Raw genomic sequence first — 144179 nt, 5'->3', positions numbered from 1 at the left:
AGCTGGGAAGTGCTATGAGATGATGGGAAGAGTTAGAAAGGCAAAGAATTGAATGAAGGCCATTCCTTTTCTCTATCCCCAGAGTGCCCTAGCTCAGAAGTGATAGAAACTCCAACAGAGCCCAAGATAGACCTGGGGAGAATCTGAGAGCTTCAGTTGATGTTGAGCTTCTTCAATACTGCCAGGGTTCACCAACAGTGGAAGATTTAAAAATATCAGCCCAACCCAGCACTTTTTCCCCCTGGTGTATGCAGAGGAGATCTAAAGCCTTCAGGGGTCTCTAATAGGGTACAGGGGTGCTGAAAGTGTCAGGAAACACATTGTATGGGATTGGGATGACAAGCTGCAAGTGGGAGCTTTGCATCCCAAGGGCTTGGTGTAGAGTCAACAGTGGTAAGTTCAGGTCTGTTAGTGCACCAGCAGATTCAGAGGAGTCCAAATCCCAGATGCCACAGATGAAAATGCTGGATGCTGTTGAGGACACAGCAGGTAGCAAGGACTCATCCTCTTCCCCTGGGGGAATGTTCCAAATGCCACTTGTGTTGATTTCCTCCTGATTAAGGCTTCTGTCAAGACTGTGTAAACAGTCTGAGTGAATCAGAGACTATCATTCCTTTATCCTAAGACCTCCAGGGGGGTGTGGATGACACTGACTGAATCATAAGGGAATTGCAATGAAGAGAGGGCACTCCTGATGATTCAGAGTGTGACTCTTATGTCCAGGTGTTGCAGCAAATGAGTTAAGAATAATGGATGTGCTGCTGGAATCCAAGTATTACAAAGTAGGGACCTCTGTCTATCTAGTCTCTGTGACATTCCCAGTTCCTGCATGGAGTTTGGACTTTGGCAGATCCTTGATACATATTTGCTGGAATAAATGAGTCTTTGCAAGCCATGGAGGAGGCACAAGTGAACTATTTCCTGTAACGAATAGTAGAATGTGCAATCTAGAGCCCCGAAAAGAAAGAAGTGAAATACGCAATAGGAAGGAGATATGGAAGAACTAAAGTGTCTTGTTAAAATATTAAAAAAAAAGAACACAGCTTCTGTAATTATACACTCTGGGACAAAGTACTGTTCTGCCACTTATTCCTGTTTGATCTGAAACAAAATGCTTGTTCTGTCAAAGCCTCTATTTACCCATTTGAAAAATGGGAAAAATAAAAACAGTGCCAATTCAAAATATAATTAACAAAAGTGTTCAAGTGCCAGCAAGTTACTGCACCAAGGAATGTTCAAAATGAATTCAACCTATTCATGTATAGAGAATTACACAACATAAAAATCAAAATACCTATTTTTACAGTGTTTACAATAATAAATAAAAAATAGTCTGCATTTGTTCAAATCTTTATTTCATACAATTCATAAAGAACAAAATATGTGTCTGAAATAGGCATTTGTCTGTCATTTCCCCTCTTAGTCATAATGCACTCTTGTGTTTATGGAGCTTCTCATCTTATGATTCTTGGTGAAAGAATGAATTCATCCCACATAATAGAAAAGAAAAATGTCAAATATGTTCTCACCATCATTATTTAGGTATAGGGAGATGGTGTGGGCTCCACAAGTTAGACACACTCCCCACAGCACCCAACAGTATCCAGCTACACAGAGCACAGGCACACGGCCACTGGACTGAAGGGTCTGGAGGACCTGTCTGTCAGCCATGAGTATACTGGGGACCTAGTGAGTTCCAGTGTAGCTATGGACACCCCTGTGTTATCAGTACCCACAGCCCCACACCAATGCCTGCAGACAGACCCAGGAAGCAGACTCCATTGGTGTCCCTCTCTACTATCTTTCCATAGTCGGGAAAAACACTTGTGTGAGAGTAGCATGAGTTCTTTTAATGGTAGCCCATGGACCTTCTGGATTAGTGACTTCTTCCCTCCATACTCAGCTTTCAGTATTGAGCGCCTCAGAAGTGATATTTATTGGAAAACAGAGAATATGGGGCAGCTACTTCAGAGGGAAAATGTAGCCATCTGAGCCAACCAGTTCCTTTCCTTTTTCCAACAGAGGCCCCGTGGAGACTGAGTTCACGTCTGCCACATATGGTATTTGACAAAGCTACAAACAAGGTCAGGGACAACCACCATCCAGAACTAAAAGAGCTCTCATATACCCAAATTTCAGAGGAAACCACATGGAAGTAACAAAATGAAAGTGAAGAAGCTTAGCTGAAGAAAAGAACATAGCAAAGGGCAGCTCCTTGACGTGAAAAAAAAAAAAAGAAATAACTAAAAATATTTGATGATTTCCCTTGACTTATGCAGGTCATTGCTTCAAAATAACCACTAAAGCATTTTAAGGAGGAAAGTGGTGGGAAAATGAAGTGGTTGACAGGAGGGGGAAGCTAAATGTTAAATTGTAGTTATAGTGGCAATAATAATTAATAAAACTGAAAATAGACTATAGATATCATTATTGCATCTCTTTTCAGAGGAAGCAATCCTGACACAATGAAGTCAAGAAATTTTCAACCATTAGTCAGTTCCTAAGTGATAAAGATGGAAAACTAATAGATGTAGACATTGAAAAATGCTCCGGTGCTATTGTTGTACTGACAGAAGAATACAAAACCCTGAGTATAAATGTTTATATCCACAGAAATGTTTTCATATCCATATACCTACAAAGAAAATCTAGAATACACCATTCTGATAATAGTTGTTGGTCTTGGTTATGCAATCATGGATGTTTTTGTTTCCATTTTTATCCTGTTTCTATGAGTTTCTTCATGAGCATCTTCATCAGCATGTTCTGCTTATCAACCATGTGAATTTTTGGAACCCTTTCTCTTCTCTGTACCTCAGTATTTTCAATTCTAAAGTGCAACTACAAGTATTTAAACTGTATGACTATAGCCAAGGTTAAAAATGGGGAGAACATTTTGAAAACAAATAGTATAGCAAGTACTTTTGAATATTTGCTATTATGAAAATATTTATTAAATATGCAATATGAAAAAATAGGATGCTGAGAAAAAGAGTTTATAAAATAGCTCCTGGGCATTTTCACAGAAACTAGAGCCCTTTCTGGTTCCACATTCATGCAAAGAGCCCTATGGTGACCACTAGGCCTATTTTAATATATGCAAGGCAGGACTGATGAGCGCGGTGCTGAGTCTGCAGTCAACACTGAAGGGCCCAAGAATCATCTAACACACCCCTTCCTTCCCTCTTCCCAGTTCAGGTCACGCCCTCCTGACACTGACCTGAGACATCCAGACACCAGGTCCCTACCACTTCTTGAGGACATAGCCTGGAAGTCAACATGTCACTGCTGCAAGCTGTCACCTTCCTCTCCTTCTGGGCTGGTAAGTCACTCTGCCCATTTCGTTCTTTCTTGATGAGTGACTACAGTAATTTTTTCATGTTTTCTTCTCATATTCTCATATTCTCCTTTTCAACTCACAGTTGGACTTGGATTGTCAAAGGTGGAGCAGTCCGAAATATCGGTTTCTAAAGAAATAAAGAAAAGTGTTAACATAAATTGCAAGATATCCAGCACAAGTTTTGATACTGAAGCCATTCACTGGTACTGGAAGAAACCAAATAAGACTTTGGAGCATCTGATTCAAGTTACTTCAATAAAGTCCCCAGCTCGAGGTTCCTTGAATGGAAAGGGCAACAAAATTGAGGCAAAAAAGTATTCTCAAACTTCATCTTCAGTCCTTACCATATTTTCTATAGAAAAAGAAGATGCAGCCATGTACTACTGTGCCGGGTGGTCGTATAATGAAGGTTGGATCAAGATATTTGGAGGAGGTACAAAGCTCATAGTTTCTCCCTCTGGTAAGTAACCTTTTTCCTGTTTTTACTCTAGCAATTAAAAATAGATACAGGCTTTGTAGAAGAAAAAAATGCAATAAACTTTTCCTGACTCTTCCAATTTCTTGGCCTCAGGTTAGGAAAAGCAATTTCATAGTTTTGGGATTCTGGATATTGAAACAAAATTACTTTGTACATGATTTCTTCCCTTCCCTGTTAGAAAGCAGATTGAATGTGTACATTTAGAATGCACAAACACAGAAATTATAGCCTAGGGCTAGAAATTAAAATTTGGGGAACCATGTCTGTAGACTATTAGTGTAAATATTGTTGCCTCAAGATACTTTTTTTTGTATAAGGTTTTTGAAGTGAGTCTTTAAAATGGATTTTGACTAATTGCTTCTTCTATATATTATGAGATAAATCACGGTTCAGCTATCTCTAACTAATCTGCAAAATCTAAATTCTTAATTTTAATCTTATGACTAAAGACAATAAAAATATATGTAATTCTTTTAGAACATTAAATTTAGAGTATAAATTATTCCATCTTCTCATTTCTCTAATCCTTTAGAAGGTAGGCTAAGAATAGTCACAGTTTATGGAGCAATGAGTTCGGTTGCATTGCCTGGAGAAAAACTGGAATTTGCAAGTTCCACAAACCATTTCAGTCCAAGGTGTAGGGAAAGACTCTTCATGGTTTTACATACAAGTTGAGCATCCCTAATCTAAAACTCTGAAATCCAAAAATCTCTGACATTTCTGGTCCCAAGCATTTTATATGAAGAATATCCAATCTGTATTGTATCTGGTGGAAGAATTTGATTAAATGGCCCAGTACCATAACATTAAAGAGTTTCAGGACTTCCCTCCTTGCTTAACAGCCCAGGACAAGAGATTCTGTTATTCTTATTTCATAGATGAAGACACTGAGGCTTATGGTCATTTGTTTTCCTAGTTATAAGATTAGTAACTGTGGTAAAAATCGGGGCTCTAGGACATCCTATTGCATAGGCATTCACTAAAGCTTCAAGATATTATTCTCAGGTTCCTTGTACAGAATGGCAAGCTGTTTTTATAGCATTTCATTCAATTTTATTTCTGCATTATATTTGCCAGAAATACAGAAGCTGGTAAGAGCTATTGCAGCTGTACTGACTTTCCTTCCTCAATTGCATGACTCAGAGCTGCCTGGTCACTCATGACAGGATAGCTACAAAAATGCCCACCAGTTAGGGTCTTCTGATGAGCAGCACAGGGTTAATATTCAATGTTCCAGAAACTGCAAGGGAATGTTCAAATCAAAAGGTGCCATCTTTCTACTGTGAATAGCTTAAGAGATCATCAGTAAGTATTCATATTCTGGAACAAATCAAATCTACTATCAATGGGAATTAGATTTCAAAAAGACATTAAATTATAATTAATCCAGATACCCATCCTTCCATTCATATGAGTCACAAATATAAATCACAGCAAATATGCGTTTTAAATGTTCCAATGACATTACTATTATTGTTTCTTTTTGAAAATTAAAGAAATATTAATTAAATCTAAGTTGTACTCCAGACCAAGAACTGATGGACTCCTTTAAAGGAGGAGATTCAAAGCTTCTGGCAAATCCTGAGAAATGATAAAACCAGACTTTACAACAAATGTCATATAAGACAACAGGTATAGCCCAAGCTGCCCAGGGAGAGTGGACTGAGTTCTTAAAATCCTGATACCACTCTAATAAAATCTGATTTTATTAGAGCTTTGTCTCTTTCCGGTGTCAGTTGAGCTGATTTTTATGTATTCATATAAATACTAACAAAATATTGGTTTCAGGACAGATTCTGGCACAAAATTCTTGGAATTGCTCCTGTGTGGTCATTAATCACAGTGGGCAGTCAATTCCTAAGAGGGAGTATCTTCCCTGAGCTTGCATGGGAGATATGAACAAGGAATTTATATTGTTGTGGATCCCCAAGGGATGGATCTGTAAAACTATGCAGAAAGGTAGAAGAAAAATATAATAAACACATACTATTTTGTAAATGGAAAAAGAATCACACACAAAATTTTCAAATACAATATTTTTTATTTTAGAATTAGAAAGGACATCGATGCACCAATCCTTTAGAAGAGATATGAAAAATCAACGGTCCTTTTTTTTTTTTTTCTGGATACTAGGGATTGAACTCAGAGGCGCTTTAACACTGAGCTACATCCTCAACCCTTTTTAATTTTTTTGCTTGAAAACAGATTCTAAATTGCTTAGGGACTTGCTAAGTTGCTAAGGCTGGCCTTGAACTTGTGATCCTCCTGCCTCAGCTTTCCATGTCTCTGGTATTATAGACATGTGCCACAGTGCTTGACTGAACAATTATTAACAATTATTCTAACAAATAGAGGGAAGAATCCCATTATATACCATCACTATTTCAATGCTGTGGGGCTCATGACATCTAATGTTATGCACAGAAGGGGTCCCTTAGCAGATGGGTCAGGCAGGTATCACATAGTGACCTAAGATGGCTTTGAGAACCAGGCTGCCTGCCATTTCTCTGGTCATCTTCTTCCTTTAAGGGCCCAACCAGCAGTTACAAGTCATACTTTGGCATGTACTGAAGGAAGGTTGTTTGAAGCTGAACATTCTGGGGAAAACTAGGAATTCACAATGTGTTGTGCTGCTAGTTGAGAAGAAAGCCAATATTTTGGACGATACAAGGGAAGAGTTTTTACTTACTCACTGCACCTACTAGCGTGAGCCAGGGCTCCCTTCCATAGTCTTAATGGGGAAGATAAAAGAGATGAGTGAGAAATACACAATTCCTATGATGATGGCTTTGGCAATTCCAGGTATATTGGAGCAAAGTAGACTTCAAACTGAGGACAGAGGAATGACCTTTCCTTTATTGCCTTAAATCTAATTGCAACCCCAAATGCTGAATTCTTATTGAAAAGGGCAAGTCTTGGTCCTTTGAAATTACAATACCATCTTGGAGCACAGTCATAGCTACTGATAACAATGAAGCTGATAATGATAAACCCTTCTCTGCTTCTATGGTATTTTTAATCCAATTGCTTTTTTATGTCTTGTTTCATTTTGGTCTCACTTCAGCACTGGTAGCAATGTTGAATTGCTTTACACTCACATCATTGTTAATGGATAAATAACCAAACATCTTTCTGGGCACTGTGGCACTTGCCTGTAATCCCAGCAACTCAGGAGGCTGAGGCAGGAGGATAGTGAGTTCAAAGCCAGCCTCAGCAGATTAGCAAGGCACTTAGCAACTCAGCAAGATCCTGTCTCTAAATAAAATACAAAAAAGGACTGGGTTGTGGCTCAGTGGGTAACCACCTGGAGGTTCAATCCCTGGTACCAAATAATAATAACAATAAAATAATAATAACCAAACGCCTTGAAGGTAGTCACTTTGCTCAGTCACAGAACTTGTTATGAGCAATATGAACCAAGACCAGAATCCTGGTCTCTGGTTTCTTAGGAATTCCAGGACATCATGTTGACCCTAGAATTTGAAGGACACTAAACTCGTTTAACATTTTTGAAATGGTTGAAAACACTGTGGGATGCTGGTTGGAAAATTTTCGGTGGTGGAACAAAACTCATTGCCACAGGTATGTATTGGAGGGCATGTTATTTCCAAGGTAATAGAGGATAGGCAAGGAATGATTAAACTGGAATAGGACTAAGAATGTTTAGAAAAAGAGAGAATGAGATAGAGTTTCAGTAGTAACCTTACAAGAGATTTCAAAAGAAAGTTTTATACTAGAGAACAGGGAACACATTGCGCAAATATTTTGATAAGGTTTGACTCTGTGTACATGTAGACTTCTATGAAACACTTATATACAATGTTGGCAATAATATCATTCAAGTACTTGACGCTGAGACCATGTCCACTGTTATAGATTAGCCTTCGATGGACTCAATAGAGTAGAGACATTGCCTTTACTCGTGATTAAGAGTCAGACAAGGGAGTCAACTCTTTGCTCCAAGGCAGACTCGGAGCTTCACCTGCTCCAGATTCATCACCATTTAGTGGACATGCAGAAACATCCTTTGGTTTCAGTGTCCTAAACCATAAAATGGGATAACAGTATGAACCCAGCAAGATTACATGGGAATTGAAAGAGATAATGTGAATAGAGTTGTTTGCATATTGTTCAGTCCATAATTTTTCTGATTCAAATGGAAAGAGAGAACCTTTTCTATGATGGAAAGTTGTTTTTAGTAAAAAACATTTACTATAAAGCAGACACTCTTAAAAGGATTCAGGTATATTTCTAACTGTTCCTATAAAAGATTATCTTAACATGTATTCACAATAAAATTGAATCTGGAGGTACTTGTTTATCTTTTTTTTTAAAGAGAGAGAGAGAGAGAATTTTTTAAATAATTATTTTCTAGTTTTCGGCAGACACAACATCTTCATTTGTATGTGGTGCTGAGGATCCACATCCCCAGCCCTTGTTTATCTTTAGCAGACTTTTTTTTTATCACTTGGCAAGAAAAATTACAGTAAAATGTTTCTTAAAATTTTCGTTGTTGTTTTACATGCTTTGAATTTTAATATTTTTATCTTAATAATAATTTTTATCTTAATAATAACTGTATCATCATCATTTATTTATTCTGTATTTTATTGTCAATAAAAATGGTTTTTACCCTTATTTGTTAGGAGACATTCATACAAAGTTTTTTCCTGACAAATAAGATTCATATAGAAAATAAATTCATACAGAAAATGGTCTATATAAAATCAATTAAATACAGTCTGAAACTTATAAAAAATCTGAAATACATATTTAAATATAAAATAACCATACCTCCAGATTTGATGAAGGAAAAACAGAAAGTAGAGAATACTTAAATTCTCAAATAAAGATTCAAAATCTTACTTTCAATAGAAAATGCATAAGACATTTGATAAATTTATACATAATTCATCTTGCTGAATCTTCAAATACAAACAAGTTGGCAATTTAACTCACATTGCATGATTGTACAAATTAATATAAATAATTGAATTGAAGAGGTTTTGTCATTTTTAAAAATAATTAAATATATGGTAATTCTTTTATTCGTCATTTAAATAAAATAGAATTGCTGCCATTTTATGCTTCTTGAACAAAAATTGACCATGAGAAACGCTCTTAATAAGTACATTTATAAGGGAAGTTTTAAAGGACCATGTCTTTCAAAGCACAATAAAGGTACTTTTCATTACAATCAAATATTCTATTTAATGCCCAGTCAACTGTTACATTGAGGATGTCACAGAAGTTTGAGATTCATTTTATCCTCAAAAAAACAAAACAAGCTTAGCCAGAGAAAAAAGGCAATACATGGTGGGGTGCTGTGCAGAAATTTTTCAAGTTTAACATTTGAGTTTCAATTTCTGTATTATAATGAATCAGATGTATTCCAATGGACAAATGTATTCTTAAAATGAAAATTAGATTTGTTGATATGGACTAGTGACCCAAATTATGTAACTATAATATAGAATTTTAAAATCAATCTTATCTTCTACACTATGCTTTTTGAATTAAAAATAAAGCATGTGGTGGAGAAATATATAGTATCTTACTATGTGCACTTAAAAGCAAGATGAACCAAATTAAAATAAGTATATTATAACCCAATTATATTAACAGCATGTTAAAAAACATAGACATTATAGCTGACTTTTGTGTAAAAGTCAGGAGCTTTAGTCTTTTTCATCTAAAATGAGAAACCAAATTGTTCTTAAGAAATTGCCTGGGGTTAGGGATTTAGGTCAGCAGCAGAGCCCTTGCCTATCTTGATCAAGGCCCTGGATTTGGTCCTGGGCCCTGGAAAAAGAAGAAAAATAGAATTTGCCTGTTGGGTATGGCCATGCAGGCTTGTAACCCCAATAATTCCAGAGGCTGACACAGAATTTTTCCAAGTTCTGAGCCAGTCTGGGCAACCTACTGAGACCCTGTCTTAAAATAAAAGGTAAGATTGGGTGTGATGTCACACACCTGTAATCCCAATGGCTTGGGAGGCTGAGGCAGGAGGATCAATAGTTCAAAGACAGCCTCAGCAAAAGCAAGGCATTAAGCAACTCAGAGAGATCCTGTCTCTAAATAAATACAAAACAGGGCTGGGATATGGCTCAGTGGTTGAGTGCCCCTGAGTTCAATCCCTGGTACTCCTCAAATAAATAAATAAATAATAGTATTGGGGATCTGGGCATGGTATGGAGTGATCCCAGTGGCTTGGGAGGCTGAGGCTGGGGATCATGAGTTTAAAGCCAGTCCTAGTAACTTAGTGAGGACCTGAGCTACTTAGTAACCCTGTCTCAAAATAAAATATAAAAAGAAGGGGGGATGGCTGTGGTTATGGCTCAGTGATTAAGTGCCCCTGGGTTCAGCCTCCAGAACTGAAAATAAAAAAGAAATAGAAAGGAAGGAAAAGGAAAGAAATGGCCTTGAATTATTATGCTCACTTCAACTAGCCCAAAGAGCAAAGCATTTGAGTTTCAATTGAAAATCAATTAGAAAGTCAACATCTATCATTTTAGTCAATAGGTTAAAAATAATTATATAACAAATTCACATTCCAGACACACATGATATACCATTGTAAACACATGATGCTTTGGTTGATATTTTGACATTATATTTGCAAGAAACTCTAGAATCACAAATTTTACATTATACCAATTACATTACATGCCTTATTCAGCAGATTAAGATAAATAGAATAATGGAGCTTCAAAACAGTTAAATAGCATGTAGATTAAATGTGAATTTGGGGAAAAATACTGAGAGGCACATATGGATATGCAGATATGTATAGACTCTCCCAATTTATATTAAATAACATATGAAAAATATTCTTGGTATCTTCCTAGTCACACTGAACTTCAAATGAAAACCCAAAATAAAATGAATATCTTAGAATCTTTTTTAAAGCAAAACAAAATTAGATAAGAACATCAGTTGATAAGATTAAGCACAAGATCATTTCTGAAAATAAGCAGTAAATTGTTTAATAAAAGGTACACCAATGTTGTTATTTTGCTTCTAAATTCAAGACAGTATGAATAATTTGGAGATGCAACTTTAAATACTGCCTAACCCAAAACTTGAAGTAGTTCAGATGTGAAAGTGAAATGTTATGTAGCTAGTTAGACATCAACTAGAACTCCAGGGACTTCAGAACTGGACATGGGATCTGTCTTTGAAACTAAGAGATCAACTTGATAGATTGAAAGTATAAATGAAAATATATACTCATTAAAACTAATTATTGCATATTGTTCACAAAAAGAGGGAAAAAGAAGAAGAAAAAAAAAGAAAATCTACATCCTGATGTTTACTCATATAAGAAATAACATAAATAGGATGCATTCTAGAATCAGCTAAATGAAGTCTAGGTTGCACAGAACCAAATATCATGAGAATGTGAGCTACTTGGCCAGTGAGCACAAGTGATAAAGGATGGGCAAGGGAAGCACTTTAGAAGTAACACAGACTCATCTGCAGACAGATCACTACAGCAGCCTGGTCTTCTTTCCCTCCCTGTCATCTGCCATGAAAACATGCACCACTCCAAGAAATCAAAAAAATTAAGTGGTTTCATGAGTGTTGGTAGCTTGGTGAGGAACAGTTAAATGTCATTCCCTTCTTAGCATGAGAAGAAAGGAGGAAGGCCAGATTTGCCTCCAGGTTCTGCCATTTCATAACTCTTATTTGGGGAAGTTACTTAATCTCTTGAAACTCTCTCCATATCTGTAAATAAGGACAATACTAAATACTTCACAACCTAGGTGGGAATGAAAGACCAGCTTGGGCACTAATTCAATGGCAACTCTTCTTCCTATTTCTATGCACTAGGTTTTTCCAAACTATGTAATGTTTCTGTTTCTCTAGTAATTCTTTTTATTGATATTCCATTTTCTCCACAGATAAAAGCTCTGATGTAGACATTTCCCCCAAGCCCACAATTTTTCTTCCTTCAGTTGCTGAAATAAATTTCCATAAGGCTGGGACCCATCTTTGTCTTCTTGAGAACTTTTTCCCTGATGTTATTAAGGTATTTTGGAAAGAAAAGGATGGTGATGGGATTCTGGAAGACCAGCAGGGAAACACTGTGAAGACTGATGACACATACATGAAGATGAGCTGGCTAACTGTGACTGGAGAGTCAATGGATAAAGAACACAGGTGTATCGTCAAACACGAGAATAATAAAGGTGGAGTTGATCAAGAGATTCTCTTTCCTGCTATAAATAAAGGTATGTATGTTTAAATATAAATATGAACTTTATAAATGTTAATGCTTTTTCCTTGAAAACTTTTATTTTTCTTATATTCGAGATTGGGCCTCACTATTGCCCAGGCTTGTCTTGAACTTGTCACCTTCCTCACTCAATCTCTGTAGATGTGACTACAGGTGCCTGCCACATTGCCCAGCTTTAGAAATCTTGTTTGAAAAAGAGTTATTACATTTTTTATGATATATCTATGTAAAATTATATAAATTCTTCTTAAATATCATTACATTTAATGGTAGCACATTCCCTGTTATTTTACCATTTAATTAGAGTGACTTAGTCTTTGGGAAAAAAAAAAAAGAGAGAGAAAGTTTTCCAAAGCTTTCTCAGCCTTTTTTTTTCATGCAAAATATTAAGATCACATGATTTTATTTTTTTTAAGAATTGTTAAATGGTTTGTAGGAAACAACAAGGCCAACATATAACCCGATGATGGATCCCTTGCCAAGGATGTGAGAGGCCCTGGTTCCATCTACAGCACTGCAAACAAAACCAAAAATGAAATAAAACAAAACTACAAACAAGATACTCTAAAGCATCTAGCAATTTAGTATATGATAATGCCACAATTGATGACTTTGGAAAGTAAGAATAGTCCTGAGTGTTAAACGGCTATCCAAATGGCTCAAAGTGGTCGTGGAAATGAATCGTTCTTAGACTATTCCCTGTGGCTAACAGCTCTTTTAAATCAGTGAAAGGAACATAGAGCAGAACATGCAAAGAACTTTGCCATGCAAGGTCCAGATTTTCCAAGTAAGACTTCATCCTCCGGGACCCTTAGTTTTTGCAATAAGTGAGGTCTGCACAGTTGTCCCAAGATATGCATGATTTGGAATAATATGGCTTCTTTCTATTGTAGGTTATCTTGAACATTATATTACATTTGTGGTAAAAAAGAGAAAAAAAATATCTTGCATGAACTTCTACTTTTTCAAGACTAGAAAAATTATATATGAATGATATCTATTTAATTACAGCCTGAGACCAATTATTTCTATAATTGTGGGGCTCAGATTTTTAATGTCTTCCTGTCTCTCCATGGAACTGATTATACATATTTATGATTTATGCATAAACCTATATCTATCTATACAAACACTTATGCTTCCACTGTCAAATATTGGATATGAGTAATTGACCAGTACTTGCTCTCATTTCTGCCAGGTGTCACCAGGACTGAAGCTTGCTCTAAAGATGAAATCAGTAAGTTTTAGTGTATTTTTTTATCATGTCGTGCTTTAGCATTTTTCCCTTTTGTACTTCCCTGGTTTTAGGTAGGAAAAAAAAGATGATTGGATGTTATAGAATAGATTGAGTGATATATTAAATTAATTCATCATTTCTAGACAATACATTAACACAGTCAACTAGTGATTTGTGGAGGAAATGATTTAAATGAAAGTCACAGTAACATGCTCTGAACTATTTCAACAAAAAGATTTTTATTATTTCAAATGATTTGGAAAAACGTGATATCAAGTTATTTCTAGTTTTTTTAAGGGTTCATGTTATTTATAGTTTTTTCAAAATAAAGTTTTATATAGGTGTTAATAAAGTAAAGTGGCACTTAATGCTTTTTGTGTAGAAGTTCTTGGACTGTGTTCTGTGTGCCTCCTCATAATATTCCTATCAAGTGGTATGATAGTTCTTCCAATTTTACAGATGAAAATGATCAGCTAAAATTAATTATGTAATTTGCACATGCCATACAGCCAGACCCTGAGTTTCAACTCATGCCTTCAAATGAAGATTTACTCAGTTTTCTATTCTTCCTCTAAGATAGAGTCTCAGAGCAAGAAATTCCAAAGCCTTGATCCTGAGGCAGGACGGACACATGGTGGGGGTGGGAAGTGCATGGGCCTCAGAGTACCACAGACCCCGACTGTTCCCCTTGTTCTCACAACCATCAGTTGTATCCACCTGGGTGAGGGACTTCTGCTTTATAATACTTTGCTTATCTGCCAATAGAGAATAAATATGCCAGACTCACTTACGTTGAATGTGAATGTGTAGCAAAATGTATCTTTATCAAACTGAAAATACGTACGAGTTTATGGCCCCTTTCTCCCTTCATATGCACACAGAAGGTGGCTGAAGGCATTGGCTCCAGCCCTGCTCACCTTATCTCTGTTCCCAGTATCCCTTGGAATGGACCTTAGCTGGCACACAGGCAAGGAGAGGCTGGAACCCACACCTGATCAAGGGCCCAGAGATGTGAACACATTTCTTGAGATCTCTTTGTACTCTCAGGGTCAACGATTCTTGAGGTCTAATTCTATGAAGATGGAACATGTATGTGGAATTTTCCACAGGAAGAGACTTGTCCTTGTGGCTCATTGATTAACTACTGTGGCCCACTGTCAGTATCTTTAATTGTTACATGATGTCATATATTTCTTGTAAAACTTCAAAGGATATCATGTGTCATTATCCCCCAAATATTAGAGTATCAACAAGAGACATTCAGAAAAGAAAGATGAGTGTGCCCCAACAACCTAATATTTTCAGAAACTTTGCACAAAAACTTTCTTTTTATTTTTCATAGTGCACTCTTTTTCCAAAATCTCCCACGTTGCACAATAGTGAATACCACCAAACTCCACTGATTAGTCCCTCTAATAGTCTTATTACATCCATGCATAACCTGCAATGTCTTATATGCTTCAAAAGCAGAAATTCAGATTTATACTTAGGATTAAACTTTTGATGTCTAGGTAGTTTTTTGCCTTTGGAAATGTGGAATCACAGAGTAGATAAGAATGTCTTCTTTAAAAGTCATATTGTTGGGGTCAAAATCAGGGACTATCACTTAATAAAAGCATAACATCAGGAAAATTACTTATATCCATACTCTCAGATCATTAGTTTGTAGATGGGAATGAAGATATTTTTTTCTTTCTCTCAGAGGTTTTTTTAAAGACTAAAACTTTACATGCAAAGCTCTCAGAATACTGTTTGGCATTTGGTTAGTAGTTAATGAATATGATCAACTATTTTTACTTAGAGACATATTGGAGGTGAAGAAAATCTAAAACCTAGTTATCACACATGCATTTGACCCCTATTGACCTCAAATATTAAAAATGAACCTTACTTTTTGGCATTGGGAAGGTTCTAAGTTGAGTATGGCAGAGGCTGTTAATGGACTTGCAAGCTGAACCTTGCTGTTGGTGTTTTGGGTAGAAGTGGTAGATATTAGCCTTTGGGGTTTGGTGGGGGTAGTGTCACTTCAGTGTAGGTCACCAAAAACAAACATCTGTGGCACCCTACCTCAAGAGGTTTTTTGTTTTTTTCATGTGAAAGAACAGGCAAAATTAATTGTATGACTTCTCTTAGATACACTGAGGCTGCAGCTCACAAACACCTCTGCCTACTGGACCTTCCTCCTCCTGCTTCTCAAGAGTTTGGTCTACTTGGCCATCGTCACCTTCCATCTGTTAAGAAGAACAGCTGTCTGCAGCAATCTGAAGAGCTCCTAACAGACAGCAGCACAACAGGATAGTGTTGTGTTTTTTGTTTATTGTCCCGGAAAGTGTCTGCTGAGGACCTGGCTGGGCTTGCTTGCTGAGCATGGACTCATTAATTTCTTGTGTGTATTATTCTGTCCTCATTGCAGAAGATTTCAAATTCATCCATGAACTCAGAAACTTCATGCTGTAATAACAAAGAGCAACCTATTGTAACCCCTAGTGCCTCTGTCTCCATATTCTCCATCAACTTCTCCAGACATCCCAAATCATGGCAACCTTGTTGGGGACAGAGTGCCTCTTCTAGTCATAGCCCTTAGTGCCCTTTAAGCAGAGCCCATCTTTAAGATGGTCTTCCATTCTAAACACTCTAAAGCAGCTCTCTTTGCTACTTTATTCTGTACTTTTCTTTTCACAACAGATACAATAAATTTTTAAATATCAAATGTCTACTTTTGTACATGCATATTTTAATTTTGATGAAAATGAATGGAAAGTCCAAGGTGAGAAACAGAGGATGACTTAGCCATGACTTCAAGCCTAGGCTGTTAACAAGAGTCCAACACCAAATGTCCAATTCTGCCCTTGCGATGATGATAGTGGTTATGGGGATTTCCCTGGGGGACTGGCTCCAAGAGAAGCCACAGCCAAATGGAAACACCCACAATACTGCTCTGAAGGTTCATAGATTCAGGTTTACTTGATTTGAGAACAATGAAAATAGGAAAACATCTAATGTGACTCACACTGTATGTGCTCAGTTCTGTAACAGCTTTTTACAAGTACTATGTTTCTGGATCCTCATAGTAGCCCCAGGAGAGGGGCACCAACCATGGAGAGGCAGCAGAACCAAGAGACTAAACACTTGTACTCTGTAGCCAGAGATATAGAGGGCCTAAATATCTCCTGGGACTGAGATTTAGCATTTGTGTGAAGTCAGATACTTAAAAACTCTCTGCCATAATTTCCTCCTATAAAATGAACTTAGATGCCCTATTCCTTGGAGCTGTCTGGATTAGATATTTTAATATTGCTTGGTGCAGGAAAGTCCTCAACAGCATTGTAACGTGATGAACTCTAAAAAGAGTATGTACTCACATACATGCCAAAGCACCAAGATCTCTGCTCTTACCTCTCTGCAGAGAGGATGGATGGAACTTGCTGCAGCTTCTACCATGCACCAGGCAATCCCTGATCCTCAAAGAGCTCTTCCAGGAAGGTGTATTTATATTCCTATAGTTTACAGATTAGAAAAATTAACTTGCCACTCAAAAATCACTTTTTTGCTATTATGAATAAAGATAACACATCTTTTCCTGTGTTTATACGCTTTACTTTTTGCAGTATATAATTCATGCCTTTGATCTGTTTTAACTGAGTATAATAATACTGATATTTCTGTAGGCAAAGATAAAAGGAAATGTTCAGTGAATGGTAGGTGGGTGAAAAAATGTAAATGAATTTTTTTGAATTAAAAAGCTATTTTTCTTTAATGACTCATTTTAAAGTAATTTTTAGTTGTTATTAGAGTTAAAACAACAATGTATTTAATCCTGGGAAGTTTGTTTATAATCAGCTTAAGGGGCTGGAGACATAGTTCAGTTGGTAGAGTGCTTGCCTTGTATGCACAAGGCCCTGAGTTCAATTCCCAGCACAACAACAACAACAACAAACTATAATCAGCTTAAGATTTTGTGAAACGTGTTGGTTTGGAAGCCAAGGTTCATACTTGGAAATAAAATAAGAGTAACCAGACTCAAAAATATTAAATTTACTTTAGATATCTAAATATCCTGATCCTGCACTGACCACAGCTCTTTCGGACATACTCAGTCGCTCTGTTCAGAGAGGTGGAACTCTCCCTATCCTGGGAAAGCAGACACAAAGTCAGGATTTTTTAGATCACTGAGAGCTTTGAGGGGCTGACATCATTGCCTGGGCATTAAGCAGCTTCTCATGTGGTTTCAAACCTGAGTCCCTTCCTCCCCCCAGTGCATCTGGGGAGCCTTGAATTTGAGCAGTGCAGACAGGGAGAGTGCTGGTGGTAGGGGACACAGAGTTGGGGGATAGTGCTGGTGTGGTGTGGTATTTTCTCAGGCTTCTTTTGTTTCTGTGCTCTGTCAAATGTGGTTGATTTGTGTAAAAGGCTCAGAGTCAAACCGGCCCCTATTGGTTAGGGCAGTGCAGGGCTGGATGTGGTGTTAGCAGAGAAGTTGAGGGCAGTTAAACCACACAACCAAATTTGACACTTTAAAAAGCCACAAAAAATGGAAGGAAGTATTCACCTTTACACAGTTAGGCAGGAAAGGGACCTGCTCTCTCTGCCGTGGTATGCTGGGCTCTCTGTGTTGGGTATTGCAAAGTGTGTTATCCTCTGTGGGAGGTGGTTGGGAATCTCATGCTTAGGATTCTTCAGACACCACACCTTCTCTTCACTCCCCTGATACTGTTTTGATTTCTTTCTTTTTGCTTTTGTGGTGCTGGGTCCCAATGCAGCGCTTGAGCATACTATCTGTGTAAGCTATCCCGAAGTCACATCCCCACCCTTCCTGACACTGTTCTGAAGGAAAGAGCAAAGGATTCCTGAAGGCCCAAGATAATACTTAACATTCTACCAAGTGTCTGACTTGTCTCAGGTATTTAAGGATTTTTGTACCTTTTGGTTTTATTTTCTTAATATAGACAAAGCAGGAAAACCCATGTCCTTGAAGCCATTAGCATAGGTACCTGTAAATAGGGGCAACAGGAGGGTACTTCTGGAGCACAGAGACACAGAAGCCCTGAGATCACTGCATGATTGAATATCATATACAGAATCAAAGTAGTCCTTCTTCAGAGAAAACATGATATCAGATTCAACTTTAATGAGGTTTTACATATGACATTAATATCACATAACTAGGTGTTCAGAGTTACTCAGAAGAGGGGGGTAGGCTAATGTGAGAGAAAAAAAAAATGATGTTCCAACCCTCTCCTGCCCGGCCATAGTGCAGAGTGGGTCTTCAAGCCCTGGACTCAATCTGCCCAGTCTCAGGGGTAGTAGAAACCTTTCACACATTCCAATAATACACTCATTCAATATTTCTGTGCTTACTGTCAGCCTTTGAGAGAACAAACATTGTATCCCTCCTTCAAGGATGAGCTCCATTCTACTGATTTATACCTGTGACCTAGGCCTTCTGCTTCCAGAGCTCCTCCTGTGGTAGTTTCTTGTCCACCCCTGACCCCCATCTCCTTCACATCCATTTCTGTTGCAGTAGAGTCATGTGCAGCCAATATCCCCAGATGCTTTTAATAAAGTAGATCCAGGGCTTATCAGATTTGCAGTTGGTGGTTGTCCAAAGGTCAACTTACAAATGTTAGTGAAGGTGGTTTGGGCCATAATAAAGAAGTTTCATCTCGGGACAAGATCATGGTAGCAACAGCAACCTGAAAACTCAAAACTTCAGAGAGACCTGTTTCTACAAGGAGTCAGGCATTTGCATCCAGGGCTCTGCCTCCCACCACATGTATGTGTTCAACCTTCTTCAGCTCTGAGTCCTCCAGTTTCCTGGCTTCTCCTCCTCTGCAGAGGGCCTGCCCTCAGCAGCCACAGGGGGGCGCTAGAGAAGTGGGCAGAAGGAGAGTGGCAGGGGCTCCTCCCAGCACCACCACACACCCCCCCCCACTTCTGGGTTAACAGCTGGGTTTTCTTCTCAGGAACCTCCTCAGTTACTTCTCCCTGCCTCTGACACAGTCAGGAGCATCAGCTCTAAGTCAGTGCTGCAGGGATCACTTCCATTTTGAGCAGGCTTTCAGTGTTGGGAGACATTTCTTCTCCTTTTATCATCTGGTCCTCTTGCTCTGTGACCCAGGGAAGAAGGCATGCTGTGGGCTCTAGCCCTACTTCTAGCCATCCTGCCTCCTGGTAAGTATGTGGCAAAGATGCCCATGGGATGTGGTTTTCCCCTCAAAGAGGCCATAACAATGAATCCCATTACCTTTTAGCCATTAATTTTTATTGTTGTTACCATTCCAGGCAGTCAAACATCTTCCAGTTTGGAAAGGAGAATGATATCAGTCACGAGTTCACCTGGGTCAAACGTAGTAATCACTTGTGATTTATCAAGTACCTACATCCACTGGTATCAATTCAAGGAAGGGCAGGTCCCAAGACGCCTCCTCTACTATAATAATTACAATTACAGGGTTGTGGTGGACTCAGGAATCAGTTCGACGAAATATGATGCTAAAATAACAGATGGGAGTTATCAATTAATAATACAAAATCTTGGTGACAGTGACTCTGCTGTGTATTACTGCGCCTACTGGACTAGCACAGTGGTTCAGACCTGCCTTTATCTATACTCAAAATGTTGCTATGTCTGCCTCTGGTACACAGATAGAGATCAGCCCCATCCCATTTCCTGCCTCTGACTTCACTGTACTCTAAACAAAGGGAAACCATGAGCCCAAAGCCTAACTCACCACCCTATATACTTCTCAACACCCAATGTACTCCTCAACAGTTATGCTCTGCCCCCATCTGTACCTCCAAGACCAATCTCCCAAACTGCAGTCTCTTGTCCTTGGCTAAGGATTCTGGCTGACAGCATCATTCTCTCAGCTCTCCTACAGCCTGTTGGAGGCACATTCAATCTGATAGCTAGGAACACAAGGTCACTTAAGGTTGATCAGTTAGAGGTGACATTTAGGAAAGCATTCTGGAAGGCAAGTTGCATTAAGTCTTTATCCAACAGAGATCTGCAGATAATATCTGGGAATGACTGATTTATTACTCAGGATTATGAAAAATAATAGAATGAAATATTTAGGCTTCTTAAAGATCTAATGCAGGGAGTCATAATTATTATTTTTTGGAACAAGTAAATATTTCCCTCTCCATAACTAACCATGGTACTGCTGGTATGTGTTAGAAGATAGGAAAGAAGTGATTGTTGTAAATATGCTAACTTTTGCATCTACTAACACATGTTGGAGAACATAACTTCAAAAAATCGAGTTGCAAAGATCTACTCAGTGGAATTATTTTTTTTTAAGATAGTGAGAAAGAGAGAAGAGAGAGAGAGAATTTTTTAATATTTACTTTTCAGTTTTCTGTGGACACAACATCTTTATTTTATTTTTATGTGGTGCTGAGGATTGAACCCAGCACACCACGCATGCCAAGCGAGCATGTTACCACTTGAGCCACATCCCCAGCCCTAGAATTATTTTTTTAAAGGAAAAAGAAGGCTTATTGCTTTGCTAGCAAAGGAGAAACATTCCTGTCCCACAGGCTATGATTCTGCCCATCTATAGGAACAGGGGGCTTTTAAAGAGATGACTCAAAAGCTATATTTCATGTGTCCTCTGTCTGGAGTTGTAATTCTCCTGTTAATTTGGGGAGATAGTCATTTCTGAGATCATCTGGTGCCATCCTCAATGTCTAAATTACTTGATCCTATGATGGTGTGTACTCAGGGATAGATAACTCTGCCTACTACAGGGAAGAATGGTAATCCTGTTTCCTCTGAGATTAGGGAGGGGGAGAAATTAAGGAGGAACAGGGAGAGAGGAAGAGAAAGAAACATGTCCATTTTAAAAATAAATTGCAGTGGCAGAGCAACAAGGGTTATATTCAAAGCATAAAGTGGACCACTGTAACATTCCCCACTGTCAATTTCTACATTCCATTTCTGTGGAAAAATGGGTGACAACATCTCCAAACTGCTTCCTGTTGAAAGGGCGTGAAGTTGGGGGAAGTAACCCAAAGTCTTTGTTCTCTATCAGGTGGGGCCTGGACAGTTAAGGGCATCCAGCATCAGAGCAGTTCAGAGGTCCACAGTGGCAGATGGCAGGTGACTGGACAAGGCATATATAGGGCAGGGATCATGCAAATGGCCAAAGTTCTAGAGACTTCCCTGAGTTTATTTTCCTTTTTCTCAAAGTGGACCATGATGGACAAAACTATACTGTTCAGGGAGAGAAGGTGGGAGTTCCCTGAAGCAAAAGGAGCTTTGGCAACAGTCCCTCCCTTTACTCACAGGAACAGCTTCTTTGGTTTAACTTGAGGCAAACTCACTCATCTCCTAACTCTCCTGCAATTGGGTCTCTACAAGTTCGCGGGCACCATGAATCTTCAGCATGGAAATGGAGTTCCATGGAGAACCAGGCCTGACCAAAAAAAAGATACTGTTAATTTTAATTATTGAAAAGGACGGTAATTTGATGGAAACTCTAGTTAAAGGTATATCTGTGTCTAAAAGAATAGAGCTAAACTTCATATCCACTTCTACCCTCTTTTATAGACACAGATATATACCTTTAACTAGAGTTTCCATCAAATTACCATCTTTTCAATAATTAAAATTAACAATATCTTTGATGAACAATCATATAAGGATATTGTATTTTTAAATAAAAAAGCCATAAAGGGAAAGGGTTATCTCTGTCTATTCAGTCATTTCTACAGTTGTAAAATTAATCCAGATGAAAGGAAACAGAACAGTGAGACATCACATTGATGGAGGGCTCAGCTGTGAATATCAAGGGTAATAGGTTTGTAGAAATTTTAAATTTCATGTTCTGAAATTTCATTTGTTAGTGGTATAGATAATTGCAATAGATTCTGCAAGGGTATGTGTGCATATTACTCAAAAGTCTTGGTGAATTATCTTATAATTTTTATTTTATTCATTGATTCTTTAACTTTTCTGTGTATATATTCTTGTTACCTATAAGTAATGGCAGTTTTATATCTACTTTACATTCCTAACTTTTATTAATTTTGTATTCTTAATATCTTGGTTGAGACTTCTGGTGCAATATTTAATAAAAGTGAAGTGATAGACATCCATGTCTGAGTACTCATCTCAAAGGGAAAGGTCTAGATGTTTCTGACCCAAGTATGTCACACAGTGACCATTTCTTGCATGTGTTTACAGCCCTTGTTGCTTATTAATATTCAGTTGAACTTTCTGTGGAAAGCTCTACCATTTTCCTTAAAAGTTCCCTGAATAGAGTATTGATAGACTCATTTCTAGGTATCTTACACTACTTATTGATCTGTGTATGGTAAAATTTTGCTATATACTTCTCACTCTAATTTATTGCTGTGATACAGAAATTCTACTGATTATTTTTTGTGTTGACAGCCTATTAAAAATGTGATGAATTTTGGTATTATGCTTATTTATATGTAAGTTTTCTAGTTTGTAATAATATCATTAGCAAATTATGACATTTTTGCTTTTATCATTTCAATATGCAAAAATAGAAATACTTTGTGTATATTAGGTAGCATATTCAAAAAGGAACAATTTTAAAACACCAGGTTACAAATACAATTAATGGTTGTTTTATCAGCTTTTTCCTTGTTGTGACCAAAAGACCTGACAAGACAATTTTAGAGGAGGAAACATATATTTGGGGCTCAGTTTCTGATATCTCAGTTCACAATCAGCCAGTTTTATTGCTCTGGGTCCAAAGCATGGCAGAACATCATGACAGAAGAGTATGATAGAGGAAAGTGGCTCAGGACATGGATACCAGGAAGCTGAGAGAGAGAGAGAAAGGGGGGGGGAGGGCACATGCACTCATTCCACCACAGACAATATATAAATCCCCAGGCATCCTCTGAATGACCCCCCTCCTCCAGCCACACACTACCTTTCTACAATCACCACCCAGGTAATCCCTATCAGGAGATTAACACACTTAATTAGGTGAGGGCTCACATCACTCAACCATTTCACTTCTAAACTCCCTTGCATTGTCCCACATATGAGATTTTGGAGTGACCTCATATCTTACAATAACAGAGTGGGTGTTCCATTCCTGACTCAGATGCTTTTGGTCCTGTGACATTGAAGGAATTATCTGCATTTGTTCTCTCCTTTTCACAGTGAGTAGCAGAGAGGTCCCTGGAATAAGACTTCCCTTCTTTCTTCAAGTTTCTAAGCTTTGGTGACTCTTTAGCAAGGTGGGAATTTATAGTGCACTACCTATGATTTCTTTTTTAAAAAACTATTGCTCATCTCAAATCTGTTAGGAAAGCTATTAACTAAACATCAAAAGACAAGTAGTGCTGTTAAAGATGTGAAGAAAAGGAAATCATTAGATATGGTTTGTAGTAATGTAAATTGATGTAGTAATTATGGGAAATGTTGTGGAAGTTCACATAAAATTAAAAGGAGAACTTCTAGTAGGTGTGAGGTAGTGGAAACAGGCAGTCTGAGTAGGAAAATGGCGAGGGTCAATAAGAGAGCAGATATCAGGACCACTGTTTGAGTAATGCTCCATCATTTGATGTGTTCCAGCATGACAAACAGCATCTATTTTCCAAAAGGAACAAAAGACTCCATTTTTACAAAAGAGACAACTTTGCTATTCAGCCTGAGCATACATATACAACAATTAAAATCTCAAGGACAGGTTACAGGGAGTCAGTCAACTTCCCCTCATGTGCCTTTATAAGAGGGGCTATGGAGATATGCTGGTGGCACATTTGCCCTTCCCATACTGAGTTGGGAACTTACATTTCTGAACCTTAACCTTCTCTTTAATAAATGTCTGCTTGGTTGCTTATCTTGGCATTTGAGGTGTTCTTTCTTCGACTCCGTGGAACATGGACCCAATTTCTTCCAATAGCAGTGGCAATCCCATTTATGAGTATATAAACAAAGGAAATAAAAACACTCTCTCAAGGGATGGCTGCACTCCCAGGTCCTTTGCAGAATTCTTTCCAACAGACAAGACATGGAAACCATTTAAATGTCTGCAATGGATGAATGGAGAAAAGCAATGTGATTGATGAAACACACACACACACACACACACATACACACACACACTCATGCACAGAGGAATCTCCAGAAAGTTATTCAATATTTAAAAAGAACAATATTTTTCCATTTGCAAACAACACAAATTAGCCTGAAAGACATTAGGCTACATGAAATAAACCAAAGAAAGAAAGATTAAAACACTACATGATTCCCTTATGTATAAATCTGAAAAGCTAAACCCATAGAACCAAGATGTAGAGAGAGGTTGTGTCACAAGGTCCCACACTTAGCATGTGGAACTTCTTTGTGAGTCCTGTTCTGCACTTACCACCCTCTACATGGCCACCCCAAGCAGCCTGATATCTGTGTCCACCATAGTGGTTTCCTCTGACACTGTAGCTGGAGGACAACAGTTTGGGACAGGTGTTGTTTCCCTCATTCAACCCCATGTTTTTCTTTTACTGGAAACCACGAGGGTCTTGCTGAGAATCCACTAAACCCTTGCTAGTACATTGTACTAGGAAGTGTAGTGGAGGAAAGGAAAAAAAAAGGTTCCTAAAAAGACTGTGTGGCTGCAGATTACATGCAGATTTTATTAAGTAATTAATAACAGTGATAATAACAATTGAAATAGTTGTGAATGCTGACAACAAAATACAAAATCTGTTTCCATAACACAATTGGTGGCAATAGATTTTTATCCCCCAAAGGAATATTTTATTGTAGATGGAAATCTGAAAAATAAAAAAGTAGAAAGCAAAAACACTGACATTTTCTTACCACCCCATTGCTCATTACCTATACTGCATGTCTTCCTACAAATTATTTCACTCTGAAAATATTGGTACAGCTGTCAATTTCACATTTGAGCTTGATGTGTACAGAAAGGGTAAATGTTAGTACCACAATATTCTTTATTAAAAAAATCCATTAGCTTTATATTTGACCACCGAGTCTCTGAACCAGCACAACCCAAAGCCTGTCTCTGGAGACACAAGAAACTGAACCTCGATTAGGATACTAAACCTAGTTCTCAGGTGCTACTCCAGAAGAGGAGCTCAGGAGCTGTATGTGCTTGTGAGAACCCAACTACACACCAATTCCTTTCAGAGATAAGCTCCTTCCTGACATGCCCACCACCTTCTCCTTGTGGCCATCTGCCTGAATACTTAAGAAGGTCCTGGGAGCAATTGGCATGACTAAACATGAATCTGCATTTCCCCTGGAATCAAGGTTAAGTCTGTCTCTGCAAGCATCATTGCACATGTTCCTTGGCCTGTGCTTCCCAACACACTGTCTTCTCCAATTCTAAGTTCTTGGTCATCTGGTCTTGCCTTAATGTCCCACCTATGCCCTGGTACAATTTAGGCCTCTTTTGGGGGTGATGCATACACACACACCACCACCACCACAACCACCACCAACTGATTATCTAAAATCATGTCATAACCTGTAATTTCTACTGCATGAGGTCCCTAGAGATCACCTAGTGAACCTGACCAGTTTTGAGGTTAAATAATTCTAACCCACATTTCTTGGAGATTTTGATGTATCTATGATATATTATTGTGTATATATTACACACTTTGTTTACAAGATTCTACTGACACATAAAACAACTCCCTGGTGTCCCTTTTTACAAAGGGGAAAAGGAGACAAAAATAACTTGCCCAAGACCAAACAGCTTTTTTTGCTATTTGAGAACACTGAAAATCTCCCTCAGGACCACTGAGTGACATGTTCACACACAGCACAGATAGAGTAGGCATTTTTGGCAGGGGCTGCTTTTCAGTGCTTGTTTTTGCCCCAAAGCAAGCAGAACGCCCATGGTCCCCTCATTGTAGATTGTTTTTAAGAATGACAAGGTAGTTCTTAGTAACACCTGGCTTTGTCACCCAAACTTTATTCCCACTGAGTGTTCAGTCTCTGACAATTTACTTAAAATTACAGCCTGATTTTGACATTTCTAAACTGAAGATATTGATTTTTTTTATCCCACTAGGCTATTTACAGAATCCAAAAGAGAAAAGACCATAAGCTGACAAAGGCACTGCCCAAGCCCCTGCACAATCAGGGGGCATGAGTATACAGGAGGTGTCCCACAAGTATTTCTCACCATTGCTGCTATTAGTCTAGGAATGTTCATAAAACATCAGAAATCTAACCACGTATCCTTCCTTCCTTCACCTTGTGGATAGATTTGTGTGTCTACCTCCTCTCTCTGGGGCCTCTTCTTCTCACTCTTATTTCTCTTTCAAATTAAATTCTTGTACCAGAAAATTGGCTCAGGCCCTAACCTGGCCTCAACCACCCACCAAATAGTGGCTCATGGAAGCAATGGACCACTCTGGACTCCTGTCCCACTGGTCAGGACGGGGATCCATGTTAGGTTGTCTTACTGTCTTGTGGACCTTACTGTTTCCAGGTAAGAATCCCACTTTCTTGCAGGGTGATGTCTGTAGGGGCTTCACGTATATATTCAACTCCAATCCTGAGACAAATGAAGATATGTTATTTCAACATATCAAGCACACATTCCATTAGGATCCACCACATGACTTTCCTTCAATAATTAATTGAGAGGTCAGATTCCGTCTCAGTGAAACTAGGATAGATCATGAGATAAACTGACTGACAATGGACCATACTTGAACCTGCAAAGTCCTCCTACATGTGACCTAGGCCCTCTGCTTTCAGAGCTCCTCCTGTGGTAGCTTCATGTCCCAGAACTTACCCACACCTCCCACACATCCATTTGTGTTTGAGTAGTGTCATGTGCAACCAACATCCCCAGATGCTTTTAATAAAGTAGATCCAAGGATTATCAGATTTGCAGTGGTCGTTGCCCAAAAGTTAACTTACAGTTGTAAGTGAAGGTCATTGTGGCCACAATCAAGAAGGTCCATCTCAGGACAAGATCATGGCACCAACAGCAACCAGAAAACTCTAAACTTCAGAGACGTGAAGTTCAAGAAGAGAGGTTGTGCTCAACCTGCTTCAGCTCTGAATTTTCCAGGTGCCTGGCTTCTCCTCCTCTGCAGAGGGCCTGCCCTCAGTGGCCATTGGTGGGAGGAGGCACTCTAGAGAAGTGGGCAGAAGCAGAGAGGAAGGGGCTCCTCCTAGCACCACCCCTTCTGGGTTCACAGCTGGGTTGTCTTCTCAGGCAGCTCCTCAGTTACTTCTCTGTTCCTCTAACTCAGTCAGGAGAATCAGCTCTAAGTCAGTGCTGGAGGGATCACTTTCATTTTAAGCAGGTTTTCAGTGCAGGGAGGCATTTCTTCTCCTCTTATCTGGTCCCCTTCCTTCTCAGCCCCAGGGAAGAAGGCATGCTGTGGGCTCTAGCCCTACTTCTAGCCATTCTGCCTCCTGGTAAGTATGTGGCACAGATGCCCATGGGATGTGGTTTTCCCCCAAAGTGGCCATAACAATGAATTCTGTTACTTTTGCTATTAATTTTTATTGTTGTTACCATTCCAGGCAGTCAAACATCTTCCAGTTTGGAAGGGAGAATGATGTCAGTAACAAGTTCACCTGGGTCATATGTGTCAATCTCTTGTGATTTTGCAAGTACCTACATCCACTGGTACCAATTCAAGGAAGGGGAGGCCCCACAACGCCTACTCTACTATGATTTTATAAATTCCAAGGTTGTACGTGACTCAGGAATCACTTGGATAAAATATAGTGCTTATAAAGGTGCAGATGGGAGATGTAAATTAACAGTAAGGAATGTGGAAGAAAGTGACTCTGCTGTGTATTACTGTGCCCACTGGATTAGCACAGTGATTCAGACCTTTATCTATATTCAAAATGTCTCAGTGTCTGCATGACATACAAAATTAGATCAGCCCCCATCCCATTTCCTGCCTCTAACTTCACTGTACTCTGAACAAAGGGAAACCATGTGCCTAAAGCTTACCTCCCACCCTATCTCTGCTGTGGGCTCTAGCCCTACTTCTAGTTATACTGCCTCCTGGTAATTATGTGTCATAGATGCTCATGGGATGTATTTCCCCCCATGGGCAAGCCATAGTAGAGAATTTACATCCTCCTAACTCATTTGTTTTTATTGTTGTTATCCCTGCAGGCAATCAAACATCTCCCAGTTTGGAAGGGAGTATGATATCAGTTACCAAGTCACCTGGGGTCATATGTGGAAATCATCTGTAAATTTCATGAAGCAAATAATCTATCCACTGGTACCAATTCAAGGAGGAGAATTCTCTACTATGAGTTTTTCTGTTTCAAGTTGGACTCAAGATTCAGCTCAAGGAAATAAGATGCTTATGCAGGCATAGATAGGAGATGTAAATTTATAATAAGAAATCTGGAAGAGTAACTCTGCTGTGTATTACTGGGCCTCCTTGAAGGCACAGTGGTGTCCACTGGCCTTATTTATACTCAAAATTGTGCTGTGTCTAGGTGGTATACCACCTAGACCAGCCCATAGACTGCCATGTCACTTCGTGCCTTGACTTCACTGAACTATGAACAAAGGGAAATTATGAGTCTCAACACTAACTTCCACCATATATGTATCCCACGCTCCCCTCAACAGCTGTACATTGCCCCCAACTCACCACCAAGACTAAAGTCCAGACTGCTCTCTCTCATCCTTGGCCAAGCATCCAGGGTGACAGCATCATTCTCTCAGCTCTGACAGGATCTGGTGAAGGCACATTCAGTGTGCTGTCTAGGAACACAATGTCACCTAGGGTTGATCAGTTACAGGTGATTTTTAGCAGAGCATTCTGGAAGGTTAGTTGTATGGTATCATTTATCTAACCATGATCTAGAGATAATATCTGGGTATGACTCTAATTCATTACTCAGGATTATGAGAAATGATAGAATGAAGTATTTGGGCTTCATGAAGACCTCATGCAGACAGTCATAATTATTTTTTGAACAAATCAGTATTTCCTTCACTATAACCAACTACGGTACTGATGATGAGTGAGGACATAGGAAAAGGTAATTGTTGTAAATATGCAAATTTTGTATCTACTTACACATGTCAGAAAACACAGCTTCAAGAAATTAAGTTTCAAAGATCTAGGTGGCTATTGTTAATAATTCAGAAACCAGGCAGCTTCAGTCTTCAACACAGACTGGAGCTCTGCTGGGTGCGACAAGTATTGGTGGTTGCATGACAGCCTAAGCAGGAACCAGGATGCAAGATGATGCAAGGAGCACACTGGTGACATCAGGTTTCTCTCTTGGTCTATGGGACTTCCTTACTATGCCTGCAACGGTTGACTAGGCCCCTGTGATTGGTTAATGTGAATCTCCTATTAGTCTGTATTTTTTGCTATTGTTCACAGTCTGGCTTGTTTGAGACATTGACTATTATTTCCTGATTTCTTGGAAGGTTCCACCTACAATTAAACAGCTTAGATTTAATGACAAGAATTCTTTGCACAGTGATTCCATTTTGTTTAATCTGTTGATCACCTAGTACACAAACATAAGCTCCATCTCTGTAACAGCCTACCATCAAATTTGTTTAACATACCTCCTGTTGCAATTGAGCCTACAGTTCATCTATTCATTTCTAAAAGAACAAAGCTAAATCTTCTACCCTCTTCACTTCTACCTTCTTTTATGAAAATAGCCACATCATTAACTGGAGTTTCCATCAAATTATCATTTTTCTCAATAATTATAACAATCTCTTTGATAAACAATATATAAAGAATAGTGTATATTTAAATCAAAAAGTCAAACATGAAAATGGTGACCGCTCCCCATTCAGCCATGTTTAGTGTTGTAAAATTAATCCAGATATGCGGAAAGTGGATAGCACTGGAGGGCTTGGCAGTGATTACCAAGGGAAACATATTGGTAGAAATTTTAATTTTCATGTTCTTTAATTTCATTTGTTAATGTTATAGAAAATTTCAATAGATTCTGCAAGGGTATATGGGCATTTTACCAAACAGTCTTGCTGAATTGTCTTATTAATTTTTATATTGCTTATTGATTCTTTAATTTTTCTGTTATACATTCATTTACCTACAAATAAAGCAGTTTTATGTATAATTTACATTCCTAAATTTATTAATTTTGCATTCTGGTAAAGACTTCTGGTCTGATATTTAATTAAAGTTAGTGACTAGCATCCTTGTTTTAGTTCAGATCCTGCAGGATTTCACACCCAAGTATTCATACAATGGACATTTCTTCCATGGATTTGCTTCCCTGGTTACTTATTCATATTTCAGTTTAATATTCTTAGCAAAGTTCCATCATTTTCCCTCAAGTATTCTGAATGTGATACTGCTGGACTCAGTCTTTTTTTTTAATACTATTTAACTGTTTTATACTATTTAACTGTTTGTGCATGGTAAAATTATGCTACATATTTCTCACTCGTAATTGATGTGATATAAGAATGCCACAGATTATTTTGTGCTGAAATTCTATTAAATACATGTGGGGAATTATGGAATTAAGCTTATGTATATGGAAATTTTCCAGTTTGTAATAGTATCATTAGCAAATCATGACATTTTTGCCTATTTTCATTTCAAGTGTTGATTTCCTCACTCATTAACAAATTGTTCAGGTTGAGATGCTCCAGATGATGTGAATGTCATGATCAAAAACATCTCTTTTTTATTCCTAATTTTAATGGAAATGCTTCCTATACTTCATTATGTTTCTTAGAAGTTTTGGAAGTTGACCACCTACATCAGAAGCAAATGGGATGCTTTTAATAAAAAAGTGCAGGTAGCACCCAACACAATGAGTTAAATCTAGGAATGGGAGCTGGGAATGTACACTTTTAAAAAACACCAACTGCTGGGATCATTAAAACTTACCTACAATCACTGCTGCCCAACTGGTAAGACAAGGAGGGACTGTCCCCAGCCTAACACACCCAGCTGTTCTACAAAGTTGCTCCTGGGCTCCCTCCTAACCCCCACAACCCTCTTCTGATCTCAGCCTTCTGTGCTGCCTTTGCCATCCCTGGCTGGTCATCCACAACCAGGTCAAACTTTCATTCCTTTTCTTCCTGTGACCTCAGAAAAAAATCATTATGTCCTCCACAGCTTGTGTTAACTTGCTGTGCTCTGACAAGGACCACATGGTAACCATTTCATACCTTAATAAAGCCTGTCCCTCACCTTGAAGCATAAACACATTTGCATCCTTCCAAGAGTGTGACGATTTTGCACATTGATTTCTTTCATCTTCCAGAAATTGAGTATTTGTGTATTGGAAAGGTGGGACTGTTATGTGGAGAGCCAATTTCTCCCCTAAATTCCTGTGTGATGCCTGCTACCCCACCATTTCTCAGCACCACCTTTGTGATGGTGACTGTGGCATTTGCTAATATAACCCTTGCTGCTTCTTTCCACTGCGCACATCTGCTTGTCCATTGGCCATCTTTGCTCAGGATGCAGCCAGAGGGACAGTCACTGTATATGAACATACTCAACTTGACAAGTGTGCTGAGTCCCTACTTTGTGTATTCCTTTGTTAGGAGCACAATGTTTTCATTTCTGAGGTTTTATAATCATTGTGACTTTTTGATAGGCTGTTCTGGCTTTTCAAGAAGCTCTTCAAATTATGTTTTTAATGAATAGACCTTCCAACACATGTCATACATACAAAAATAGAAATACTTTGTTTTTATTATAAAGCATGTACAAAAATAAACACTTGTAGAATACAAGGTTGCTAAAAAAAAGTAGTTAATGTATTTAGCTTTTTCTTTGCTGTGACCAAAAGACCAGAAAAGAATAATTTTAGAGGAGGAAAAATTTATTGAGGGACTCAGTTTCAGGCACCTCAATCCACTGACAGTAGGCTTCATTGCTGTGGTGCTAAAGTGTGGCAGAACATCATGGCAAAAGAGTGTGATGAAGAAATGTGGCTCAGGACATGGACACCAGGAAGCAGAGTGAGAGAGACGGAGAGTGAAGGAGAGACCAATTGAGCTCTCCTTCCACAGAGAAAATATAATCACCTGGGCATGTTCCCAATGATGGCCCTCCTCCGGCCATACACCACCTGTCCACCATCACCACCCAGTTAATACCTATCAGGTAATTAACACACTTATTAGGTTAAGACTTTCATAACCCAACCATTTCACTTCTAAACTCACTTGGATTGTCTCACACATGAGTGTTTGGGGGAGACCTCACATCTTACCATAAAAGAGTGGGTGTTCCAATCCTGCTTCAAATACTCCGGGTCCTGTGACATTGAAGAAGTCACCTGCATTTGTGTTCTCCTCTTCACAGTGAGTTGCAGAGAGGCCCCTGGAACAAGACCTCCCTTCTATCTACAAGTTTCTAGCCAGGTAGGAATCTATCATGTACTACTTATGATTTTCTTTTAAAAAAATGTTGCTTATCTCTCATATGTTAGGAAAGCTATTAACTAAAAATCAGAAGACCAATGATGCTGTTAAGGATGTCCAAAAAAGGAAATCACTGAGACATTGTTTGTAGTAATGTAAATTGATGAAGTAATTGTAAAAAATGTTACGAAAGTTCCTCATTAAGTTAAAAACAGAACTTCTTGTATGTGAGGTACTGGAAAAAGGCAGGAAGAGTAGGAAAATGGTGAGGGTTGATGAGGTAGCAGATTTCAGGACCACCTTTTGATGTGCTGTAGGACAATTTTAAAAAATCTGTTTCACAAAAGGGAAAAATACTTCATTTTTACAATAGAGACAGCTTCACCATTCTGCATGAGCACACACACATGACAAATAAAATCTCAATGACAGTTTCCAGGGAGTCAGTAAATGGGGTCCCACTCTTAGCATTTGGCTATGCAAACAGGTTTCCTGTGAATCCTGTTCTCCTCTTACCACCCTCTTCATGACCACTCCAAGCAGCCTGAGGTCTGGGTGTACCATAATTGTTTCTTCTGGGACAACAGCAGGAGGACACAGTTTGAGGGCAGGTATGGTTCCCTCATTCAACCCCCTGCTTCTCTTTACTGGAAACCATGGCAGTCTTGCTGAGAATCCTCAAAACCCTTGCTGAATGTCAAGAAGGCCCACCCTGGCTCCTTGGGGACTGCATCTTCCCCAAGAGAGCTACCCCAATACTTTTTAAATGTATGTCTAATTTAGATAAACATTCCCTACACCATCTGGAGGAGAGCACAGACAACGTTGTACGAGAAAGAGTTTTGGAGGAAATTTTTTAAATGTCCCTAAAAAGACTATGTGACTGCAGATTTTGTTCTTACTTTATTAAGTAATTAATGAGTGATAAAAACAATTGGGAGAAATAGTTATGAATGTTGATAACAAAATATAAAATCTGTTTTCATAACATAATTTGTGGCAATATACTTTTACCCATCAAAGAAATATTTTTTATAGCTTGATTCTGAAAAAAAGAGAAAAGTAAAAGCAAAAAAAAAAAAATGCTGTTTTTTCACCAACGCATTGCTCACAATTTACATGGCATGTCTTCCTATGGATTATTTCACTCAACTAACATTGGCACAACTGTTAATTTCACATTTTGGCTTGATGCATATAGAAGGTATAAATGGTAGTACCAGAATATTCTTTAATCAAGAAATTCCATTAGCTTTATATTTGACCACTGAGTCAATAAGTCAGCACAATCCAAAGCCTGCCTCTGGTAACACAGGAAACTGAACATTGGTTACTCTGACAAACGGGCTCTTAGGTACTACCCCAGAAGAGAAGCTCAAAGCTAGGTTTGGTGGTAAGAACCTAAGGAACCAACACTTCATTTCAGAGCCAAGCCCCTCCTGCCATGCCCACCGCCTTCTCCTTGTGGCCATCTGCCTGAATACTTACAAGGTCCTGGGAACAAACAGCATGACTGAACACGAACCTGCATTTCCCCTGTAGTCCAGGCTAAGTCCGTCTCTGTAAGCAGCATTGCACATGTTCCTTGGCCTGTGCTTCCCAATACCCCATCTTCTCCAATTCTGAGTTCCTGGTGACCTGGTCTTGCTTTTATAGCCAACCTATGCCCTGGTCCAATTTAGGCCTGTTCTTTGGGGGATACACACACACACACACAACACCTGATTATCTAAAACCATGTCATAACCTGTAATTTCCACTGCCTGAGGTCCCTAGAGGTCACCTACTGCAAGCTGTTCAGTGTTGAGGTAAAACCATAATAAACCACATTTATTGAGAGTTCTCAATGTATCTATGCCTAAATTACACACTTTGTTTACAGGATCCTACTGACACACAAAGCAACTCCCTGGTGTCCCTTTCCACAGAGGGGAAAAGGACACAAAATAACTTGGCCAAGACCAAACAGCTCTTTTGCTGTTTGAGGGCACAAAAAATCTGCCACAGGACCACTGAGTGACATGCTTTCATACAGATCAGATAGACTATGAATTTTTGGCAGGGACTGCTAATCAGTGCTTGTTCTTGCCCCAAAGCAAGCAGCAGAAACATGGTTTCAAAGTGAAAGTGTATCTTAAAGAAGCCAGGGTAGTTCCTCAGCAATACATGGCTTTGTCTCCCAAACTTCATTCCCACTAAGTGTTCAGTCTCTGACAAGTTACTTAAAATAATAGCCTGCTTTTGACATTTCTAAACTGAGGACATTGATTTTTATCCCACTAGGCTATTTCCAGAATGTAATAAAAAAAGACCATGAGCAGGTAAGGGCACTGCCCAAACGCCTGCACAAACAGGGGGTGTGAGCACAGGAAGTGTCCCACGAGCATTTCTTACTATTGCTGCTATTAGTCTAGGGATGTTCATAAAACACTTCTGAGAAATCTAACTGTGCATCCTCCCTCTCTTCACCTTGTATGTAGATTTGTGTATAGATCTCCTCTCACTGGGGCCTCTTCTTCCCTCTCTTATTTCTCTTACCATTTAAATTTGTGTACCAGAAAATTGGCTCAGGACCTAATCTGGTCATAGCCACCCACCAAGTTGTGACTCCTAGCAGCAGTTTGAGCCCAAGGTCACCCAGGGCTCCTGCTCTCCTGGTCGGGACACAGAGCCATGCTAGGTTGCCTGGCCATCTGTGGGCTTACTGTTTCCAAGTAAGTCTCCCAACTAATTGCAGGGTGGTGTCTGCAGAAGCTTCCACGTATAAATTCAACTCGACTCCTGAGACAAATAAAGATATGGTATTTCAAAATATCAAGGAATAGGGCTGGGATTGTGTCTCAGTGGTAGAGCATTTGCCTAGCACGGGCATGAACCTGGTTAAGCACCACATAAAAATAAAGGTATTGTGTTGTGTCCATCTACCAAAAAAAAAAAAAGATTCTTTCTCTCTCTCTCTTACTCTCTTAAAAAAAATATCATGGAGTCGTTCCATTAGGATCCAGCATTTGATTTTCCTTCAATTATTAATTGACAGGTCAGATTCAGTTTCACTAAACAGAGGAAGTATCATGATTTGAACTGACTTACAATGGAGTATGCTAGGACCTGCAATGTCATCCTGGATGTGACCTTAGCCCTCTACTTTCAGAGGGGCTCCTTTGGTCGCTTCATGTCTCTGCATTGACCCATAACTCTCACACACATCCATTTGAGTTGAGAAGTGTCCTGTGCAACCAACATCCCCAGATGCTTGTAATAAAGTAGATCTGAGACTTATCAGATTTCCAGTTGGTGGTTGCCCAAAAGTCAACTTACAATTGTAAATGAAGGTGGTTCAGGCCAAATATAGAAATTTCATCTCAGGACAAGATCATGGCACCAACAACAACCTGAAAACTCTAAACATAAGAGACCCGAAGTTTAAGAAATCAGACATTTTATCCAGGGCTCTGGTCCCATCATGTGTGTTCAACCTGCTTCAACTATTAGTTCTCCAGGCTCTTGGCTTCTCCTCATCTGTGTAAGGCCAATGTGGGTAGGAGGCACTCTAGAGAAGTGAGCAGAAGCAGAGAGGCAGGAGCCCCTCCCAGTACCACCCCTTTTGGTAAACACCTGGGTTGTCTTCTCAGGCTGCTCCTCAGTTACTTCTTCCTGCCTCAGAATCAGTCAGAAGGTTCACCTCTAAGTCACAATTGGAGTGATCCCTTCCATTTTGAGCAGGCTTTCAGTGCAGGGAGGTATTTCTTCTCCTCTTATCATCTGTTTCTCTTCTTTCTGAAATCCAGGGAAAAAGGCATGCTGTGGGCTCTAGCCCTACTTCTAGCCATCCTGCTTCCTGGTAAGTATGTGGCACAGATGCCCATAGGCCCCCAAAGAGGCCATAACAATGAATTCCATTACTTTTTGCTATTAATTTTTATTGTTGTTACCATTCCAGGCAGTCAAACATCTTCCAGTTTGGAAGGGAGAATGATGTCAGTAACAAGTTCACCTGGGTCATATGTGTCAATCTCTTGTGATTTTGCAAGTACCTACATCCACTGGTACCAATTCAAGGAAGGAAAGGCCCCACAACGCCTACTCTACTATGATTTTGTGAATTTCAAGTTTGTGTGGGACTCAGGAATCAGTTTGTTAAAATATGGTGCATATAGAGGTGCAGATGGGAGATGTGAATTTGCAGTACGAAATGTGGAAGAAAGTGACTCTGCTGTATATTACTGTGCCTACTGGACTAGCACAGTGGTTCAGACCTGTCTTTATCTCTACTCAAAATGTTGCTATGTCTGGCTCTGGTTCACAGATAGAGATCAGACCCATCCCATTTCCTGCCTCTAACTTCACTGTACTCTGAATAAAGGGAAATCATGAGTCTGAAGCCTAACTTCCAACCTATATCTATCCCACTCCCCCCTCAACACCTGTACTTTGCCCCTAGCTGTTCCCCAAGACCAAATTTCCAAACTTCTCTCTCTCCCCTTGGCCTAGCATCCTGGCTGACAGCATCATTCTCTCAGGTCTTCTAGGGACTGCTGAAGGCACATTAAATCTGTTGCTTATGAGCACAAGTTTGTTTAGGGTAAATCAGAGTTTACATTTAGGAGAGCATTCTGAAGGCTAGTTGTATGGTGTCATTTATCCAATCATGATCTACAGATAATATCTGGGTATGACTCTGCTTTGTTACTCAGGGTTATAAGAAATTATAGAATAAAATATTTGGGTTTCATGAAGACCTACCTCATGCAGACAGTCATAATTATTTTTTGAACAAATCAGTATTTCCCTCATGGGAAATAAGCAACCATGTTACTGCAGGTGAGAACATAGGAAAAGGTTGTTGTTTTAAATATGCTAATTTTTGTTATCTACTTATACATTGGAGAGTACAAACTTCAAGAAATAGAATTGCAAAGTTCGACTTGGCTGTTGTTAGTGATTCAGGAACCACCATAGACAGGCCCTCTGCTGATGTGACAACTGTTGGTGGTTGCATTACAGCCTAAGCAGGAAAAAGGGTACAAGAGAGTACAAAGGGCAGATTGGTGACATCAGCCTTCTCTTCTGGTCTAGGGACTTCCCTACCATGCCTGCAATGATTGATTGGACACCCATGATTGGTTGATGTGAATCTCCTATTATTCTCTGTCTTTTGATATTGTTCACAATCTGGGTTGTTTGAGTCTTTGGCTGTTATTTTCTGATTTCTTAGAAGGTTTGATTTTACAATTAAATAGCTTAGGTTTAATGACAGGGATTCTTTGCACAGTGACTCCATTTTGGATTAATCTGTTAACCTCCTAGTATACATACACAAGCTCCATCTCTATTACAGCCCCCCCCCATAAATTCTGTTTAATATATCTCCTACTGAAATTGCAAAGACCATAAATCTATTCTCTTCTCAAAGAACAAAGCTAAATATTCTATCCACTTCTACCATCTTTTATGAACAAGGGCACATCATTAACTAGAGTTTCCATCAAATTATCATTTTTCTCAATAATTGTAACAATGTCTTTGATGAACAATTACATGAAGAATAATGGATATTTAAATAAAAAATTATAATGGTAAATGCTGACTGCTGCATATTTAGCCATGTTTAGTGTTGTAAAATTAGTCCAGATAAGAGGAAAGTGAAGGGCTTGGCTGTGACTCTCAAGGAAAATAAGTTTGTAGAAATTTTGAATTTCATTTTCTGAAATTTCATTTGTTAATGGTATAGGCAAATGAAATAGATTCTGCAAGAGTGTATGTGCATTTACACAATAGTCATGCTGCATTTTCTTATTAATTTTTTATTTTATTCATTGATTTTTCAATTTTTCTGCATATGCATTCATGTTAACTACAAATAAAGGCAGTTTTATATCTACTTTACATTCCTAATTTTTATTAATTTTGCATTCTTAATGCCCTTTTTGTGTCTTCTGGTGCAATATTTAATAAAAGTGAAGTGACTGGCATCCTTGTCTTTGTCTGGATTGGGCAGGAGTTTCAGACCCAAGTAGATCACAGAGTGGACATTTCGTCCACGTTTAGGATCCCTGCTTACATATTCATATTTCAGTTTAACTTTCTCAGAAAAGTTCTACTATTTTCCATCAAATATTCAGAATGTGATATTGTTAGACTCATTCCTAATGATCTTACACTTCATTAGGTAACTTTTGCTTTATTGCTGTGTACAGAAATACTACTGCTTATTTTCTGTATTGACATTCTATTAAACAAATGTGTGGATATTTGGCAATAAGCTTGTTTATATGGAAGTTTTCTAGTGTGTAATAGTATCATTAGCAAATCATGACATTTTGCCTTTTTTTTTTCATTTCAAGTGCTCATTTCCTCTCACATGAATGAATTGTTCAGGTTGAGATGCTCCAGGCAATGTGAATGTCACTCAAGATCATAAATGTCTCTTTCTTATTCTTAGCTTTAATGGAAATGCTTCTAATTCTTCATCATGTTTCCTAGAGGTTTTGGAAGTTGACCACCTACATCAGAAGCAAATGGGATGCTTTTAATAAAAAAGTGCAGGTAGCACCCAGCATAATGAGTCAGAATCTCAGAATGAAAGCTGGGAATGTACACTTCTTAAAAACTCCCACTGCTGGAACATTAAAACTTACCTACAATCACTGCTGCCCAACTGGTAAGACAAGGAGGGACTGTCCTCAGGCTGGCACACCCAGCTGTTCTACAAAATTGCTCCTGGGCTCCCTCCTAACCCCCACACCCTCCTCTTAGCTCAGCCTTCTGTGCTGCCTTTGCCATCCCTGGCTGGTCATCCACAACCAGGTCAGACTTTCATTCCTTTTCTTCCTATGACCTCAGGAAGTAAGCGTTGTGTCTTCCACAGCTTGTGTTATCTTGCTGAGCTCTGCCAGGGACCACATGGTAACCATTTCATACCTTAATAAAGCCTGTCCCTCACCTTGAAACATAAACACATTTGTATTCTTCCAAGAGTGTGATGATTTTGCACATTGATATCTTTCATCTGCCAGAAATTGAGTATTTGTGTATGGGGAAGTTGGGGCTGTTATGTGGAGAGCCAATTTCTCCCCTAAATTCCCATCTGATGTCTGCTACCCCACGGTTTCTCAGCACCACCTTTGGGATGGTGACTGTGGCATTTGCTAATATAACCCTTGCTGCTTTCTTCTTTCCACTGTGCACATCTGCTTGTCCACTGGCCACCTTTGCTCAGGATGCAGCCAGAGGGACAGTCACTGTATATGAACATACTCAACTTGAGGAGTGCGCTGAGTCCCTACTTTGTGTATTCCTTTGCTAGGAGCACAATGTTTTCATTTCTGTAGTTTTATGATAATTGTGAAATTTGATAGGCTGTTCTGGCTTTTCAAGAATCTCTTCAAATTATGTTTTTAATGAATAGACCTCCAACACATATCACAAATGCAAAAATAGAAATACTTTGTTTTTATTATAAAGCATGTACAAAAATAAACAATTGTAGAATACAAGGTTGCTTAAAAAATAGTTAATTTAGTTAGCTTTTTCTGTGCTGTGACCAAAAGACCAGAAAAAGATAATTTTAGAGGAGGAAAAATTTATTGAGGGACTCAGTCTCAGACACCTCAGTCCACTAACAGCAGGCTTCATTGCTGTGGTGCTAAAGTGTGGCAGAACATCATGGCAGAAGAGTATGATGAAGGTAGGCGGGCCTGCGACCCACCAGCAGAAGAGGAGCAGCGGCCTGCTGAGAGGCAGAGCCGCCCCCTCCCCCTGCACCGGCAAGGTAGAGGGAACTGTGACCACGCACAGAGCAGGCCCAGCGGCCTGCTGAGGGGCAGAGCCACCCCCCACCCCCCGCGCCTGCCAGGTGACCACCGACAGAAAAGGCCCAGTGGCCCGTGGTGGGACAGAGCTTCCAATCACTCTTGCAAGGTAGGCGGGCCTGCGACCCACCGGCAGAAGAGGAGCAGCGTCCTGCTGAGAGGCTGAGCCGCCCCCTCCCCCTGTGCCGGCAAAGTAGAGGGAAGTGTGACCACGCACAGAGCAGGCCCAGCGGCCTGCTGAGGGGCAGAGCCGCCCCCCACCCCCCGCGCCTGTCAGGTAGGCGGAACTGTGACCACTGACAGAAAAGGCCCAGTGGCCCGCGGAGTGGCAGAGCTTCCAATCACTCCTGCAAGGTAGGCGGGCCTGCGACCCACTGGCAGAAGAGGAGCAGCGGCCTGCTGAGAGGCAGAGCCGCCCCCTCCCCCCAGCGCCTGCAAGGTAGACGGAACTGTGACCACCATCAGAACAGGCCAGACCTGCAACCGAGAGACAGAACAGGCCCAGTGGCCTGAGGAAGGGTAGAGCCGCCCCCCCCACGCCTGCAAGGTAGGCGCACCTGCGACCCACTGGCAGTACAGCCCCAGAGGCCTGCAGAGGGGCAGTGCCGCTGCCTGCGCCTGCAAAGTAGACAGAACTGTGACCACCGACAGAACAAGCCTAGCGGCCCGCAGAGGGACAGAGCCGCCGCCCGCGCCTGCGAGGGAGACTTTGCAACTATACAAGACCAATATAAATATATAGGGGGAAAATTCAATAGCACAACAGTTTCACCAAGTAGAAAGGAACGTGAACAGTATGAAGAGACAAGGAAAGAAAGGACCACAAGCATTGCAGGTCAACTCAACGTTAGAAGAGGTAATAGCTGCAGCAGATGGAATGTCAGATAAAGAATTCAGGATATACATGCTTCAGATGATCTGGAGTCTCAAGGAAGACATCAGACAGCAAAATCAGACAATGAAAGATCACTTCAACAATGAATTACATAAACAAATCCAAGAAGCAAAAGATCAACTATACAGGGAAATAGAGGTTATAAAAAACAAACAAACAGAAATCCTAGAAATGCAGGAAGCAATAAGCCAACTTAAAAACTCAATTGAGAATACTACCAGCAGAGTAGAACACTTAGAAGACAGAACATCAGACAATGAAGATAAAGTATTTCAACTAGAAAAGAACATAGACAGCTCAGCAAGACTGTTAAGAAACCATGAGCAGAACATCCAAGAAATATGGGATAACATGAAGAGACCAAATTTAAGAGTCATTGGGATACAGGAAGGGACAGAGTTTCAAACCAAAGGAATGAGCAATCTATTCAATGAAATAATACGAGAAAACTTCCCAGACTTGAAGAATGAGACAGAACCCCAAATCCTAGAAGCCTACAGGACGCCGAATGTGCAAAATCATAAGAGACCCACACTTAGACACATTATAATGAAGATGCCCAACATACAGAATAAGGAGAGAATTTTAAAAGCTACAAGAGAAAGGAAGCAGATCACATTTAGGGGTAAGCCAATCAGGATAACAGCTGATCTTTCAACACAGACTCTGAAAGCTAGAAGATCCTGGAATAACATATTTCAAACACTGAAAGAAAATGGGTTCCAACCAAGAATTGTGTTTCCAGCGAAATTAAGCTTCAGGATGGAAGATGAAATTAAAACCTTCCACGATAAACAAAAGTTAAAAGAATTTGCAGCTAGAAAACCATCTCTTCAAAACATCCTTGGCAAAACATTACAGGAAGAGGAAATGGAAAATAACAATGAAAACCAACAGTGGGAGGTAGGACACTAAAGGGGGGAAAATAATCAAATAGGAAAACAAACCATGTTTAGTAACATAAATAAACAAATATGGCTGGAACAACAACCCATATCTCAATAATGACCCTAAATGTTAATGGCTTAAACTCACCAATCAAGAGACACAGGCTAGTAGAATGGATCACAAAACAAGACCCAACAATATGCTGCCTACAAGAGACACATTTGATAGGAAAAGACATACATAGGCTGAAGGTGAAAGGTTGGGAAAAATCATATCACTCATATGGACTTCGGAAACAAGCAGGAGTATCCATACTCATATCAAATAAAATAGATTTCAAGCCCAAGTTAATCAAAAGGGATAAAGAGGGACACTACATACTGCTCAAGGGAACCATACACCAACAAGACATAACAATCATAAATATATATGCCCCAAACAATGGTGCAGCTATGTTCATCAAACAAACTCTTCTCAAGTTCAAGAGTCTAATAGACCACCATACAATAATCATGGGAGACTTCAACACACCTCTATCACCACTGGACAGATCTTCCAAACAAAAGTTGAATAAGGAAACTATAGAACTCAATAACACAATTAATAACCTAGACTTAATTGACATATATAGAATATACCACCCAACATCAAGCAGTTACACTTTTTTCTCAGCAGCACATGGATCCTTCTCAAAAATAGATCATATATTATGTCACAGGAAAACTCTTAGACAATATAAAGGAGTAGAGATAATACCATGCATCCTATCTGATCATAATGGAATGGAACTGAAAATCAATGATAAAAGAAGGAGGGGAAAAGAATACATCACTTGGAGAATGAACAATAGGTTACTGAACGATCAATGGGTTATAGAAGACATCAAGGAAGAAATTAAAAAATTCTTAGAGATTAATGAAAACACAGACACAACATATTGGAATCTATGGGACACATTGAAAGCAGTTCTAAGAGGAAAATTCATTGCTTGGAGTTCATTCCTTAAAAAGAGAAAAAACCAACAAATAAATGATCTCATACTTCATCTCAAAATCCTTGAAAAAGAAGAGCAAAACAACAGCAAAAGAAGTAGAAGGCAAGAAATAATTAAAATCAGAGCTGAAATTAATGAAATCGAAACAAAAGAAACAATTGAAAAAATTGACAAAACTAAAAGTTGGTTCTTTGAAAAAATAAACAAAATCGACAGACCCTTAGCCATGCTAGCAAAGAGAAGAAGAGAGAGAACTCAAATTACTAACATACGGGATGAAAGAGGCAATATCACAACAGACACTTCAGAAATACAGAAGATAATCAAAAATTATTTTGAATCCTTATACTCCAATAAATTAGAAGATAGTGAAGGCATAGATAAATTTCTTAAGTCATATGATCTGCCCAGATTCAGTCAGGAGGATATAGACAACCTAAACAGACCAATATCAATTGAGGAAATAGAAGAAACCATCAAAAGACTACCAACTAAGAAAAGCCCAGGACCGGATGGGTATACAGCAGAGTTTTACAAAACCTTTAAAGAGGAACTAATACCAATACTTTTCAAGCTACTTCGGGAAATAGAAAAAGAGGGAGAACTTCCAAATTCATTCTACGAGGCCAACATCACCCTGATACCTAAACCAGACAAAGACACTTTAAAGAAAGAAAACTACAGACCAATATCTCTAATGAACCTAGATGCAAAAATCCTCAATAAAATTCTGGCCACTCGGATACAAAAACTTATCAAAAAAATTGTGCACCATGATCAAGTAGGATTCATCCCTGGGATGCAAGGCTGGTTCAATATACGGAAATCAATAAATGTTATTCACCACATCAATAGACTTAAAAATAAGAACCATATGATCATCTCGATAGATGCGGAAAAAGCATTCCACAAAGTACAGCATCCCTTTATGTTCAAAACTCTAGAAAAACTAGGGATAACAGGAACATACCTCAATATTGTAAAAGCAATCTATGCTAAGCCTCAGGCTAGCATCATTCTGAATGGAGAAAAATTGAAGGCATTCCCTCTAAAATCTGGAACAAGACAGGGATGCCCTCTCTCACCACTTCTGTTCAACATAGTTCTCAAAACACTGGCCAGAGCAATTAGACAGACGAAAGAAATTAAAGGCATCAAAATAGGAAAAGAAGAACTTAAATTATCACTATTTGCAGATGACATGATTCTATACCTAGCAGACCCAAAAGGGTCTACAAAGAAACTATTAGAGCTAATAAATGAATTCAGCAAAGTGGCAGGATATAAAATCAACACGCATAAATCAAAGGCATTCCTGTATATCAGCGACAAATCCTCTGAAATGGAAATGAGGACAACCACTCCATTCACAATATCTTCAAAAAAAATAAAATACTTGGGAATCAACCTAACAAAAGAGGTGAAAGACTTATACAAAGAAAACTACAGAACCCTAAAGAGAGAAATAGAAGAAGATCTTAGAAGATGGAAAAATATACCCTGTTCATGGATAGGCAGAACTAACATCATCAAAATGGCGATATTACCAAAAGTTCTCTATAGGTTTAATGCAATGCCAATCAAAATCCCAACGGCATTTCTTGTAGAAATAGAGAAAGCAATCATGAAATTCATATGGAAAAACAAAAGACCCAGAATAGCAAAAACAATGCTAAGCAGGAAGTGTGAATCAGGCGGTATAGCGATACCAGACTTCAAACTATACTACAGAGCAATAGTAACAAAAACAGCATGGTACTGGTACCAAAACAGGCGGGTGGACCAATGGTACAGAATAGAGGACACAGAAACCAATCCACAAAACTACAACTACCTTATATTTGATAAAGGGGCTAAAAGCATGCAATGGAGGAAGGATAGCATCTTCAACAAATGGTGCTGGGAAAACTGGAAATCCATATGCAACAAAATGAAACTGAATCCCTTTCTCTCGCCATGCACAAAAGTTAATTCAAAATGGATCAAGGAGCTTGATATCAAATCAGAGACACGCCATCTGATAGAAGAAAAAGTTGGCTACGATCTACATACTGTGGGGTCGGGCTCCAAATTCCTCAATAGGACACCCATAGCACAAAAGTTAATAACTAGAATCAACAAATGGGACTTACTCAAACTAAAAAGTTTTTTCTCAGCAAAAGAAACAATAAGAGAGGTAAATAGAGAGCCTACATCCTGGGAACAAATCTTTACTCCTCACACTTCAGATAGAGCCCTAATATCCAGAGTATACAAAGAACTCAAAAAATTAGACAATAAGAGAACAAACAACCCAATCAACAAATGGGCCAAGGACCTGAACAGACACTTCTCAGAGGAGGACATACAATCAATCAACAAGTACATGAAAAAATGCTCACCATCTCTAGCAGTCAGAGAAATGCAAATCAAAACCACCCTAAGATACCATCTCACTCCAGTTAGATTGGCAGCCATTATGAAGTCAAACAACAACAAGTGCTGGCAAGGATGTGGGGAAAAGGGTACACTTGTACATTGCTGGTGGGACTGCAAATTGGTGCAGCCAATTTGGAAAGGAGTATGGAGATTTCTTGGAAAGCTGGGAATGGAGCCACCATTTGACCCAGCTATTCCCCTTCTCGGTCTACTCCCTAAAGACCTAAAAAGAGCATGCTACAGGGACACTGCTACATCGATGTTCATAGCAGCACAATTCACAATAGCTAGACTGTGGAACCAACCTAGATGCCCTTCAATGGATGAATGGATAAAAAAAATGTGGCATTTATACACAATGGAGTATTACTCTGCATTAAAAAATGACAAAATCATAGAATTTACAGGGAAATGGATGGCATTAGAGCAGATTATGCTAAGTGAAGCTAGCCAATCCCTTAAAAACAAATGCCAAATGTCTTCTTTGATATAAGGAGAGTAACTAAGAACAGAGTAGGGTCGAAGAGCATGAGAAGAAGATTAACATTAAACAGGGATGAGAGGTGGGAGGGAAAGGGAGAGAGAAGGGAAAATGCATGGAAATGGAAGGAGACCCTCAGAGTTATACAAAAGTACATACAAGAGGAAGTGAGGGGAAGGGGAAAATAATATAAGGGGGACAAACGAATGTCAGTAGAGGGAGCAGAGAGAGAAGAGGGGAGGGGAGGGGAGGGGAGGGGAGGGGAGGGGAGGGGAGGGGGGATAGTAGAGGATAGGAAAGGCAGCAGAATACAACAGACACTAGTATGGCAATATGTAAATCAATGGATGTGTAACTGATGTGATTCTGCAATCTGTATATGGGGTAAAAATGGGAGCTCATAACCCACTTGAATCAAATTGTGAAATATGATATATCAAGAACTATGTAATGTTTTGAACAGCCAACAATAAAAAATTAAAAAAAAAAAAAGAAGAGTATGATGAAGAAATGTGGCTCAGGACATGGACACCAGGAAGCAGAGTGAGAGAGAGGGAGAGTGAAGGAGAGACCAATTGAGCTCTCCTTCCACAGAGAAAATATAATCACCTGGGCATGCTCCCAATGATGGCCTTCCTTCAATCATACCCCACCTGTTCACCATAACCACCCAATTAATACCTCTCAGGTAATTAACACACTTATTAGGTTAAGACTTTCATAACCCACCCATTCGCTTCTAAACTCCCTTGGATTGTCTCAAACATGAGCTTTTGGGGGAGACCTCACATCTTACCATAAAAGTGTGGGTTTTCCAATCCTGCCTCAGATACTCCTGGTCATGTGACATTGAAGAAGTCACCTGCATTTGTGTTCTCCTCTTCACAGTGAGTAGCAGAGAGACCCCTGGAACAAGTCCTCCTTTCTGTCTTCAAGTTTCTAGCTGGATACGAATCTATCTTGCACTACCTATGATTTTCTTTTTTAAAAAGTGTTGCTTATCTCTCATAAGTTAGGAAAGCTAAAACTAAAAATCAGAAGACCAGTGGTGCTGTTAAGGATATGAAGAAAAAGGAAATATGAGACATTGTTTGTAGTAATGTAAATTGATGGATTAATTGTAAAAATGTTATGGAAGTTCCTCATTAAATTAAAAACAGAACTTCTTGTATGTGAGGTACTGGAAAAAGGCAGGAAGAGTAGGAAAATGGTGAGGGTTGATGAAGTATCAGATGTCAGGACCACCTTTTGATGTGCTGTAGGACAATTAAAAAAATCTGTTTCACATACTTCATTTTTACAATAAAGACAGCTTCACCATTCTGCCTGAGCATGCACACATGACAAATAAAATCTCAATTACAATTTCCAGGGAGTCAGTAAATGGGGTCCCACTCTTAGCATTTAGGGCTCCTGCCTCTCTGCCTCTGTTAACTTCTCTAGAGTGCCTCCTACCCACATTGGCATTACACAGATGAGGAGAAGCCAAGAGCCTGGAGAACTAATAGTTGAAGCAGGTTGAACACACATGATGGGACCAGAGCCCTGGATAAAATGTCTGTTCTTGAACTTTGGGTCACTTAAGTTTAGAGTTTTCAGGTTGTTGTTAGTGCCATGATCTTGTCCTGAGATGAAATTTCTATATTTGGCCTGAACCACCTTCATTTACAATTGTAAGTTGACTTTTGGGCAACCACCAACTGGAAATCTGATAAGTCTCAGATCTACTTTATTACAAGCATCTGGGGATGTTGGTTGCACAGGACACTTCTCAACTCAAATGGATGTGTGTGAGAGTTATGGGTCAATGAAGAGACATGAAGCGACCAAAGGAGCCCCTCTGAAAGTAGAGGGCTAAGGTCACATCCAGGATGACATTGCAGGTCCTAGCATACTCCATTGTAAGTCAGTTCAAATCATGATACTTCCTCTGTTTAGTGAAACTGAATCTGACCTGTCAATTAATAATTGAAGGAAAATCAAAACTCTAAACTTAAGTGACCCAAAGTTCAAGAACAGACATTTTATCCAGGGCTCTGGTCCCATCATGTGTGTTCAACCTGCTTCAACTATTAGTTCTCCAGGCTCTTGGCTTCTCCTCATCTGTGTAAGGCCAATGTGGGTAGGAGGCACTCTAGAGAAGTTAACAGAGGCAGAGAGGCAGGAGCCCCTCCGGGATCCACCCCTTCTGGTAAATACCTGGGTTTTCTCTCAGGCAGCTCCTCAGTTACTTCTTCCTGCCTCAGACTCAGTCAGAAGGATCACCTCTAAGTCACAGTTGGAGTGATCCCTTCCATTTTGAGCAGGCTTTCAGTGCAGGAAGGCATTTCTTCTCCTCTTATCATCTGTTTCTCTTCTTTCTGAGATCCAGGGAAGAAGGCATTCTGTAGACTCTAGCCCTACTTCTAGGCAGCCTGCTTCCTGGTAAGTATGTGGCACAGATGTCCATGGGATGTGGTTTTCCCCCAGAGAGGCCATAACAATGAATTCCATTTTTTCTTTGCTATTAATTTTTATTTTTCTCACCATTCCAGGCAGTCAAACATCTTCCAGTTTGGAAGGGAGAATGATGTCAGTAACAAGTTCACCTGGGTCATATGTGTCAATCTCTTGTGATTTTTGCAAGTATCTACATCCACTGGTACCAATTCAAGGAAGGACAGGCCCCAGGACTTCTATTCTACTATGATTTTGTAAATTTCAAGGTTGTGCGGAACTCAGGAATCAGTTTGTTAAAATATGGTGCTTATAAAGGTGCAGATGGGAGACGTGAATTTGCAGTACGAAATGGAAGAAAGTGACTCTGCTGTATATTACTGTGCCTACTGGACTAGCACAGTGGTTCAGACCTGTCTTTATCTATACTCAAAGTGTTGCTATGTCTGGCTCTGGTTCACAGATAGAGATCAGCCCCCATCCCATTTCCTGCCTCTAACTTCACTGTACTCTGAACCAAGGGAAATCATGAGTCTGAAGCCTAACTTCCAACCTATATCTATCCCACACCCCCCTCAACACCTGTACTTTGCACCTAGCTAAACTTCTCTCTCTCCCCTTGACCAAGCATCCTGGCTGACAGCATTATTCTCTCAGGTCTTCTAGGGACTGGTGAAGGCACATTAAATCTGTTGCTTATGAGCACAAGTTTGTTTAGGGTAAATCAGAGTTTATATTTAGGAGAGCATTCTGAAGGCTAGTTATATGGTGTCATTTATCCAATCATGATCTACAGATAATATCTGGGTATGACTCTGCTTTGTTACTCAGGATTATGAGAATTATAGAATAAAATATTTGGGTTTCATGAAGACCTACCTCATGCAGACAGTCATAATTATTTTTTGGACAAATCAACCTCACTGTAAGCAACCATATTACTCCGGGTGAGTAAGAACATAGGAAAAGTTTATTTTTTAAAATATGCTATTTTTTGTTATCTACTTACATATGTCAGAGTATATACTTCAAGAAATAGAATTGCAAAGGTGGACTTGGCTATTGTTAGTGATTCAGGAACCACCACAGACAGGCCCTCTGCTGATGTGACAACTGTTGGTGGTTGCATTACAGCCTGAGCAGGAAGAAGGGTAGAAGAGACTACAAAGGGCAGATTGGTGACATCAGCCTTCTCTTCTGGTCTAGGGACTTCCCTACCATGCCTGCAATGGTTGATTGGACACCCATGATTGGTTGATGTGAATCTCCTATTATTCTCTGTCTTTTGATATTGTTCACAATCTGGGTTGTTTGAGTCTTTGGCTGTTATTTTCTGATTTCTTAGAAGGTTTGATCTTACAATTAAATAGCTTAGGTTTAGTGACAGGGATTCTTTGCACAGTGACTCCATTTTGGTTTAATCTGTTAACCTCCTAGTATACAAACACAAGCTCCATCTCTATTACAGCCCCCCCCCCGCCATAAATTCTGTTTAATATATCTCCTACTGAAATTGCAAAGACCATAAATCTATTCTCTTCTCAAAGAACAAAGCTAAATATTCTATCCACTTCTCCCGTCTTTTATGAACAATGGCACATCATTAACTAGAGTTTCCATCAAATTATCATTTTTCTCAATAATTGTAACAATGTCTTTGATGAACAATTACATGAAGAATAATGGATATTTAAATCAAAAAGTTATAACGATAAATGCTGACTGCTATGTATTCACCATATTTAGTGTTGTAAAATTAATCCACATAAGAGGAAAGTGAACAGTGCTGAAGGGCTTGGCTGTAACTCTCAAGGGAAATATGTTTGTAGAAATTTTAGATTTTATGTTCTGAAATTTCATTTGTTAATGGTATAGAGAACGGAAATAGATTATTGAAGTGTGTTTGTGCGTTTACACAATAGTCATGCTGCATTGTCTTATTAATTTTTATTTTATTCATTGAGTTTTCAATTTTTCTGCATATGTATTCATGTTAACTATAAATAAAGGCAGTTTTATATCTACTTTACATTCCTAACTTTTATTAATTTTGCATTCTTAATGCCCTGTTTGTGTCTTCTGGTGCAATATTTAATAAAAGTGAAGTGACTGGCATCCTTGTCTTAGTCTGGATTGGGCAGGTGTTTCAGACCCAAGTAGGTCATACAGTGGACATTTCTTCCAGGTTTAGAATCCCTGCTTACATATTCATATTTTAGTTTAACTTTCTCAGCAAAGTTCTGCTATTTTCAATCAAATATTCAGAATATGATATTGTTAGACTCATTCCTAATGATCTTACATTTTTGCCTCTTTATGCATGGTAACTTTTGCTTTATTGCTGTTATATAGAAATACTACTGCTTCTGTATTGACATTCTATTAAACAAATGTGGGGAATTTTGGCATTAAGCTTGTTTATATCGAAGTTTTCTGGTTTGTAATAGTATCATTATCAAATAATGACATTTTTGTCTTTTTTTTTTCATTTCAAGTGCTGATTTCTTCTAACATTAACAAATTGTTCAGGTTGAGATTCTCCAGTTGATGTGAATGTCACTCACAATCATAAACATCTCTTTCTTATTCCTAATTTTACTTTCCATTAAAATTCTAATATTTCATCATGTTTCCTAGAGGTTTTGGAAGTTGATCACCTGGATCATAGGCAACTGGGTTGCTTTTAATAAAAAGTGCAGGTAGCACCCATCACAATGAGTCAGAATCTAGGAATGGGAGCTGGAAATGTACACTTCTTAAAAACTCCCACTACTGGAACATTAAAACTGACCTGTATTCACTGCTGCCCAACTGGTAAGACAAAAGAGGGACTGTCCCCAGCCTGGCACACCCAGCTGTTCTACAAAGTTGCTCCTGGGCTGCCTCCTAACCCCCACACCTTCCTCTGATCTCAGCTTTCTGTGCTGCCTTTGCCATCCCTGGCTGGTCATCCACAACCAGGTCAAACTTTCATTCCTTTTCTTCCCGTGACCTCAGGAAGAAAGCATTGTGTCCTCCTGTGTTAACTTGCTGTGCTCTGCCAGGGACCCCCTGGTAACCATTTCATACCTTAATAAAGCCTGTCCCTCGCCTTGAAGCATAAACACATTTGTATCCTTCCAAGAGTGTGATGATTTTGCACATTGAAATCTTTCATCTGCCAGAAATTGAGTATTTGTGTATGGGGAAGGTGGGGCTCTTATGAGGAGTGCCAATTTCTCCCCTAAATTCTTGTTTGGTGCCTGCTACCCCACTGTTTCTCAGCACCACCTTTGCGATGGTGAGTTTGCCATGTGCTAATCATAACATATCAATTGTAACTTTCTCCTTTCCTCTGTGCATGTTTGTCTGTCCATTGTCCACCTTTGCTCAGGATGTAGCCAGAGGCACAGTCACTGTATATGAACACCCTCAACCTGACAAATGTGCTGAGTCCATATTTTGTATATACCTTTGCCAGGAGCACAATGTTTTTCTTTCTGTAGCTTTATAATCATTGTGACATTGTGATAGGCTGCTCTGGCCTTAAAAAATCTCTTCACATCATTTTTTCAATGAATAAACCTCTAACATATGTTATGTATGCAAAAATAGAAATGCTTTCTGCGTATTATAAAGCATAACAAAAATAAGCAATTGTAGAATATGAGGCTACAAAATATTAGTTCTTGCTTTAATTAGCTTGTTGTTTGCTATGATCAAAAGACCTGGTAGGAATAATTTTAGAGGAGGAAAAGTTTATTTGGGGGCTCAGTTTCAGACATCTCAATCCACTGAAGGCAGGCTTCATTGCTCTGGTTCTAAAGTGTGGGAGAACATAAAGGCAGAAGAGTGTGATTAAGGAATATGACTCAGGACATAGACACCAGGAATCAGAGTGAGAGAGAGAGAGGAAGAGTGAAGGAGAGACCAATTGAGGTTCTCTCACCACAAACAAAATATAAACTGTCAGGCATGCTTCCAATGATGCCCCTCCTCCAGTAACACCCTGTCTATAGTCACCACCCAGTTAATACCTATCAGAGGATTAATACACTTATTAGGTTAAGGCTGTCATAGCTCAACCATTTCACCTCTAATTTCCCTTGCAATGTCTCATACGTGAGTTTTTGGGGGAGACCTCACATCTTACCATAACAGAGTGGGTATTCCAATCCTCCTTCAGATACTCCTTGTCCTGTGATACTGAAGGAGTCACCTGCATTTCTTCTCTCCTCTTCACAATGAGTAGCAGAGAGTCCCTCAGAACAAGACCTCCCAGCTGTATCCAAGTGTCTAGCCAGGTGGGAATCTCTAGTGCACTACCTACGATTGTCTTTTTAAAAAGGTGTTGCTCATCTCTCAAATGTTAGAAAAGCTATTAACTAAAAATCAGAAGACCAGTGGTGCTGCTAAGGATGTGAAGAAAAGGAAATCATTAGACATTGTTTGTTTTAATGTAAATTGATGTAGACAAAGTGGAAAATGTTATGGACGTTCCTCATTAAATTAAAAGCAGAACTTCTAGTATGTGTGAGGTAGGAGAAAGAGGTGGACAGAGTGGAAAATGGTGAGGGTCAATAAGGAGGACAGATGTCAGGACCACCTTTTGAGTTATGCTTCTCTGTTTGATATGCTGTAGCATGACAAACAACTGCAACTATTTCACAAAAGGGGGAAAATACTGCATAATTACATTAAAGACAACTTTAACATTCCTGATGAACATGCACACATGACAATTAAAATCTCAAAATCAGATTCAGGTGGTCAGTCAACAAGGTCCCAAACTTAGCATTTGGATTTTCACACATGTCCCTATGAGTCCTGTTCTGGTCCTGCATGGCCACCCCAAGCAGCTGGATGTCTGGTTTCCTCTGGGATAATAGCATGAGGATACACTTTGTGGGCACATGTGGTTACTTATTAAACCCTACTTTTTTTGTTGTTGTTCTTTTTACTGGAAACCATGAGGGTCTTGCCAAGAATCCTCCAACACTTGCTAAAGATTGGGAAGTTCCACCTTGGCACTTCCTGGCCTGCTTCCTGACTAACTGGTAACCTAATACTTTTTAAATGTATGTCTAATTTATATACTTATGCTCTACACCATACAGAAGAGAACACAGTCATTTCATACCAGAAAACTAGTGGAGGAAAGAAAAAAATGTCCCTGAAAAAACTGGGTGGCTGCAGGATTGATGCAGATTTTATCAAGTAATTTATAAGAGTGATAATAACAATTGAGACAATCAGTTATGAATGCAGATAACAAGATATAAAATTTATTTTCATAACACAATTGGTAGCAATAAATTTTTATCCTCCAAAGAAAGATTTTTTTTGTAGCTAGAAATCTGATAGAGAAAAATAGAAAGAAAAAAAAATGCCATTTTCTCAAGAAACCATTGTGTACCATTTACATTGAATTTCTTTTATTATTCGATTATTTCGGTCTGTTAATGTTGGCATAGCTGTCAATTTCATATTCAGGCTTGATGTGTATAGAAGGTGTGAATGGTAGAGCCCGAATATTCTTTTGTCAAGAAATTCCATTAGCTTTATATTTGACCACTGAGTCAGTAAGTCAGCACAGCTGAAAGCCTGCCTCTGGAGATGCAGGAAACTTAACCTCAATTATTTTGGCAAACTTGGCTCTCAGGTGCTACCCCAGAAGAGGAACTCACAAGCTGGTTCTAGTTGTGAGAAATCGAGGACCCAACACTTCATTTCAGAGCCAAGCCCCTCCTGCCATGCCCACCGCCTTCACCTTGTGGCCAACTGCCTGAATACTTACAAGGTCCTAGGAGCAATTGGTATAACTTGCTGAGGGCCATTGCTAAGTAAGAACAATGCATGGCATGACCCAGGTCATTTGCAGTGACATTGCATGTTAGGTGACCTTGCTCAAGGACCAGGGCGGATCCGGGTTTAGGGCGGATCGGGGTTTAGGACATTCTAGGTTTAGGACAATCCTGGTTTAGGGCGGTTCCAGGTTTAAGGTGTACCCTGCTGGGAATAGGGCGTATCCTGCTGCCTCAGGCGCGCCTGCTCCTTGAGTTCCCATTGAGTTCTCGCGGGATTCAGAGCCCAGTGGAGTGTTGGATTTTGCCCAGAACGTGGATGCCCTCAGAACGTGTGTAGAGTGCCGGTGTGAGTTCGGGAATAAAGAATTGCTGTTTGAATCTACAAGGCTGTGAGTGGCTCGTGATTTTGTGCCCAGCCAGACTGTGGCATTTGGTGGACCATACGGGGAACGTCTGAAACTTGGAGGTAAGTGAAATTGCTCGCCCCTGAGGGAAGGCGAGAGAATGGGTGACCAATTCAAAAAACAATGTGTTCTTGTTTTGATTTATTTTGTTTTTATTTCAAGTTCCCTGTTCCTAGAACTTTCTCAGGCAAACTGGGGAAAATGGTTGACTCAAGGTTTGAAGTTGTTTGCCCCCGAGAAAGAGAAATTGTTAGAGGAAGAAGGCACCCCAGTAAGACCAAGAACAGTTAGGACATATGTTGATACAATACAAAAATGTAGCCCATGGCTTTTTAAAGACGAGTTATTAAGTATATCAATGGGACCATCATGGTATCCTGTAGAAGGATTTTTCTTCAACAAGAAACAGATGGCTAGTTCTGTTTACTACATTTGTCTAAGATCTTGGTTTTTACAGACATCTGATTAATTTACAAAGCTAAAGTGTTAAAATATCAATCACTAAATATAAAATCAAGTACTCTTTATGCCGGGGTACGGCTGGCTGCAGCAAAATAACCGGGGGGTGACGAACAACTTGTGCACGTTGATACAGCAGGAGTGGGAGCCGTTTATTGCAGGACAGGAGCAGTATTTATACATTCCACACAGCTTATCTAATTAGCATAAACTAGATACATCAGTCAACCAATAAGGAATCTCCACACTTAATGGCTTGCTTTTGTTACTTCTCAAACCACTCCCTCTGGCATTTTGCCAGGCACCATCCAGACTTGTTTACGAACTCTAACATTCCCCTGGCAAAATGCCAGGTGTTATTTTGACTTGTTTACAGACTCTAACATTTCCCCCTTTTGTTTAATTTAAATAACAACCATAGTGGTTTTTACACAAACACCATAAATAATCTGCTACAAGCAGAAAGGGAGGATACAAAATGCCACAATACCAAGCCAATTGATGGCTCCATGCAAGAAGCCCTTGGAAAAATTATACCAGCAATGACACTGTTAGCAAAGATACTGAGTTACAATTTGTTATAGATTACAGTTTGTTGTCTCAGTCCAGGTAAAGTAGTGTCTCAATAGATTAACTCACAGTCCAGGTAAATCACAGTCCAGGTAAGTTCTGCAGGCAGCTAGCTTAAATCACAGTCCAGGTAAGTTCTGCAGGCAGCTAGCTTGATTCGAAGTCTCATCTGTTTCTCAGCTGAAGTCTTGTCCGGTTTTCAGCAACATTGGAAATTCTTCCACCTTGGTCTTTACCGGCACTGGGACGAAGGCAGGAACTCCGGATGGCTAAAGAAAATCCTGTAGCATTCTACTAAGAAAACAACCTTCTGAACAATTTAGTACATTATCTCAAGGTTATTTTGCATTTGAAATAAGCATTAATAGTGCTCATTACTCATCAGCTTCCAGGTGTGGGAGAACCACTGTAGCTTAGTTATTGGCATTGAAAATGACCAAACATCAGGGACACCAGTAGCGTCTTCTGCTGGCTGTAGTGCCTGGGCAGCCCCAGATGGCCCTGGGGAGTGTCCCGGACTCAAACTGCTACTGGGCACAGGGAGCAAGAGCCTGCAAGACTGTGCCTCCAGGTCAGGTCTAGATTTGGGCTCGCGGCAGTGGAAGAGCCAGCTCCCCGGCCAGGAGGCGGGGAAGGGCCAGTTGTTGCCGCCTCTTGGAAAATCCTTGCTGCGCTGTGACCAGCTTGTATACTCGGCAGTTGCCTTTCCGCTTCACGCACCCTCCGGTAACGAAAAGTATTTAGTAATAGCCTTTTGCTGCAACTTTTTTCCTGATAATCCTTCTTCTTCTGAACTTTCTTTTTCTTTCTGACTAGAGTTCCTGGGCTCTTATCAACACATGCCCTAACTATTCTTGGTTCCACTGGGGTGCCTCCTTCCCTTAGTAATTTACTTCTCACCCCTTCCATATTTTCATCACAAAGATAATACAATACACTGAGACAAAACAAGACACAAACATACTGTATCAATCTTCTCCATTTTCTTGAAATGGCCATTTTTCCTCTCGCCCTATCTGCCTAGGGACGAGCAGATTGCCCCCGTCCTATCTATGGACGGGCAGCTTTTTTTCGTCACTTACCCCCGAGTGTCCCGGGGCTCCCCGTAACAGGCCACCAAATGCCGCAGTCTGGCTGGGCACAAATCACGAGCCACTGAAGCAGGAACAAACTTTATTTTTAAACTGCAGGAAAACACTTCACACAGCTCCCGGGGAAACCTCCCGAACGCCACGAGGCTTGTCCAGGAACCCCCAGCCGGAAATATCTCTCCCGGAAATCCCTCCTCCTGTACTTCCCCAACCAATGGGAACTCTCGGGGAATCCCCGGAAATCCCCATGAGAACTCCAAAATAGTGCGAGAACTCAAAAGTTGCGGCAGAGGCGGATAGTAATGCCTCGCCTGTCAATCAATACTGTTGGCAAAATGCCAGGGGCCATACAGACTCGGCCATGGCTCTCAGCATCTTTACTTATTAAGTTCCATAAGGTAATATATTTAAACATTATGTGTGTTTTCATAAATTGGTAAATGGAAAAAAGGTTTAATATTACTTTGGTCTGTGTCTTTGCTAAAACAAGGTTACTAAGTGTTAAGATTCTATCATGTGTAATTTATATACAAAGAGTAGACAAATTTTCAGTTGGGTTTCAATTATAGTATTATAGTATCATAAAAAACATGAAAGTCTTTCATCTTATTAAAGTGGAGTAATTTGTCTAAAGCAGAAATTTTATAAGGTTAAAGGAAAAAGAAATGTTTCTAGATGAGATAATCTCTGTGTGGTAAAGTAAAAAGTTGTAAAATGCCATTTTAAAAGATTTTGAGGAAACTAGACTTACTTTAAAAGCTTAAGAAAGGAAGAAAGAAGAAAAAGATACTTGTACATGGCAGATTGAGACAAAGATTCTTAATGGAGTTAAAAAAAAAAGCCTTTGGTTGAAGGGCAGCCATGTAAACTAACATTGAAGTGATTTAAACAAAATCTAAGCCTCTTTTAAAAGAGTGAAGCTGTGGGTGGTGAAAAAGTACATTTAAAAGAACAGTATAGATGATAATTGAAAGGCTTTAAAAGGTTAAATTAAAGGTGGTTAAGATACCTTCATGGTGGAGGAAACAGTGCATCATTCGAAGCCTAGTTAATCTTAAAAGCATTACTTAAAAAAAAAACATGAAAATGGGAAGATAATAGGATAAAAGATATTTAGATAAAGAAGATTAAAAATTTGAAATGAAAAACTTTAAAGACAGAAGTATAAAAAGTTAAAAAGAAAAAAAGATAGAAAAGATGTAGGAAGATAAAAAAGATGTAGGAAGACAATAATTTTAAACCCACAAAATAGGAAACAAAACAAAACTAAGAGAAAAAAAAAGCAACTAAGGGTGAATGTAAAAACCTTAGGGGGGAAAAAAAACTAGAAGATAGATATAAGATAAAAAATGGTTGAAAATGTCAAGTAAGGTATTTCAGATAGAAAATGCAAAAAGCTAAGAGAACTATTAGATACAGACATATACTTATTAAAGCAAAAAGAGGGAATTGGAAAGGGGTATATATCCCCCAAAGATAAACTTAAAATAACGCTTTTTACTTTAAACTTTCTAAATTTGGGTTCATCAGGACTTAGTGCTGCAGAAAGACATATGTATCCAAAAAATGTACATAAGCCTAAGGTACTTTGGAAAGATATTCTAACAGGACAATGGAAAGGTCCTGACCCAGTGATTGTCTGGAGTCGGGGTTCTGTTTGTGTGTTTCCACAGGGAGAACAGCAGCCAATTTGGATTCCAGAGAGACTAACTAAAGCAATTTCTACAGAACAAAAAGAAGATGCTTTGACTCAAATCCGTAACAGCTGATATCCAGGGCTCCAGCTTGGCTATTCTTACATCTGCGACAGTGATTAACCAGGGTGCTTTTTTCAATATCTATTTTATTATTGCATTAAATAATATGGGCCACCAAATGCTGCAGTCTGGCTGGGCACAAAATCACGAGCCACTCACAGCCTTGTAGATTCAAACAGCAATTCTTTATTCCCGAACTCACACCAGCACTCTACACACGTGCTGGGGGCATCCACATTCTGGGCAAAATCCAACACTCCACTGGGCTCTGAATCCCGCGAGAACTCAATGGGAACTCAAGGAGCAGGCGCGCCTGAGGCAGCAGGATACGCCCTATTCCCAGCAGGGTACACCTTAAACCTGGAACCACCCTAAACCCAGATTGTCCTAAACCTAGAACGCCCTAAACCCCGATCCGCCCTAAACCCGGATCCGCCCTGGTCCTTGAGCAAGGTCACATAACATGCAATGTCACTGCAAATGACCTGGGTCATGCCATGCGTCATTCTTACTTAGCAATGGCCCTCAGCAATAACTGAACATGAAGCTGTGTTTCCCTGGGAGTCAAGGCTAAGTCTGTCTCTGTAAGCATCATTGCAAGTGTTCCTTGGCCTGTGCTTCCCAACACACTGTCTTCTCCAGTTCTGAGTTCCTGGTGATCTGGTCTTGCTTTTATGTCCTACCTATGCCCTGGTCCAATTTATAACTCTTCTTTGAGGGATACACACACACACAAACACACACAAAAAATGATTATCTGAAACTATCTCAAAATCTGTGATTTCCAATGCATGTATGTGATCCTGGGAGATCACCTAGTTCAACCTGTCCAATTTCTAGGTTAAACAATTGTAACCCACATTTCCTGAGTTTTTCCCTATGAATCTATGACTATATTACACTCTGTGTTTACAGAACTCCACTGACACACAAAATGACTCCTTGGCATTCCTTTTCACAGAGGGGAAAAAGGAGGTAAGATAACTTGCCCAAGACCAAACAGCTTTTTTGCTATTTGAGGACACTGAAAATCTCCCACAGGACCACTGTGTGACATGTTTTCCTACAGCTTAGACAGAGTATGAATTTTTGGCAGAAACTGCTTTTCAGTGTTTGTTTTTTCAAGCAGCATACATGTGGTTCCATCACCGTAGAGTATCTTAATAAAAACAAGATACTTCTATAGCTGTACCTGGCTTTGTCTCCCAACCTGCATTCCTCCTAGGTATTCAATCTTCAAATAACAGCCTGCTTTTGACATTTATAAACTGAGAATATAGATTTTCATCCCATTAGGCTATTTTTTTTTCAGAATCTAATAGATTTAATAGACTATAAAGTAAAAATGGCACGGTCCAAGGCTGTAAACACTCAGGCAATATGAGAGTACAGGAGGTGTCCACACCAGAATTTCTAACTATTGCTGCTAATTAGTCTAGGAATGTTCATAAGACACTTCTCAGAAATCTAACCATGTGTACTCCCTCCCTTCACCTTGTAGATACATTTGAGTATCTATCCCCACTCTCTGGGGCCTCTTCTTTACTCTCTTTTTCCACTTACCAATTAAATCCCTCTACCAGACAATTAGCTCATGACCTAACCTGACTTCAACAACCCACTGAATTGTGGATCATGGCAGTAGTTTGAGTTCACAGGCTACCCGAGTCAGGACACAGAGCCATGCTAGGTTGCCTTGTCACCTTCTGGACCTCATTGTTTCTAGGTAAATCCTCCACCTTCCTGCAGAGTGGTGTCTTCAGGGGCTTCTAGATATATATTCAACTTGACTCCTGAGACAAATAAGGTTATGTCTTTCAAAGTATAAAGCAGTCAGTCTTTCCATTATGATCCATCCCATGACTTTCCTCAAATTATTAACTGACAGCTCAGACCCAGTCTCAGTGAACAGAGGAAGGATCATGATATGAACTGACTGACAATGGAGTACACTGGGACCTGCAAAGTCATCCTGCATGTGACTTAGGACGCTCTGCTTTTAGAGCTCCTCCTGTGGTAGCTTCATGTTCTTACACTGAGTAGTGCAGCCAACATCCCCAGATGCTTTTCAGAAAATAGATCCAAGGTTTATCAAATTTGCAGTTAGTGGGTATCCCAAAGACAACGTGCAGATATAACTGAAGTTAGTTCAGGCCATAATAAAGAACTTTCATTTCAGGACATGATCATGACTACAGCAGCAACATGAAAACTCTAAACTTCAGAGATGTGACGTTCAAGAAGAGAGACTTTGTCTACCAAGGCTCAGCCTCCCATCATGCTTGTGCTCAACCTGCTTCAGCTCTGAATTCTCCAGGCTCCTGGCTTCTCTACAGAGCCTGCCCTCAGAGGCCACAGGGGGGCATGTGAAGAATGGGCAGAAGCAGAGAGGCAGGGCTCCTCCCAGCACCACCCCTTCTGGGTAAATAGCTGGGTTGTCTTCTCAGTTACTTCACCCTGCCTCTGACTCAGTCAGGAGGATCAGCTGAGGCTTTTCTTCTCCTCTTATCATTGCATCCTCTTCCTTCAAAGCCCCAGGGAAGAAGGCATGCTGTGGGCTCTAGTCCTACTTCTAGCCACCCTGCTTCCTGGTAAGTATGTGGCACAGATGCCCATGGGATATTGTTTTCTCCCAAAGAGGACAAAACAATGAATTCCATTACCTCTTCGCTATTAATTTTTATTGTTGTTACCATTCCAGGCAGTCAAACATCTTCCAGTTTGGAAGGGAGAATGATGTCAGTCACGAGTTCACCTGGGTCGTATGTGGTAATCACTTGTGATTTAGCAAGTACCTACATCCACTGGTATCAATTCAAAGAAGGGCTAGCCCCACGACGCCTTCTCTACTATGATTTTGTAAATTCCAAAGTTGTACGGGATTCAGAAAGCACTTTGGTAAAATATGATGCTTATAAAGGCACAGATGGGAGATGTAAATTAGCAATACGAAATGTGGAGGAAAGTGACTGTGCTGTGTATTACTGTGCCTACTGGACTAGCACAGTGGTTCAGACCTGCCTTTATCTGTACTCAAAAGGTTGCTATGTCTGCTCCTTGGTACACAATTAGATGAGCTCCCATCCCATTTCCTGCCCCTGGCTTCACTGTAAACTGAACACAGGGAAATCATGAGCTCAAAGCCTAAATCCCATCCTATCTATGCTGTGGGCTCTAGCCCTACTTCTAGCCATACAGACCTTGGTAATTATGTGTCATAGATATTCATGGGGTGTATTTTTCCCCCTTTGGCAAGCCTTACTAAAGAATTCATATGCCCTATACTCATTAATTTTTGTTGATGTTATCCCTGTAGGCAGTCAAATATCTTCCAGTTTGGAATGGAGAATGCTGTCAGTCACCTGGATTCAAATGTGGTAATCATCTGTGAATTTCATGAAGCAAGGAAGGGGTACCTCACCATGTCTATCTCAGTACCCCCTCAACATTTTACATGGCCCCTAACTGACTCCCAAACCAATCTCTCATCTTTGGTCAAGCATCCCGGCTGACAGCATCATTCTCTCAGCTCTCCTAGAGCCTAGTAGAGGAACATTCAATCTGGTAAGAACACAAGGTCATTTACGGTTGATCACCTAGAGGTGACATTTAGGAGAGCATTGTGGAAGGCTTGTTGTATGGTGTCATTTATCCAACTAGGTTCTACAGATAATATTTGGGTATGACTCTGATTCATTACTCAGGATATGAGAAAGGATAGAATAAAATATTTAGGCCTCATGAAGACTTCATGCCCACAGTCATAATTGTTTCATTTCAATTTCTGACTTCATCTTACATTACCAGATTGTTAAGGTTGAGATTCTTCAGACTATCTAAATTTCACTCATGATTGTAAACATCTCTTTCTTATTCCTAACATTAATGGAGATGTATCTAATACTTCATTATGTTCTCTAGGGGTTTTTGAATATGACCACCTACATCAAAGGAATTGGGATGTTTTTAATAAAACAAAGTGTAGGTAGAACCCAGCACAATGAGTTGAAACTAGGAATGGAAGCTGGGAATGTACACTTTTTAAAAATTCCCACTTCTGGAACATTAAAACTGACCTTCAATCACTGCTACCCAACAGGTAAGACAAGGAGGGACTGTCCCCAGCCTGACACACCCAGCTGTTCTACAAAGTTGCTCCTGGGCTCCCTGTTGACTCCCACACCCTCTTCTGATCTCAGCCTTCTGTGCTGCCTTTGCCATCCCTGGCTGGTCATCCTCAACCAGGTCAAACTTTCATTCCTTTTCTTCCTGTGACCTCAGGAAGAAAGCATTGTGTCCTCCACCGCTTGTGTTAACTTGCTGTGCTCTGCCAGGAACCACATGGTAACCATTTCATACCTTAATAAAGCCTGTCCCTCATCTTGAAGCATAAACACATTTGTATCCTTCCAAGAGTGTGATGATTTTGCACATTGAAATCTTTCATCTGCCAGAAATTGAGTACTTGTGTATGGGGAAGGTGGGGCTCTTATGTGGAGAGCCGATTTCTCCCCTAAATTCCTGTCTGATGCCTGCTACCCCACCGTTTCTCAGCACCACCTTTGCGATGGTGAGTGTGACATGTGCTAATATAGCCCTCATTGCTTTCTCATTTCCACCGTGCATGTTTGCCTGTCCTTTGGCCACCTTTGCTCAGGATGCAGCCAGAGGCAAGTCACTAAACATGAACACCATCAACTTGACAAGTGCGCTGAGTCCCTACTTTTTGTATCCCTTTGCTAGGAGCACAATGTTTTCATTTCCATAGCTTTATAATAATTGTGATTTTTGACAGGTAAATTGTTTTGCTCTATTGCTCCCCTCACCACAGACAAAATAGAAACCCCAGAGGGTTGCTCCTAATAATCCCACTCCTCAAGAAACACCCTATTTGTCTACAGTCACCCCCCAGTTAATCTTTATCAAGGGATTAACACTCTGATTATGTTAAGGTTCTGGTAACTCAACCATTTCTCTTTTAACCACTCTTGCATTGTCTCACACATCATGAGCTTTTGGGGTGACCTCTTATCTTACCATAACAGAGTAGGTGTTCCAGTCCTCCCTCAGCTACTCCTTGTCTTGTGATATTGAAGAAGTCACCTGCATTTCTTTTCTCCTCTTCACAATGAGTCACAGAAAGGCCCCTGGAACAAGACCTCCCTTCTGTATTCAAGTGTCTAGCCAGGTGGGAATTTATAGTGCACTACCTATGATTTTTTTTAAAGGTGTTCCTGATTTCTCATGTGTTAGGAAAGCTATTAAGTAAAAATCAGAAGACCAGTGGTGCTGTTAAGGATGTGGAGAAAAGGAAATTGTTCAGACACTGTTCATATCAACATAAATTAATGTAGTCATTACGGAAAATCTTGTGGAAGTTCCTCATTAAACTAAAAGCAGAACGTCTAGTAGGTGTGAGGTAGAGGAAACAGGCAGACAGACTGGAAAATGGTGAGGACTGATGTCAGGACCTCCTTTTGAGTTATGCTCCACTGTTTGATGTGCTGTAGGTCGACAAACAAAAACATCTTTTCACAAAAAGGAAAAAAGACTCCATTTTTACAATAAAGACAACTTCGATATTCAGCCTGAGCACACACATGACAAATAAAATCTCAAGATCAGATTCCATGGGTCAGTCAACAAGGTCCCACACTTAGCATTTGGATCTTCACACAGGGTCCCTGTGAGTCCTATTCTGCTCTTACCACCCTCTACATGGCCACCCCAAGCAGCCTGACATCTGTGTCTACCAGAGTGGTTTCCTCGGGGACTACAGCTTCTTGACACAGTTTGGGAGCACATGTGTTCCCTCATTCAACCCCATGGTTCTCTTTTACTGGAAACCCTGAGGGTCTTGTTGAGAATCTACTGACCCTTGCTAAAGGCCTAGTAAGCCCACCCTGGCTCCTCTTGGGCTGCATCTTGCCCAACCAAGTATGGTGCCTCAATAGTTTTTATATTTGTGTCTAACATGATGAATATGGCCTACTCCATCTGAAGGCGAGCACAGAAATGTTATACCAGGAAATGTAATGGAAGAAAAAAAGTTTTTTAAAAACTTTGTGGCTGCAGATTTCATGCAGATTTTATTAAGTAATCAATAATAAGAGTGATAATAACAATTGAAACAATTGTGAATGCTGACAACAAAATAAAAAATCTGTTTTTATAACACGATTGGTGGCAATAGTTTTTATCCCCCAAAGAAATATTTTATCATAGCTGGAAATCTTAAAAATAGAAAAGAAAAAAAATTGCTGTTTTCTCACCACTCCATTGCTCACCATCTATATTGCATGTCTTCCTATGAGTTATTTCACTCTGCCAACATTGGCCCAGCTGTAAATTTCACATTTGGACTTGATGTGTACAGACGAGGTAAATGTTAGTACCAGAATATTCTTTATCAAAACATTTCATTAGCTTTATATCTGACCACTGAGTCACTAAATCAGCACAACCCAAAGCCTGCCTCAGGAGACACAGGAAACTGAACCTCAGTTGCACTGACAAACCTGGTTCTCAGGTTCTCCCAAGAAGAGGAGCTCAGGTTCTAGATCTGGTTGTGAGAACCCAAGGACCCAACACTTCATTTCAGAATCAAGCCCCCTTCTTCTATGCCCACCACATTCTCCTTGTTGCCATTTGCCTGAATACTTAGAAGGTCCTATGAGCAATTGACATAACTGAACATGAACCTGCATTTCCCCTGGAGTCAAGGCTAAGTCTGTCTCTGCAAGCATCGTTGCACATGTTCCTTGCCCTGTGCTTCCCAACACCCATCTTCTCCAATTCTGAGTTCCTGGTGACCTGGTCTTGCTTTTATGTCCTACCTGCCCTGGTCCAAATTAGGTCTCTTCTTTTGGGGATACACACAGACACACACAGACACACACACAGAAACATCACCTGATTATCTAAAACCATGTCATAATCTGTAATTTTCACTGCCTGTGGTCCCCAGAGATCATCTACTGCAATCTGTCTAGTTTTGAGGTTAAACAATAATAATCCACATTTCTTGAGAGTTTTCCATATACCTATGACTATATTACACACTTTATTTACAGGATTCCACTGACACACAAAGCAACTCCCTGACATCCCTTTTCATAGAGGATAAAAGGAAGCAAAATAACTTGGCCAAGACCAAACAGCTCTTTTGCTATTTGAGGGCACTGAAAATCTTCCACAGGACCACTGAGTGACTCACTCCCAGACAGCTCAGATAGTGTATGCATTTATGGCAGGAACTGCTTTTCAGCACTTATATTGTCCCAAGGAAAGCAGCTCACATGTGGCTCCATCACTGTATAGAGTCTTCATAAAGGCAATGTACTTCTACAGCTACATCTGGCTCCGACTCCCAACCTTCATTCCTGCTAGGTGTTGAGTCTCTGACAAGTTACTTCAAATAGCAGTCTGCTTTTGACATTTCTAGCCTGAGGATATTGATTTTTATCCCACATAAGCTACTTTCAAATCTAATAGAGAAAAGATCATAAACTGGTAATGACACTGCCCAAGCCCCTGCATAATCAGGAGGCATGAGAATGCAGGAGGTATCCCACCAGCACGTTTCACTATTGGTGCTATAGTCTAGGAATGTTCATAAAATATTTTTCAGAAATCTAACCATGCTTCCTCCCCTCCTTCACCTGGTGGATAGGTTTTTGTATCTATTTCCTCTCTCTGGGGCCTCTTTCCCTCTCATATTTCTCTTACCAAATAATTTGTGTACCAAAGAATTGTCTCAGAACCTCACTGGGCCTCAACTATCCTTTAAGTTATGGCTCATGGCAGCAGTTTGAGACCATGGGTCACCGTGAGCTCTTGTCCCCCTGGTCAGGGTATGAAGCCATGCTTGGTTGCCTTACTTTCTTTCTTTCTCAGAAAGATATTTAGAAGAAAGTGACTCTGCTGTGTATTACTGTACCTAGTGGACTAGCAAAGTGGTTCAGACCTGCCTTTATCGGTATTCAACACGTTACTATGTTTGTTCCTGGTACACAGATAAATCAGCCCCATCCCATTTCCTGCCCTGTCCTCATTGTACACTCAACAAAGGGAAACCATGAGCCCAAATCTAACTCCTACTCATCTATGTGGTGGGCTGTACCCCTATTCTAGTTGTTCTGCCTCCTAGTAATGATGTGTCATAGATACTCATGGGATGTATTTTTCTCCCCATTGGCAAGTCATCGTAAAAAATTCACATCTCCCTTACTCATTAATTTTTTTTTCTTCTCCAACCCTTTCCATTTTCCTTTATCACTTTCCAGTGGCTTCACCTAAATGAGAAACAATTTACAAGACCAATTCATGAGAAAACTTATAAATAATCAGGTGACACAAAATCTATGGTCAAACTCCAAAGAAAGCCAGAGGATCAACCTGCCCAGGCAAGGTTGCTGAACTGCTGGTCAGGTCATGAAGCTTGGGAGGAGGCTGAGATTTTTTGAAGACAATTTAGCTAATGTTATAGTGAAGGCTGCATCAAGATATTTGTGGGAAGGAATAAATTCATAGCAATTCCTCTTGGTAAGCAACATTTTCTATTTTATTCTAGTAACATAAAATGAATAGACTTTTTTACTTAAAAATAATAACTCAAAATCAATCTTATCTGTCTCTGCCTCATTCTTGTCCTCAGAGCATGATCGACCATTCTTTAGGTCTGGGCTGCTAGATATGGAAACAAAATCATTTCGTAGACAGTTTCTTCTCTTCCTCATCAGTAACTGGATTGAAGGTGTTTATTTAGAATGTATACACACACAAAGGATAGCCTCAGTGTAAAAATTAAAATATTTTAAGAACCATTTCTATGTACTAGGGTGAATTATTGCTTTAAAAAGCCTTTTTTATAGAAGGCATTTTACATTAAAATCATCAAACAGGTTTTCATTACTTGTCTTCTCTGTATTTTGAGATTTGACATAGTATTCTCCATATAACCTGAAAAATCTATATTCTTGATTTTGTACTCACCCCTAGAAATAGTAGTAATAGTAATAATAATAATAATTCTTACAGGAAACTGCTATAGAACATTAATAAGTCTCATTTTACGTTTCCGTAGTTCATTAGATGGAAGATCATTATTCGAACTCTATGCCACAGTGATTCTTGTTATATTGCCTGCAGATGGCACAGATGACAGAAATTTGCTTGTTCACGAACCACTTCAATCCAAGGTTTTCCATTCTCATTTGCTCATGCATTCTCTCTCCAAACATGTACTGAAGATGGGTTTGGTGTTGAATGGTGGAGATAAAAGTGTAGATAATACACATGCTCAATACTCAAAAACTTCCTGGCCCATGGGTGAGTGTTGCTAGGTTTTGTCTTGATTGGGCTTCACTATAGCTTTTGCCTCTGACTTCCAGAGAGGCCTGGAGGTCTTGAGTTGAGCTCATTTCCTAATTTGTGTGGAACTTATGGCTTATAAACTCCAAATATAGAATGAGCATACTAATCCAAAAATCAGAAATTAATTAAAAAAAATTCCAGCCTCTGAAATGAAACACTTCTGTTCTTCAATATTCTGAATAAGTGATATTCATATTGACAAGTGGTATTGTATTTGGCAAAAGAAGTTAATGTAATGGCCCAATACCATTAAATTAAAAAGAAATATAATATTTTAGGTGAAACTTTTTTTGTGGGCCAGATATCATGCTAAAGACTTTCAGTGTCTACTTTCAACACTCAACAGCTGTATATAAGAAAACCTCTCATTTCTTTTTCCCAGTGAAGGCTCAAGAAGTGTGATTACTTCCCAGTTCCAGGACCTGCAATTGTGGCAAAGTTTGAGACTCGGTGGAGACTTGTGACTCCAAAGCACTTGGTCTGGATCATAATATTATTTTGCAAAACTAGTCCTGTTGTGATATTCTTCTGTTTCTTGTCTTTATATGGGCACTTTAATTGACTACTTAGTAACAGCTCACGATGTATATTACTACTTATGTATGAAAACAATGTTTCTGCTTTTAATCATGTCACTGTATTGCTCCTCTCTCCCAAAAAGATATCATGGAAGTCATACCAAATATGCATTCCTTACTTTGTAGGTCAGAGCTGCCTTGATACTCAGGCTGTGAAAGATGCAGTAATACTCACTGGTTAGGATCCTCTGAAGGGTAGTTTCAATGCTCTGGATGCTCCAGTAGGTATTTTCATGTCAAGAGGATCAGTCCTTTTCAGCAAGAAATTGTTTAAGGGCTCATCATTATGTTTTGCCATTCTGGAACAGCTCATCAAGTCTCCTATCAAGGGGAACTGGATTGTAAAAAGAAGTTACTTCACAATAAAGCCAGATGTTTATTCTTGTACACATACGAAAAACAAAATACTGATGTATTACGTTAAATATATGTTTATTGTTTGTATGATTATTATGATTGGTTGTCTTTGAAATTAAAGAGATAGGAAATATCTTCCTATTTATATTTACTTTCTTAATTGATTGGTCTACAAAATTAAAAATTATATTGACAAAAGTAGCAGTTGAGAGAAATATTGCATTTTTCATCTTTCCATTCAATTAGGAATTTTTGTTCAGGCTTCATCTGGAAGAAAACTCATAACATTCTCAATGTTCTAAATCATTCAGGTATGCATGGTGGCGACACTGGATACTGTCCCTTCACAAAGCAATGGGAAAGCATTTGCCTATTCATTATTACTCTACAAAGGTGTGAAATAGTATAAACTTTAGAGACCTTAGTCCCAAGTTATAATTACTAATTCATATTAAATTCCTTCACTATTTTTTCTTTTACCAGTGCTGTCTCCAAAAATAGCATTAATTGAGGTTTATTTTAGGCTGATATCTTATCCATGTTGGATTTTTGGATCAGAAGGCTGGAAGAACGTCTTATCATATAAGAGGTTTCACAAAGGCTATGCCATAAGGCCCCCTGTATTGCCTGTCTTATGCCTCTGTTTAACCATAAGATAACCCCCCATATTGGAATTGTTTGGGGAAAGAAAGCCTCTTATTTTCCTGTACTGTCACCATGTTTAAATTCAACATGTCTTCATCTCTATCACAGAACTAACAAACATTTGCATCAATACTCTGATCCTTTGGGCCTCAGCAGATTGGGTCTACAGAAAACACATAGAAACCTGAGATGGCTTTGAGGACCAGGCCTCCTGCCCTTTCTCTGGTCATTGTGCCTTGAAGGTTCAAGCCAACAGTTGGAAGCTGCATTTTAGCATGAGCCGAACAAAAAACATTGAGACTGAGTATTCTGTTGAAAGCTAGAATTCATGTCATGTATCTTGCTACTACTGATTGGGAAAAGAGCCATTATTTTGCACAACACACAGGAAGCCTTTCCACTCACTGACTGCTTATAGTGCTATCGAATCCACTGACATTCTCGTCATTGTTTTAATATAAATAAAACACCAAAATCTTTAAAAGTTATTTGATTTGCTCATAGATCCTGTTATGAGCAAAATTAAGCAGGACCATAACCCTATTTCTTAGGAATTCCAGACCATCATTTGCCATTATAATTTAAAGAACTCAGGGAAGCCACACACATCATACAAAAACCACAACGTTTTTGGTATGGGTAGAATCACTGTGGAATTATGAGAAGGTCTTTGGTGTTGGAACCAAACTTGTTGTCACAGGTGAGTAACAGAAGAATACAATATTTCCAAGGTAATGAAGGGAAGGCAAGAAATGATTCTACCAGAATAACATTATGAATGTTTGGAGAAAAGAGGAGAGTGAGGGAGTTTAATGTGGAAATCTTAGGAGAGATTTTAATACACATTCTTAGCTAATGTACATGATAGACAATATTGTGCAAATACTATAGTAGGATTCGTCTTTGTAGATATGTGAACTTCTATGGATGCTCTTATATAATGATATTATTTAAGTATTTGACACTGGGACAAATGTTATTATTATATACAAGTCAGAGATAGACTCAGTGGACTAGACACATTCCTTGTCCTAGTGGTTAAAACTTTGGGGAAGAGACAGAAGATTTCAGGTAGGTCCACCTGGATCTCTGGTTCCTTCAGAGCTTAGTGAGGTTTGGCAATTATTTTGACCTCAGTTTTCTAATTCATAATAAGGGGTAATAGTATGAACTTAATAAAGTTATGTTAGAACTGAATGAGATAATGAGAAGAAAGTTCTTGGTACATTACACAACACATAATAGATACCCTGTAAATTTTCTTCCAATTCAAACATGAAGTGAGTATCATTTCCACTATGGAGAGATGTTTTGATCCAATAACATTTACTACAGAGCAGAAAATTTCCAGAGGACTCAAGTATAGTTCTAACTGCTGCAATGAAGGTTGCTTTAACATTTGCTCACAGAAAAAAAGAATTAATCTGCAGGTATTTAAGCTTTTTGTTTAAGCAGAATTTATCACTTGTTAATAAAAATAACACTAAAATGTGTTTAAAGAATTTCTGTTGTTATACATGTTCTGAAGTTTAGACCTTTATCTCAATTGAGCATGTCTCTTACATCAATATTTATTTGTCCTACAGTTTATAGCCAATAAGATTACTCTTTTGCATCTTTGTCAGAAAAAAAATTAAATTCACACAGAAAATGGTCAATATATAAAATAAATGAAACCATTAGAATCATATCACAAATCTAAAATGCATATTGAACATGAAATAGCTATTACAACTTAGTTGATGAAATAGAAACAAAAAATAGACTATATTTAAATAAAATATCACATGTAGTTTTGAAATATAACTTCAGTAGTTAATTCAGTTTATATTTGATAAACATATGAAATTCAAATCACTACATCTTAAAATACAAATTAGGTAATATTATTAGGCAAATTAATGTGGGGATAGGAAAGATAGCAGAATGAAACAGACATTATTACTGTATGTATATATGTGAGTACATGACCAATATGATTCTGCAACATGTACACTCAGAAAAATAAGAAATTATATCCCATCAATGTATGACATATCAAAGTGCATAAATGCATTCTACTGTCATGTGTAACTAATGAAAACAAATTAAAAAATGAATTATAAAGGTTTACTGACTTTTTAAATAATATATGTGGTAGTCATTCTATTTACAACTATCATTTTATGTATTGTTAAAAAATGTTTGACCCTGAAAATAGTTGTAATATAGATATCTAAAAGTAATACTTTAGAAGAGCATATAATATAAGAACCAGACCATAGGTACTAACTGCATATAATCAAGTACACTATTTAATGCTTAGTCAACTATTATTGAGAAGGTTATGGAATTTCAAGATTCATTTTATCCTTAAAGCATGAAATTTAAACTATAAAGGAAAAAGGAAAAACGTGATAATGGTGGGAAACTGTTCACAAATGTTTTCCAATCATCATTTAAGTTTCAATTTCTTCATTATAATGAATCAGAATATTGCCCATGTTGTATAACCACATGTCCCTTACATGAACATTAGAGTTCTTAACATATTGATTTTGAATAAAATTATACAAATATAATCAGTTGAAAATTGAAGTTGAAATTTTAGTCTTAAATTTTATAACATGCATTTTAAACTACAAATAATGTATATAGTTGGGTAAATGTATAGTCTCTTACTGTTTGTGTTAAAGCAAGCTGAGTGAAATTTAAAAAGTACACTAGGACCCAATAATATTTATAAAATGTCCAAGAAGATGAATATCTTATGCTTTCTGATTTTGTGTAAAAGTGAGGAGCTTTGCTACACAGACAGAAATCAAGAACTTTTGAGCCTGTCTTCTTAAAAGTGAAATCCAATTCTTCTTTTCTTAAGAAATTGCCTGTTGAATTATTATAACTTCATACTGGACCAAACGGAGTATTTGTAAAGTATTCTAATTTTAATTGGAAATCAACTTGAAATCATTTCATCATTTACATTAAGTCCTTAGTTAAAAATAAATTTAAAACTAGCTAACATCAGATATACATGTCATGTCATTGTAAACTAGTGATGCTTTTTTGTATGTTTTGATATTATATCTGTGACAGACTCTTGAACCATTACTTTTAATCTTACACCAATTATATATGCACATTATTCATCAAGTTAAAATGAAGAGAATAATGGAAGATCAGAACTCAGATGTCAGATATAAGTTTGATACAAACTTTTGGACCCAAACACACGGGTAATGACATGGGACCCTCTCCCTAAACTAGTCACTTCCTATCAAAGCAAGCAAGAAAATACCCCTGGGGTATCAGCAGTGATGCTTGAACTTCATAAGAAATTTAAAATAAAATCTGCTTTTGACAAACATTTTCAAAAGCAATAGTTTTGATAAGCACATTACTTGACAAGATTAACATAATAGAATTTTAGAAATAACAATACAAACTTTTACTAAGAGTTTTGAAAATGTTGCTATTTTGTTTCAAAAATCAAGACACTGTGAAATTTGGAAGTACAGGGTTAAATACTTCCCAACCCAAAAGCCTGGAGTAGTTCACATGTGAATGTGAGATGTTGTAAAAGATTAGAAATTAGTTAGGAAAACCCAAAAAGCTTCAGATCTGGGCAAGGGATATACATTTGAATCTGAGAGATAGACATCAAAAAGTAAGTCTTCACAGAAATAACTGTTCAGTAAAATAAGTGACAGTGTATTATTAAAAAACATACACACACAAAAAAAGCCCATCTCCTGTCACTTATTCATATGAGAAATAAGATAAATAATGTGCATTCTAGAATCAGCTAAATGAAGACAGGCTTTCACAATATCACAGAGCATGAGACTGTGAGTTATATGTCCAGAGAGCAGAAGAGACAAAGAATGGGCAAGGGAAGTACTTTAGAAGAGAGCACAGAGCCTCATCTAGACAGATCACTAAAGTGGCCTGGCTGTCTTCCCCTCCTCTGAATTGCACTTTGACAATATGCTCCACTATCAGAAAACAAGAGATAGGGGAAAAAAGTGGGGTTGTGAATGTAGAAAGCCTTGTTTATGAACAGTTAGAAGTCACAACCCACTTAGCATGTGAAGAAGGCAACAAAGATCAAGTTTTTATCCAAGCTCTGCCACTCTATGGCTGTGACTTTTGACAAGTAACTTAACTTCCTTGCACATCTCTAAAGTAAGAACAATAATAAATACTTTGCAACCTATGAGGAATGAAAGGCCATGGTGGGCACAAATTAAATGACAACTTGTCTTCCTACTGTCTTCTTTATTGAAATGAAATGTTATAGACATCAAAAAGTCTATACATGGAAAGGTTTATCACTTTCTTTTCAATATGTGCTTAGTTACTGCAAACAAGTAATATTTGTATTTCTTTAATTATTCTCTTAAATTGATATTGTATTTCTTCTACAGATAAAAGCTCTGATGCAGACATTTTCCCCAAGCCCACAATTTTCCTTCCTTCAGTTGCTGAAATAAATCTCCATAAGGCTGGGACACATCTTTGTGTTCTTGAGAACTTTTTCCCTGATGTTATTAAGGTATATTGGAAAGAGAAAGGTGGTGATAGGATTCTGGAATCCCAGCCCGGAAATACCATGAAGACTAAAGATACATACATGAAGATGAGCTGGCTCACCGTGACTGGAAAGTCAATGGATAAAGAGCACAGATGTATCATCAAACATGAGAAAAATAAAGGAGGAGTTGATCAAGAGATTCTCTTTCCTGCAGTGAATAAAGGTATGTGCATTTGTATGTAAATATAAACTTCCAGAAAAAATATTTGAAAGGGAATCATTCACCTTTTCAATCAAGTAGTAATGAAAAACAAGTATAAGTCTTTCTTAAAAATCATATTTCAGGGTAGTATGAATTCCCTGTTATTTTCCTTATTGAAATAAAATGTTATAGACATCAAAAAGTCTATACATGGAAAGATTTATCTTAGCCTTTCTCACTTTCTTTTCAATATTTAAAAAATTAAAACCACAGACTGCATTTTTAAAATTTTGTGTGGATTAAACAAAACAACATACATAAAAGCATTTAGCAGAATGTTAATGCTGAAAAGTAATTTCCACTTTTGATGATTTTATTTGATTTAGAAATCAGAACAATTACAGATCTTTCAGGAATGTTCTGCCATATAAGCAAGTCACAGACTTCAATCTTGCCATGCACAAAGTTCAATGTACAAAGAAGGAGTATTTAGTTAACAAAATGATGCTCAGCAGGACTTAGAGCATAGTTCAAAAAGCAAGAAATAATATATGAATCAAATGCATGATATGTCAAAATCATTGTATTGGCTTGAGCAACTAATAAAAAAGAAAGAAAGAAACAACCTTGGCCACTGAAGTTTTGTGGTGGCCTGAGTTGTTCTGATTTTTATTTTATATATTACTGTTAGACAAAATTTCCTAACGTATGCTTGAATGAGGCTAACATGTATGAAGAGAGTTCATTTCTCTGCGATGCATATATTTCTTGCCATTAGTAAATGCAGCTACATAACATTTCCTGTTCTGCTAGCACACACCAGGACTGAGTTGGAATATGGATGAATAGTCTAGGATTAGTGCCCCAAGTACTTCCTGCTGCAGCCAAGAGTGAATCCTCTTTCCCTATCACTCAGGATCACACATAACTCAGAACCCATGTCCCAGAAGAATCCTTTTTGATGCAGTAGGGTACAATCCACACAGCTGGGCAGAGGCCTGAATGTGCAGAGGCCTTGCAGTGGTCCAGTGACTCACCAGGCATCACAGTCCTGAGTGTTAAACATCAGTCGAAATGCCCCACTGGGCATGGGAAGCAATCTGTTTGTAATTTTCCTTATGACTGCAAGACCAATTTTTACCAGTAAGGAACATGCACGTGGCAAAAGGGGTGAAGACCTTTGCCACAAACCACCGAGATTTCCCAAGTAAGGCTTCAGTCTCTGGGACCCTTACTTTCTGCAATGACCAATGAGGTTGCCTGATTTTCCCTGGAGATATGACAAAGATCAAATGAAATACTGTCAGCAGAAAAAAGCTAGATCATGGATTCAGTTATTTATTTATTGCACTTATTTATAGCCTTTCCTAAAACAAACTAAAGTAAGAATACAAAGACAGTCCCAATTTTCTATTTCCCTTGCTGAGAAACAGAAGAGAGACAAATATGTAAAGCACAAGGTTAAGTCAACCACTATGCTTACGTGCCCAAATACGTTCAGATTTTTTCTAGTGATCAGGGAAAAATAAAAATAATAATAATTTCCATAGTGATGAATATCATGTAAGAGAGAGGCTTCAGTTTAATAATGATTTACTAGGCACTAAATTTTAAAACAAATTCCTCTCATGAACTTCCATGGCTCCAGAGCTGAGGAGGGAGCTTCTGTCCATGTCATTCTAAAGTGCTTTTCCAGTGGTGATTCTTGAAAAATTTTTTATACAGATAGCACTTAGAAGTACAAATGAATGAAATTATTATTTTTATGGTAAATAAAGTTAATCAGTTCCACTTTATAACCAATATTGACTTAGTCAACTTAGAATACACAGATTTTATTTTTAAGGACTCTGCTTTATTCTTTTTTACCTCAATCAGTTCAAATCAGTTCATGATGATAGTGATTTTCATTTATCTTTTAGTGAATAAAGTCACTTTAAGAAAACTAATATACTTTCAAGATCCAAAAGTCAGTGATTGAAAATATTTCAAATCTAAACATGACAATACTCACATTTATGTTTTGGGACAAACTCCAAAAGGCCTATACCCCAACTGCATCTTTAAAAGTATAAACAGAAAACTCAGTGTTCAACGAAAATCCATATTGGAAGTATATTCATAAGAACAAGAACATATCTAGAGAAAAATAATAAAATAAAACAACCATTGTGACTCTGTCTTTTAATCAGTTAAAAATGTAATTTTTGTAACATTTTTGATTTTTTAAAAATGGTGTGTGTGTATATATATATGCACACAATTATATGCATAAGGCTATATACACATATATACATATGTGTGTGTGTGTGTGTATAACCTCTAGTTTTATTCAGAGAGTTAGAAATGTGACTTGGCCTCTCTTTCTCTTCTCTGAAAGACTTTCATGGAAATGCTGAGCTCCTGAAACAGGAAAAGGTCTTTGGCTAAGAATAATTAAGATCCTATAGGAGAAGATTTCCCTTTTGTCCACATTGGTGGAATTATTTATCTATAAATTATTTTGTGTATGTTTCTATGGATTATTTTAAAAACTACTTCCCTCATGTACATGAAGCATTTAACCAGGATCTTGGCACAGCAGTGTTCATTTAATAGTTACTAGATTGTGTCAGTATTGACATCCTCATGCCCACAAATATCACATCTCTAGCAATTCATGTGCATGAACCAGGGACATTGGGAATATACATGACTTGGAAAGATATAGCTGCTGTCTTCTGTTCAGATGAGGAATTTCTTTAAATCAGACTCCTTTGAATGTGTTTGATTCTGTTGTCAACTCAGATTGGATGGATTTCTTTGGGGCTCAACATTTCACGTTAGTAATGTGTGCTGGATCCTGTAAAGATGCCAATTTTCTGCTTCTTATTCCATTGAATATGTATTTGTGGATCACTACCTTTGGGTAATTTCCTGGGTGAGGAGCTATGAATACAGAGCAGAAACACATAGTCTTGGATGTGCATTCAGGTTGTGATAGAAGGAAAAAGAAATGTAACATTTTTGAAGTTCACTTTTTTGGATAGAACAAAACAGTTGTAATTTAAAAATACATATGTATGTATACATATGTGTGTATATACATATACACAAACATATACATATATAAACTTTTGGAACTTCATCATCTTCATTTGCATATCCATAACATACAAGTACTATTAACTGAATCAGACAACAGTTATTTTTGAAACAGTGAGGCTCCCATTTTTAATGTGTATCTCTCTCGTATGTGTGGACAAATTGAATACATTAAATATCGGATAATAGAGTTGAATAATTGACTGCTATTTGCTCTCATTGCTTTTAGTTTTCACCACAATGAAACCCAGAGAAGCCAATTTGAAAGATGGATATGGTGAGTTTTAGAATGTGCTTGCCTTCATCTCATGCCATATCATTTGTCCACTATTGATCATCCTAACTTTTGAACTTCCTTCATGTAAGTAGAAAACTCAGAATGTCTGGTTGCTTCAGAATAGACTGAATGGCATTTCACATTATCCATCATTTCCTTCATGTCACATTAATACAGAAAACTACTGATCTTTTTATGAGTAGTAAATTAGAGGATATAGTACAACGCTCTGAAGCATTTCAACAAAGGGAATTCATTCATTTACTTGATTCTTGTTTGTATGACTAGAGAAAGAATGATATCAAGTTACTCTAGCTTTGTTTTGTAATCGTAGGTAAATGAAATTGTCAGTCTCAGTCTCTGTTTGGAGAATTAGAAATGTGACTTGGCCTATTTTTTTCCTCCCCAGAAGGAATCGTGCTGAAATGCTCAGCTCCTATTATTTTAAATAGGTGGCATTGTCTAAGGGTACTAAAGATATTAGGAGATTATGTTATCTCTACTCATTACTTTCTCACATTTATGTGCATTATTTTACAAAGTAATTTGCACAAGCCCTCTTTTAATTTCCCTCAACATCCTTTGAATTCTGGCCCTGCCACTCGCTGGTATGATTCTTGGAAGGCTAAATGTACTCTTTACATTTTATTTTCTCATTCATGGCACGGGAACTTTCATGATACAACACTTAAGAGTGAATGAAGACTTAAAACAATACAAAGCTTGTGAGGCATTAAAATAGTGCCTATCAAATAGTGATCAATCAATAGGTACCAATTTCATGAATATTGATGTGTCATGTCCACAGTCACCATACCTCCAGAAAATTATGTGCATCAATAAAGAATATTGGAGATACGTATGAGGTGGAAAGGTACAGCTGCTTTCCTGTATTTACATTAAAAATTTCTCTAAATCAGACTCTTTCCTCCCAGTGTTGATTCTAGGAGTAGATGGATTCTTTTGGGGTTCAGCACTTTGAATTAGTGGTGTTTGCTGGATTCTATGAAGCAGACAATTTTCTATTTATTTTTTCATTGAACGTGTATTTGAGTATCACTGTTTTGGAGCACATACTGGATGAGGAGCTGTTAATACAGCAGAAAACTAGAGAGACTTGGATATCATATTCCAGTTGTGGTAAAAAGGAAAAAGTTATCCATCATGAAGGTCAACATCTTTCTTTACAAAAACATAATATATGAAAGATACTTACTGAATTACATAGAGTGGATCTAATTACTTTTTAAATTATGGGGAACATATTTCAAATTATTGTCTCTCTGTTCTTGACAGACTTATGTATTTATTTATATGCATAGTAAGTATAAGTGTGCACGTATACATACACTTTTAACTAATAGAGGAATTATTGACTAGTACTTGCTCTCTTTTTCTTTTAGCTGTCACCACTATTAATCCCAAAGAAGCTGATCTGGAAGTTGAAAATGGTAGGTTTTAGTGTATGTTTACTTTTGAAATTCCCTAGATTAAGGAAAAGCCAGAGTACCTGCATGTTGCAAAATAGACTAAGTCACATTTTAATTAACCCACCATAACCTAGAACTTAGAGTGCATAAATACAACTCTTGTGTCAAGTTTTATTCAGAGAAATAGAGATGTGACTGTTCTACCTTCTAGGAAATAATTGAACAAAAATACTCCCCCCACTAAAATGGGCTAGTTAAAAAATATCTCATGTGCTGAGAGTAATTAAAATACAAGAAGATTTTCTACTATACTCTTTATACTAAATTTTTAATTCATTATATGGGACCATCCATAATTCAGACTACTTAACACATTTGGCATTTGGTTAGTGGATGGTGAATATTATCTATTATATTTACTTAGAGACATATTGAGGGTGAAGAGAATCTAAAATCTAGTTTCACACATACGTTTGTCTTTCACTGGATTCAAACATTACAAGCAAAGTCTTAATGTTTTAATATTATGAGGTTCTAAGTGAGTATGGCAGAGGTTGTTAATGGACTTGACTTGCAAGCTGAGCCTTGCACTGAGTGGTTTGGGTGGGAGTGGTAGATGTTGACCTTTGGGGTTTGGTGGGGGTGGTGTCACTTCAGTGTAGGTCACCAAAAATAAATACCTGTGGCACCCTCCCCCATGAGGGGGCTTTTCCTGTCAAAGATGGGTGAAACTAATTGCCTGACTTCTCTTAGATGCACTGAGGCTGCAGCTCACATACACCTCTGCCTACTGGACCTACCTCCTCCTGCTGCTCAAGAGTGTGGTCTACTTGGCCATCATCACCTTCTGTCTGCTTAGAAGAACAGCTGTTGGTGGCAATGGGAAGAGCTCCTAACAGATGGTAGCATAACACGGTCATATTATCTTTATAGTTTATTTTCCTGAAAAGTTTCTGCTTAGGACTTAGCAGACTAGCAGCTAGGTTCAGGCTTCTCAGTTTTCATATGTATTCTTTTGTCATTATTGCATAAAGATTTTTCAAACCAGTGAAAACTCCAGGAATTTCATCTTCTAACAAGAAGCCCATGGTAGCCTCTGGCCTCACTGTAAAAAAAAATCAATATTCTTTTCCATCTTTTAAAATATGCACCTCATTATCATTATTCTAGTTCATTCCCATATTGCTTTGTTTATCGATCTATAGAAAATTTCCTCAAATTAAATAGTTTCAGACTTTTAGGCAAAATTACACATTCATTGACATCTGAATGAAGCAATAATAACAAACACTTGTATAGTGCTCACTATGTACCAGATACTGGATTAATTGTGTGCTACCTCATCTAATTCTCACAAGCACATCTTGAGTTATGTACAATTTCATCTATCTATAGAAGGGGAAATTGAAGCACCAAGGGCTAACAAGTCCCCGAGAGCTAATAAGCAACAGAATTTCCAGAATTTCCTAAACATCTTCTAACAAGAAGCCCATGGTAGCCTCTGACCACTCCAGCCAGCCCAAATCATCAAAGCCTTGGTAGAAATGGCATGTAGCTTCTAATCACAGCCTTTAGGGTCTTGTAACCAGAGACCATTAAAACCCTTACATTCTGTACACCCCAAAGCAGCCTTCTTTGCTACTTGGCTTCTGTGTTTGCTTTTTTCTTTTTTCTTTTTTTTAAATAGGATAACTTCATTTATGTATGAGACTAAATTTCTAAAGACAATATTGGTAAAAATAAACTAGCAATGTATAAAGAATGAATAAAAAGTGTTTCTTCCAGATATACAAGAATGGGTTAACATAAAATCCTTGAGTAGAATTTATCACATGAATTGTATTGTTAAATCTTATTACCAGGCTTTTTTTTCCTGTGTGTCATTTTTTCTAATTTATTTTATTTATTTATTTTTATTTATATATGACAGCAGAATGCATTACAATTCTTATTACACATATAAAGCACAATTTTTCATATCTCTGTTTGCATACACAGTATATTGACACCAATTTGTGCCTTCATACCTGCATTTTGGATAATAATGATCATCACATTTCACCATCATTAATAACCCCATCCCCTCCCTTCCCCTCAAACCCCTACCCTATCTAGAGTTCATCTATTCCTTCCATGCTCCCACTCCCTATCCCACTATGAATCAGCCTCCTTTATGTCAAAGAAAACATTCAGCATTTGGTTTTTAGGAATACAGTTTACTTGGGGCCAGTTGTACTTTAAATGGATGAAACTGAATGAAGGTCCACAGTGAGGAGCATCATTACAACTAGCCATGACTTCAAGCCTTGGTGTTAACAAGGGTCCAACACTGATTTCCAATTCTGTTCCTGAGATAGGGATCATGGGATTACCTTGAGGCACAAGCTCCATAGCCAAATGAAGACACTCACATTTCTGCTCTTTTAAAGATGGTAGGCTCGAGTTCATTGGGTTGAAGACATTCACATGAAAACAGGAAAACAACTAATGTTACTTGGCTCTGTGTGTGCTGAGCTCTGTGCTAGAGTCTCAAAAGCAACATATTTCCCCATACTCACTATAACAACGTAAGTGCTGCAATAAACCCCAAGGGGTAGTGAAACAGAGGAGTTGTGTTGCTGGACCCAAGTTCTTGGGTCTAGAATGTCGTATTTGGGTGACCTCAAAGTCTTGCTATCTCTCTGCCATAATTTCTTCCTACAAATGAAGTTGAATTCCCTGTGTCCTGGAGCTCTGTGGGTTAGGTGAGTTGGTAATGCTTGGTGCAGACAAGCAAGTCTGCCACAGCACTTGCACATGCTCCACTCTACATTAGAAATTGTGGGGACCACACTCACATACAGTCAAAAGCACCAAAGACAATCTCTGTTCTTCTCTACAGAGAGGATGGGTGCGATGGAGCAGGGACTTAGCTTCTACCAGGCACCAGGCATTCCATGAACCCTCTATGATCCCTTTTAAGGTAGGCACAATTATGGTGTATAGTTGATAGACTGGAAAATATAATTTTTCTATTAAGGTCATTTTTTAAGTGATACTCATAATTTTAATTCAGGTCTCTGTGAACCCAGAATCTAAGTAGATACCCATATGTAATTGACACAATAGAATCTCTTTCTTTCACACATTTTAATTTGAAAAAATAAAATACAATCAAACACATGTTGTGCTTCTTTACTAAAGGCATTCTCCAATGAGTCAGGGTTTCCTTAAGGCTTTGAGTGCATAAAGAAGTTTTCTCTTCACATACACATCATTCCACTTGTTTGCCACTAACTTCCAAATTGTCTTTTCTCTTTAAAGTGTGACCTACTCTGGAATTGCTATCATTTGTCCCCTTGTTTTAGGTAGAATAGAATTTCTCCCTTCCATTTTAAGTGTGCATCCTTGATCGGCCACTTCTCTTTTGGGGAAAAAACTGTGAAATTCAGGTCCTCTCTGGGTATAAGTTCTGACTTCCTAGCTCCTTCCATAGACTGACTGAGCCCTGAGTTCCTCACAATCACCTTGGGGAGCATTCTGAGGTGTCCAGCTGTGTTTCTGAGGCAAGAGGTTGGTTATGCATCCTTATTGGTCCAGTCTTTTCCACCACAACACAATTTCCCCCATGTAATGAGGCCCCATGGTGTGGTAGGAGGAATCCTGGACCAGGAGTCACACTTCACAGCCAAATAGAGCAATGGCTACTTAGTCGGCCCTAACTAGCTATACCATTTGCTCTTTTTATTAAAATGACACATAAAATCTGTACATATTTATGAAAGCTTGTGGTATTGATACATGTGTACTTTATAAATGTTTAAATTAAAGTAAGAGTATATATCTCCTCAAGTATTTACCATGTTGCCATTAAAACATTCAAAATTCTTTTCCACCTTTTAAAATATGCACCTCATTATCATTATTCTATTTCATTCCCATATTGCTTTGGTTATCCATCTTTAGAAAAAATGTCTCAAATTAAATAGTTTCAGACTTTTAGGCAAAATTACACATTCAGTGATTGCCATCCAAATGAAGCAATAATAACAAACACTATACAGTGCTCACTATGTACCAGATATTGGTTTAATTGTGTGCTATCTCATTTAATTCTCACGAGCATATCTTGAGTGATGTACAACTTCATCTGTCTATAGAAGGGGAAACTGAAGCACCAATGGCTAACAAGTCCCCCAGAGCTAATAAGCAACAGAATTTCCTAAACAGCCTGACTTCAGCATCTATGCTCTTACATTCTATATTTTTTTGCTCCTAGAATAAAAACTATGATGCTTCATTAAAATCTCCAAGCTAATCCCCCAAATCCAAAGACCAAATGTTTTCTCTGATATATTGGTACTAATTCACAATATGGGGGTGGGGTGTTAGGGAAGAATAAAAGTACTTTGGATTACACAATAGAATGAATTAGATATTTCTATGTGCATAAAAATGTAATTATACATCATATACAACCAGAAGAATGAGAAGTTATACTCCATATATTTAATTATGTCAGAATATATTCTACTGTCGTGTATAGCTTAAAAAAATTGTGAAGAGAGTGGCCTCCTTACCAGCTGCATTTCCTCTGCTGGCTCCTGTGCTGTTCTTACTATTAGAGGGCTAGAAGCCAACCTGCCACACAATTTTCATGCTGGGAAAACCTTTACACACTGAGCTTCAACCCACCAATAGGCCTTCTGTGACTCAAGTCCACGCCACATGGCTGGATGAAATAAACAGGAGAATAGTGGGCTTCATCCACAGGTGGTCAATGGAAAAATGGGGTAAATGTTTATACAGTTTCACAACATAGACAGTTGAGTCTCAATTATCATTCATTGAATTAGAGTATTTCATGTACTTCTTATCTTTAAAAAACTTAAATAATTTCATATGTTTTCAATCATTTTACAAAGCAAAAATTTCCAGAAAAGAGTTCTCAAAAAGTTCTCTTCACTGCTTTGAAATTATTTTCCCCATGAACTTCATTTTTGTGAAGGCTTTTGTCTAAATATCAAACTACACTGATTAATTGATTTTCTGCATTGTATAATCAAGGTCCCATACAGCTGTCAAACTAGAAATTCAGAGTGCTAAGACAGAACCAGAGATAATACACCATGATAATATAATTCAGCCAAAAGACTAGAATTCAACATTTTTGTGAGCCATGAACACTTATGTCACTGAATGCATGGTTCCCACCTTCTTCTATTAGACTAGTTATTGGTTTGCTTTTTGTTTTCTTTAAAGATATACCACTTAACATCAGGAATTTCACAGGGAAGTTCATGTTCTCTCCAGTGCACCACCATATAGCTATTATGTCCATTTCACTGACAAACCAGATCTTAGAGACCAAAGTTAATCACACAGTAACCCCAACGTTAAATATGCCTGAGGATAACCAGTAAATCACAATGACAAATATGCCTGTATTGAACACTGAGTGAACCCAGAGTTCACATGATTCCAAGTCTGACTGGAGACCTGCTGCTCTGTCCTTCTGCCTCTGGGTCTCTCTATCTTCATGGGAGCCCCCGAGAGTCCCTGAGGCATGGACCTTATCACAGGCAGGGTACAGGAACTTCAAAAAAGTATCTATGCACAGCCAGGAGTGAGGCTTGCAAGATAATGAAGTACCTTCAAAAGAAGTACAGGACAGCTAGCTCAGATTGGAATCCATGAGGAGCCATCATGGAGAGAGCACAGGACCCATATATATGTACATGCATGCCAAAATTATGTGGAAAGATGTTCATTCAATATATTGATACATAGATAAAACCTAGATTAAACCATATGCCCAATAAGAAATTAATGCAATTAAAGATGTCATTGGATAGATCAATATTCATGTTCAAAATTGAAATTCATTGAAGAAATATAAAATAATCATGGTATCAAATATAATATATATGCATATATAAAGATGTTATTGAAATATACACATTATGAACTTACTGAAACTGTTAGGTAATACATTTATATTCAAAACATTCTACTTGAAATTTCTGTAAGTATAGATGTGTATATATATATATATATATATATGAATACATGTATATATGTGAATGTATATATATTCCCATTTCACTGTATTTTATAAAATAGTGTACAATGTACATTGTTCTGCACTCCTTTTTTTATTTATCAATCTGAAATCTCTTCCTAGGTCAGTGCATTTAGAGAGCCACAGGCATTTGCCATGAAATATTATATTTCATCATTTCCCTCTGATAAGTCCTTGGTTTGTATTAATATATTCTCAAATTAAAAAAAAAACAGTTTTATGTCCATGTGCACATGTGCTCAGTGGTCATTTTGATAGACAATGCTAACCTGCCCTCCATAGAGAACCCCACATGGCTCTCTTATCCCAATGTATGTGCATTTATCAGTGTGCTGCCAAACATCAGAATTTTGTTAATCTGACAGGTGAAAAATAGGGTCTTGTTGTGATTGTACTTGCTTTTCTCTTTCTTGCTTTGAGTGGAGATTAACATCTTTTCATTTCATATGTTTAAGTTCTATTTATATCTCTTGCAATATTTGCTGTGGTCCTTTGACAATATTTTTATTAATAATTATACTAAGAAATATGAGCTCTTGTTTGCTGAGTCTTTCTGCATTTCTTTAGGAAATGATACAAAATGAAGCCTCAATGTATGGAAGGTGGGTAAAAAAATAATGCATATTTTTCTATTTGATGAATCATTTTACAGTTTGAAACTTATAAATTTGAATTAAAACAAAGTCTTATTTAATGTTGGAAATGTCTTGCTCATTTACAATCAGCTTCACTTTCTGTGAGACACTTTCTTTGGAAAACAAGTAGAGATTCCCATTTGGAAACAAATAAGACCAGCCAGAGTCCAAAAATATCAGATTTACTTTAGAGCTACTCCTTTATGCTCCTGCACCTCTTGGCCACATGCTTCCCCTCTGTTCAGAGATATGGAACCCTCCCTACCCTGGGAAAGCAGACACAAAGGCAGGAATCATTGAGATCACTGAGGGCTTTGTGGGGCTGACATCACTGGCTGGGCACTAGGCAGCTTCTCCTGTGGTTTCAAACCTGAGCCCCTTCCTTCCCCCAGTGTATTTGGGCGGCCTTGAACTTGATCAGTGCAGAGAGGGAAAGCTCTGGTTGTGGGAACATAGCAGTGGGAGTGCACTGGTGTAGCTGATGGTATTTTATTTTCTCAGGCTTCTTTGTTTTTGTGCTCTGTCAAATGTGGTTGATTCCTGGAAAAGGCTCAGAGTCAAACCAGCCCTCACAGTTTAGGGCAGCACAGGTGAGGGCAGTGCAGGGTGGCTGGGGTGTTAGAAGAGAAGGTGAAGGCAGTTAAACCACAACCAACTTTGTTCCCTTTCAGAAAGCGACAGCTAGTGGAAGGAAGCATCCACCTTTACACTGCTGAGGCTTGGATGGGACCTGCTCTCCCTGCTGTGGTATGCTGGGCTTTCTGTGTTGGATATGCAAAGGTTGTTATCCTCTGTGGGAGGGGTTTAGGAAACTTAAAGCTCAAGATTGTTTACACACCACACCTTCTGTCCACTCCCTGGGTACTGTTCTGGTTTTGTTGTTTTTGTTTTTGTTGTTGTTTCTTTCTTGGTGCTGGGTTTTAATGCAGAGCATGAGGATACTATCTATGCAAGCTATCCTTGAGCTACATGCCACCTCTTCTGACACTGTTCTGAAGGAAAGGGAAAAGAACACTTGAAGCCTCAAGATAATACCAAATGTCTGACTTTTCCCTGATATTTGATTTAAGAATTCTTTGGGTTAATTTTTTTAATAGACATAGGAGGAAAACCCATGTCCTTGAAGCCATTAGCACACGTATGCGTAGATGTGAAAAATAGCAAGTTTTTTTCAGGAGCAGAAAGACGTACACAGAAAGAATAACAGCAGTCTCTCTTCAGAGAAAACATAATATCAGGTTCAACTTTAGTGAGGTTTTACATATGACATTAACATCACATAAATTGGTGACTAGAGTCTGTGAGAAAAGGAATGTAGGCTATTGTGAGCATAAACCAAAAATGTTCCTCCCTCTCCTGCCTAGCCATGGTGCAAAGTGGGTGTCAAAGTTCTGAACTCAAACTCTCTAGATTCAGGGGTAATATAGACTTTCACAGTCTGACTTCATGGCACATTCTAAACATACACTCATTCTACGTTTTCTGAGCTCATTTTCAGCCTTTGAGACAACAAACATTTCATTCTTCCTGTGAGGTTGAGTTCCATTCTACTGGCTTTTCCCTGTGTGTCTATGGTAATGGTTCTTCTTAGGTAAAATTAATAACCTAACATGGGGCTTATCTGTACACTTGGTATACATTCAACTCCTCTTCTGAGATGTAAAAGGTGTTTCGCTTTCTAAAGATGTTTTATTTCAACACATTAAGCAGTGTTTCCATTAGGATCCAGCACGTGACTTTCCTTCAATTATTAATTGACGGGTCGGATTCAGTCTCCCTGAACAGAGGAAGGATCATGATATGAACTGACTGACAATGGAGCATACTGGGACCTGCAAAGTCATCCTGCAGGTGACCTAGGGCCCTCATGTTTTCAGTGCTGCTTCTGTGGCAACTTCATATCCCTGGACTGACCCTTCCCTTCCACACATCCATTTGTGTTTGAGTAGTGTCACATGCAGCCACCATCCCATCTCTTTTAATATCGTAGATCCAAGGCTCATCAGATTTGCAGTTGGTTGTTGCCCTAAGATCAACAACTAATGAAGGTGGTTCAGGAGGTTCAGGACATAGTCAAGAAGTTCTATCTCAGGGCAAGATCATGGCAGCATCAGCAAACTGAAAACTCTAAACTTCAGAGACCTGAAGTTCAAGAAGAGAGGCATTTTCATCAGGGATCAGCCTCCCCCGAAGATTGTGCTCAACCTTCTTCAGCTCTGAATTCTGCAGGTTCCTGGATTCTCCTCCTCTGCAGAGGGCCTGCCCTCAGTGGCCATTGGTGGGAGGAGGCACTCTAGAGAAGTGGGCAGAAGCAGAGAGGCAGGGGCTCCTCCCAGCACCACCCCTTCTGGGTAAACAGCTGGGTGGTCTTCTCAGGCAGCTTCTCAGTTCCTTCTCCTTGCCTCTGACTCAGTCAGGAGGATTAGCTCTAAGTTAGTGCTGGTGGGATCCCTTTCATTTTGAGCAGAATTTGAGTGTTGGGAGGCCTTTCTTCTCCTCTTATCATCTGGTCCTCTTCCTTTTAAGCCCCAGGGAAGAAGCCATGCTGTGGGCTCTAGCTCTACTTCTAGCCACCCTGCCTCCCGGTAAGTATGTGGCATCAATGCAGATGGGATGTCATTTTTCCACAAAGAGGCCATAACAATGAATTCCATTACCTGTTTGCCATTAATTTATATTATTGTTACCATTCCAGGCAGTCACACATCTTCCGGTTTGGAAAGGGGAATGATGTCAGTCACAAGTAAACCTGGGTCGCATGTGCCAATCACTTGTGATTTTAATGAAGCAAGTAATTATATCCACTGGTACCAGTTCAAAGAGGGGCAGGCTCCACGACACATTCTCTACTACAACTTTTTACAATCCAAGGTTGTAGTGTCCTCAGGAATCATTTCAGGGAAATATAATGCTAATAAAGGACCAGATGGAAGATGTACATTTGTAGTACAAAATGTGGAAGAAAGTGACTCTGCTGTCTATTACTGCGCCTACTGGACTAGCACAGTGGTTCAGACCTTCCTTTATCTATATTAAAAAATGTTACTTTGGTTGCTCCTGGTACACAGATAGAGATCAGCCCCATCCCATTTCCTGCCCCCGACCTCATTGTACTCTGAAGAAAGGGAAACCAGGAGCCCAAAGCTTAACTCCCACCCTAACTATGCTGTGGGCTCTAGCCCTACTTCTAGCCATACTGTGTCCTGGTAATTATGTGTCATAGATCCTCATGAGATATATATTTTCCCCCATTGGCAAGCCATAGTAAAGAATTCACATTCCCCTTACTCGTTCATTTTTATTGTTATTATTTCTGCAAGCAGTCAAATGGCTCCTAATTTAGAAGGGAGTATGATTTCAGTCACCAGGTCACCTGGGTTCAAATGTGGTAATCAGCTGTTAATTTCATAAAGCAAATAACTACATCTACTAAGACCAATTTAGGGAAGGGAGGACCCAGGACACCTTTTCTACTATGACATTTACAGTTTGAATTTGACCCAGGTATCAGTTCAAGGAAATAAGTTGCTTATAAACTCACAGATGGGAGTTGTAATTTGTATTAAGAAATCTGGAAGAAAGTGACTCTGCTGTGTATTCCTGTGCCTGGTGGATAGCACAGTGGTGTAGACTGGTCCTTGTCTATGCCCCAAATTGTACTGTGTCTGTTCCTGGTATACAACCTGGACCAGCCTCCATCTCACTTCCTGTCCTGACATCATTATACTCTGAACAAAGAGAAATCCTGGGCCTGAACATTAAGTCTCACCCTATATCTATTCCACTCCCTCCTCAACACCTGTACATTGCCCCCACTTGACCCCCAAAGCCAAACTCTCAAAGCGCTATCTCTTGTAATTGTTAAAGCATCCTGGCCTACAACAGCATTCTCTCAGCGATCCTATGGCTTGGTGGAGGTACATTCAATCTGCTGCTAAGAACACAAGGTCATTTAGAGTTCATCAGCTAGAGATGATATTTAGGAGAACATTCTGGAAGGCTAGTTGTATGGTATCATTTGTCTATCTATGATTTACAAATAATATGTGGGTATGACTCCGCTTCCTTACATACAAGGGCATATGTGCTAAATAGAATGATATATTTGTGCTTGATGAAAACTTCATGCAGACAGTCACAATTATTTTTTTGAACAAATCAATATTTCCCTCATCATAACCAACCATGGTACTGCTGGTGAGAACATAGGAAAAGGTGACTGCTGTAAATATTCTACCTTTTGTATCTACTTACACATGGCAGAGAACTAACTTCAACAAATTAAATTTCAAAGATATAGTTGGATATTCTTAGTGATTGAGGAACCAGGCAGCATTGGTCTGCAATGCAGACTGGAGCTCTGCTAGGTATGACAAGTGGTAGTGGCTGCATGACAGCCTGAGCAGGAACAAGGATGCAGCAAGATACTGCAAGGAGTAGATTGGTGATCTCAGGTTTCTCTCCTGGTCTATGTGGTTTATGGCCTAGGGACTTCCTTACCATTCTTGCAACAGTTGACTGGGCCCCTGTGATTGGTTGATGTAAATCTCCTGTTAGCCTGTTTCTTTTGATATTATTAAAAATCTGGTGTGTTTGGGTGTTTTGCTATTATTTTCTGATTTCTTGGAAGGTTCCAACTTACAATTAAATAGCTCAGGTTTAATGACAGGGATTCTTTGTACAGTGACTCCATCTTGGATTAGTCTGTTAGTCTCCTCAAGCACAAACTCCATCTCTATAGACAGACTCCCTTAAATCTTGTTTAGCCTACCTCCTGTTGACATTGAGCCTACAGTCAACCTATTCTCTTCTAAAAAAGAAAGCTAATTCTCTACTACCTCTAGTATTTTATAAACAGAGCATCATTATTAACTAGTGTTTTCATCAGATAATCATTTTTCTCAATAATTATAGCAATCTCTTTGATGAACAATTATATCAAGAATAGTCTATATCTAAATAAAAGTGCCAAAGAGGGAAAGTGTGATCACTGCCTATTCAGCTGTGTTTAGTGTTGTAAAATTAATCCAGATAAGAGGAAACTGAACAGGGAGACATCACAGTGCTGGAGGCATGGTTGTGACTATCAAGGGAAACAGGTTTGTGGAATTTTAAATTTTATATTCTGAAATTTCATTTTTTTATTGGTATAGAAAATTGCAATCAATTCTGCAAGGGTATGTGTTCTCAATTTTCTCACCCATTTTTATTTTATTCTTTAATTTTTTTGTAGATATTCATGTTATATATAAATAAAGGCAGCTTTATATCTACTTTACCTCCATAATTTTATTAATTCTGCACTCTTAATGCTCAGGTTGTATCTTCTGGTACAATGCTTAATAAAAGTGAAGTGACTGACCTCCTTGTCTTAGTCCTGATCCTGCAGGTGTTTCAGACCCAATGTCACACAGTGAACATTTCTTCCATGGTTTTGCACCCCTGGTTACATGTTCATATTTAAATTTAACTTTTTATCAAAATTCTACCATTTTCCCTCAAGTATTCTGAATGTGAATTTACTGGACTCATTCTGAGTTGTCTTAAAGTACTTATTTGTTCATGGTAAATTTTTGCTAAGAACCTCTCCCTCTTTTTTAAGGAGGAGGACTGGGAATTGAACTCAGAGGCATTTGACCACTGAACCACATACACAGCCCTATTTTGTATTTTACTTAGAGACAGGGTCTCACTGAGTTGTTTAGCACCTTGCTTTTGCTGGGGGTTGCTTTGAACTCAGGATCCACCTGCTTCAATCTCCTGAGTCACTGGGATTACAGGGGTGCACCACTGTGCCCGGCACTTCTCACTCTTTATTACTGTGATATAGAAATGTGACCAATTATTTTCTGTGTTGACATTCTATTAAACAAACATAGTACATTTTGGCATTATGCTTATTTATTTGGACATTTTCTAATTTGTAATAGTATCATTAGCAAATCATGAAATTTTTGCCTGTTTTTATTTCAAGTGCTGATTTCATCTTACATGACTATATTTCTCAGGCTTAGATTCTCCAGACTATGTGAATGTCACTCACGATCATAGACATTTCTTATTCCCAACATTAGTGGAAATGCTTCTAATACTTCAACATGTTTGCCAAAGGTTTTTGAAAGATAACCACCTATATCAGAAGTAACTGGGATGCTTTTAATAAAAAAGTTCAGGTAGCACTCAACACAATTAGTCTGATTCTAGGAATGGAAGCTGGAAATGTACACTTTTTAAAAACTCCCATTACTGGAACTCATGAAAACAGTCCTGCAATCACGGCTGCCCATCTGGTAAGACAAGGAGGGATTGTCCCAAGCCTGACACACTCAACTCTTCTCCCACCTTGCTCCTGGGCTCCCTCACACCCACCCCCCCAACTCCTGTGATCTCAGCTTTCTGTGCTGCTACTCACATCTTCTGCTGGTAATCCACAACCTGAGTCAAACTGTAATGCCTTTTTCTTCCTGTGACCTCAGAAAGAAAGCCTTGTGTCCTCCAGAGCCTGTGTTAACATGCTGTGCTCTCCCAGGGTCTACATGGTAACCATTTCATATCTTAATAAAGCCTGTCCCCCACCTTGAAGCATAAACACATTTGTATCCTTCCAAGAGTGTGACAATTTTGCACATTGATTTCTTTAATCTGCCAGAAATTGAGTATCTGTGTATGGGGAAGGTGGGGCTCTTATGTGGAGAGCCAATTTCTCCCCTAAATTCTTGTTTGATGCCTGCTACCCCACTGTTTCTAGGCACCACCTTTGTGATGGTAAGTGTGCCCTTTGCTAATAAAGCCCTTGTTGTCTTCCCGACTTTCCACTGAGCACATTAGCTTGTCCATTTGCCACCTTTGCTCAGGACAGTCAGAGGGACAGTCACTGTACATGAACACCCTCAACTTTATAAGTGTGCTGAGTCCCTACTTTGTGTATCCCTTTGCCAGGTGCACAATGTTTTCATTTCCATAGCTTTACAATCATTGTGACTTTTTGACAGACTAATTGTTTTGCTGTTGTAACTTTTCAAAAACCTCTTTACATTATTTTCTTAGTGAATAAACCCCCAGTATATGTTACATATGTAAAAATAGAAATGCTTTGTGGATCTTGTAAAGCACATACTAAGATCAACAATTTGACAATATGAGGTTTTAGTTAGCTTGTTTGTTTTAGTTAGCTTGTTCCTTGCTGTGACCAAAAGACCTGAAAAGAACAATTTTAGAGGAGGAAAAATTTTGTGGGGGCTCAGTTTCCAATGTCTCAGTCCAAAGACAGCAGGCTTCATTGCTCTGGATGCAAATCATGGCAGAATATCATGGCAGAAGGGTGTGGTGGAGGAAAGTGGCTCAGGACATGGCCACCAGGAAGCAGAATGAGAGACAGTGGGAGAGGGAGGGAGAAAGCCAGTGAACTCCCCTTACCCAGACAAAATATCAGCCGCAGAGGGATGATCCATAACACACTAATTAGATGAAGGCCCTCATAACCTAACCATGGCATCTCTAAACTCTCTTGCATTATCTCACACATGAGATTTTGGGATGACCTCTTATCTTACCATAACAGAGTGGGAGTTCCAATCCTGTCTCAGCTACTCCTGCTCCTGTAACATTGAAGGAGTCACCTGCATTTGTTTTTTTCTCTTCACAGTGAGTAGCAGAGAAGTCCCAGGAACAAGACCTCCCTTCTGTTCAAGTTTCTAGCCAAGTGGGAATTTAATGTGCATTACATATGATTTTCTTTTTAAAAAGGTATTGCTCATCTCACATTTGTTAAGAAAGCTATTTACTAAAACTCAGAAGACCACTGGAGCTGTTAAGGACTTGAAGAAAAGGAAATTGTTAAACATTATTTATACTAATGTAAATTGATGTAGTCATTATGAGAAATGTTATGGAAGTTCCTCATAAAATTTAAACAGAACTTCTAGTAGGTGTGAGGCAGAGGAAACAGGCAGGCAGAATAGAAAATGGTGAGGGTTGATAAGGATGTGGATGTCAGGACCACCTTTTGAGATGTGCTCCACTATTTGATGTACTGTAGCATGACAAACAACAATACCTGTTTCCCCAAAAGGACAAAAGACTCCATTTTCACAAAAAAGATAATTACACAATTCAGCCTGAGCATGCACACAGGACAATTATAATCTCAAGGACAGGTTACAGGGAGTCAGTCAACTTCCCCACATGTGCCTTTATGGAGAGACCCTGGTGGCAAGCTTGCCCCTCCCATACTCTCTTTTAGGAGCTTGCTTAGGCTTCTGAACCTTAACCTTCTCTTTCATAAATTTCTGCTTGCTTGCTTATCTCGGAAATCACTTTGTTCATTCTTCAACTTCATGGAACATGGACCTAATTTTTTTGGTAACAGAATATATATATACTCGCAATCCCATTTGTGAGTATATAAACAGAAGAAATAAAATCATTCTTTCAAAGAGTCTGCACTCCCATGTTCTTTGCAGAATTCTTCCCAACAGAGAGGACATGGAAACCAAAAAATGTCTGTGATGGATGAACTCAGAAAGGCAATGTGATTGATGGGCACATGTACATATACACATACACACACATACACACACACACACAATCTCCAAACTTTATTCAATACTTAAAGAAAATTCTTGTATTTGAGAATCATGCAAATTAGCCTGAGAGACATTAGTCTACATTTAAAAAAAACAGAGAAAGAAAGATAAAAACACTACATGGTTCCCTTAGGTATGAATCTGCAAAGCTAAACTCATAGAAACCAAGATTTAGAGGTTATGACACAAGGTCCTACACTTAGCATTTGGATCTTCACCCAGCATCCCTGTGAGTTCTGTTCTGCTTTTACCACCCTCTGCATGGCCACCCTAAACAGCCTGAGGTCAGTGTCCACCAGAGTGATTTCCTCTGGGACAATAGCAGGAGGACACAGTTTTGGGGTACATGTGGTTCCCTTATTCAACCCCATGTTTCTTTTTTACTGGAAACCATAAGGGTCTTCCTGAGAATTCTCCTAACCCTTGCTAAAGTCTGAGAAATCCACATTGGCTCTTGATGGATTGCTTCCTGCCCAATAGTGGTTTCCCAATACTTTTTACATGTGTGTCTAACTTATATAAATATACCCTATTCCATCTGGAGGAGAGTATCATACTAGGCATATTAGTGGAGGAAAGGAAAAAAAAAATGTGCCAGAAAAGATTGTGTGGCTCCAGGTTTTGTGCAGATTATATGAAGTAAATAAGGATGAAAAAAAAAATATTTCTTGTAACTGAATGTCTGAAAAATAGAAAAATTAGAAAGCAAAATAACTGCCATTTTCTCACTACCCCTTTGCTCACCATCTACATTGCATCTCTTTCTACTGATTTTATTACTCCTCCAATTTGGCACAGCTGTCACTTTCTAACACCTCATCTCAGCTTGATGTTTATAGAAGGTGTAAATGCAAAATTTTCACACATCAAAATATTCCATTAGCTTTATATTTGACCACTGAATCACTAAACCAGCAAACCTAAAGCCTCTGGAGACATGGGAACCAGAACCTTGTTGGCCAAGCACAAGCCTGGCTCTCAGATGCTACACCAGAAGAGGAACTCAGGGGTTGGGTCTGGTTGTGAGAACCCTAGGAGCCACAGCTTCCCTTCAGAGCCAAGCCCCCTCCTGCCATGCTAACTACCATCTCCTTGTGGCCATCTGTCTGATTACTACAAAGTCTTGGGAGCAATTAGCATAACTGAATTTGAACCTGCATTTCTCCTGGAGTCAAGGCTGGGTCTGTCTCTCCAAGAATCATTGCATGTGTTCCTTGGCCTGTGTTTCCCCACACTCTGTCTGTTCCAATTCTGAGGTCTTAGTGACCTGGTCCGGCTTTTAGTTCCTACCTATGCCCTGGTCCCATTTAGGCCTCTTTGGGGGAAATACATACATACATACTACCTGATTTTCTGAAACCATGTCATAACCTGTAATTTCCACTGCATGTGGTCCCTAGAGATCATCTATTGCAACCTGTCCAATTTTGAGGTTAAATAATCATAACCAACATTTCTTGAGAGATTTTGATCTATATATGACTATATTACACACTTTGTTTACAAGATTCTACTGACACACAAAGCGACTCCCTGGCATCCCTTTTCACAGAGGGGAAAAGGAAGCAAAATAACTTTCCCAAGACTAAACAGCTCTTTTGTTACTTCAGGGCACCAAAAATCTCCCACATGACCACTAACTGACATGCTCACACACAGCTCAGATGGAGTATGCATTTTGGGCAGGAACTGTTTTTCAGTGCTTGATCTTGCCCCAAAGCAAGCCGCATGTGTGTGGTTCCATCACTATAGAGTGTCTTAACAAAGACAATGTAGTTCTACAGCAATACATGGCTTAGTCTCCCAAACTTCATTCCTGCTAGATGTTGAGTCTCTGACAAGTTAGTTTAAACAACAGCCTCCTTTTGACATTTCTAATCTGAGGATATTGATATTTATCCCACTAGGCTATTTCCAGAATAGAATAAATAGATCTAATAGGTCATAAGCTAATAATGACATGGCCCAAGGCCCCGCACAATCAAGGGTTCTAAGAGTTCAGGAAGTATCCCACCAGCATTTTTCACTATTGGTGCTATTAGTCTAGGAATGTTCATAAAACACTTCTCAGAAATCTAACCATCCATCCTCTCTTCCTTCATCTTGTGGATACATTGTATATCTATCTCCTCTCTCTCTAGGGCCTCTTCTTTCCTCTTATTTCTCTTACCAATTAAATTCTTATGCCAGTTAATGGGCTCAGGACCTCAACAGGCCTCAAACACATATAAAGTTGTGGCTCAGGGCAGCAGTTTGAGACCAGGAGTGACCCTGGGGATCTTGTCTCCTTTTTGAGGACTTGGAACCATGCTAGGTTGCCTCAATGTCTTATGTGTGTTACTGATTCCAGGTTAAGTCCTCCTCTTTCATGCAGGGTGGTGTCTGCAGAGGTTTCCAGGAATAAGGCCCACCTCTGTCTCTCTGTTCTCTCCCTCGCATCCAGCCAGTTGTTCATCATGCTGCAGCAGCCAACTCAGGTCCTAACATGCAAGGGAAGCTCGGTCTTTCTGAGGTGCTTGATCTACACCAGGGTGAGCTATGTCCCCTGGTACCAGCCCCAGGAGGGCCAGGCCCCCCAGAGACTCCAGGGGGAAATATTCAGCAGGCATATGCAGTGGGAGTCAGTCCTGAAAGTGGATAAAAATGACAACCTGAAAGCCCAGCATTTCACACAGTTCACTGATAATGCAGAAGCTAGAGAAAGGCTGTAAGGGCATCAAAGTCCCACAAGATGCTCCAGCTTCTGCATAAAAATGTATCTTACTCCCTGGTGTATCCAAGCTTTGGTTCACTAGTTTTTGGTCCCTCTGGTTTCCCTGTGGAAGGAAACACAAAAGCCCTTTCCCCTGTCCCTTAGCAGAATAGGCTGTCCCTGATGCTTTACTTCTACAGCTAAGAGGAGAAGGCTAAAGAGAGGGGAGTTCTTAGCCTGGTGCAGACTCAGTGAGCTATCTAGTTGAAAGGAAGTTGTTTGAAGGTTCTCAGTTCATAGTTTCTGCCCTATTTGAACAATCCAGGTGCCAGTGACTCCTTGTGGTTAGTGAGCCTTTGAAAGAGTGCTACTGCAAGGGTTCAAGCTGAGATGAGCTATAGATCTAAAATACAAACCATAATTTAAGATTTAAAGTAACAAACTTTATGCCTGAAAAAGGCATAAGTAAAATATTTTGGAAAAATTTCAAAGATGAAAGATTCTGGATTTTCTGCCATATTGTTAAAAAGCGGAAACTGGGAGGTTTCTCTTTTTCCAAGCTTCCAATTCTTAGAAGAACCCCCCCACACACCACCACCACCACCACCACCTTCAGTACCCTCTAGTGAAGTGCTAAGTCAAGGTTGAGACCTTGCATTGAAAAATAATTTAATAACATTTCCATCAATGTTAATGTGGTATATTTTGGACATCTTGGAATATATTGCAATAATCTTAAAAGTAATTTTATCTGGTTCCTCTTACTTTTTTAATGTACTAATTGGAAAATTGTAAATTTGTAACTAATTCTCATTAGTCATAATTTTATCTATAGGGAAGTAGTATTGTAGATGCATTATTTAAGAATCTCACTGCCTTCGCTGAAAAAATGCACAAAGAATATTTTGCAATAGATGTCAAGGATAAAAGACTGGATTTATTATCAAATGATTGAAAAGCTGAGACAGGGAGTCTATTCTTGTTTCCATGGTCTTGCACCAGGGACTTTTTTTGTAACAGTAGAGTCAGCAACTGGAAGCTTATGTGACAATATTACCTCCTTCCCATGCCCTCATCCATTGGAGGGATGGTGCAAGAACTGATAATATGAGCTAATCCTCATGGGAGGGGGATATGCTAAACCCTGGGAGAGACATTAGTCCCTTGGCCCTCCACTGTCCCTTGAGCATCACCAGTGTGATATGGATGCACAAAGGTTTTTCTGCACTCCAGTTCTCCATCCTGTTTCCTTATATGTCTGCTAAATAATGCAAAGACAATTTTTCTAATAAAGTCATATAAGTAAGATATCACTATATCTACTATTTTGGTATAAAATAGCTAACTTACTTAATGAAAAAATAAATGAAAAGGAAGCAAGCTTGTGTTATCACTCTTCCAGCACTAAACAGGAAACCCTTATTATGCTCTATGTATGGAAGTAAAATACCAAAATTAAAATATCTTTGAAGTCTAAACTGAATGCAAATACCTGTTCAATTAAAAAGTCGATGTATATATGACTTCTACATGATAAAATAAAAAATATAATAAATTTTGAGTGGATAGTACAAGAAAGTGTTCCCTTAGGTTCTTAACTCATTCTCTCAACTTTTCTTTCTGTGACAAGAGATACATAGTAAAACACACCTAGCTTCTGAAAGAACCCCACAGCAGCACCCTCTAGTGAAGCCCTAAGAAAGGAACTAGTGAAGCACAGAGGGGACCCTGCCAAGCTATGAACCTTCACCCTTGTACTTTCAGTGGATTCTGTGAACTTAATCTAGGTCCTTGCTCCTACAAACATCAATTTCTCATGTATAGAAAGGCGATAACAATAGGAACAAAACCTGATGTCTTCCTGAATTATATCATTTAATTTTAATTTTTTTGGTTCCCCCTTTGTGGTAATCATTGCTCACTTGTACATATTTATTTCTAAGTAGTGGTACCAAGTTCTTTTACTCTCACTGTCATTTGCTTCTGGGAGCCTTGCTCTACAGGAGGGAGTCAGTGTGACAGGAGCAGGGCTTTTGCACCTCTGATGCTCACCTGGGCATGTTCATTGAAGGCAGCTTGGCAGAGTCTGACAGAAACCACCATCACTTCTGAGGGCTCACTGTGTGTGGCAAACTGTTGCAAAACCTCTAACTCAGCCTAGTTATTTTGCCTCACCAATATCCAAGAAAATAGGTCCTGATTTTATTCTTACTAGATAATTGAGAAAAAAGCAGTGAATGTATGCAAATGGCACAGGCTATGTAGCCAGATAGAACCAATCTCAAATTTGTGACAAACTTTGATATCTTGATGACCACACTTTTCAGAAGGGGATGAAGGCCAGCAGAGGATGGACTCCATGCTTCATTGACCCCCACAGTCCTCCTCCATGGCAAATTACTGCCCTTCATTTTTATAAATTTCTCCCTCTTCTGAAATCCCAACACTGGAACAATTTCCTTGTCATAGTCTCCAACCCAAAGGGTACGTGGGTGGCAGTGACTGATGACTTCATAAACATACCTGTAAATTGTTTGAGAGTTCCCAGAGGATCTGCTGACTTGTTTGTGAGTTCCCAGGGCCCAAATTTGCTATACTTCACTGTGAATACTCGGACCAGTCTTAACTGGGGGGAATACACTTATTTCAATTTTGTTGTCTCTGATCTGCTTTCTGCTTTGTTAGCGTGACCCAGGACTTTTCCAGGTCTAACATCTCACCAGCCACACCTTGGAAATAAGAACACCCAGAATAAAAAAAAAATAAAACAAAAGGAAATATTGTAGTAATTCTTATTTGAAATGCAGTAAATTTGCATATGAATTTAAATAATATTGGCCAATTTATCAAAGTAGGTTTTTCTTCATTTTATTATAGGTCTTTGCTGTAACTTTATACTGTGCTTTTTACACAGTTCTTGTATTTTTTATAAATTTTGTAAGAGATGTTATAATTCATTTCTTATCCCATTATATTTTATTACTTAAATTATTCATGACTCTTGAAATACAGATATTTCTTAAGGCTCCTGGTAAGACTTTTCGTGTGCTATAATAAGGAAAATCCAGTGTCAAAAAAAGATAGTATAGGCATCAGTCACATATGGTAAAAAAGCAAGTTACAATATAAAATTCCAAGACATAATAGCTTCAAATTCTCATTTATATAATCTTTCCAAGAAATAAATGCTAAGATTTAAAAACCTTTTCAAACATAATTTTCAGACAGTGCTATTTTTTCTTTCCAAAAGCATTATGGCTATAAGATGCTATGAATGGATACTGGTCTACCATAATCACATAATTCCTAAGCCAGGACAGGGTGGGCCTGGAGTGGGCATGGATCGCAGAAATGCCTCCATGAGCATTCTTCTTTCAACTTATCAGACAACTGGAATTATTTTTTACATTCTAGTTTTTAAAAGGAATCTGTAATTTTATGGGAGATAATATTCTACAATTTTATTCTTATTCAGGACAAATAATAAGTCATCACAGAATTTATATTTTATTTATTTATTTATTTTTAATTAGGTATATATGACAGCAGAATGCATTTTGATTCATTGTACACAATTGCAGCACAACTTTTCATTTCTCTGGTTGTACATGATGTAGCATCACACCATATGTGCACTCATACATGTTCCTAGGGTAGTGATGTCCATCTCATTCCACCATCTTTCCTGCCCCCATGCCTCCTCCCCATCCCTCCCTCCTCTTTGACCAAAGTTCCTCCATTTTATCCAGGTCCCCCATTATAGATCAGCATTCACTTATCAGAGAGGACATTAGGCCTTTTGTTTTTTGAAATTGGCTTATTTCACTTAGCATGATATTCTCCAATTCCATCCATTTATCTGCAAATGCCATGATTTTAATCTCTTTTAATGCTGCATAAAATTCCATGTGTATATATACCACAGTTTCTTTATCTATTCATCTATTGAAGGGCATCTAGGTTACTTCCACTGTTTAACTATTGTGAATTGAGCTGTTATAAACATTGATGTGGCTGCTTTACTATACTATGCTGATTTTAAGTCCTTTGGTATAACTGAGGAGTGGGATAGCTGGGTCAAATGGTGGTTCCATTCCAAGTTTTCTAAGGGATCTCCATACTGCTTTCTAGATTGGTTGCACCCATTTGCAGTTGGATCAACACTTGGAGAGAAATTGGGAGGCAACGTAGTAGTTTCACTTGAAGGAAAACCATTATCAAATGACCATCAAGTGCCATCTGGATCTTAAGGGGATTTCATTTCTCCATCTCAGTCCATTGGAATAGCATTAGGTGTTTTTTCATTTTTGTTTTTTTTTTCCCTTTCCTCTGGGCCCTTCCAATACAGTGAATGAAGGAGATATCATTCATTTAAGCAGCCTGTCAGTGATTGACATTAGACTCTTCAAAATGGTTACTTTTATGTAGAAGGAATATCTTCCTGTCTTTATTTTAGCCAAAACAACTGATTATATGCCTCCTTTGCAGCAAGCACTACAATGAATGTGATTGTCAATGTGAATAGTCTAGAATACTGCAAAGGGTAAGCAGATTGAATGCCTTGAAAGTATTACCCACTGGTCAGATGGTGAACTTTTTTCAGTATTATTTATAGTTGCACTTGATTGTAGTTCTGTGAGGCCCTGGAGCTCTACACCTCACCTGCCTTGGCAAGCCTTCTTTTGTGACATGGCAGCACGAATATAACACTATGCATTAAAAGCACTTTTTAAAATGAGTTTAATTCCCCCAAAGGAACGTCAATTAAGTTTCACTAACTGTGTCATCAATTTATCCTAGTACCTGAGTGTTCATTCGTATTACCTGCATATCTTCTTAAAAGAAATAGCTGTTATTAATGCCTTTTTGTTTTCCATTGAATGTACACTACTGAATAAGTGTAGGAGTTTTATGTTTACCCTGTGAGTCTTGCAGCACTAAAGATATTTTGAATATCAGTCATGATGGCAATTTCTGTATAAAAGAGCCTTAAATGGAACATTGTTTTGAGATCAAACTCCCCACCCTCACAAAAATGGCCAGGTTGCAATAAAAATTGTGGCATGTTAAAAAAATAATAAAATAAATTATGTATGTCCTCTTGACTCAAGTTTGGTTGATTGGAAGTTTGTTGATGTGTTCGAGGTTTTCTATTTTACTGGAGTATAAATTTTCAAAATGGTTTCCAATTGTCTTCAGTATTAAAAGAATATCTGTAGTGATATTTCCTTTTTCATAGCAAATTTTAGTATAATTTGAATTTTCTCCCTCCTTTTGCATTAGGGTGGCTAAGGGTTTGTCAATTTTACTTATTTTTTCAAAGAACCATCTTATCGTTTTGTCAATTTTTTAAATTGTTTCTTTAGTTTCAATTTCATTGATTTCCACTCTGACTTTAATTATTTCCTGTCTTCTTCTACTTTTGATGTTGGTTTGTTCTTTTTCTAGGGCTTTGAGATGTAATGTTATGTCATTTATTTGTTCACTTTTTTTTTGTTTTGATGAATGAGCTTAATGCAATGAGCTTTCCTCTTAGCACTGCCTTTATAGCCTCCCAGAGATTTTGATAAATTGTATCAGAATTCTTATTTACATATAATATTTTTTATCTCCTCCCAGATGTCTTTTGTTATTTATGCATCATTCATTAGTGTATTGTTTAGTCTCCAAGTATTGGAGTAGCTTCTCTTTTTAATTGTGTCATTGATCTCTAATTTCATTCCATTATGTTCAGATAGAATAGAGAATAGTATCTGTATTTTTTTTTTGTATTTCCTAAGAATTGCTTTGTGCCTTAACATTAGATCTGTTTTGGAGAAGGATACATGTGCTGCTGAGAAAAAAATGTATTTGCTCGCTGATAGATGGAATATTCTATATGTATTTGTTAAGTCCAAATTATTGATTTACTATTGAGTCTTTTAGTTTCTTTGTTTAGTTTTTGTTTGGAAAATCTATTCAGTGTTGGGAGAGGTGTGTTAAAGTCACCCAGTATTATTGTGTTGTGGTCTATTTGGGCCTTGTATTTGAGAAGGGTTTGTTTGATATACATAGATGCCCCATTGTTTGGGGTATAGATATTTTCGATTATTATGTCTTGTTGATGTATGAATCACTTTAGCAGTATAAAATGTCCTTCTTTACCACTTTTCACTAGCTTTGGTTTGAAGTCCACTTTATGTAATATGAGGATGGAAACCCCAGCTTGTTTACATGGTCCATGTGAGTTGTATGATTTTTCCCACCCTTTCACCTTCAGTTGGTGGAAGTTTCTTCCTATAAGTCTCTTGAAGGCAGAATATTGTTGGGTCTTTTTTTTAAATCCAAGTCTATGAATCTATGTCTTTCAATTGATGAATTTAGGCCACTCACATTCAGATTTATTATTGAAATATGATTTGTATTCCTGGATATTTTGGTTTATTTTTGGTTTTTAACTTGATGTGGTTGCTCCTTTGACTGGTCTTTCCTTTAGTGTAGTTCCGCCTTTTGCTGATTTTCATTGTAGTTTTTCATTTCCTCCTCCTGGAATATTTTGCTGAAGATACTCTGTAGTGCAGGCTTTCTCACTGTAAATTCTTTTAACTTTTGTTTATCCTGGAAGATTTTTATTTCATCATCAAATATAAAGCTTAGTTTTTCTGGATATTAGATTCTTGGTTAGTATCCATTTCCTTTCAGAGCTTGGTACATGTTGTTCCATGATCTCCTGACTTTGAGGGTTTGGGTTGTAAAATCTGAGATACGAATTGGTCTCCCTCTATATTCCTCTCTCTTGTGGCTTTTAAGATTCTATCCTTATTCTGTATGCTAGGAATTTTCATTATAATGTGACTTGGTGTAGATCTGTTGTAATTTTGTAGATTTGGTATCTTGTAAGCCTCTTTTATTTGGTTTTCCAATTCGTTCTTCATGCTTGGGAGATTTTCTGATATTATCTCATTGAAGAGATTGTGCATTCCTTTGGTTTGATACTCTGTGCCTTCCTCTATCCCAATAACTCTTAGATTTGGTCTTTTGATGATATCCCATGATTCTAGGATGTTCTGTTTGTGATTTTTTACCATCTTCACTGTGTGGTCAAATTTATTTTCCATGTTGTATACTTTGTCTTCATTATCTGACATTATTTCTTCCAAGTGATCTAGTCTGTTGGTGATGTTTTCTGCTGAGTTTTTTATTTGGTTTATTGTTTCCTTCATTTCAAGGATTCCTGATTTTTTTTCAGAATATCTATCTCTTTCTTGAAGTAAACTTTTGCTACCTTTATTTGCTCCCTTATCTCTTTGTTGGTGTGATCAATAGTCACCTGTATTTTCTCTCTTATCTTTTTTTTCAAGTGATCATTTTTGCCTGTATTTGCTCATTTATGTCATCCTTTAATTCACAGATCATTTTAATTATGTATATTCTGACCTCTTTCTCTGGCATTTCATCAATTGTGCTGTGCATAGATTCTGTTATGGTAGTATCCTAGTTTGTTTGTGGCCCTTTCTTCCCTTGTTTTTTTCATGTTGTCTTTGTACCTTCCTTTCTTGCATTGTGGATCTGAGATATTACAGTTTCCACCCTATAATATTTTAATATCTATGCAGATTATCTGAACCTCACCTTGGTGTTGGGCTTCCAGACACTAATGGTGTCCTGTGATGGATGTTACTGCAAATAAAGGTGGTGACAGCAATACTGGAGGTAACTCGAGATAGCAATGGAGGTGTCCCATGATGGATGCAGCTCTTTCAGAGATGGGGCTGAAATGGTGGGCCTTACAGTGGCTTTGGAATGCCTGTTCCAAGATGCAGCTGCTTCTTATAATGTCCATATACAGCATAGGCATACTAATTCAAATTTTCAGAAGGTGAAGGGTGCTGCATGGGGAGAGTTATGGCAATGGTTGCAGTATCCCAAGATGGAGGTAGATTAGGCCTGGGCCTCCAGGTGGGGCCTAGAGGATGGACCAAGGCCTACCCTGGGCCTGGACTCCTGAGTAGGTCTGCTGGCCGGCTGGGACAGTGCTGAGCTAGGATCTGAGCTCTGGAGTGAATGTACTGGTCAACCGGGGTGGTGGGGGATGAGGGCCTAACCTGGACCTGGGCTCCTGCACAGGTCAGCAGAGGCAGTCCTAGGCCTGGGCCTGGATCCAGTGTTGGTCAGCAGGTCCATAATTTATTTTTTTATTTGTTCTTGAAAAGAAAGAAAATAGACATGATGCCAAATGATAAATGTGCCCTTTTTTGAAAATGGAGAATAGGGATCACAGCTCTCAAATGTGTTGGCATATTTGCATTTTCGGTTACTAAACAGCTTCCTCCTTTCAGAAATGTATTCCCAAATTGCTAACTGAGAAGCCTTGGTATCTTTGAGAATAAAAGATGTGTTCCTTTGATGCACTCTGAGTACTTTTAACACAACTGAACACCTGTAAATCAAAAAGAAAAAGAAAAAAAAAGACTTAATTCAACTTAATTCTCAGAACACTTTTCCTGTTACTTTAAAAACGTGGTTTCTTATTTTTTTTATTGAGCCCAGGGGCACTTAGCCACTGAGCCACATCCCCAGCTCTTTTTATCTTTTATTTAGAGACAGGGTATCACTAACTTTCTTGGGGCCTTGGTAAGTTGCTAAGGCTGGCTTTGAAAATGCAATCTAGCAACACACACTTGCCTCAACTTCCAAAGCCACTGAGATTACAGAAAGGTGGTTTCTTGACCTGTAGGGGGCCAGCTTTCTTCTTTTCCTTCTCCAACATTTTCCATTTTCCTTTGTCACTTTCTAGCAATTTTACCTGAATGGAAAAGTGTTTATAAGATCAAGTTATGAGAAGACATACAAAATAATCATGTGACACACACAAAAAAAATCTATATTCAAGGAGTTCCAAAGGAAGACAGAAGATCAACATGCCAAGGCAAGGTTGCTAAACTGGTGGTTGGGCCACGAAGCTTGGGAAGAAGCTGAGATTTTTTGAAGACAAATTGGCCAATGTTGTAGTGGAACCTGTATCAGGATATATGCAGGAGGGAATAAATTCATAGCAACACCTCTTGGTAAGTAACTTTTCCTTTTTATCCTAGTAATGTAAAATGAATAGACACTTTTTAGAAAAAAAAACAAACTTAAAATCAACCTTATCTGTCTCTGCCTCATTCTTGTCTTCAGAACACAAAGGACCAGTCTGCAGGACTGGGCTGCTGGATATGGAAACAAAATCACTTTGTAGATGTTTTTTTTTTCTCTACAGTGTCAGGAAATGTATTGATATTATTCTTTTAGAAAGTACATACATACAAAGGATAGCCTCAGGATAGAAATTAAAATACATTAAGAAGCATTTTTGTTACCACTGGTATAAATTATTGCTTTAAGAAGCTTTTGATTGTAGGTCTTTCATATTAAAATCCTCCAAACAGATTTTTAGTAGTTGTCTTCTCTATATTTTGAAATCAGACATAGTATTCCATTATCCAGATAACCAACAAAATCAATATTTTTGATTTTGAACTCTTCCCTAGCAATAGTACAAAAAATTAATTCTCATAGTACATTGCTACAGAACATTAGTAAATCCCTCTTCATCTACCTCTAGCTCTTTAGATGAAAGGCCATTATTCAACTTCTATGTGACAGTGATTCTTGTTGTATTGCCTATAGATGGCACAGATTACTGAAATTTGCTTGTTCCACACATAACTTCAATCCAAGGTTTTCTTTTCTCATATGCTCATTCATTCTCTATCCATACATTTATTGAACATGGTTTTGTCATTGCATGCTGAAGATTAAAGGGTAGATTACACACAGGCTTAACACTTAATAGCTTCCTGGCCCATAGGTGTGTGTTGCTAGATTTTGCCTTGGTTGTGCCTCACTGTGGTTTTTTTGCCTCTGAATTCCAGAGAGGCTGGAGATCCTGGGTTGAACTCTTTTCATTTCTTAATTTGTGTGGAACTTATGGCTTATAATGTCCATATACAGCATAAGCATACTAATTAAAATATTGGAAACATAAATAATTTAAGCTGAAATGAAACAGTCTGAATAAATGATATTCATATTGGACAAGTGGTACTGTATTTGGCAGAAGAATTTGATGAAATGACCCCAAACTAGCCCATTACAAAAAATAATAATAATGTTAGGTAATTTATTTTTTGTAGGCCAAACAGCACACTAAAGCATTTCATTGTCTTCTGTCATCATTCAACAACTCCTTATAAGAAAACTCTCATTTCTTTTTCACAGTGAGGATTACAGAAGTTCATTTACTTCCTAGTCACAGGATCAGCAAATGTGGCAAAGATTGAGATTCAGTGGAGACTTGTCACTCCAAAGCACCTGATCTAGACCATTATGTGATTTTGCAAAATTAGGCCTGTTGTGATATTCTGAACTTTTTCTTCTGTAACTTGTCTTTACATGGGCAATTTGGCTACTCAATAGCAGCTCACAATTTGTATTATTACTCATGCATGATGAGCACAATGTTTCTGCTTCTAATCATGGCACTGGATTACTCCTCTCTCCCCAGAAGATATCATGGAAGTCATACTGAATATGCATTTACTAAATACTCAAGAAATAAATCTTAGTGCACTTCTGCAGAATGACAAGTCATTTTAATCCCATTCCTCTCAATTTTCTTTATGTGGTGCTATCAAATTTGCCAGCAATACTGAAGCTGGTAAAAGAACTACAGCAGCTTTACTGAATAACATTTCTTACTTGTGTAGCTGCCTTGACACTTAGGTTGCAAAATGTGCAGAAATACCCACCAGTTAGGACCCTCTGATGGGCAATTTCAATGCTCTGGAGGCTGCAGTGTATATTTTTGAAGTAAAAAACAGCAGTCCTTTCAAAAGGAACTGTTAAAGAGAGCATCTCATCATTATTCATTTCCATTCTGGCAGAGCTCATGACGTCTCCTATCAAGGAAAAAGAAGTAGGTTCATAATCAAAGCCAGATGTTTATCCTTCTACACATATGAACCCCAACATACTAAGAAGTTATTTTGAATATATGCTTATTAAGATTTAACTGTATGATTACTATGATTGGTTGCCTTTGAAATTAAGGAAATAGTAAATATCTGTTTCTGCTTATAATGTTCACTCTCTTAATTGATTGGCCTACAAAATTAAAAATTATATTGTCACAAATAGCAGTTGAGAAATATTGCTTTTTAAAATAACCTTTCCATTAGGAATTTTGCCCAGGCTTCACCCTATATTTTTTTAAAGAGAGAGAGAGAGAATTTTAATATTTATTTTTTAGTTATCGGTAGACACAACATCTTTGTTTGTATGTGGTGCTGAGGATCGAACCCAGGCCGCACGCATGCCAGGCGATTGCGCTACTGCTTGAGCCACATCCCCAGCCCAAGGCTTCACCCAAGGCTTCAAATGAAAACATGAATCACTCCACAATGTTCTGAGTCATCTCAGATCTCAGTGTCTTTAGGTTATCCCATATGGTGATATCACTGGATATTATTCTTTCACAAAGCAAAATGAAGGCATTTTCCCATTTACTATTATTCTATAAATGTGTAAAATAGTATAAATTATACAGACCTCATTCCCAAATAATAATTAGTGATTCTAATTTTATTTCTTTGTTTTGTTTTATTTGTTTTACCAGTGGTATTTCCAATACAGCGTTAACCTACATAAATTTTAGACTGATATCTTCTCCATGTTGGGTTATTGATCAGAGGGCTGGAAGAACAATTTTTCATGTAAAAGGTTGTGCAAAGGATACACCATAAGGCCCTTGTATTGCCTGCTTAACGGGCCTGTTACACCCCTTTTATTGCCTGCTTTACACACCTGTTTAATCACAAGGCAATCCCCATATTTGGTTATTTGGGGGAAAGAAAGCCTCTTATATTCCTGTATTTTCAGCATGTTTAAATTCAACATGTCGTCATCTCTATCACAAAACTAACATTTGTGTCAATGATCTGATTGCTTGTGCCTCCGTGTATTGGGTCATGCAGATAACATATAGAGACCTGAGATAGCTTTGAGGACCAGGCCTTCTGCCCTTTCTCTGATCATTTTTCCTTGAAGTGCCAAGCCGGTAGTTGGAAGCTGTAATTTAGCAGGAGCTGAACAAAAAAGCTTTTGAGACTGATTGTTCTGTTGAAAGCTGGAATTCATGTGTCTTGCTACTAATGATTGGGAAAAGAGCCATTGTTTTATACAACACAGGGAAGCATTTCCACACACTGACTACTGATAGTGATGTTGAATCCATTGGCACTCTTGTCATATTTTTAAGATAAATAAACTCTTTAAATTTATTTGATTTGCTCAGTCACAGATCCTGTTATGAGCAAGTTAACCAGGACCAGAACCCTGGTCTCTTAAGAATTCCAGACCATCATGTTGCCTCCAAAATTTGCAAAACTCACAAAAGCCAAACTCATCTGACTTTTTGCTAAGGGTAGAATCACTGTGTCATATTATGAAAAGGTCTTCGGTGTTGGAACCAAACTTGTTGTCACAGGTGAGTATCAGAAGAATACAGAACTTTTGAATTAATGGAGGGAAGACATGAAATGATTCTACTGGAATAACAGTAAGAATGTCATGTCAAGAGAAAAGAGAGTGAGGGGAGTTTAATGTGCTTGTCTTAGGAGAGATTTTAATACAAATTCTCAGTTAATTTATATGAAGCCAACATTGTATGAATACTATAGTAGGATTTGTCTTTGTTGACATGTGAACTTCTATGAAATGCTGTTATATAATGATATTATTTAAGTGTTTGACAGTGGGACAAATTTTATTATTACGTATAAGTCAGAGATAGACTCAGTGGACTGGACACATTCCTTGTTCTAGTGGTTAAAACTTTGGGGAAGAGACAGAGGATTGCAGTGAGGTCCACCTGGATCTCTGTTTCCCTCAGAGTTCAGGGAAGTTTGGCAATCATTTTGGCATCAGTTTCCTAATTCATAATAAGGGATGACAGTATGAAACCAGAAGGTTATGTGACAATTGAATGAGTTAATGAGAAGAAAGTTCTTGGCACATTATCCAACACATAATAGGTGCCCTGTAAATTTTCTTCCAATTCAAATGTAAAGTGAGTATCATCTCCACTTGGAGAGATGTTTTGATCCAATAACATTTGCTATTCTTCAGAGGATTCAAGTATAGTCCTAACTGCTGCAATGGAAGGTTACTTTAACATTCACTCACAGGAAAAAAAAATGAATCTGGAATTGTTCTTTTTTTTTTTAGAAAAATTTTAGCATTTACTAATAAAAATAACACTAAAATGTGTTTAAGAATTTCTGTTTAAATCATGCTATACATGTTTGAATTTTAATCATATATCTCCACTGAACATGTATCTTATATCAACTTTTATTTCTCCCACAATTTTAGCCAGTAAGATTACTCTGATATATATAAATTGATACACAAAATGCTCTATATGTAAAATCAATGAAACCATGGGAAGCTTGTCACAAATCTAAAATGTATATTAAATATGAAATAGCTATTACAACTTAGTTGATGAAAGAAAAAAAGAAAAAATAGACCATAGTTAAGAAACATTTCACATATAGTTTTGAAATATAACTTCAATAGTAAATTAAATTGTTATTTGATAAACTTATATGAAATACATATCACTGCATTTTAAAATACAAATTAAGCAATGTTATTAGGTAAATGAACACACAAAATTAATTGGATAGGTTTACTGATTTTTAAATAAAATGTGATGGCCATTCTATTCATTATTCAAATAAAATAGGTTGGCTGCCATTTTATGTATAGTAAAAAATGTTTGGCCATGAAAATACTCTTAATACAGATATTTAAAAGCAATGCTTTAGAAGAGCACTTATCATAAGAATTCAGACAATAGGTACTAACTGTACATAATCAAGTACACTACTTACTGCTTAGTCAACTATTATTGAGAAAGTTATGGAAGTTAAAGATTCACTTTATTGTTGTAGCATGAAATTTAAATTATAAAGGAAAGAGGCAAGAGGTAATAATGGTGGGGAATTGTCCATAAACATTTTCCAATCATCATATGAGTTCAATGTCTTCATTTTAATGAATCAGAAGATTCCCCATGAAGAACTAAAAGTCTCTTAGATGAAAATTAGAGTTCTTAACCCATTGACTTTGACTAAAATTATACAAATATAATCCATAATTGAAAATTTAGTCTTAACTTTTATAGCATGAATTTTAAACCACAAATAATGTAGACAGTTGGATAATTATATAGTCTCTTACTCTTTGTGTTAAAAGCAAACTGAGTGAAATTTAAAAAGCATACTAAGAAGAACCAATTGTATTTATAACACATCCAGGAATATAAACATCTTATGATTCTTGATTTTGTTTAAGAGTAAGGAGTTTTGCTATACAGTCAGAAATCATCAAGAACTTTTGATCCTTTCTTCTCAAAAGTGAAATTCAATTTTTCTTTTCCTAAAAAATTGCCTCTGGAATTATTATACTATATTAACTTCAAACTAGATGAAGGGGAGTATTGGCAAAGTATTTGAATTTCAAGTGGAAATCAATTTGAATCATTTAATCATTTACAATAAGTCATTATATTAAAAATAAACTTAAAACCAGCTAACATTCCAGACACAATGACATGCCATTTTAAACAAGGTATGCTTTCTTGTACTTTTTGATATTATATCTGTGAGACACTCTTGAATCATTACTTTTAATATAATACCAATAATATATGCCATTATTCAGCAGATTAAGAGGAAGAGAACAATGGAAGACCAGAACCCAAATATCAGATATAAGTTTGATACAAACTTTTAGACAGAACCTAAGAATCAAATTTAGGTGTAATGAGATGTAAAGATCCTCTCCTTAAACCAGTTAATTCCTATCAAAGCATGTATGAAAATACGGTAGTGATGCTTGAACTTCAAAAAAAAATTATAATAACAAAATCTGTTTTTGGAAAACATTTTCAAAAGCAAACGTTTTGATAAGCACATTAATTGATGAGATCAGCACAATAGAATTTTACAATATAATCAATGTAAACATTTACTAGGAGTTTTTAAAATGTCATTTTGTGGCAAAATTCAAAACACTGTGGAATTTGGAAGTACAGGGTTAAACACTGCCCAACACAAAGGCCTGGAGTAGGTCACATATGAATGTGAGATGTTGTAAAACATCAGACATTAATTGGAAAAGGAAAAATCTTTAGAACTTGGCAAGGGAACTACATTTGAAGCTAAGAGATGAACTGATATACTGTAAGTATTCAAGAAATGCATGCCCAGTGAAACAAGTGACAGTGTATTATTACAAACTTAAAAGTAAACCTACCTCCTGACATTTATTCATATGAGAAATAAGATAAGTAGGATGCATTCAAGAGTCAGCTAAATGAAAACTGGCTTGCACAGAATCACAGAGCATGAAACTATGAGATACTTGTTCAGAGAGCAGAAGTGCCAAAAGATGGGCAAAGGAAGCACTTGAGAAGCACTTGAGAAGGAGAAGGGACCACAGAGCCTCATTTACAGAGGTCACTAAAGTGGCATGGTTGTCTTCCCCTCCTCTGAATTATACCTTGACAAAATGCTCCATTATCAGAAAACCAAAGAGATAGAAAAAAAAAAATAAGTGGCGTTATGAGCATAGAAAGCCTTGTTCATGAACAGTTAGAAGTCACATCCTCCTCAGTATGTTGAGAACAAAGATCAAGTTTTCATCCAGGCTCTGACATTTCATAGCTGTGACTTTTGACAAGCTACCTAACTTCTTTACACAACTGTAAAGTAAGGACAATAATTAATACTTTACTACCTCTGAGAGATGAAAGACCAGGATGGTCACTATTTCAATGGAAACTTGCTTGTGCTAACAAGCAATATTTGTGTTGCTCCAATTATTCTTTTAAATTGATATTCCTCCACAGATAAAAGGTTTGATGCAGACACTTCCCCGAAGCCCACGATTTTTCTTCCTTCAGTTACTGAAATAAAACTTCATAAGGCTGGGACACATCTTTGTCTTATCGAGAACTTTTTCCCTGATGTTATTACGGTATTTTGGAAAGAGAAGTATGGTGATAGGATTCTGGAATCCCAGCAGGGAGATACCATGAAGACTAAAGACACTTACATGAAGATGAGCTGGATAACTGTGACTGAAGAATCAATGGATAAAGAGCGCAAGTGTGTTGTCAAACATGAGAAAAATAGAGGGGGAGGTGATCAAGAGATTCTGTTTCCTGCAATAAAGAAAGGTATGTGCACATGAATGTAAATATAAATTTCTAGAAAAAATATTTTGAAATGGAATTATCCATCTTTTCAATCAAGTATTAAGAAAAACAAGTATGTCTTTTTTAAAAATCATATTTCATAGTAACGTAAATTCCCTATTATTTTCCTTATTGAAGTAAAATGATATAGACAGGTGAAAACATGGAAAAATGCCTTAAGCTTTTTAATTCTCTATTTCAATATTTAAAATATTGAAACAACAAGATATGTTTTTAGAATTTTATGTGGATGAAATAAATAACATACATGAAAGGATCTAACAAAATGTTAACTGCTGAAAAGTGTCTTCCATTTCGGATGATTTTATTTGATTTAGAATTTTTAAAATCAGAACAATTATAGTCTTTCAGACTTCATTCTTGCCATGCACAAAGTTTAATCTACAAAGAAGGAGTGCTCAGTTAACAAAATGGTGCTCAGACAAGAGTAAGAACATAGTTCAAAAGCAAAAAATAAGGAAGAAATAAACTTGACCACTGAAGTATTAAGGTGGCCTTGAGTTGTTCTGATTTTTATTTTACATATCACTGTTAAACAATGTTTATTGACTTATGCTTGAATAAGGCTAACATGTATGAAAATACTCCACTTCTCTGTGATGCAAATGCTTCTTGCCATTGGTAAATGCAGCTATATACATGTTTCCTGTTCTGCTAGCATACTCCAGGCCTGAGTTGGAATGTGATGAATATTCTAGGATTAGTGCCCCTAATAGGACTTGCTGCAGGCAATAGAGAATCCTCTTTCCCTATCACTCAGGGCCATGTATGACTCAGGCATAATGTCCCAAAGGAATCCTTTGGATGTAGTGAGGTACATATCCACACAGCTGGGCAGAGCCCTGACTGTGCAGAAGCCTAGAAGTAGTCCAGAGACTCAATAGGTAACACAGTCCTGAGTGTTAAACAACAGTTGAAATGTCGCAGTGGGCATGGGAAGCAATCTTTTTATAATTTTCCCAGTGGCCAGAAGCCCCATTTTATCAGTGAGGAACACAAACATAGTAAAAGTGGTGAAGACCTTTTCCGTGTTCCACCCAGCTTTTCCAAGTAAGGATTCAGCCTCTGGGGACCCTTACTTTCTGCTATGACCAATGAGGTCTGAACATTTGCCTGATTTTCCCTGGAGCTATGATGAAGATCAAATGAAAAAAGGTAGATCCTGGATTCAGTTATTTATATATTTATTGCTCTTATTCATAGCCTTTCCTAAAACAAATTAAAGTAAGAATACAAAGACCTCATCAATTTTCCATTTCCCTTGCTGAGAAACAGAGGGAAGACACGTAAGTAACATACAAGGTTAACTTAACCACTACGTTTATATGCCCAATTAGGCTCATATTTTTGTAGCAATTAGGGAAAAATAAAAATAATAGTAAGTTCCATGGTGATGAATATCATGCAGGAGAGAGGTTCCAGTTTAATAATGATTTACAAGGCACTAATTTTAAAACAAATTACTCTCATGGGTTCTTGTCACTAAAGTGCTGAAGTGGGAGCTTCTTCTATCCATGACATTCTACAATGCTTTCCATTGGTGATTATTAAATTTTTTTTTTACAAAAATAACACCTGGAAGCACAAATGAGTGAAATAATTATTTTTAAGGTAGATAAAATTAATTGGTTCCAATTTGCGACCAACATTGATTTAGACAATTTAGAAAACACAGATTTTATTATTAGGGACTCTGCTGTATTCTTTCTGCCTCAATCAGTTCCAATTAGTTCATGGTGATTGTGACTGTCATTTATCTTTTAGTGAATAAAGTCACTTTAAGAAAACTAATGTACCTTCAAGTTCTAAAAGTCAGTTCTTGAAAATATTTCAAATCTAAACATGACAATACTTACATTTATATTTTGGAACTAACTCCCAAAATCCTATACCACAACTCCATCTTTAAAAATACAAACAGAATACTCAGTGTTCAATGAAATGCTGTAGGGGAATTGTATTCACATGAACAAGAATGCATCTAGAGAAAAAGAATAAACAAAACAGCCATTTTGACTGTGTTTTTGTTTTATCGTTTTTTAAAAAATGTAATCTTTTTTACATGTTTGCTTTTTAAAAATGGTATAATATATACACATATATGCACATAATTATAAACATAAATAAGGCTATATATACATATATGTGTGTGTGTGTGTATGTGTGTGTGTCTGTGTGTTTCTGTGTATCATCTCTGAGTTTAGGCAGAGAGGTAGAAAAGTGACTTGGCCTACCTTCCTATACCCTGAAAGAATTTCATGGAAATGCTGAGTTCCTAAAACAGGAAAAGTTCTTTGGCTAAGAATAATTAAGATGCTATAGGAGAAGATTTTACTTTGGTCCACAATGGTGGAATGATTTGTCCACTAAATATTTTGTTTATATTTGTATGAATTATTTTTAAAATCTACTTTGCTCATGTACATGAAACATTTAACCCAAGAGCTTGGTACAGCCGTGATCATTTAACAGGTATTAGATTGTGTCAGTATTGATTTATTCATGCCCACAAACATCACATCTCTAGAAAATGATACACATGAACCAGGGACATTAGGGATAGACATGATTTGGAAGGTATATCTGCTGTCTTCTGTTCAGATTAGAAATTTCTTCAAATCAGACGCCTTTGAATGTGTATAATTCTGTTGTCAACATAGATTGGATGGATTTCTTTTGAGCTCAACATTTCATGTGAGCAGTGTCTGCTGGATCCTGTAAAACAACCAATATTCTGCTTCTTATTCCATTGAACTTGTATTTGTGGATCACTTGCTTTGAGTAATTTCCTGGGCAAGAATCTGTGAATACAGAGGAGAAACACATAGTCATGGATGTGCATTCAGATTGCGATAAAAGGAAAAAGACTGTAACATTGGTGAAGCTCACTTTTTGAAAACAACGAACTAGTTTTGATTTAAAAATATACATGTGTGTATACGCATATATATGTATATACATATCTATACACACAAACGTAGACACATATAAATTCCAGAAACTTCATCATCTTCATGTGCAGAACCATTATGTATGAGTACTATTAAATGAATTAGAAACCACGTATTTTTGAAAAGGTGGAGCTCCCATTTTTAATGTGTATCACTCCTGTCTCTGTGGACAAATTGAATACATTAAGTATCAAATAATAAGGGTAAATAATTGACTGCTATTTGCTCTCATTGCTTTTAGTTGTGCCCACAATGAAACCCACAGAAGCCAACTTGAGAAATGAAAATGGTAAGTTTCAGAGTGTGTTTGCATTCATCTCATGCCATTTCATTTTTCCACTATTAATTATCTTAACTTTTGAAATTCCTTCATCTAAGGTAGAAAAATCAGAATGTCTAGTTGTTCCACAATACAGTAAGTGGCATTTTAAGGTATACCTCATTTCCTCACATCAACCTAATACAGTAAACTACCTATCTTGTTATGAGATTGGTAAATTAGAGGATACAATGATATTCTCTGAAGTATTTCAACAAAGGGAACCCATTCATTTATTTGTTTGTATGATTGGGTAAAGTATGACATCAAATTACTCAGTTTTGGTTTTTAATCATAGGTAAATAAAATTCTCAAACTCAGTCTCTTAGAAATATGACTTGCCTATTTTTCTCTCCCCAGAAAGAATTGTACTGAAATGCTCTCAGTATCTGTCATTTAAAATAGGTGCATTTTCTAATCATACTAAACATATTTAGAGATTATGTTATTTCTACTAATAACTCTCTCACAATCATATGTATTATTTTTACAAAGTAATTTCCACATTCCCTCTTTTAGTTTCCCTCAAAATCCTTTGAATTCTGGCCCTGCCACACACTGGTAGGAATCCTGGAAAGATAAATGTACTCTTTACCTTTTATTTTCTCATTCATGTTATTGGAACTTTCATAATTCAACTCACTTAATTGTGAATGAGGACTTAAAACAAGATAATGCTTGTGAGGCATTAACTTGTGATCAATGAGTAGGAACCAATTTCATGAATGTTGTTCTCTCATGTCCACAAACACCACACTTCCAGAAAATCATGTGCACCAATCAAGAATAATGGAGAAATGCATGATGTAGAAAGGTTCAACTGCTTCTAGTATTTACATGAAAAATTTCTTTAAATCAGACTCTTTCCTTTACCTGTTGATTCTGGGAGTGGATGGATTATTTTAGAGTTTAACACTTCATATCAGCCATGTGTGCTGGATCCTATAAAGCAGCCAATTTTCTGTTTATTTTTCCATTGAATGTGCATTTGAGTATCACCTACTTTGGAGCACACACTGGGTGAGGAGCTGTGAATATACCAGAAAACCAGACAATCTTGGATATGATACACTCCAGTTGTGATAAAAAGGAAAAAGTTATCTGCCAGGAAGATCAACATTCTTGTATGCAAAAACGTAGTATAAGAATGATACCTACTGAATTGCATACAGTGAACCTAATTACCTTTGGAATTATGGGGATCTCATTTTAAATGATTGTCTCTCTATTCTTGACAGACACATACGTATTTATTTATTTATATGCAGAGTAACTGTGTGTATACACATACTCATACACTTTTAAATAATAGAGGAATTATTGACTAGTACTTGCTCTCTTTTCTTCTAGCTGTCACCACTATTAATCCCAGAGAAGCTGATCTGGAAGTTGAAAATGGTAGGTTTTAGTGTATGTTTACCTTTATCTCATGCTGTAGCGTTTTCCCCTCCTAATCATCTTAACTTTTGAATTCCCTAGTTAAGGAAAAGCCAGAATAGCTGGCTTTTGCAAAATAGTCTGACATTTTAATTAACCCATCATTAATTAATGACTCCCAAAAGTCATAGTGGGTAAAAGCAACTCTTGTCTCGAGTTTTATTCAAAGAAATCGAGATGTGACTTTTCCTACCTTGTAACATAAGAAATAACTGAAGAAAAATATTCCCTCTGCTAAAGTTGGCTGGTTAAAAAAAAACAAATAGCTCATGTGCTCAGAATATTTAAAATACAAGAAGATTGTCTATTATATTCTTTATACTTAAATTTTTATTCATAATTTAAGTATTCAGTTTACTTAAATCACTTGTCCTATTGTTCTCAGAAGCAGAACACCTACAAAATTTCCATTGATTAATAAGTGTACCACTTATGGTAACTATGAAATAATTGTATTTTTAAAGGTCCATTCTTTTGAGAGAAGTAATGGTTAATTTTAATAATGATTTCTGACCAATTTAAATGCATCCATGTTGATTATATTGAAATATTTTCAGAATTGAGAACTTGATCTTAATGGCTTAAATATTTTTTGGTATTTAAATGAAATAATGCACACAAGGCATTTAACCTAGTGTCTGACACAGCAATGATCACTAATAAGGTACGACCTTTTATTAATATAGATTAATTCTCATGTATCTCTGTCAGTGGATATTACACACAAACATAAATCGCACAAAGAGAGTAAAACATGGTGATGGATAATTGTTTAGTATTTGTTCTCATTTTTTTAACTCATTATGCTACTTCTTTGAAAGAGGAAAATGGTTTTAGTGTACTTTGACTTATGTTAGGCTACAGCTTTTTCTGCTCATGATCGTCTTTATTTTTGAGCTCCTTTCTTAAGGTAGAAAATTTAGAATGGCTGAAAGTTGCAGAATAGACTGAGTCCAATTTTAAATTAATCCATCATTTCTTTATTTTTCATTTTTAATTAATTTTTAAATTTATATGTAATAGCAGGATGCATTAGAATTCTTATTACACAAATAGACCACAATCTTTCATATCTCTGGTTTTATACAAAGTATATTTACATCAATTCATGTCTTTATACATGTACTTTGAATAATATTGTTCATCACATTTCATTATCATTTCTAACTCCATACCTCCTCCCTTCCCTTCCCACCTCTCTGCCCTATCTAGAGTTAATTCATCATTTCTTAGACCTCGTATTATTGTAGCAAATAAATTGTTTTAGATAGGATGATAGTGAATTAGAAGATACAGTGGCATGCTCTGAATTATTTTTACAAACGGACTTCATTTATTTGTGTGTCTGTTTTTCCCTGTAGTGAAAGGAGCAAGCATGATATCAACTTACTTCCAGATTTGTTTGTTTATTTTTAGTATTTTGCTAGCTGCTAATAACATGAACTGTCACAGAGTAATTTTATACAGAAGACTAGAGATGGGGGTCTGCATGCACTTTTGTTCTTAATCCTCAGAAAACCTCTATGATGTGATTCAGCTAGTTTTCTCACATTTTCCAGAGGTGGGCAATGAGCTTAAATTAATGAAGTTTTTTGCCCATTCTACATGTCTATACCAGATGTTTCAATGCAGCTCAGATGATAGAGTTCATACCCTTGCCCTGTTCCACATTCTTCCTCTAAAAGGAGACCTAAAGCAAGGAATTGCTAGGCCAAGGCTCTGAGACCCTACGGCCATATGGTAGTGAGGGTAAGAATATGGGTTCAGAATACCACCAATCTCTAAATAACCAGTTACATAAATATGGGTGAGTGATTTCCATTCTGCAAGTAGTTCTTTGTTAATTTGCCAATTCACAATAATTATATTAAACTCAGAACTATTGGAGTGGCACAAGTCCAGGTGTGAAATGTCTAGAATAGGTTCTTTTTAGCAGGTTCTGGTTCTTTTTCCCTACACATATGCAAAAAACCCTGGTTATTGTTCTCCTGTTTTTTATTCCCCTGGGTCTCTGAACCTCAGCTGCCACCCCAGGCAAGGAGAAGCTGGAACTGCTCATCTAGTTTAGAACAGGGTATCATTTGCACATTTCTGGAGGGCCCTTTTCTGACCAATGGCGAGTTTTATTTAGTTCTGATTGTATGAACGTAGAACCTGTAAAAATTGAAATTATACCAATAATGGTCTTGGTTTGGTGACTCACTACCATTGTATTAAAATAATAATTGAGATAACATATTTCTTTCCAAACTTTGAAGGACATTGATGGCAATTATCCCAAAATATCACAGTTAAAATAAGAGATATGTGGAAAACACTTGTGAATGTACAGGTACCATACATTCCTGGGAATTTGGATTAACCACTTTCTTCCATTTTCTCTAGTGCTTTAAAAAAAAATCTTACACAATCCATGTGGAAGACCACTAAATTTTCTTGGGTTGTACAGTTCCTACATATCCATTGTATTCACAACATGTAAAGCCCAGAGGCTTCCAAATAAATAAGTCTACTGGTATTTAAACTTAACCTGTTGGATGTTGACTGTACTTTCATATGCAGAATCACAGGGTAGATGACAGTGTATTCTATAAAATCATATTGCTGTGGTCATGACCTGGGCCTGACACTTAACAAATACATGCATCAACCAAATTCCTCCTTTCTGTGTCTTCACTTTGTCTGCAAAATGAGAATAAAAATAAACTGTCTCTTGCCATCATGGAACCTTAATAAATATTAAACAGCACTAAAGCTTTTTTTTTAGAGAGAGAGAGAGAGATTTTTAATATTTATTTTTTAGTTTTTGGTGGACACAACATCTTTATTTTATTTTTATGTGGTGCTAAGGATTTAACCCAGTGCCCCACACATGCCAGGCGAGCGCGTTACCACTTGAGCCACATCTCCAGCCCAACACTAAAGCTTTTAATGCAAATTTCCCAGCATACTGTTTGGCATTGTGTTAGTGGTTAGTGAATATTATCTATAAAGACATATTGAGGGTGAAGAAAATCCAAAAATCTAGTTTTACACATACTTTTGTCTTTCACTGGATTCAAAGAACACAGCCCTACTTTTTTTGTTTAAATATTTTTTTAGTTGTTGATTGACCTTCATTTCATTTATTTGTTTATATGTGGTGCTGAGAATTAAATCCAGTGCCTCGCACATGCTAGGCAAGCACTCTACCACTGAGCCACAACTCTAACCCCTACTTTTAATATTAGGAAGCTCCTCAAGTGAATTCTGCAGAGGTTGTTAATGGACTTGAATTGCAAGCTGAGCCTTGCACTGGGTGGTTTGGGTGCGAGTGGTAGATGTTGACCTTTGGGGTTTGGTGGGGGTGGTGTCACTTCAGTGTAGGTCACCAAAAATAAACATCTGTGGCACCCTCCCCCACAAGGGGACCTTTCCTGTCAAATACGGGTGAAACTAATTGTCTGACTTCTCTTAGATGCTCTGAGGTTGCAGTTCACATACACCTCTGCCTACTGGACCTACCTCCTCCTGCTGCTCAAGAGTGTGGTCTACTTGGCCATCGTCACCTTCTGTCTGCTTAGAAGTACAGCTGCTGGTGGCAATGGGAAGAGCTCCTAACAGATGATGGCACAACACAGTCATCTTATCTTCATAGCTTATTGTCCTGAAAAGTGTTTGCTTAGGACCTGGTTGGACTTGTCACTGGGTTCAGGCTTCTTCAATTTTCACAAGTATTATTCTGTCATTGTTGCATAAAGGTTTTTCAAACCAGTGAGCAAATCAGTGAGCAAATTTCACATTCTAATAAGAAGCCCATGGTGGCCTGTAACCTCAGTGTACCCAAAGTCTCCATTAGGCATTCCAGCCAGCCCAAATCATCAAAGCTTTGGTGGGGACAGCATGCAGTTTCTAGTCACAGTGTTTAGGTGTGTACAGTGATGACAGAGAATGGAAGAGCAGTGACTGAGATTGGGGGTCTCTGATGATTTCCTTGTTGTGCCATGCTACTGCCTGAGAATGTTTCTTTGCAAGAGCACAGGATGTCTAGCTACCATGGTAATGCCCCTCCCAAAGAGACTCTGTGTAATAGTCTTATCAGATTTGACCTTGATCTCAGGCATAGAGGATCCCAGGGATAGAGGAATTCTCATGGAAGACAACCACGATGTTTCACTATCTCTGCTACACCTAAGCCTTCCCCCTTAACAGCAACTTTAAACCATGGCCCTACTTGAGTGCTACACAAAGCTCCTAACATTTCACATTGCAACTTTTGAAAAGCTACATAGATGTTTGTAATCCTGTAACTTTCTTGAGCATAAAAAATAATGCTTGCATAGTCTTTAACTGGATAATGTGACATATATAATTAAAGATTGCTGGCATAACTCTTCAGACACTGCTTCTTCATCAGAGAGCAGCTCTCCATCTAAACCCATTTATCTTCATATCTGTGTGTGTTTCATTTTTCTAATCACCCATTGCCCCAGGCCAGTATCACAAATTTGGTTGTGCTTGTCACAGCACTTAGGGTTTTGTATCCTGAAACTACTAAAAGCCTTCCATTTTATACACTCAAAAGCAGCCTTTTTTGCAACTTGGCTTCTTTGCTTCTTTTTCATAATAGATACAATGAATATCAGCGATTTATTTGGAATCATGTGTACTTTAAATTAATGAAACTGAATTGAATGTCCAAAGTGAGAAGCAGCATGACAGCACAACTCTACTTTAGAAATAGTGGGGACCACACTCACATACAGATCACTGTTCTTACTTATCTACAGAGAAGATGAGTGAAATGAAGCAGGGACATAGCTTTTACCAGGAACCAGGCATTCCATGAACCTTCTATGAGCCCTTTAAGGTAGGAACAATTATGGTGTATAGTTTATAGATTGGAAAATATAAATTTTCCCTTATGATCACTATTTTTGAGGTGATGCTCATAATTTAAAGCCAGAGAGACCCAGAGTCTGTGTATGTACACATATGTAATTGACACAATATCATATATTTCTCTCTCCCATTTTTTTGTCACCCATTTTTAATATAACAAAACAATACAATACCAAATGCATGCATCCCTTCTTTGGAGGATCTCACTCATTGGAGGATCCCTTACTAAAGGCATCCTCCAATAAGTGAGAGGACTTCCTTAAGGGTTTGAGTATATTTGTGTTTTCTCTTCTTATGTATATCATGCAACTGTTTTGTCACTAATTTCTAAATTGTCTTCTTATTTGAATAAAACTGTGACCTACTCTGAAATTAACATAATTTCTCCCTTTGTTATAGATGGAATAGAATTTCTGCTTCCCTTTTAAGTGTACATTTGCAACTGCTTCTTTTGGGAAGTGGGCTTTGAGCCTTAGATGCTCTCTCTGCATATAGATAATGTTTTGACTTCCCAGGTCCTTTCATATATATATATATACATGTATGTATGTGAATGCATATATATTCGTGTTTCACCTTCTTACATAAAGTTAGTATACAACGTACATTATTCTGTACTCCTTTTTATTTATAAATCTGAAATCTCTTTTGAGATCAGTGCATAGGGATGTTTAGAGAGCCACAGGTATTTGCCTTAAAATATTAAATCTCATCTGTTCCCTCTGATAGTCTCTTGGTTGTTTCACTATATTCTCATAGTAAATAAACATTTATGTCCATCTGCACATATGTACACTGGTAATTTTGATAGGAAATGCCAACCTGCCCTCCATGGAGAGCCCCACATGGCTCTCCTATCCCCATCCATATGAATTTATGAGTGTGCTGCAAAACATCAGGATTTTGCTAATCTGACAGGTGAAAACTAGGATCTTGTAGTTTTAATTGCTTTTCTCGTTCTTGTTATGAGTGAAGATTAACATCTTTTTTATATGTTTAAGATCTATTTATATCTCTTTGCAACATTTGCTCTGGTCCTTTGACAATTGTTTGCTGTTAATAATAATAGTAAGACTTATGACTCTAGTTTGCTGAGTCTCTCTGCGTTTCTATAAGACATGATACAAAATGTAGTATTTAATGTATGGAAGTTGGGTGAAAAATTAATGCATATTTTTCTATTTTCTTTGATGAATCGTTTGAAAGTCAGAAACTTCTATAAATTTGAATTAAAACAACTTTATATTTAATATTGGAAATGTTTTGCTCATCTACAATCAGCTTCACTTTCTGTGAGATGCATTATTTGAAAAACAAGCAGACATTCCCATTTGGAAACAAAATAAGATCAGTCAGACTCAAAAAATATTATATTTACTTTAGATCTACTCCGTGATGCTCCTGCACTGAACCCACCTCTTTTGGCCACATTCTGTCCCTCTGTTTAAAGATATGGAACCCTCCCTGCCCTGGGATAGAAGAAATGAAGGCAAGAATCTTTGAGATCACTGAGAGTTTGGTGGGGCTGACATCCCTGGCTGGGAACTAGGCATCCCCTCCTCTGGTTTCAACCCTGAGCCCCTCCCCTCCCCCAGTGCACTTGGGCAGCATTGAACGTGAACAGTGCAGAGAGGGAGAGCTGTGGTTATGGGGGACACAGAGTTGCAGGGGGGACTATTGTGGCTGATGGTATTTTATTTTCTCAGACTTCTTTTGTTTTTGTGCTCTGTCAAATGTGGTTGATTCTTGGAAAAGGCTCAGAGTCAAACCGGCCCCTACTGGTTAGGGCAGTTCAGGTGTGGCTGGGGTGTTAGAACAGAAGGTGAGGGCAGTTAAACCACAACCAACTTTGCTCACTTTCAGAAAGCCACAGCTAGTGGAAGGAAACATCCACCTTTATACTGGTAAGGCATGGATGGGACCTGCACTCCCTGCTGTGGTATGCTGGGTTCTCTGGGTTGGATATGAAAAGTTTGTTATCCTTTGTGGGAGGGGGTTGGGAATCTGATGCTCAGGGTTATTCAGATACCACACCACTCCTCTGATACTCTTCTGGTTTTTTCTTTGTTTTTTTGCTTTTGCTTTTGTGGTGCTGGGTTCCAGACAGGACTTGAGCATACTATCTGTGCTAGGTATCCCTGAGCTACATCCTGCCGCTCATGACACTGTTCTGATGGAAAGAGCAAAGGACACATGAAGCCCCAAGATAATAACAAATGTCTGGTTTTTCTCAGGTATTTAATTTAAGGATTCTGGTACCTTCAGGTTAATTTTCTTAGTTTACACGTGTGAGGAAAACCCATGTCCTTGAAGCCATTAGCACAGGTCTGCCTAAATGTGGACAACATCAATGTGCTTTAGGAGCAGAAAGACATCCATAGAATCAGAGTAGTCTCTCTTCAGAGAAAAATGACTTCAGATTCAGCCTAAGTGATGCTTTACATATGACATTCACATCACATAAATCAGTCACTGGAGTCAGCAAGAAGAAGAAAGCAGACTAATGTTAGCATAAAATATAAATGTCTCACCCTTCTCCTGCCCATCCATGCTGCAGAGTGGGTGCTCAAGCCCTGGACTCAATCTGTCCAGTCCCAGGGGTAGTATAGACTTTCCCAGTCTGCCTTCATGGCACATTCTAATCATATACTCATTCTACTTTTTCTATACTCACTGTCATTCTTTTTTTTTATATAAATTTTTTTTGAGAATTTTTTAATATTTATTTTTTAGTTTTCGGTGGACATAACATCTTTGTGTGTATGTGCTGCTGAGGATCGAACCCGGGTCACACGCATGCCAGGCGAGCGTGCTACCGCTTGAGCCACATCCCCAGCCCAATCACTGTCATTCTTTCTATGAGGTTGAGCTCCATTCTACAGGTTTCTCCCTGCGTGTCTGAGTCTGTGTCATGCTCCTTCTTAGGCAAAATTAGTAACCTGACATCTGGCTCATCTGTAGATTTGATGTGGATTCAACTCCCCTCCTGAGACATAAGCATTTTCCTTACTAAAGTTGTGTTATTTCGACATACCAAGCATTCTTTCCATTAGGATCCAGCATGTGACTTTCCTTCAATTATTAATTGACAGGTCAGACTCAGTCTCCCTGAACAGAGGAAGGATCATGATATGAACTGTTAGACAATGGAGCATGCTGGGACCTGCAAAGTCATCCTGCATGTGACCTAAGACCTCTGCTTCTATGGTAGCTTCATTTCCCTGTACTGACTCCCACCTTCCACACATCCAGTTGTGTTTGAGTAGTGTCATGTGCAGTCAACATCCCCAGAGTCTTTTAATAAGGTAGGATCAATCTTATCAGATTTTCAGTTGATGTTTGCCCCAAAGTTAACTTACTGATGTAAGTGAAGGTGGTTCAGGCCATAATAAAGAAGTTTTTTTTAATCAGGACAAGATAATGGCAGCAGCAGCAACCTCAAAACTCTAAACTTTAGGCAGACCTTTTTGTATAAGAAGACATTTTCATCTTGGGCTCTGCCTCCCCACCACGTATGTACTCAATCTGCTTCACTTCTGAGTTTTCCAGTTTCCTGGCTTCTCCTCTTCTGCAGAGGACCTGCACTTGGTGGCCACAGGGTGGTGCTAGAGAAGGGGGCAGAAGGAGAGAGGCAGGGGCTCCTTTCAGCCCAACCCCTTCTGGTAAACAGTTGGGTTGTCTTCTCAGGAAGCTCCTCTATTACTTCTCCTTGCCTGTGACTCATTCAGGAGGATAAGCTGTAAGTCACTTTTGGAGATATCACTACAATTTTGAGCAGGATTTGTTGGAAGGCCTTTCTTCTCCTCTTATCATCTGGTCCTTTTCCTTGTAAGCCCCAGGAAAGAAGGCATGCTGTGGGTTCTGGCCCTACTTCTAGCCATCCTGCCTCCTGGTGAGTATGTGGCACAGATGCCCATGGAATGTTGTTTTCCCGTAAAGAGACCATACAAAAACTTCCATTACCTCTTTGCCATTAATTTTTATTATTGTTACCATTCCAGGAAGTCACACGTCTTCCAGTTTGGAGAGAAGAATGATGTTAGTCACAAATTCACCTGGATCACATGTGCCAATCACTTGTGATTTACGTGAAACAAATAAATTCATCAACTGGTACCAATTCAAGGAAGGCAAGGTCCCAAGATACCTTCTCTACTATAATTTTTTAAATTGCAAGGTTGTGGTGGACTCAGGAATCATTTCAGGGAAATATGATGCTTATAAAGGCCCAGATGGGAAATGTAAATTAGAAGTACGAAATGTGGAGGAAAGTGACTCTGCTGTGTATTACTGTGCCTACTAGACTGGCACAGTGGTTCAGACCTGCCTTTATCTGTACTCAAAATGTTGCTTTGTCTGCTCCTGGTACATAGATAGGGATCAGCCCTCATCCCATTTCCTGCCCCTGACCTACTGTACTCTGAACAAAGGGAAACCATGAGCCCAAACCTAACAACCACTCTGTATTATCCCACTCTCCTCTAAGAGTTATTTCCTGCCTCCATTTGCACCCTACGACCAAACTCCCTTACTGCTATCTCTCATCCTTGGCCAAGCGTGTACACACACACACAAACACAGAAGAATCTCCAGAAAGTTATTCAGTATTTAAAGAGAACAAAAATTTTTCTATCTGTAGACAACACAAAGTAAGATAGTAAGAAGGCCCACTTTGGCTCCTCCTGGACTGCATGCTGCCCAAGAATGGTTCCCAAATATTTTATATATATATATATATATATATATATATATATATATATATATATATATATATATATATAGTTGTGGTTGGATACAATGCCTTTATTTTTTAATTTATTTTTATGTGGTGTTGAGGATTAAATCTAGGGCCTCACGTGTGCTAGATGAGGGCTCTACTGCTGAGCCACAACCCCAGCACCCCCCCCCCAAGTACTTTTGTTTTGTGTGTTAACTTACATGAATATACCCTACACCATCTGGAGGAGAGTATTATACCAGAAAGACTAGTGGAGGAAAGGAAAAAAAAATGTTCCAGAAGAGTGTGTGTGACTGCAAGTTTGGTGCAGAATATATAAAGTACTTAATAAGGATGATAGAAACCATTGAGAGAAATAGTTGTGAATAGTGACAACAAAATCTAAAACCTATTTTTATAACACTTTTGGTTGCAATAAATTTTTATCCCCCAAAGAAATATTTTCTTATACTTGGAAATCTGAAAAATTGTGAAAAAATAGAAAAAAAAAACAGAAAAAATAAAACCTGCTATTTTCTCACCACCCCATTGCTCAACATCTACATTACATCTCTTTCTACTGATCATTTTGCTCTGCCAATGTTGGCACAGCTGTTAATATCTAACACCACATTTCAGCCTTATGTCTATGGGAGGTGTAAATGATAGTGCCATAATATTCTTTTATTAAAAAATTCCATTAGCTTTATATTTGACCACCCAGTCACAAAATCAGGAAATTCCAAAGACTGCCTCTAGAGACATGGGAAAGTGAACCTCAGTTGCAGTGCACAAGCCTGGCTCTCTCAGATTAGGAGCTCCCCCAGATTAGGAGCTCAGAGACTGGGTCTGGTCTGAGAGCCCAAGAACCCATAGCTTCCTTTCAGAGCCAGGCCTCCTCCTTCCATATCAACTGCCATCTCCTTGTGGCCATAGGCCTGACTACTACAAGATCCTGGGAGCAATTAGCAATCTTGAACCTGCGTTTTGCCTGGAGTAAGGGCTGGGTTTGTCTCTCCAAGCATGATTGCACGTGTTCCTTGACTTATTTTTCCCAACACCCTGTCTTGAACCTAAAGGCAAGACCAGTTCTGTGTCTTCAGAAAAAATTCTGAAGTCACAGAACTGGTCTTGCCTTTAGATTCAACCTATGCCCTGGGCCAATTCAGGCCTCTTCTTTTGGGAACACACATACACCACCTGATTCTCTAGGACCATGTCATAACCTGCAATTTCCGATGCATGAAGAGATTACCTACTACACCTGTCCAATTTTGAGGTTAAACAATCATAATGCACATTTCTTGAGAGCTTTCGATGTATCTATGACTATACTAAATACTTTGCTTACAGGATTACACTGACACATGAAGCAACTACCTGGCATCCTTTTCACAGAGTGGGAAAAGGAGGCAAAATAACTTGCCCGATACCAAAACAACTCTTTGTTATTTCAGGGCACTGAAAATCTCCCACATGACCACTGAGTGGCATGCTCCCACACAGCTCAGATAGAGTATGCATTTTTGGCAGGGACTGCTTTTCAGTGCTTGTCCTTGCTCTAAAGCAAGCAGCACATGTGTGGTTCTATTCCTGCAAAGTGTCTTAATAAAGCCAAGGTACTTCGATAGAAATGCCTGGATTTATCTCCCAATATTCATTCCCACTAGGTGTACAGTATCTGACAAGTTACTTCAAATAACAGCTTTCAACATTTCTAAACTGAGGATATTGATACTTATCCCACTATACTATTATATATTTATAGTATATAAATATATATTATAGTGTGTATACTGCAATATTTCTAGTGTGAAATTGCAGAAGGAAAGGGTATGTGGGTAATAGAATCATTTTTCCCCAAAACCCAGATGAAGACATGAATACCAGGGATGTCTTTAATATGCAGACAGTTAACACACTTACCTGATCTGCTCAGCTCATGTGGTGCAGGAAACCCCAGCACTGCTCATAACTGAGAAAATCATGGAGAACTCAGAAAATCACCCAACCCTCCTCTTCTCTGAGACACCAGAACAGCCACACCCTCCAGCACTAACCTGAGATCTCAACTCTCAGGACCCTCCCTTTCTCACCTTCTCCCTGGGCAGCCAACCTGGCAGATGGATGCCACTCCTGAAAGCAGTCGTCCTGTATCCACTCTAGGCTGTGAGTTACCGGCCCCCATCACTTTAGTCTCCAGGAGAGAATGAAGTCATTCTTTTTTGGACCTTCTTCAAATATTATTTGTTCATGGGAATATCTCTTCTTTGCTTGAAGTTGGTCTAGGGCAGTTGAAGCAACCAGAGCAATTTCCAGGGCGACAGATAAGAGTGCCAACATATATTGCAAGGATGGATGATTTTAATTTCTTTTTTTTTATTTCACAGATTTTACACATTTCAATGAAAAGCTTCTGTTTCTTTTAAATGTGTCTACATAATAGACTGAATATTTTATCAATTTATGAATTTATAACAAATCATTTACATAAACTATATACCAGTGCATATATGCACACTTAAATTTCCTATATTTTCAAAATAATCAAGGTCCTACTCTGTAAATCTAAGGAAAAAAAAAACTACATAAACCTTTTATGGTAATAGTAGTTACCATTGAGTAGAGGTTTAGCAAACTATGCCCCTTACTAACAACCCCAGTTTTGTATATAAAGATTCATTGAAACACAGCCTTTCCCATTTGCCATGTTGCCTATGGGTGCTTTTGTACTAGAGTGCCATGGGTGGGTAGTTGCAACAGACGCCTGGAGCCTATAATATTTATTTATTTATTTTTGAGAAAGTATTTTTAAATGCTTTTTTTGCAACTTTTATTTTATTCATTTACATATTTTTTATGCCGTGCTGAGGATTGAAACATGTTAGGCAAACACTCTACCACTGAGTCACAACCCCAGCCCCAGAAAGCATTTTTTTAATCTGTGTCCTAGGGTCCATTAATAAATGATAATTACTTGATTTTTCCATGTTTTTTAATGTTTATCTGACCCTTTGATGAACATCCAACCTCCCAAAGTTAACTAAGAGAGTTTGGATAAATTATTTCACATACCTTTGATTCAATTTCTTTACTAAAAAATGATAATGCAATCATATTAACCAGCAAGAACTCTTGAAATTTACTGACTCAATAATACACATAACATTCTAACAAAATTGGATGGGGCCTAATTTTTAATAATTGAGGTATTTTATTGATTATGTGGGTTATTATTGCATATTAGAAAAATGAAATTATTTAGACTAATACTCAAAGTGTTGTTTGAGAACCAGCAGCAGCTGTTTGCCCTAATAACTTCTTAAACATGTAGAAATTTAATTCTACCTCAGAGCAACTGAGCCAGAATCTCATTTCACCACATTCACAGGTTACAGCAACCTACTTTGCAGTTGAGGAACAGGGGTTAAATGCCAGGAGGTTCAAGGGATAGACGTCACAGTCCAGGACAACTAGTAACTCACCTCATTCAGATTATTCAAACTCTTCAATTTGTCTAATGTCATCTTAAATTTCTTGATAGAAAAATGTATTGATGTTTGTAATCTCTGAAGCTGATACACATGGCAAATTCCAAATTAATTAAAAAACAGTATATTTAACTTTCCACTTATTTGAATGTTTACATTCATAAATAAAATTCATAGTAAATTCAGTGCAAAGTATTGAAAGAAAAAGGTGTTACATAGAAATGCTCAGACAAAAACAAATATAGAGGGAATCTGTTGCAAGAAGACTGACTCTATAGAACTATTAAGGAGAATGTTGGTGAGGCAAAACAATTATATGGTTCAAAAACTTGGACCTACAAAAAGAAGAAGCATTAGATATAAAATCAAGTGCAGATAAAATGTAATATTTTCAAGCTTTTAATATTTCTAATAAAGGAATTGACATTTTTTTTTCCTTCAACAGCCATATAGTAAATATTTTTGTTTTGGGAATCCCATGCCTTCTGTCCCATCTGCTCATCCCCCTTGATTCAGAACAACATCCTGGTCATTTTTAGGTATTGAGAGTCTTGGAGCTACTGACAAAGGGTTGGGGGAGGATGTCTGTATGGGGGCCACCTAGTATATGGACACAGCCAGACTGTGTTTGGTTCTCCAGATCATGAATCTCAGGTGCTCAGCAATGGTGGTTCCCATGTAAAGTACAGGATAGGAGTGGGGCTACCATAATCCTTTACACCAAGCTCTTTGAGGTCCCTCTCCAAAAGGGCATTGTGCATTGGTACCAACTGAAAGAAGGGAAGTCCCAGAGGGAAATCCTTTATGGCTCAGCAAAGAATTACAAGCAAGACAAGCTCAACTCCCACTTGGAGACAGATGCTAGAAAAGATGGTATCTTTTACCTGATAGTCAATAATGTTGTCACATATGATGAAGCCACATAACTATTGTGCCTGCTGGGATCTCACAAAGTCAGAGCACGCCTATAATCCCAGCAGTTTAGGAGGCGGAGGCAGGAGTATTGCAAGTTCAAAGCCAGCCTCAGCGAATTATCAAGGCCCTAAGCAACTTAGTAGGAACCTGTGTCTAAATAAAATATTTTATAAAAGACTGGGTGATGTGGCTCAGTAATTAAGGGATAGGTTCAATACCTGGTAAAAGAAAAAAACAGGGGTAGTTTTTTATCATCCCTCAGCTGGGTTCATAATTATGCAACCACATGGACTCTGCAATGCTGTCATTTCCAGGTTCACAGGTATTAGAACAAGGAGGTTCCTCTGGTTATATTTAGTCCAATGTCCCCACTTCAAATGAGGAACCAGGCACCTGGAGAGGGCAAAGGCTAAATGGTTTGTCTCAAGCTACTGAACCTCAGAGGCAGGTACACACCTACCTTTCATGTTCTTCCTACCTCTCTTGTGAAAAATGCTGTTTTCTTTTGTTCTTAGTAACATAGCATTTCTTTTAAAAAGAATCTGAGACAACTCAGTCTTTTCTTCTCTGTGATGGCCTGGATCCCAACCAGGTTTTATGTAGGTAAAGTATGTGACTATCACACTCTTCAGAAAGCAATGAACGTCAGCAGAGGATGAAATCCATGCTCCATTGACCCACACAGTGCTCTCTCCTGGCCACTTACTGCCCTTCAGTTTTGTAAATTTCTCCCTTGTCTGAAATCCCAACACTGGAACAGTTTATTGTCATAGTCTCCAACCAAAAGGACAGGTGAGTGGCAGTGATTGATGATTTCATAAACATATATGTAAATTGTTTGTGAGTTCCCAGAGGACCCGCTGACCCAAAGCCCAGATTTCCTGCACTTCACTGTGAACCCTGGGACCTGTCTTAAGTTGGGGATCACACACTTCATTCAAATTTATTGTCTCTGGTCTGCTTTCTGTTTTGTTAGAGTGCTCAGGATTTTCAATGTTGCAAATCTCACTAGCTACACCTTGGAAATAAGAACACCCAGATCAAAAAATAAAATAAAATGTTGTAGTTATTCTTATCTGAAATACAGGAAATTTGCATATGAATTAGATAGTATAGGTCAGTTTATGACAGTAGGTTTCTTTTCAAAAATGTACATCTCTTGGGCTGGGGTTGTGGCTCAGTGGTAGAGTGTTTGCCTAGCAGGTACAGGGTCCTGTACCACATAAAAATTAAAAAATAAAGGTATTGTGTCCAACTGCAACTAAAAAAATAAATATAAAAATATATATCTCTCTGTTTGTATAGGTTTTATCATAGGTCTTTGCTATAACTTATACTGTGCTTTTTATATAGTTCTTGTATTATAAATTTTGTAAGAGATATATAATTCATTACTTACTCTATTGTAATTTATTTCTTTGTTTATATAAAAGATGCTTTTTTTCTTTTGTATTTTATTTCTTGAATCCTCAATGACTCTGAATATACAGAAAATTCTTAAGACACCTGATATATCTTTTTCTTGTGTTGGAATAAGGAAAACTCAGAGACAAAAAGGGATGGCATGGGCCTCAGTCACATGTGGTAAAAGAGCCAGGTGCAATCTACAATTCCAAGATAAAATAACTTAGAATTCTCCATTTACACAATCTTTCCAATAAATAAATGCTAAAATTTAAAAACTTTTTTGAAACACAATTTTCAGACAGTGCTCTTTTTCCTTCCAACTGGGAGGCTATAAGCTGCTATGAATGGATAGTTGTGCTCCATGATCACATTAATTCCTGTCCCTTGGGAGCGGAGGCCATGTCTGCTCATGGAAGTTAGGCCAGGCAGGACAGGGTGGGCCTGGAGTAGACATAAGATTGCAGAAATGCCCCCATAAATCTTCTGCTTTCCACTTATCAGAAAACTGGATTTATTTCTTATATTCCAATTTTAGTGAGGAATCTATAATTTTATGGGAGATAATATTCTACAATTTTATCTTTATTCCAGGAGAAATAAGAAGTCATCACAGAATTTATTTTTTATTTGGCTTTGCCAAAAAAAAAAAAGAAACATGGTGCCAAATGGTAAATGATAAATGTGGGTTTTTTGAAAACAGAGACGTTGGATCACAGCTCTTAAATGTGTTGGCATATTTGCATTTTTGGTTACTAAACAGCTTCCTCCTTTCAGAAACATATTCCCAAATTGCTAAGAGAAAAGCCTTGGTGATTTTGAGAACAGAAAATTGGTTCCTTTGATGCACTCTGAGTACTTTTAACATAACTGAACACCTGGAAATCAAAAAGAAAAAAAAAAAAGACTTAATTCTTGGAAAACTTTTCTTGGTACTTTAGAAAGGTGGTTTCTTAATTTTCACTTATTATTTATTGAACCCAGGGACCCTTAAACACCGAGCCACATTCCTACCCTTTTTATTTTTTATTTTGAGACAGGATCCCACTAAGTTTCTTAGGGCTCACTAAGTTGCTGAGGCTGGCTCTTAACTTGCAATCCTCTTGCCTCAACTTCCAGAGCTGCCTGGATTTCAGAAAGGTGGTTCTTTGACCTGTAGGCCTAGCTTTCTTTTTTTCCTTCTCCAACATTTTTCATTTTCCTTTGTCAATTTCCAGTGATTTAACCAAATTAGAAAACAATGTATAAGATCAATTCATGAGAAAACTTATAAATAATCAGATAATACAAAAATCTATATTCAAGTTATTCCAAAGGAAGCCAGAAGGCATAGTTGCTAAAGTGCTGGTCGGGTCATGAAGCTTGGGAAGAGGCTGAGATTTTTTTAAGACAATTTGGCCAATGTCATAGTGTAGGCTGTATCAGAATATTTGCAGGAGAGAATAAATTCATAGCAACTCTTCTTTTTAAGTAACTTTTTCTATTTTTAGCCTAGTAACAGAGAATGAATGGGCATACTTCAGAAAAATCATCTTGAAATCAACCTTATCTGTCTCTGCCTCATTCTTGAAGAGATGGTTTTCTAGCTGCAAATTCTTTTAACTTTTGTTTATCGTGGAAGGTTTTAATTTCATCTTCCATCCTGAAGCTTAATTTCGCTGGATACACAATTCTTGGTTGGAACCCATTTTCTTTCAGTGTTTGAAATATGTTATTCCAGGATCTTCTAGCTTTCAGAGTCTGTGTTGAAAGATCAGCTGTTATCCTGATTGGCTTACCCCTAAATGTAATCTGCTTCCTTTCTCTTGTAGCTTTTAAAATTCTCTCCTTATTCTGTATGTTGGGCATCTTCATTATAATGTGTCTAGGTGTGGATCTCTTATGATTTTGCACATTCGGCATCCTGTAGGCTTCTAGGATTTGGGATTCTGTCTCATTCTTCAAGTCTGGGAAGTTTTCTCATATTATTTCATTGAATAGATTGCTCATTCCTTTGGTTTGGACCTCTATATCTTCCTGTATCCCAATGACTCTTAAGTTTGGTCTCTTGATGTTATCCCATATTTCTTGGATGTTCTGCTCATGGTTTCTTAACAGTCTTGCTGAGCTGTCTATGTTCTTTTCAAGTTGAAATACTTTGTCTTCATTGTCTGATGTTCTATCTTCTAAGTGTTCTACTCTGCTCGTAGTATTCTCAATTGAGTTTTTAAGTTGGTTTATTGCTTCCTGCATTTCTAGCATTTCTGTTTGTTTGTTTTTTATAACCTCTATCTCCCTGTATAGTTGATCTTTTGCTTCCTGGATTTGTTTGTGTAATTCATTGTCGAAGTGATCTTTCATTGTCTGATTTTGCTGTCTAAAGTCTTCCTTGAGACTCCAGATCATCTGAAGCATGTATATCCTGAATTCTTTATCTGACATTCCATCTGCTGCAGCTGTTACCTCTTCTAAAGTTGAGTTGACCTGCATTGCTTGTGGTCCTTTCTTTCCTTGTCTTTTCATACTGCTTGCGTTTCTTTCTGCTTGGTGAAACTGTTGTGTTTTTGAAAATTTTTCCCCCTATATATTTATATTGCTCTTGTATAGTTGAAAAGTCTCTCTTGCAGGGTCGGGCGGCGGTCTGCCTACCTTGCAGGCGCGGGCGGCAGCTCTGCTCTGCCCCTCCTCCAATTGGTGTGACTTGTCTACCACACCCACGGACCGCTGGGCCTGTTCCGGGCGCGGGCGAAGGCTCTGCTCTGCTCCTACTCCAATTGGGGTGACGTGCCTACCACCCAGACCAGCCGCTGGGCCTGTTCCACTGGTCGGTCGCAGGTCTGCCTACCTTTCGGGCACGGGCGGCGGCTCTGCTCTGCCCCTACTCCAAATGCGGTGACGAGACTACCACGCCGGCGGGCCGCTGGGCCTGTTCCGGGCGTGGGTGGCGGCTCTGCTCTGCTCCTACTCCAATTGGGGTTACGTGACTACCACGCCGGCGGGCCGCTGGGCCTGTTCCGGGCGCGGGCAGCGGCTCTGCTCTACCCCTCTGGCTTGATGACAAAGTGAGAGAGACTCGGGTGTTTGTGACTCACTTTCTTTACCAGGAGACCAACTGTTTCTGTCGCCACTGGTATCGATGAAGTTCTCTCCTCTGCCACTTTCTGATGACATCAGATCTCTGCCATGTTGATCCATGCGAATGGCAGCATTTTGTTCCGTTTGCCGGGTGACCAAGCAACGGGTGAGTCCTGACCGGCCCTCACAAGCCCCATCTCAGTCCTGTTGCCACTGCCTATGAAGGCTCAGTTGGTATTTACCTCCACAGTATTCAGCAGGACCCGGACCGAGAAGCAGTTTCTGTGGGTTCTTTATCCCTGGGCCAGAGCAGTTCTAGGAGCCGGAATTCGGCCTCTCCATGCTCCGTGTATGTTCTGATAGGAGCAGGCTCCAAGAAGCAGGTTATTTAGCACTGAGCCTGAGTAATTTGTCTGCGAGCCGCAGGCGAATGGCAGCCTGAAATTACCTGTTCTATGGCTGAATGAGCTGCGATCAGTCGAAAACAGGGATGGTGACATCAGCTCTCCAAGATGGTGGCCGCTGGCTTCCTCTGTGGTCTGACTGGTGTGGAGAACCGACTTGGACCACTTCCTTCCCCGTCTCAAACCCAGAATTCAGCACTGAGTACGGTGATTGCACAGCTGGCAGAAGCCCGCAGAAACTGCAGCGCTGTATCTCACAGTGACGCGGTACACCGGGGTAATGCTCTCCCTTCGCCGCCATCTTCCTCCCTCTCTGCCTCATTCTTGTCCTCAGAACATGAAGGATCCTTCTGTAGGTCTGAGCTGCTGGATATGGAAACAAAATCACTTTGTAGATGGTTTTTTATCTTCCTTGTAAGAAAATGGATTGATATGATTGAAAAAAATATATTGCCTGTAGATGGCCCATATTACTGAAATTTGTTTGTTTCACAAACTACTCAAAGCCAAGGTTTTGTATTCTCATTTGTTCATTCACTCTCTCTCCAAACATGTACTGAAGATGGCTTTGGTGTTAAATGGCGGAAATAAAAGGGTAGATAGCACAGAGGTTCAATACTTAAAAGATTCCTGGCCCATAGTTGAGTGTTGTTAGATTTTTCCTTGATTAGGTTGCACTGTAGTCTTTTTAGTTTGTTGAAGATTCTGGGTTGACCTCTTTTCCTTTCTGTATTTGTGTCGAACTTGTTACTTATAAAGTCCACATAAGCAGTATGAGATTTCTTGGAAAATTGGGAATGGAACCACCATTTGACCCAGCTATCCCTCTCCTCAGTTTATACCCAAAGGACTTAAAAACAGCATACTATAGGGACATAGCCACATCAATGTTTATGCAGCACAACTCACAATAGCTAAACTGTGGAACCAACCTAGATGCCTTTCAGTGGATGAATGGATAAAAAAATAGAGCATATATATACAATGAAATATTACTCAGCAATAAAAGAAAATAAAATCATGCCATTTGTAGGTAAATAGATGGAGTTAAAGAAGATAATGCTAAATGAAGTTAGCCAGACCCAAAAAACCAAATGCCAATGTTTTCTTTGATATATGGAGGCTGATTCATAGTGAGATATTGAGCAGGAGCATGGGAGGAATAGATGAACTCTAGATAGGGCAGAGGGGTTGGAGGGGAAGGGAAGGAGCATGGGGTTATTAATGATGGTGGAATATGATGATCATTATTATCCAAAGGACAGGTATGAAGACACAAATTGTCGTGAATATACTGTGCATATAACCAGAGATATGAGAAATTGTGCTCTATATGTGTAATAAGAACTGTAATGCATTCTACTGTGTCATATATAAATTAAAAATAAATAAATAAATAAATTCCACATTCAGGATGACCATCAAATATCAGAATTTTTTTAAAAAATTAAGACTTTAAAATGAAATAGCTGTGTTTCTAGATATTTTGAAGAAGTGATATTAATATTGGATAGGAGTTATTACATTTGGTTGAAGAAATTGATGAAATAGCCCAATATCATCCCATTACAAATAAAAATAATATAGGTAACTTTTTGTGGGCTCAACATCATGCTAAAGAATTTCAATGCCTCTGCCATCACTCAACACCCCTATATAAGAAAACCTCTCATTTCCTTTTCACAGTAAGACTAAAAAGTTCAGTTACTTCCTAGTCACAGGACCAGGAAATGTGGCAACTTTGGAGATTCAGTGAGACTCATCATTCCAGAGCACCTGGTCTGGACCATTATATGATTTTGCCAAATTAGTCCTGTTAATCATATTCTGAAGATTTCCTTTTTCTCTAAGTTGTCTTTACTGGGGCAATTTGACTACTTAGTAACAGATCACAATTTATATTATTACTCATTAGGTAATAGATACTCAAGAAATGAATCTTAGTGAACTTCTACAGAATGACAAATGATTCGGACACCATTCCCCTTAAGTTTCTTTATGTGTTGGCATCAAATTTTCTAGAAATACTGAATCTTAGAACTACAGCAGCTGTACTGAATAATATTCCTCACTTGTATAGTTCAGACCTGCTTTAACAGCTACAAAAGGTATGATAATACCCACAGGTTAAGATCCTCTGAAGAGCAGTTTCGATGCTCTAGTTGCCTTAGTGTGTCTTTTCAAGTCGAAAGGAGCAGTTCTTTCAGCAAGGGATTGTTTAAGAGATCATCATTATGCATTTCCATTCTGGAAGAGCTCATCAAATCTCTTATCACTGGGAACTGGACTGTAAAAAGAAGATTGTAAAAATCCAGATGTTTATCCTTCTACACCTATAAATCACAAAATACTAGTGAAGTATGTTGAATATATGTTTATGAAGTATTTAACTCTATGATTACTATGATTGGTTATCTTTGAAATTAAAGAAATAATAAATATCAGTTTCTACTTATAATATGTACTTTCTTAATTGATTGGTCTACAAAGTTAAAAATTATATTGACACAAATACCAGTTGAGAAACAGTGTTTTTTTTTTAACCTTTACATTTCATTAGGAATTTTGTCCGTGCTTCACCTGGATTAAAAACATGCATTGCTTGTCAATATTCTAAGTCATCTCAGATCTGAGTGTCTATTGGGAAACCTCATATGGTGGTATCCCTGGTTATTATCTCTTCATGAAACAAAAGCAAGGCATTTTCCTATTAATTATTATTTTATAAATTTGTAAAATAGTATAAATTATACAGACCTCAACCCAAGTAATATTTACTAATCTATATTAGATTTTTTTCTTTGGTTTATTTGTTTTACCAGAGCTGTTTCCAAAAAACAGCATTAACTGACATTTATTTTAGGTTCATATCTTCTCCATGTTGGCTTTGGGGTCAGAGAACTGGAAGACCAGCTTTTCATGGAAGAGACTGCACAAAAGCTGTACTATGAGGTCCCTGTATTGCCTGCCTTTTGCCCCTGTTTTACCATAAGGTAATCCACATATTTGGTTATTTTGGGAAAGAAAGCCACTTATATTCTTGTACTTTCTTTATGTTTAAATTAAGCATGTCTTCATCTCTATCACAGAACTAATATTTGCATCCATGTTCTGATCCAGATTGGTTCATGCAGATAACACGTGGAGACCTGAGATGGCTTTGAGGGCCAAGTCTCCTGTGACTTTTCTGGTCACTCTGCCTTGAAGAGTCAAGCACCAGTTGGAAGCTACTCTTTAGCATGAGCTGAACAAAAAACATTTGAGACTGAACATTCTGTCAAAAGCTAGAATTCATGTGTCTTGCTACTACTGATGGGAAAATTATGTTGTACAACACAAGGAAAGCATTTCCACTCATTGACTGCTGATAGTGCTGTTGATTCCACTGACACTCTTGTCATTCTCTTAAGATAATTAAAGGACCCAAATCTTTAACATTATTTGATTTGCTCAGTCAGAAATCCTGTTGTGAGCAAAATTAACTAGGACCAGAACACTGGTATCTTAAGAATTCCAGAGCATGATGTTAGAACTAGAATTTGAAGAACTCAGGGAAACCAAACTCATCTAATGTTTTTGGTATGGGTAGAATCACTGTGGAATTATAAGGAGATCATCTTCAGTGGTGGAACCAAACTTGTTGTCACAGGTGAATATCAAAAGAATACAACATTTCCAAGGTAAAGGAGGGAAGACATGAAATGCTTCTACTGGAATAACAGTAAGAATGTTGGGAGAAAAGAGGAGAGTGGCGGGAGTTTAATGTGGAAATCTTAGGAGAGATTTTAAAACAAAGTCTTAGCTAACGTAGGTGATACCTATACTATGATAGGATTTTTCTTTGTGGACATGTGAACTTCTTTAAAGTGCTCTTATATAATGATATTATTTAAGTGTTGGATAGTGGGACAAATTTTATTATTACATGTAAGTCGGTGATAGACTCAGTGGAGTGGACACATTCCCTTTTCTCTTGGTTAAAACTGTTGGGGAAGAGAAAGAACTTTGCAGGTAGGACCACCTGGATCTCTGTTTCCCTCAGAGCTTAATGAGGTTTGGCAATCATTTTGCCTTCAGTTTCCTAATTTAGAATAAGAGATAATGATATGAACCCAATAAGGTTATGTGAGAACTGAATGAGATAATGAGAAGAAAGTTCTTGGCACATGGCCCAACACATAATAGGTTCCTGGTAAATTTTTCTTAAATTCAAAGGTAAGGTGAGTATCATCTCCACTATAGAGAGATTATTTGATCCAATAATATTTACTACAGGATAGAAATTCTCTAGAGGATTCAAGTATACTTCTAACTGATCAAATGGAAGGTACTTTAACATTCACTCACAGGAAAAAAAAAGAATCTAGAGGGGTTTTTTTGGAGGATTTTTTTCATTTACTAATAAAAATAACACTTAAAATGTGTTTAAAATTTTTCTGCTTAAAACATGTCTAACATGCTTTGATGTTTAAACCTTTATTTCAATTGAGTATATCTCCTACATCAATAATAGTTCGTCCTATAATTTAGAGCCAATAAGATAACTCTTTTGCCAATATTTGTTAAAAAAGAAATTTAAATTCATACAGAAAATGGTTAATACATGAAATCATTGGAATCTTGTCAGAAATCTAAAATGCATACTAAAAATGAAATAGCTTTTACAATTATTTGATGAAAGAAAACCAAACAAAAACTATATTTAAGAAAAGTCTCCCTGTAGTTTTGAAATATAACTTCAATAGTTAATTCAGTCAATGTTTGGTAAACATGAAATTTATTTCACTGGATCTTAAAATACAAAGTAGGCAGTATCATTAGGCAAATGCATACACAAAAATGAATTGAATAGGCATACTGATTTTTTTAAATAAAAAATTATGTAATAGCTATTTTATTCATTATTCAAATAAAATATGATTTCTGCCATTTTATGTATTGTGGAAATGAATTTGGCCCTGAAAACACTCTTGTACAGATATTTAAATATAATGCTTTAAAATAGCATGTAATGTAAGAATCCAGACCATAGATACTAACTGTATAATAAAATACACTATTTAATGCTTCGTCAACTGTTACTAAGAAAGTTATGTAAGTTCAAGATTCATTTTATCCTGAAAAGCATAAAATTTATACTGTCAGGGAAAGAGGCATGAGATAATAAAAGAAAAGTTTTCCAATCATCATTTGAGTTTTAATTTTTTTTCTTATTTTTATAATGAAACAGTAGATTTCCCTTGAAGAACCACACTTTTCATCTAAGTCCCTTAGATGAAAATTAGAGTACTTAACATATTAACTTTGACTAAAATCATACAAATATAATTCACAATTAAAGTGACAGTGCATTATTACAAACATAAAAGAAAACCTACTTCCTGACCCTTACTCATTTGAGAAATAAGATAAATAGGGTGCATTCCAGAATCAGCTAAATGAAGAATGAGTTGCATAGAATCACAGAGCATGAGTCTGTGAGTTACATGTCCAAAGAACAGAAGAGACAAAGAATGGGCAAGAGAAGTACTTTAGAAGGGAGCACAGAGCCTCATCTAGAGAGATCACTAAAGTAGCCTGGCTGTCTTCCCCTCCCCTGAATTATACCTTAACAAAATGTTCCACTATCAGAAAATAAAAGAGAGAAAAAATATGTGAAGTTATGAACATAGAAAGCCTTGTTCATGAACAGTTAGAAATCATACCCTCCTTAGTATATGGAGAAAGAATAAAGATCAAGTTTCCATCCAGGCTTTGACACTCCATGGCTGTGACTTTTAACAAGTTACTTAACTTCTTTGCATATCTGTTAAGTAAGGACAATAATAAATACTTTGCAACCTCTGGGTGATGAAAGGCCATGGTGGACACTAATTCAATGGCAACTTGTTCTCCTATTGATATGTGCTAAGTTATTGCAAAACAAGCAATATTTATGTTTCTCCAATTATTCTTGCAAATTGATACTCTTTTTAATTGATATTCCATTTCCTTCACAGAAAAAAAATCTCTGATGCAGACACTTTCCCGAAGCCCACATTTTTCCTCCTCCAGTTGCTAAAATAAATCATCATAAGTCTGGGACATATCTTTGTCTTCTTGAGAACTTTTTCCCTGATGTTATTACAGTATTTTAGAAAGAAAAAGAAGGGTATAAGATTCTGAAAGCCCAGCAGGGAAATACCATGAAGACTAAAGATACATACATGAAGATGAGCTGGCTAACTGTGACTGGAGGTCAATGGATAAAGAGCATAAGTGTATTGTTAAACATGAGAAAAATGAAGGAGGAGATGATCAAGAGATTCTCTTTCCTGTAATTAAGAAAGGTATGTGCATCTTAAATGTAAACATAAATTTCCATAAAAAATATTTTAAAGTGAATTGTCCACATTTTCAATCAAGTAGTAATGAAAAACAAGTGTAAATCTTTCCTAAAAATCATATTTCATGTTAGCATAAATTGCCTGTTATTTTCCTTATTAAAGTAAACATAGAAAAGTTTGCCTTAAGCTTTCTCAACTTTTGTTTTCTAATATTTAAAATATTAGAATCACAGAGTGTATTTTTAGAATTTTATGTATATTGAATAAAATAACATATGGAAGCATGTAGCAAAATGTTAAATGCTGAAAAGTAGTTTCCACTTTTTGATGATTTTATTTGATTTAGAAATCAGAACAATTACATGACTTTAAGAAATGTTCTACCATGTAGGCAAGTCACAGACTTCAGTCTTGCCATGCACAAAGTTTAATCTACAAAAAGGAATGCTTGGTTACAAAAATGCTGCTCATACAAGAGTTGGAACATAGTTCAAAGAGCAAAAAATAAAAAGAAAAAAGAAATAAACTTGGCCACTGAATTTTGTGGTGGCTGAGTTGTTCTGATTTTTATTTTATATTTCACTGTTAGACAAGATTTTCTAACTTATGGTTGAATGAAGCTAATATGTATGAAGAGACTCCATTTCTCTGTGATGCATATATTTCTTGCCTTTGGTAAATGCACCTACATAAATATTTCCTGTTTTGCTAGCATACCTCAGGCCTGAGTTGGAATGTGATGAATAGTCTAGGATTAGTGCCCACAGTAGAAAGTGCTACAGTCTATAGAGAATCTTCTTTCCCTGTTACTTAGGACCACATATGACTCAGGCATGATGTCCCAAAGGAATCCTTTGGATGTAGTGAGTTACACATCCACACAGCTGGGCAGAGGCATGTTTGCATA

At 38.1% G+C, this 144179-nt stretch overlaps 1 long non-coding RNA gene and 3 gene segments (V, D, J or C); all 4 read left to right on the top strand.

Moving 5' to 3' along the window:
- Window positions 1-3169: 3169 nt before the first annotated feature.
- LOC124103945 (T-cell receptor gamma chain C region DFL12-like) lies at window positions 3170-16008 on the top strand. The segment is given in 5 exon segments: window positions 3170-3322; window positions 3423-3800; window positions 11723-12052; window positions 13256-13294; window positions 15428-16008. Coding segments are annotated over 5 exon segments (933 nt in total).
- Window positions 16009-27488: 11480 nt separating this feature from the next.
- LOC124103946 (T-cell receptor gamma chain C region C10.5-like) lies at window positions 27489-80092 on the top strand. The segment is given in 7 exon segments: window positions 27489-27695; window positions 27804-28099; window positions 63568-63582; window positions 70249-70285; window positions 73992-74321; window positions 79065-79112; window positions 79845-80092. Coding segments are annotated over 7 exon segments (912 nt in total).
- Window positions 80093-105663: 25571 nt separating this feature from the next.
- On the top strand, window positions 105664-124211 carry LOC124103949 (T cell receptor gamma constant 2-like). The segment is given in 5 exon segments: window positions 105664-106111; window positions 113005-113334; window positions 116566-116613; window positions 117994-118041; window positions 121538-124211. Coding segments are annotated over 4 exon segments (384 nt in total).
- A 12030-nt stretch (window positions 124212-136241) lies between these two features.
- On the top strand, window positions 136242-143345 carry LOC131424802 (uncharacterized). Its single transcript, XR_009228334.1, has 3 exons — window positions 136242-136708; window positions 139810-139939; window positions 142946-143345. It is a non-coding gene; the product is annotated as an uncharacterized LOC131424802 (long non-coding RNA).
- The last annotated feature ends 834 nt before the right edge of the window (window positions 143346-144179 follow it).

Source organism: Marmota monax, unplaced genomic scaffold, assembly GCF_021218885.2.
Source record: "Marmota monax isolate L192 unplaced genomic scaffold, Marmota_monax_Labrador192_F-V1.1 WCK01_AAM20220418_F8-fsc00107, whole genome shotgun sequence".
NCBI classification, from domain to species: Eukaryota; Metazoa; Chordata; class Mammalia; order Rodentia; family Sciuridae; genus Marmota; species Marmota monax.
The sequence above is the reverse complement of the archived record's forward strand: the minus strand, read 5'-3'. Positions and strand labels throughout refer to the sequence as shown.